Source organism: Polypterus senegalus, chromosome 16, assembly GCF_016835505.1.
Source record: "Polypterus senegalus isolate Bchr_013 chromosome 16, ASM1683550v1, whole genome shotgun sequence".
Classification (NCBI taxonomy): Eukaryota; Metazoa; Chordata; class Cladistia; order Polypteriformes; family Polypteridae; genus Polypterus; species Polypterus senegalus.
Genome location: NC_053169.1, coordinates 67937184 through 68081362, shown reverse-complemented (window position 1 = coordinate 68081362; position 144179 = coordinate 67937184). Strand labels below are relative to the sequence as shown.

General features: G+C 38.7%; 1 long non-coding RNA gene across 1 annotated transcript; it reads left to right on the top strand.

Moving 5' to 3' along the window:
- Positions 1-45124: 45124 nt before the first annotated feature.
- LOC120516987 lies at positions 45125-98039 on the top strand. Its single transcript, XR_005630954.1, has 3 exons — positions 45125-45224; positions 45307-45437; positions 97971-98039. It is a non-coding gene; the product is annotated as an uncharacterized LOC120516987 (long non-coding RNA).
- Positions 98040-144179: the final 46140 nt, after the last annotated feature.

Here is a 144179-nt window from a genome sequence, read left to right as displayed (position 1 = left end):
CTGACTATGTACGCTACCTGATTCATTTTACCTTCAGATCTCCTTGGTTTGGGACGATGAAAAATATTAGGTTAACGCAGAATCATGTTACGCTATTTTTAAAATTTTCCCTTTCTTAGCACAAGCACAGCTGAGAAGCTTCGATGCATGTACTCCATAACGCGCTAAAAATAACGATTTAATCACACTTTCAATTCCAAGCAAACGGAACTTTTGTCAATGCATGATTTCCTGGTACATCCATTACACTGATGCACACATCACAGCTACAAAAATGTTAGAGTCGGAATAAAGCGCTCCTACGACTGATCATTTCGACTACCCGAAATAAGCCTTGATAAAAGCATGGTTTTGTGCACACTGAAAAGCAAGCAAAATTAGATGCATTACAGAAAGCGGACTTTGTGGCTCTTACTGGGGATCATTGGACTTCCGTGACCGTTAGTAATTCTAAATACATCTAATTACAAAATGTTCAATGATCACACTGTTTTAGCCTAATGTACAAAATAATTTTGGCTAATGTTACTCAGAGTTTAAAGAGTAAGCTGGTCAAATTACCTTTTATGTTTCTGACTTATTTTTTAAGAAGAAAACTGCACTTTATGTTGAAATTTTGGTTATTATTATTTAAAGACAATACTATTCTGAAAATGTACTTAAAGTACTTAAACTACCACTTTATTTTTAAGTCTGCCCAATTTTAACCAGGGATGATATTTTTGTTTCTGTTTTGAATTCAAATGCAGTTTAAAAGCTTTTTTTCAGAAATTAAAACAGCTTCAGTTTACAATATTCATGTCCATGTCTATTATTTGATTCTGTCGCCCACTAAAACCGTTTTAAATTAAAAAAAAAAAACATTTGCCATTTGGGGCAAATTTACGTGTGCGATTACATACGATTAATCAAGATTAATTCTTACACAGCCTCTAATTAATTGGATTAATTTTTTTAATCGAGTCCCACCCCTATATATATATATGTAGATTTGTATATATATGTGTATATACAGTATATATGTAGATATGTATATGTTGTATATACAGTATGTATATGTGTGTGTGTATATATACAGTATGTGTATATATGTATATGTATATATATGTATATGTGTATATGTATATATATATATATATATGTATATATATATATATATATATATATATATATATATATAGATAGATATATATATATATGCCAGCAACACTCATGACAATGACAAAACAATTACATTGTCAATCATGTTACATTATTATTAAAATGTTTCCTTTTCTTTACTTCTCCGCTGCCAATCGCAGGTATTTTGCTATATATATATATATATAAAATATAAATAGATAGATATGACAACAACACTCATATCAACGACAAAACAATTACATTAACAATCATCTTACGTTATTTTTAAAATGTTTGCTTTTCTTTTTCATAACTTCTTTAACACACTACTTCTCCGCTGCGAAGCGCGGGTATTCTGCTAGTGTAAGATAAGACTAAAGCAGACTGGCAACAACATTTTCGAGTTATTTAAGAGAGAATTGTAAATTTGATATAGGTCTATAATTATTAAGAAAATGTGGGTCTAGATCCTGCTTTGTAAGTAATGGTTTGATAACTGACACTTTTAGTTTATCAGGAACCGTGGCATTCAGTGATGAGCTATTGAAAATGCTAAGAAGTGGTGCTGCAAGAACATCTGTTGAGCTTTTTATTAGTTTTGTTGGCATTGGTTCTAAAGGTACAAGTAGTAGGTTTCATTTTAGAATTTAAAGTTAAAACTTCTGTTCTGTGACAAGATTAAAATTTATAAAGTGGTTCTCACTTACAGGGTCTGTATAAAACCTCTTTAAAACCTGGCAGGATCTAATCAATAACATTTTAGAATAAGCATTTAAACTTGAGGAAGCAGATTATCGTCCCTTTTTTATTCTATTTACTTTTATTTATTTATGTATTATTTATTTACTTATTTTTCCTACTATTAAAGTTTCATTCTGTTGGTCTAGCTCTCTTCCTCTCTGATTTGTTTCAGATCTAGTTTTGAATAACTTGACTTTCTTGTGTGGAATGTTATTTTAGTTTAATAAATTCAATGAAATTTAAAAAAAAATGGTAACACTTTATAATAACTGCACACTATGAAGCATTAGTTAAGCATGACTAATAAAGTGTTACCAAAAAAATTCTGAAATGGTGTATGCAAGGCGATCAAGGGTTTGCCAAGCTAGGTTAGATTTGCACTATGATGCTGAAATCTGGGATCTTATATTTTCAGTTTTCTCATTAAAGAAGTTCATAAAATCTGCACCAGATTCCTTCAGAGTTAGATTTACAAATATATGAACCCAAAAGACTGTGGTGGGCTGGCGCCCTGCCTGGGATTTGTTCCTGCCTTGCGCCCTGTGCTGGCTGGGATTGGCTCTAGCAGACCCCCGTGACCCTGTGTTAGGATAGATAGATAGATAGATAGATAGATAGATACTTTATTCATCCCAAGGGGAAATTCACTTACTCCAGCAGCAGCATACTGATACAAGAACAATATTTCATTAAAGAGTAATAAAAATGCAGGTAAAAGCAGACAATAACTTTGAATAATGTTAACATTTACCCCCCCAGGTGGAACTGAAGAGTCGCATAGTGTGGGGGAGGAACGATTTCCTCAGTCTGTCAGTGGAGCAGGACAGTGATAGCTGTCTGTCGCTGAAGCTGTTCCTCTGTCTGGAGATAATACTGTTTAGTGGATGCAGTGGATTCTCCATAATTGACAGGAGCCTGCTCAGTGCCCATCGCTCTGCCACGAATGTCAAACTGTCCAGCTCCATGCCTACAATAAAATCTGCCTTCCTCACCAGTTTGTCCAGACGTGAGGCGTCCTTCTTCTTAATGCTGCCTCCCCAGCACACCACCGCGTAGAAGAGGGCACTCGCCACAAATCGTCTGATAGAACATCTGCAGCATCTTATTGCAGATGTTGAAGGACACCAGTCTTCTAAGGAAGTATAGTCAGCTCTGACCTTTCTTACACAGAGCATCAGTATTGTCAGACCAGTCCAATTTATCATCCAGCTGCACTCCCAGGTGTTTATAGGTCTGCACCCTCTGCACATAGTCACCTCTGATGACCACAGGGTCCATGAGGGGCCTGGGTCTCTTAAAATCCACCACCAGTTCCTTGGTTTTCCTGGTGCTCAGGTGTAAGTGGTTTGAATCACACCATTTAACAAAGTCCTTGATTAGGTTCCTATACTCCTCCTCCTGCCCACTCCTGATGCACCCCACGATAGCAGTGTCGTCAGCGAACTTTTGCACGTGGCAGGACTCTGAGTTGTATTGAAAGTCTGATGTATACAGGCTGAACAGGACCGAAGAAAGTACAGTTCCCTGCGGCGCTCCTGTGTTGCTGACCACAATGTCAGATCTGCAGTTCCCGAGACACACATACTGAGGTCTGTCTGTAAGATAGTCCACAATCCATGCCACCAGGTATGAATCTACTCCCATCTCTGTCAGCTTGTCCCTAAGGAGCAGAGGTTGGATGGTGTTGAAGGCACTAGAGAAGTCCAGAAACATAATTCTTACAGCACCACTGCTTCTGTCCAAGTGGGAGAGGGATCGGTGTAGCATATAGATGATGGCATCCTCTTCTCCCACCTTCTCCTGGTATGCGAACTGCAGAGGGTCATGGGCGTGGCGGGCCTGTGGTGGTGGTGAAGCAGCAGTCGCTCCATGGTCTTCATCACATGTGAAGTCAGAGCTACAGGCCGGAAGTCATTGAGCTCACTAGGCTGTGATACCTTTGGGATTGTGGTGATACAAGATGTTTTCCAAAGCCTCAGGACTCTCCCCTGTTCCAGGCTCAGGTTGAAGATGCGCTGTAGAGGACTCCCCAGCTCCAATGCACAGGCCTTCAGAAGTCATGGCGATACTCCATCTGGACCCACTGCTTTGCTGGCACGAAGTCTCCTCAGCTCTCTGCTCACCTGGCCTACTGTAATTGTGGGTGGGGATGTCTCTCCTATGCTGGTATCAGCAGAAGGATGGGTGAAGGGTGCAATACTCCGAGGTGAGAGTGGCTTAGGGTGGTCAAACCTGTTAAAGAAGTTGTTCATTTGGTTTGCTCTTTTCACGTCTCTCTCGATGGTAGCACCCTGCTTCGAGCTGCAGCCTGTGATGATCTTCATCCCATCCCACATTTCCTTCATGCTGTTATTCTACAACTTCTTTTTTTTTTGGACAATTTAGAATCGCCAATGCATCTAACCTGCATGTCTTTGGACTGTGGGAGGAAACCGGAGCACCCGGTGGAAACCCAAGCAGACACTGGGAGAACATGCAAACTCCATGCAGGAAGGACCCAGGAAGCGAATCCGGGTCTCCTAGCTGTGAGGCAGCAGTGCTACCCACTGTGCCACCGTGCCACCCGTTATTCTGCAACTTCTTCTCCAGCTTTCTCCTGTACTGACTGCTCCTTCGCCGCCCTGAGCTGGACTCTGAGTTCCTTCTGCACGTGCTTGAGCTCATGCTGATCACCGTCCTTAAAAGCCCTTTTCTTCTGGTTTAAACGGCCCTTGATGTCACTTGTAATCCATGGCTTGTTGTTAGCATAGCAGCGTACTGTTCTTACTGGAACTACAATGTCCATACAGAAATTGACGTAGTCAGTAGTGCAGTCAACAACCACCTCAATGTTCTCACTATGTGACCCCTGCAGGATATCCCTCTCCATAGTTCCAAAGCAGGCTCTGAGCCTCAGGGGACCACTTCCTGAATGAGCGTGTTGTTGTAGGTAGTTCCCTCACTCCTGTTTTTTAATGAGGCTGAATCAGGACCAAGTTATGATCTGCTTTCCCAAGCGCAGTCAGCGTGGTGGTGCTGTATGTGTCTTTAACGTTTGCATACAGTAGGTCAATAGTCCTATTTCCCCGGGTATTACAATCCACATACTGGGAGAAGGCAGGTAATGTTTTGTCCTGCATCACATGGTTAAAGTCTCCAGCAATTAGCACAAGCGCCTCAGGGTGCTGCATTTGTAACTTAGCAACTGTAGAATGGATATAGTGGGTTGGAAAATGACTGACTGATGTCGTGGCGAAAAATTCATCATCAGAAGGCTTTTTACCTTAAAATAAAGGCTATTAGGACTTAAAACAGACAGACAGAGTTTTAAGGCTTTATTGCAATAAATCAACCACACGGACTCAACCCAATTCGGCCGAATGAGATTGAGCCCTGATCATTACAACAATTGAAGTTTTTATAACAATTTCTTATCATTTTGGCCGCGTTCGATTAGCTCATTCTGCACCTGGTTTTACTGTCCATTGTTCCTCTTGGTGTCTGTTTGGCTTATTTTGATTGGTCTAAGACTGTGTGGATGGTTTCCTCCCAGTAACTCCTCTGACTACCCTCTACTCCTGTCCGGCTGGAACTTGAGTTTCCATGGGAACCCTTATCATCTCCTTACTATTCCTATCACTGGCCCCCTTATGGAATGTGTTATTTTTCTATGCTGTTCCCATTTTCTCTCACTGGCCAAGGCTTCAATTCCATATATGGGTTTCCTCTCTTAAGCCTTCCAAACTTTTTACAATAGTGACCTGAAGCTTAAGCTTTAATTAAAAAGAAGTATAGTATGTGCTTTCATTTGATCATTGCTTGGCATGCTTAATTTGTCTTAATTTCTACACTAAAGTTAATTGCTAATATATTCTTATAATATTTTTGCTAATGTCTGCATTTACTAAGATTTTCTCTTCATGCATTAGGTCAGCGTGACCCTGCTTACAGCAAAAGCCTTTCTGCCGATTCAGCAACCCAGCTGGTTTCAGAGCCATCTTTATCTCTTCCTAGCCTTGAATCACAGGTGTTCTGAAACTCTTATCCTGTCCAAAACTGGTCTCGGTGTATCAATTAGCTGTTCTTTTCTTTACTTTGAAAATTTTAATGTAAGCCTATAAAATAATGCAATATAACTGATTTTTAGTTAAATATTTGCTAGACCTATCGTATTTGCTTTAATATTCTAATGTATGCTTAATCTAATGTTTTAGAAGCTTTTAATTACTTTTTATGGTTCTATATGTTAATTTGCTATTCTCTTATGCTAATAAAAAATTTTCCTTCTATATTCCTCCTTTTTGAGGTTTAATCAAACCTCAACATCTGACCTGATTCCAAAAGAAAGGTAAGGGGATGTTGGTTCAATTCTTCTTTGGAGCCCAATACGGACCCCTCACAGTTCTTCTTAATCTTCAACACCCATACCCCTCCTCTGGTGGCACAGGAGCCAAACATCTCCCCCATCAATCAACTAAGAGGAGTAAAAGACTTCCTGGCCCTACCCTAACAGTCAAAAATATGCATACAGTAATTAATCACAGGTGCAGATAAATTTAAACATCATAGGAATATCATATAATCCATGGAAGTCACAAAATAATGTTATTATAAAGCAGAAAATAATAATAGTAATAAAACAATTGTCCATAATAAGTGCTTTTTCTTCACTTGGAGAAATATATTTCCAGTGAAATTACATTTTTTCTTCAACCCAGGTACTTTGCGCACTGTAGAGGGTCCTCTCCCTGGGGAGCGGTTACTAGCACTTCACCCAAGGAGTTTCTTCTGATTTGGTATTTCATCATCCACATTGTCATCAAGAAAAGAATAAAAATCTGTAACTGAAGATGTCCATGGTTCAAGAAATTGGATGCACACTTGTTTGACAGCAACTCTAGTAATAACTAATTAGAAAACTGGTAATAAGCAACATAATACCATTCAAATATATAACAATACCATTAAGAGAGTAATTTCTGCTTCACTAACATGAATCCCCATGATTCCCAGGTTCAAATAAAGCTAATACTAATTATATTGGTTTTACCTTTCCTTTCTAAGATGGATTTACACTAAACACATAATGTATGTCCCAATTCCTAAATATGGCGAAATAACTATTTAATGTACCTAGTTCTTTGTGTTCATCAACAATCAGAACTATAAATAATATTGTTGGTGGTGATACAGATGGCATAAATATTTATCTTTTTTTAAATAACTCCAAAGTTCTCAGTTTTAGGTTGCCACTGCTGTGCACAATGATAGTCAGAGATAAAGTCCTTACACACCTCACCATGCTCACATCTTAACACACTCATTCATAAAATTGCCCAAATATACACCCAGCTGTGGTCTCAACCTTGAGCCACCTTTACCACATTAATGCAGCCATTTTGTGGACAGTAGGTGTCAATCCTCCCTTCGGAAGACCTCAGCACTACCTTCCAAAATGCAAATCACTGGGTCATTTTTTGAGGTCACATTCATTTCAATTTCAATTTCAAGGGTTATACCCAAGCTTCTTATTAAGGATTTCAAAACAGAGATGTTCAGACTTCATCTGGGCTTTTTAATTCACAGACCACACATTCACCACTGTATGTATAAGACACTCCATCTCCTATGGGCCAAATTATTACTTCCTTTCACTGATTTCCATAACATACATAGCCATATCTCAAGCCATGATGTTAATCATTTGACCTGTATCACCATCAACATGCTAGCCTAAACTGTTTTATCCTGTTCTAAAAGTTATGGATGTTCTGACCTATAGTAGGTGTCCCTTATCCCCAAAATACTAGTTGTGTGTCATCCCATATGCTTACTATTATTCTTTTCAATTAAATAAATGTACCTAAATGTTAAACTCTACATTATTTGCTATAATGCTACAATCAATAACCTAGAATATCTAAACTGGACTGACCCTAACTAGTAATAGTGCATTGAGAATCACTTAACAATCTCTAATAGATCCCTTATGTTATATTAGACTCAATTCTGATTAACTTTACAAATAACAAAATCATTGGTCCTTAAAGGTAACTTATTATCTCATACTAAATATCAGAAGGCATATCAAAGCATTTATCTAAAAATATCTATTCTTAACCACTATGAATTCATAATAATTATGTAGTATTCTCATTATTGCCAACATTCATTAAATACATATTATTTAGGAGTCCCTATATTCTGCTTTGCTTGCAAATAATTATAGCTTTCCCTTTTATACCTTTCATAACTTTACAGTTCAAATATTTTTAATTTAAAAGATGTTGCTATTTGTCAAACAAGTGAACAGTCAAAGCAGGCTCCAGCAAGAACATTGAGCCCTGCAGAGTAAAAGTATGACAAATTTTCTTCTTTGATAAGGATTAAAGCAGGTGTTGGGGTCCAATATCCCAGGTAAAAAGGACCCAAGTAGGCAGATGTCATCTATGATTCAGAATCCACGATGATCTTTTAGACTCAAACATCACCAGCATAGTTGAGCTCTTGACAGCAGGTATCCATGATGCCTGGAACTGGAATCGAAGTGCGTTGTCCAGTAGTCAGCTGATCGATGGCCTGATTCACAACTTGATTCCCTCTCTGGTATGGCTGGGTTCTCCTTGGAGTCAGATGATTAGTTTATCTGCAGACCTTTATCACAGCCCAATCTCTGGTTCAACTTCAAATGTTGTCATCTACAATGCACTAGGAAAAAACAATTTTCATCTGCAGATGTAAAGACTTAAAAACGCTCATTTAAATAGTCAGCATATTAATTCTTCATTGGTAGCTACTTATAGATCCAAAAAATAATATGTCATAAGATGTCAGACCTGTTTCGTTGGGGGTACCCCTATTAATTATTATTGCTAACAGTGAAACAAACGGTCATTTCAATCCAGTCTGTGTTTGTCTAAGTCAATTTGTCCTTAAACAGTCAGAGTAAAAATTTAAATTAATAAGCACAATGTTCAAGTCCTCCTTTATAGTTGTTTCCAGTTTGGTTGCGGTTGCAATTTCCACTCAATTAAAAACATGTCCCAAGTCATTATTAAAATAAAGTCAATCAATGTATTACAAAGGGAAATGTACTCAATAATAAATCATTACAAAAACTGGTCCCAATAATATTGACATAATATTCAAATTATCTACATTTGTTCCATAATAATTAAAAAATAGCTTCAAAATTTAAACTGGTTTAAAAATTTAAAATTTAAACAAAATTAAACATACTTATACCAATACTTATTATACCAACCCTTCCCCCCTTTTTGACACTTGTGTCAATATTGCTGTTTTTATTTTTACAAGTAGAAGAGATGTGGAGCAAGAGGGTAACTAAAACTGATCCCATTAATATAATAATAAAAGCCAAAATTTTATAGCTCCCTTACAGGGAAGACAAATACGTCTATGGATAGAGAACAAACAAAACCAAAGAGAAGGTGGAGTATTTATTAGTTAAAGAGCCATGCTCCGTGGAGGTTGGTATAAAAAATGCAAGAAGACAATTATAATAAATTTGTCATACTGTTCATTGTACCCCTCCCTTATATGATCGTCAAGTATACCAGCAACCTCCAGAGAACATCTCATAATTAGCATAACAAGCAGAGTCAAGAAGGAAATCCACAATCTGGATGGGTAAATTCTTAATTACTTTTCCTTTTTGACATTAAATATAAAAAAAAATTAGGCTCCACATTTCCTCTCTCATGCATCTAATCACAAAACATTGTTCAATTGTGCAAAGTCCTAAAAACATTTTTCTTTTTACACAAGGTGTTCATTTTTGAGTATATTTGGACCATATCTAAGATTAATAAGGTCAGTGAAGTAAAATATTTTATCCCTTCCCACTCAAAGCCCCTTAAATTATTTCAAAGGTTATTTAGCAGAAAAAAATAATCTTGGACTTCATCTCTAGCCCCTTATAAAGAGCTTAAGGTTTCTATACATGTATCCCAAGTAATATTTCTTTCTTTCTTTTTATTACTAATTATTTAATTAAAATACCACATACATGTAAATCTTAGTTTTTTAGACTCTTAATAAAATTATTATTATTATTATTAAAATGTCTCATTCAATTTTTCATTAATGCATCAAAAAATATAAAAGTGAACCTTCCATTAGTTTTGTTGTGATACCAGTATTCCACTATATTTCACACAAACATGTCAATATTACACACAAAGGAAATGAGGAAAGAAATCAATATATCAGAATGCCCTATAATGCAAAATGTTCCTTTATTTATTTACTATAAGGCCCTCTAAGAAATTTGCACATTCCTACCCATATTTAGAATGAAAAACCCACTTCTTTATCAAGTAAATTTTTCCCAGAATCTCAAACTAAGAAAATACTATAAATCAACTTCAGTTACATACACTGATTTTGTTTCCTCATAACCTACTGCCAAAGTCATTTGATCTTGCACATTCTTTCATTATTATCTTTCAGATGTTTATTACATGTTTTTCAGAATGTTAACTCCAAAGAGCACAGTCTGTTTTTCTCTTAGTTAACCCCCCTTATTCCCTCTTTTTTTAGCATATTTTAGCATGGAACACTACCTGGACTGGAAGCCACTGTTTTTCTTCAGCCTCATTTACTATACTAAAGAATGTCTCCTTCAATTGAATTTTTATTCCTTTTAATTCAAATTCTCCCTTTTATCAGAGTCTGGCCAGTACTCAAATGAAAGGGGTTGCTCATATAATATGCCTAATCTGGAGACTTTTTACACCACCTGTTCATATCTTTTTTTAATTTAGAATTAAGAGTTCTTTTAATTTCAACATTTACATTCACATTCTCACACACATTAATATTAATTTTTTCATCCTTGCAAATAATACCACATATTTTTACACATACTTTTAAACACACTGAAACTTATTTAACATGCACACATAGGGATCCCTTTAATACACTATATAACATACATAAAAACACCCAAACCATTGTATCACACTCAACCTTACCCCAGTTTTGTTACTTATTATTACGTATTATTTATTATGAATTCTGAAGAAGAGAAAGTTCCATTCTCACTTAACATTACCAATCAGGACAAACGAATAATAAACAGCCTCTAATGATGTTAGCTGGTGTTAACCCTAGGAAACATAACACGATCCTACTCAGCTGGAAACGGCGCTGGTTTCAAGATCAAGGAGACTCTATTGGCGGAATGACTCCGCGACAACGAGGAATTGCTTCCGTGGCGATCCTATTCCTGTTTCAATTAGGGCAAATCCAACTATCGAGAAATCACGCAGTTCGCCAGCAAGACGGCACTCCCAGCAAAAAGACTAAACTGTCATTGAGAATATTAACTCAAAACAAATAACATGTAAGCTTCAACACAAATCACAAATAAACTCGAATCTTAGCATAAGTGCTAACCACTGCGCCACCACACACTCCACTGTAAAATTCCCTATAGAGCACAATTTCACATACACACATCACAAGAAAAAGAAGAGGACAGAAGGAAATTGAAAGACATTGTTTCCCTTGAATGTTATAGTTATCAAAAGTGCACTTTTCCTTAAGACTTGATCAGGGTCCGAAGGAAAGATGCCTCACATATTTTATAAACATTTGTATAATTAAAAGTGAAAGCATTTTTCATTATATCAAATGTTACACATATTCAAATTTATTTTAACCCATATTTACTCAGAGCTCTGGAAATTTATATGCACACGGCAGTTTCAGCAAATCATAATTGAACTACATTACCCAGAAGTCTCCATGTTTCGTTTTCTTACTCCCAAACACACACACGCACACCTGCAGAACAAACAACACACATGCTCACACATTTTTAGCACAAACATATTTATTTATTTATTTTTATTATTAATTTTATTACAATCCATGCATAGCAATAAAGTTTTTACAAAAAGAAGAATTATGTTAAGAACAAATCGTTTCCCCGAAGCCAAACTGCGTAAAATTACAAAGGCTTGTAAACATACCTAAATTAATAAATTCTTTGTGCTTTATAAACTTATTTTAAAATATTACTGATTAGATCCTGCCATGTTTTGAAAAAGGTCTGTACAGATCCTCTAACTGAGTATTTGATTTTTCCAATTTCAAATAATATAACACATCAGTTTCCCACTGACTTAAAAGAGGAGAGTTTGGGTTCTTCCAGTTTATCAGAATAAGTCTGCGTGCCAACAGTGTAGTGAATGCAATCACAGTTTGTTTGTCTTTCTCCACTTTAAGCCCCTCTGGAAGAACCCCAAACACAGCTGTTAATGGGTTAGGAGGGATTGTGAGTCCAAGGCTGTCTGAGAGGTAATTAAAAATTTTTGTCCAGAATAATGTTAATTTGGTGCAGGCCCAGAACATGTGACCCAGTGAGGCTGGGGCTTGGTTGCAACGTTCGCAGGTTGGATCATGCCCTGGAAACATTTTGAGAGTTTTAGTCGAGACAGATGTGCTCGATATATAATTTTGAGTTGTATAATTGTATGCTTTGTGCATATGGAGCTCGAGTGAATTCTCTGCATTGCTACTTTCCACTCCTTTTCTGATATATTAATTGAGAGATCTTTTTTCCAGTGTCCTCTTGGATCTTTGAAAGGAAGGGATTGTAAAATGATTTTATATATTGTAGAGATGGAGTCTAATTCCTTGAAATTGAGCAATATTTTTCCAGCATGGATGAGGGTGCAAGATGAGGAAAATCTGGAAGGTTCTGTTTAACAAAGTTCCTGATTTGAAGATAGTGAAAGAAATGTGTAGCTGGAATGTTAAATTTGGAATGTAATTGTTCATAGGATGCAAAGACGTTGTCTATATAAAGATCTCTAAGCAAGTTAATTCCAAATTTTTCCAGATATTAAAACTGCATATGTTTGTGAAGGTTGAAAGAGGTGGTTCTTGCAGGGTGCCACAGATAGAAGCTTCTCCGTCTTAAAATGCTTTCTACATTGGTTCCAGATTCTAAGTGAGTGGAGCACAATTGGGTTATTAGTGTATTGCCGATAACGTGTGTTTATTGGAGCAGAGCAAGGAATACAAAGAAGTACTGCAGGATTTTACTTCTATTGCGGTCCATGCCTGTGTATGTTCTTCTATTTGTGTCCAGGTTCTTATCGCCTGTATATTTTGCCCAGTAATAAAACTGGAAGTTAGGTAGAGCCATGCCGCCTTCTGCCTTTTGTCTTTGTAGGGTCGCTCTTTTGATGCGTGGATGTTTTGAATTCCAAATAAATGAGGTTATTGTTGAATCTAATTGCTTAAAGAATGATTTATTAATGTATATTGGGATGTTTTGAAATAAAAAGGAGCTTAGGAAGAATATTCATCTTAACAGTGTTAATTCTTCCAGCTAGTGTGAGATGAAGGGTTGACCATCTATGCAAGTCTTGTTTAATTTTTTCCATGCAGACGCGAAATTTTGTTGATAAAGAGCTTTATGTTTACTTGTGATGTTTACCCTAGGTATTTAAACTGTTCTGCAATGATAAAAGGTAGGGTGTCTAATCTAATATTATATGCTTGAGAATTCACTGGAAAGAGTACACTTTTATTCAGATTAATTCTGAGACCAGAGATCTTTTGAAATTCTGTGAGTGCTGCTAAGACTGCAGGCACAGAATTTTCTGGGTCCGATATATACAGTACCATATCATCTGCATATAATGAGATTTTCTGTTCCAGTCCTTCTCTGCTAATCCCCTTTATCTGATCAGTATTTCGACAATGTATTGCCAGTGGTTCAATGGCAATTGCAAACAGCAGCGGTGACAAGGGCATCCTTGTCTTGTGCCACGTTCTAGTTTAAAGTAGTCTGAGCAAATGTTATTGATGCAAACTGAAGCTTCTGGGTTAGTATACAGTAATTTAATCCATGCACAAATGTTGGGCCAAACCCAAACTTCTCCAATGTAGTAAAAGGTATTTCCATTCAATCATGTCGAATGCTTTTTCTGCATCCAATGATAATAATATTTCTGGGGTGTTTGATTTAGTTGGTGAGTATATTACATTAAACAGGCGTTGAAGATTTGAAGATAAGTGTCGGCCCCTAATAAATCCAGTTTGGTCTTGTGATATTACGAGGGGAGCACTTTCTCCATCCTTCTAGCTATGATTTTAGAGAGTATTTTAACGTCGTGATTCAGAAGTGAAATTGGTCTGTATGATGCACATTGTAATAAGTCCTTATTTTGTTTTGGAAAGACAGTGATTAGTGCTTGGCAAAGGTTTGTGGAAGAAATTGGTTATCTCTGGCTTCTGTAAATGTTGCTAATAGGAGGGGAGCTAGCTGAGCGGAGAATTTCTTGTAAAACTCTGCAGGGTAGCCGTCAGGGCCTGCTGCTTTTCCACCTTGGAGTGACTTTATAGCATCTAGTAATTCTGATAATGCCAGAGGTTCCTCCACACTAAAAGCGTCAATTTGTGGTATCTGTAATGTATCCAGAAATGCATTAGATTGTATATTGTCTTCTTTAAACTCAGTAGTATATAGGGATTTATAGTAGTCTCTGAAAGTGTGCATTATATTTTTGTGTTCGATGATTTTATCTCCGTTCGTGTTAGTGATTACGAGATTGCGTTGCACATCTTGCTTGTGAATTTGTTGAGCTAAAAGCTTATTAGCTTTCTCTCCATGTTCATAATAATGATGTCTGGATTTGTAAATTAGTTGTTCAGTTTCTTTAGTTGTCAAGAGGTTTAATTCTGAATGTAGAGCCTGTCTCCTATGTAGAGTCTTGCTTGGTAGTCTGGCATGTTCTTCATCTATTTTAGTAATTTTGCTTTTTATCTCTGCTACTTTCTTCGCTTCGGATTTATTTCTGTGGGAAAGATATGAGATAATCTGTCCTCTTAAGAAGGCCTTAAGAGTTTCCCAGAGTATTCCTGCAGAGATCTCAGGGGATGTATTTGTCTCTAGAAAGAATTTGATTTGTTTGGATATAAATTCAGTACAATTCTCGTCAGCTAATAGAAGCGGTTGAGCGCCATCTGCGGGTGAGTGTATGGGGCTTAGTAATTTCAGCTCCAAGATCATAGGTGCATGGTCTGAAATAACAATAGCATCGTATTTACAAGATTTAATCTTAGGCAAGAAGTTATTGTCTATAAAGAAGTAATCAATCCTTGAGTAGCAATGATGTACTGGTGAGTAGAAAGAATATGTTCTTGAATTTGGGTTTAAAACCTCCAGGGATCTGATAAGTTGTGATCAGTTATAAACTTTGTAATTATCTTTGCGGTGTTAGTTGCGTTCCCCCTGTGGAGGAAGTCCTATCTAAAAGTGGATTTAAACACAATTAAAGTCCCCAGCCATTATAACTTTATGAGTGTTCAGATTGGGAATGGATGCAAATAAATTTTGTATAAATTCCTTATCATCAACATTAGGTGCATAAACATTTATCAAAATCATTTTACAGTTAGATAAGTCTCCCATGACCATTACATATCTCCCTTCAGGATCCAATACTACATCTGATGCTACAAATGGTACTGTTCTATGTATGAGAATTCCCACCCTCTAGTTTTCTTTGTAAAACTAGAATGGAACATTTGCCAGTCCAGTCTTTTTGCAGCCGGAACTGATCCTTGCTTAGTAAGTGGGTTTCCTGTAAAAATACTATTTTAGCATTTAGACCTGTTAGGTGAGAAAGTACTTTCTTTCTCTTTAATTCGTGATTCAGGCCTTTAACATTCCAGCTTACGAAGTTAACTGTCCCATCATGGAGACACTGATTCTGAGTTTTTGATGTCATTTTATAGTCTTAACTGGAAGTGAGATAGTTTAGGTCTTAATTTCCTATTTCCCCAAGAGTTGTTGCCATGCAGCTTATTATTACGTTGATAGTTATAATTATAAAGATTGAGATGATAGATTAGGTATAGATCAAGCCTGCTCTCTTTCTCTCCCCTTAACCCCCACCCTCCCTTTTGCCTCCCCAAGTGAGGCTAAAACCCACTTCACGCAGTCCCAGTCCTCTGACATACCCAGAGACAGAGCACGTCCAAAGCACAACAAGCCCCATGCAGTGGCGCTTTAGGTTAAAAGATAGAGATATCTGTTACCAATATAGTCTTTAAAAGAGAAAAAAAAGAATTTTGCACTTAAAATATATATATAGTCTTCAGCAATTTTAGTGCATTAAGATGATACCCCCAGATAATAAACCCAGGTGATGGTGTTAAAGATGTGTCCAAAATAAGCATAACAAGTCTTAATGCAGTAATAGCAATAACAGTAAACCAAGGGTATGATATTGAACAGTCTCATTTAGGGTACACATGAAATAATTAGAAAAGAAAAAAAAAAAAAAAAGGAGGAAAAGTAATTAAGCACAATAAAACATAAACAGATAGCCCTAGTAATACTAAGTAATAATAAGAATAATGAGAATATATGCTGATAAAACCCGTATTTTAAAACAAATAGATCAGACAGTAGATTATTAATCCTAGCTTTATCATTTACCGCCATGACTCACTATTATGTATCAGAATAGTCCCGGATCAGCTTTCTTAATTCATTTTCTGCTTCTTCCTTGCTAGCGAAGACATAGAAATGACCCTGCCATTCCACTTTCAGTTTTGCCGGATACAGGAGGCTGTATTTGACACTGGCTTGCCGTACCGCTGTTTAATATTATAGAAGGCTGCGTTTAATAGCTGTTGCTGGAGAGAAGTCAGGAAGATACGAATGTGGTTATTTTCATATATAATATCTTCCTTTTTCTGAGGAGTGCCATCACCTCTAGCTTAAATGATAATCGTTCAAAACGAACTATAAAAGATCTTGGTCGGGTCTGACGGTGTTTGATCGCGACGCTGTAAGCCGCTGCTATCTCAGATTCTGCTTTAAAGTCGCCCCGATTATTTTAGAAAAAGTTCAGCTGCAATTTCACAGGGTTTGAACTTTCTCGATTCTCCGCAGACCTTCAATTCTGACATTATACCTTCTACTCCCATCTTCTAAAGCAGCCAGTCTGTCTCCAAGTTTTTCTCCGAGTTTTTTACATTCGGAACTGACATTTACTGCTCTTTCCTCGGCACTGGCAGCTAAATGTTCGGCCATTTCGATCCGATTCGTGAATGTCTCCTTAAGATGCTCCAATTGATCAGCAAGCGTGCTCAGTTTAACCGAGTTTTCTGAATGCGCTCTTCAATTTTACCCAGCACCTTGTGAAGCTCAAGTTGTACCTCTTGACGCAGCCTTTCATTTGCCTGTAGGAATTCCTGTCGCAGCCTTTCATTTGCCTGTTGGAATTCATGTCGCAGCCATTCATTGGCCTGTTTCATCTCCTGTTTCAATTCCTGTTTCAGTCTCTCAAGTGCCTTTGCCGTTGCTTTCTCATTAGCCTTCTCGCTTTTCTTTATATCTTGCGTGAGCTCAGCGAGCAACACTTTCAGTTCAGATAGTTCAATTGTGCCTTCTTGTACCGTAGATGAAGCAGCAGACTTTGCTGAAGCCGGTGTCCCGCTGCTCCAGGCTCGCGTAATTGCGTAACTGAAGCCGCGGACTTCCCGGCCCTTTCCAGTTTCAGGTAATCTTCTCCAATTGGCGAGCTATCCACATCTGCACTCACGATCGCACCTTCACTCCCCTTTTCGCTCTCAGCCGGCGACGATGTAGCGGACCGTGGTCCCGAGGAGTCTGTGCTTTTGCCCATCTGATCCAGGTCTGTCTCTGATAGGCCGTATCTTGAACTGGGGCTTGCTGATCGCAGCTTGGATGTAGCTTTAGTTTTCGATTCTTTCGAACCCCCCTTCTTGTTGGCCATGTTTATATGTGCTTACATATACTGTAGCAGTCCCTCTCGGGTTGAATAAATACAGGATATCTCAGAATAATGAGCAAATAATATGAAAAATAGCACCACTGCTAGCGGAGCTCCACTTCAGACGTCCATCTCTCATGAGACCAATTCCACAAACATATTTACACACACACACGTAATATATATGCACACACACAGACATTAGCGAGCGCCAGGTACCTTTGAAGTTAAATACAGTGCACTTTTCTTTTTTTGCGCATGATATTCTTTTCAACGCTTGTTATTCTTTCCCCACAAATATAAGTACAGTGGAACCTCGGTTTACGAGTAACTTGGTTTACGAATGTTTTGCAAGACGAGCAAAAATTTTTAATAAATTTTGACTTGATAAACGAGCGATGTCTTGCAATACGAGTAATATGGATACACTTTGTCGGCTGAGCGTAAAGGGATGATAACTGAGCTGATGGTTCTTCTCTCTCTCCTTATCTCACTCGCTCGCCCAGCGCGTCTACGTCTCTCTCTCCTTATCTCGCTCACTCGTTCGCCCAGCGCGTCTCTCTTTCCTTATCTCGCTCGCCCGTCTCTCTCTCTGGCAATCGTCTCCTATTCTCCGTCTGAGTCTGTGTGCCTCACTCATTAAGTCAACATCCGTACGAGCGTATACTGTTTACTACAGCATTGTGACTGTGTGTGTGTGTGCGCTGTGAAGTGCGAGCCCCCATCTTGCTCCCCAAAACACGAAGCTGAGTCTCAGTACTTTAACACCAGCTTTATTCAGCTTGAAACAGCAACAGCGCTGTTATTTATTGTAGCAGGATCTTTATAATGTTCCTTGTATGACCCATTGATGACAGGCGCTTATAGCATGTCTGTGATCTTTTTGGATGTGCTTATTCGGCGAACTGCTACAGAGCTGGGAGACTGCGATTGCTTTGCGATGGTCTTCCGCATGTTGTCCTGTTTGGTGGAATCCCACATGAGTTTAGAAATTCACACCAGCCATGATTCTTTTTAAAGGTAAAGTGCAGGTTAATTTGTATTATGTATTTTACTTTATATTTTGTATTAATCATTTTTATATGAATAGTTGTGGGTTGTGGAACGAATCATCTGAATTTCCATTATTTCTTATGGGGAAATTCACTTTGATATACGAGTGCTTTGGATTGCGAGCACGTTTCCGGAATGAATTATGCTCGCAAACCGAGGTTCCACTGTACAGATATATACATATTTACACACAAATCTATATACTCAAACATTTTTCTATCACTTAATTTTTCTTTTTGGTGCTATCCTCCTACATTTTTCTGAAGGCTGCTTTACTTATCAGAATATAAAAACGTCTCGAATTGTTTTTAACAGGGAGTAACATGAAGCACAAGTATTTGAATCAAGTTAACTTTTTTCAAAACTTCACATTTTAATATCCGAATTCTTATTATAGTACTTTTCTAATTTACCAAATGCTCGCACTTCTTCTAATTGTCTATATTTATGTTAATTATGCTTTCTTGATAATTTTACGAAATCCTACTGCTGCAAGGAAGGAACCCCATGCCAACTAAAAGTAGCCTACTTAAATCATGGTATTAAATTTATTTTTAAGAAATTATGTCATTTGAACTACGTTAATGCTTTTCTGGATATATTTTTGTAATATACTCTTTCTCTGAACTTTAATTTATATTCGTCTTAATTAACTACTTTGCCTTTCATATATTTATTTGCTGTAACTCCTAACAGTGACAGCGTCTTGATAAAAATCTTCTCAATGTATCTTCCATGAAGAAATGCATTGGTTACAAAATCTCACTCACACTCGTTATGTGCTTGATTACTTTATTGTATCTCCCGGTACCCACTATTTGGGTCCGAGTTTCCGCATTCACACTTGTCTCCGCAACTGTGGCTTATTTTTACTACCACTAAGAAATAATGGAGCTTATGCAGTCACTCACACAATCATTCATTCCTTATTCGAGGGTGAGGCAAAAAATATACAGTGCTGTGAAAAACTATTTGCCCCCTTCCTGATTTCTTATTCTTTTGCATGTTTGTCACACAAAATGTTTCTGATCATCAAACACATTTAACCATTAGTCAAATATAACACAAGTAAACACAAAATGCAGTTTTTAAATGATGGTTTTTATTATTTAGGAGAAAAAATCAAACCTACATGGCCCTGTGTGAAAAAGTAATTGCCCCCTTGTTAAAAAATAACCTAACTGTGGTGTATCACATCTGAGTTCAATTTCTGTAACCACCCCCAGGCCTGATTACTGCCACACCTGTTTCAATCAAGAAATCACTTAAATAGGAGCTGCCTGACACAGAGAAGTAGACCAAAAGCACCTCAAAAGCTAGACATCATGCCAAGATCCAAAGAAATTCAGGAACAAATGAGAACAGAAGTAATTGAGATCTATCAGTCTGATAAAGGTTATAAAGCCATTTTGGGACTCCAGTGAACCACAGTGAGAGCCATTATCCACAAATGGCAAAAACATGGAACAGTGGTGAACCTTCCCAGGAGTGGCCGGCCGACCAAAATTACCCCAAGAGCACAGAGACGACTCATCCGAGAGGTCACAAAAGACCCCAGGACAACGTCTAAAGAACTGCAGACCTCACTTGCCTCAATTAAGGTCAGTGTTCACGACTCCACCATAAGAAAGAGACTGGGCAAAAACGGCCTGCATGGCAGATTTCCAAGACGCAAACCACTGTTAAGTAAAAAGAACATTAGGGCTTGTCTCAATTTAACTAAGAAACATCTCAATTATTGCCAAGACTTTTGGGAAAATACCTTGTGGACCGATGAGACAAAAGTTGAACTTTTTGGAAGGCAAATGTCCCGTTACATCTGGCGTAAAAGGAACACAGCATTTCAGAAAAAGAACATCATACCAACAGTAAAATATGGTGGTGGTAGTGTGATGGTCTGGGGTTGTTTTGCTGCTTCAGGACCTGGAAGGCTTGCTGTGATAGATGGAACCATGAATTCTACTGTCTACCAAAAAATCCTGAAGGAGAATGTCCGGCCATCTCTTCATCAACTCAAGCTGAAGCAATCTTGGGTGCTGCAACAGGACAATGACCCAAAACACATCAGCAAATCATCTCCATGGCTGAAGAAAAACAAAATGAAGACTTTGGAGTGGCCTAGTCAAAGTCCTGACCTGAATCCAATTGAGATGCTATGGCATGACCTTAAAAAGGCGGTTCATGCTAGAAAACCCTCAAATAAAGCTGAATTACAACAATTCTGCAAAGATGAGTGGGCCAGAATTCCTCCAGAGTGCTGTAAAAGACTCATTGCAAGTTATCGCAAATGCTTGATTGCAGTTATTGCTGCTAAAGGTGGCCCAACCAGTTATTAGGTTCAGGGGGCAATTACTTTTTCACACAGGGCCATGTAGGTTTGGATTTTTTTTCTCCTTAAATAATAAAAACCATCATTTAAAAACTGCATTTTGTGTTTACTTGTGTTATATTTGACTAGAATAAGAAATAAGAATAAGAAATCAGGAAGGGGGCAAATAGTTTTTTACACCACTGTATATATCTGTGTCTGGCTACACTTCACCTTGCTGCTTTTACTATTTAATGGTGCAACCCTAATTACTGTTTTTCCATCCATCCATCTTCTAACCCGCTGAATCCGAATACAGGGTCACGGGGGTCTGCTGGAGCCAATCCCAGCCAACACAGGGCACAAGGCAGGAACCAATCCTGGGCAGGGTGCCAACCCACCACAGGACACACACAAACACACCAAGCACACACTAGGGCCAATTTAAAATCGCCAATCCACCTAACCTGCATGTCTTTGGATTATGGGAGGAAACCAGAGCGCCCGGAGGAAACCCACGCAGACACGGGAGAGCATGCAAACTCCACGCAGGGAGGACCCGGGAAGCGAACCCGGGTCACCTAACTGCGAGGCAGCAGCGCTACCACTACGCCACCGTGCTGCCCTTACTGTTTTTCATTGCTATGAATAATTTGGTAACTTCTGTTACTGGGAGCTCATGTGATATACCTGACAGTGGTGCTGGTGGGATTTTATTCTCTACCTTTCTGTCAGTAAAGCACCGATTCATTCTTTCTAGTGTTGTGCCTCTTCTTATTGCCTTCCCCATTGACACTTGCATTATGTTCAGTTCCGCTTTTCTCTTGCTCTCTTTATTTTTATGTATTATTTCTTTATTTATTCATTTATTTTTTTACTGACATCTTTTGTTTTAAAATTATTTATGTGATTTATCATTTCTTCGCACAATTCCAGATTAAATTAACCTTTTCGGGGCCAGCAGTTTTTGAAAAACCTTTTCTCGTATGCCATTTTTGAGATGACTTTTCAATAAGTTCTTTGTGGACGGGATGGTTATGCCCCAATACATCCACAGGCAACTCGCTGGCACTCATTTTATCCCCCTGTAGCCGTGGGTTTCCTATTGCCAATCTTAATTTTGAATTTCTATTTAAATTAGGTTTGATTTTACACAGGACCTCTCTTACTATGACTGCTGGCAGCACAAATCTCCCAACAGCGTTTTTCGGACACCAATTTACCCTTCTTGCTATTATACTGAGTTCAACACCAGGATTTCTCAGTATTTTTCCTGTCTTTTCTTGCCCTCTCTTAAAACCACAATTTACTCCCTCCTGTAAGTATGGTTCTAAATGTTCCTCAAAAGGAATTACAATGAAATGAAGTTTGTCAGCCTCCACTAGTTCCTCCAAAGTAGCACTCAACTTTCTTACTGTCCAATTTTTCTCAATCACAGTTCTCCAATTTATATAGGGCCACTCTTCCTGTACTTTGTCTAAATTTGATATTTCTGTAATAGCTCTTAGTAAAAAATCTTTTGCACCCTCCGATAATTCGCACGGGTGTCCTGCCGCGTTTATATTAAAAAGTTTCTTTACAATAGTGTGTATGCACACCATGAGTTATCTGTAAGATCCTATCGGCAATGTGTTCTTGTGCCATAAAATTTGCTTTTTAACCCTCCCACAATTTGTAACCTCGGTAATAAATTCGTGAGTCCCGAGTCTCAAGCTGCCAGTATTCACACAAGACCCTTCCTGTTTTTCGATATGTGATTTCTGCTATTTTCTCCCTTCTATCCTTAATAATTTGTAATATTCTGATCTCTATTCCTCTCTCATATATATATTCATCTACTTTTTGCATGGAAGCAATGCTTGTTTACAAAATCCCACTTACACTCTTTATGAGCTTAGTACTTTACTGTGTTTCTCGTCTATTCACCATTTGCGTTCAGAGTTTTGTTCACACTCACACCTGTCTTCGCTGTTGTGGCTTGTTCTATTACCACTAGGTGAACTTGGAGCTCATGTAATTACTCACAAAATCATTTATTAGAAGCTGGAGCTATTTAAAATATTTGTGTGTCTACACTTCACCCAGCTATGATTTCGATATATATATATATATATATATATATATATATATATATATATATATATATATTATTTTTTTTATCTCTTTTTCCTACTTTCTTACAAATGCAAGATCTAATTCGTTCCACTGAACTTGTATATATGGGTAATTAGACCAAATCCTGACTCCCATTAACCATACTTCCACTACTTTTATTCTTCTTCGAATGCAAGTTGTAAAGACGTTCAATCTTATTTTATCTTATCTACCTCATAACTTATATCCCCCGTAACAATATTGTAATAACTGGTGGTTGAGTTATTAAACTTCCCGGAGCTGAACTTTGCAACTAACTTCCCCTAAGCTATTTGCTAGCGGGGTGCTAGCACCTACACACAGCTGTATCTAGCTAATTAAGTAGGCGAACACTCATGTCCCATACACCGCACGACCCCAAGTGTCTCCGTAAATAACTGCATAGATGGAATATCTAGCAAGACACAGCTCTGTCTTTTTTTACATCTTTAATAGAGCAGAGAGTCAAAAACAAAGCTTAATACATGCAAGGCCATAGCCAAAGTCATTCATCAACACATCTTTCTCCATAATGGTAACTATTACACTTTTATATAACTGGGCTGCAAATGAACCAAACTCACCCAAACTAACTTGAACATAAACACATATAACATCTCTAATGCAAAAGAAATCGACTGCCTTGCTTAAATAACACAAAAAGTAAACTCTAAAGAAATACCCACAATGCACCATGCTGTTAGCACCGACTGCCGTGTCATTACAATATTTTCTCCATACACGTCTCCGAATGGTATATAAGGTCAAAACTATATATCTAAACAAAAGACCTCTTTTTCTATTCCTTACTGAGTGTCTTAGCTCAACTCTTCCTCCTTTCACTCTGTGAAATTTAGCTACTTTTATACACTTAGGTTTCTATATTCTCTTAATCAATATTGTAGCGGCCCGTGATTGAGTATTGAAGTTTTCGGAGCCGAACTCTGCCGTGCACTTCTCCCTAGCTATCGGCTAGCGAAATGCCAGTGTCATGCACGCAGCTGTACCCAGCTCATTAAGTAGGCGAGCACTCGTGTCCCATACACCGCACGACTCCGAGTGTCTCCGTAATAATTGCATAGATGAAATCTAGCAACACACAGCTCTGTCCTTTTGTATCTCTTTATTAGAGCAGATAGTCAGAAACAAAGCTCAACATAGTGCAAGGCCATTGCCAAGGTCATTTCTGAAGACATCTTTCTCATTGATGGTAACTGTTACACTTATTATACTTGGGCTACAAATGTCCCAAACCCCCCAAGCAACAGCAACACAATACACATATACATTCCCAATACAAAAGGAAATCGACTGCCTTGCTTACCCAGCGCAAACAGTGAACGTTACAGAATTACCCACAATGCACCATGCCGCCAGCGCTGACTGCCCGGTCATTACAATATAATTTATTGTACACATAAAAAGTTACACCCTAAAAATCCACATTCATACTCAATCACACTTTTTAGCACCTAGTGTACTAATCCCTAATGCCCTGAAATAGTTTTTGTACCTCTGTACCATTCATTCTTCTCCAAACTGCACCTGTGTGCTTCACTCACCGCGTCGCTTTTTTAAAGCGCTCCAAGCATTCTGCGCACCTTTATGTGCTTCAACAATTACCGCGACGCTTTTTTTTTCTAAAAAAGCGCTCCATTCATACAACACTTAAGTACATAGCACTTGTGTGCTTCCCTAACCTATCAAAAGAGAAATCATACAATAAAATAAAGTTCTAATTCCCTTACCTGTCCCTTGTACTAGCACACTCACTCCACTTGTTACCACACGGATCCCTTTCACCAGCTCTCTATACGAACTCGAAAGCGTTTATCCGAACAGGAATTTCTGCCTATACGTTGCCAATCCCCTTCTCTAATTCAGGGCAACAACGATAGGTCTCCAATCGCACCGGAATTAACTCCTTTACTGTGGCACAATCAGAAGGAACTGCTCTTAGCGTTTCCCAAAGATTGGGAATTTTGCGACATCTCGCTCATCTTACTGGAGAACATACAGCCACAGCAATAGATGCTACCTCAGGAATTCCACACCTATCTATACTCGGAAAGCCGTTGTTACAGCAACTTTAGTATACTCTCAGTTCGCCATTACTAGGACAACCCTCGTATTTGATAGGATTTCAACACCACCCGTTACAATGCAGGCCTCCGTCCCCCGGATCAGAGGGAGCTATATTCTGCACCGTGCAGTCCCCTGTCCCCCGGATCAGGGCGTTTTCTATTAATAACCAAATACCAATAACCACAAACTGAAATTCTCATTATTTTACTGCAAAAAACTCATTCCCATTATTATACTGTACTGCATAAAACTCAAATTCCCATTATTTTACTGTAAAAAACTCATTCCCATTATTATACTGCATAAAACTCAAATTCCCATTATTTTACTGTAAAAAAACTCATTTCCATTATTATACTGCATAAAACTCAAATTTCCATTATTTTACTGCACTCTCAATCATACCATTCATACACACGCATTCATTTAAGCTACACATTCTATTTAAGTCTGTCTGCCCATCCTTTATTCCTACCTGTTCGTTTTAGAAAGGCCAAATGCTGCTTGTCTTCGTTGGAGGGGCAGATGCTCTCTGAAACTTCACACAAATTAGTTTAGCGAAAATATCACTTACCTTATAGGTGGCCACCAACTGTGCCCGTTTCGTAGTGCATTGCCCCTGCCTCTGGATTCGCGCAGCTGCCTTATTAGTCTATCGCGTCGGGAAGTCACCAATATGTTGTGGCGAAAAATTCATCATCAGAAGGCTTTTTACCCTAAAATAAAGGCTATTAGGACTCGAGATAGACAGACAGAGTTTTAAGGCTTTATTGCAATAAATCAACCACACGGACTCAACCCAATTCGGCCGAATGAGATTATGAGGATATCTCTTCCTAGCCTTGAATCACAGGTGTTCTCAAACTCTTATCCTGTCCAAAACTGGTCTCGGTGTATCAATTAGCTGTTCTTTTCTTTACTTTGGAAATTTTAATGTAAGCCTATAAAATAATGCAATATAACTGATTTTTAGTTAAATATTTGCTAGACCTATCGTATTTGCTTTAATATTCTAATTTATGCTTAATCTAATGTTTTAGAAGCTTTTAATTACTTTTTATGGCTCTATATGTTAATTTGCTATTCTCTTATGCTAATAAAAAATTTTCCTTCTACACTGACTGACTGAATGAACCCAAAAGAGTAGCTTATTCACTATTCAGTTGGCAGCATGCACATTGACTGCTGCTTATGTTTCATATCTCATCAGCATTTTTTACACACATATAGGTAAGGTACATGTTTGGCTAAGAAAGAAATTTATAACTGCCAGAGAAGGTGGAGAGAGCGCATTTGCTTTGCACCCTCCATGTGCTCTAAATTTGCTCTTGCAATTCCACAATTCGTACTTATTCAATACAAATTAATTGAAATATTTAGTTGTTTTTAAAAGCTTTTAATTTTGATGCTTTAATCAAGTTTAATACAGACTGTTCAACAAAAGGATAACAAGAAAAACAAAAGAATATTTTATTTAAGGTCAAAATTTAGTTTTTAAATATTGGATTGTTTTTTTGGTCAGTGTACTTTTTGGTATTTTAAATTTCCTTTCAGAAAATAGCATTTTAAAAAAAAAGGAGACACTTATTTGATTTTCAACTTAAAAGGGGAAAAATGAAAAACACAAAACAATTACTTTTTTCCTTTTGTTCTTTCGCACATCAGAAAAGAAAAATGCAAGAAACGAGAATGAGAAAAAGCCCTTTATCTCACAGTAAGTAACAACAATAACGTTCATAAAAGAACTGCTACATCAATGAAGCAAAGTTTGCAAAGCTTGTATTTTTACCTGAAAGATGTGACTCAGTTTTTCTGCAGTCATGTCCTTGTCCCGGAGTGTCACTCTTTTACTGTTCCGAAAAGCAACATAATGGTCCATCCTTTGCTGATGCCAGTGTAATTTGAAGGCCGTCGATCAATGTGTTGTGAGGAAGACTATTCACACTTGTCATCAAAAATCGCGCAGAAGAAGAAGTACTTCCGGTTTCAGACAACGAAAATGCGTCTGTTTTTTTTTGTTTTTGAGCTATTACACTTGCATTATTTGAATCACAAATAAATCCAGAAAAGTATGTGTAATTTTAAGTTTATGACTGCTTTTTGTTACCATAGAATTAAAAAATACATTATTTTCCCTCATTTTATTCTTTAATCAAAATATGAAAATTCCTTTCATTTTCGCTTCTAAAATGAAATTTCAAATACCAAAAAGTACACAGACCTCTTTATCTTAGTCTGATACCATTTTTATAAAATTGAAGACTGTTTATGGTTACCTAATGGTCTTACCTTTTATTTATAAACTAGCAGAATACCCGCGCTTCGCAGCGGAGAAGTAGTGTGTTAAAGAAGCTATGAAAAAGAAAAGGGAACATTTTAAAAATAACGTAACATGATTGTCAATATACAGTAATTGTTTTGAGAGTGTTGCTGTGATCAAGGATTCGATTATCATTATTTGTTTCAATCAGGGTCGTATTTGTACGATGTGTTGTGTTCAAGTTACATTCTGTGTTTGTTAGTCGTTGTAAAGATTAAATTCTGTAATTACAGCCACATTAGCTCCACAAATGAGACACACGGGTTCAGTAAACATATACTCAGCCTCCCATCGGTTTTTAAAGGCTCTATTTTCAGAATCAACTTTTCTCTTCGGCATCGTGTGGGCTAGCTTCGCAATAACTTGCAGCATTATAAGCTAGACTTGATTAACGCGGTAAGTGTTCGGCAAGGCAGCTGAAGCGCTGCATTATGGGATCTGTAGTTTATTGTGTTACCAGCGTTTCATATACCTGGGCCATTAATAACAATAATATATAAAATGATCTCGCGGGCCAGATATAATTACACGCAGGGCCGGATGTGGCCCGTGGCCCTTTAGTTTGACACATATGGACTAAATTGAACTTGAAAAGATATATTTTTTCGTACATCGAGCCCGCGTGCTATTGTGGTTTTGCCTGCATGCCTCAATAAGTCATCCTCCCCTCGCTCTTACTTTTTTACCGTTCATCTAATGAATACACTGAGTATGGCTTTACCAAAACAATCATTGATGGCGAATAAAGTATCCATTATTCGAGTATGTAGATCGGGGTATATATATACTGTATATATATATATATATATATATATATATATATACATATATACACATATATATATACCAGCGTATCGCAGCGGAGAAGTAGTGTGTTAAAAAAGCTATGAAAAAGAAAAGGGAACATTTTCAAAATAACGTAACATGACTGTCAATATACAGTATTTGTTTTGTGAGTGTTACTGAGTGTTGCTGTCATCAAGGATTTGATTATCATTATTTCTTTCAATCAGGTTCGTATTTGTAGGATGTGTTGTGTTCAAGTTACATTCCGAGTTTGTCAATCGTTGTAAAGATGACAGGTTTCATTCATCGATTCGTTTCTTACTGCATCAATAAACAGCTCGTCTTCTTCTTTATCTGAGACCTGACACACTGCATGCACGGGTTTTTTTTACACTGTCTTCCTTTAGCGGGACATTGACTTTTTCCACCGTGTGCTTTGTTTCCGCAGTAGATGCATTTATGAATATGCTTGTATGTATCAGACGCTTCATATTTTTTGCTGCCTTTTCAATTGTGTAATTGTGTTTTTGTTCAGCGCTCTTTGGAACTGTTGCTTTTTGTCTGTGCACTGCGTCAGTTCACGTGAGCCGCTCGGTGTACATGCATCGAAGTTTCCCAGCTGTGCTGGTGCCATCTCGTGCTATGTCCATGGCTGTATTTAATGTTACCTTAGTCCTGGCACTTAAAACTTTCTCTCGCAGTTTCGCTGAGTTTGTGCCAAACACCACCCTGACCATCTCATCTTCCTCTGCATAAGCACAGTCCTTCACCCGTGAATATTTAGTGGCAGTTTGCTATTGGATTGCCGCTGACGGACGGCCTTATATGGGCAGGCACTAAATTACAAACGCCAGCGGCAGCCTGTCTATGAACTTAATTTAAAGTTTAGGTTTACATCGTGCTTTGTTTCCGAAGTAGCAGAACTCATGAATATGGTTGTATATGTCACTCGCTCGCTTCTTATTGTTTCGCTGCCTTCTCAATTATATAATGCATGTTTTCTTCAGCGCTTTTTGGAGGTCTTCCTGGTTTTCTATGTACTGCGTGATTAGGGAGGCGTGATGATGTCACACGAAACTCTGCCCCCACGGCGTTCAAGCTCATCTCCATTACAGTAAATGGAGAAAAACAGCTTCCAGTTATGACCATTACGCGTAGAATTTCAAAATGAAACCTGCCCAACTTTTGTAAGGAAGCTGTAAGGAATGAACCTGCCAAATTTCAGCCTTCCACCCACATGGAAAGTTGGAGAATTAGTGATGAGTCAGTGAGTGAGTGAGTGAGTGAGGGCTTTGCCTTTTATTAGTATAGATGAAGTCCATGCACCTATTTATTCTCCACGAAAATCTCTGTCACTTTCTTGTAAAAGTCCACCTTATTTTCCTTTAGTTTTTAAAGTCTTTGTTTTCCAATTTGGCAGTCAGTTGGAACATAAAATAAAGGCAATTGAACCGCTGGAGTACACTTGACTTTTTGATATCACTAACTTATTGATGCATAGAGCCTCTGCATAGAAGAACAGCAGCAAGAAGTACCTGTTGGGCTCACATGAACCCCCTCGGTGTGGCACGGTACTGTCTGCCTCATCTTGTGTCTTTCAACTACGGTTTTATGTTTGTTCAGCAAGACTAAATATGTGACACACATTCATTAAAAATATTAGGCAGACTATGGAAAGTTGGGGTGCATAATAAACATGTCTGCAAACATTATATTGGTGACAAGCAGAGAAACAGCCACATGCCGCGCCAATTGCATGCATCAACTGAGTGTGTGAAGGATAATGCAGTCTGAGGTGAGGCTTTGCTCGTTGCTGCTGTACCTCGCATTTCTCCCCTGTACTTGAACAGGAAATGCGCAAATTCAGAGATTTTGACTATAAAAATGATCAAAATTGTTGAAATCATACAGAAAACAAATTTGTAGCACAGACCAAGTTTATTTTATGTTATCATTATTAGTTTTTTTTACTTTTCATGATGACAGGTGAGGCCCTCCCCTGACTGCACTGCTAATGACTGTTGGTATTTTGGACTCTAGTTCTGAATTTTCATTTGTTAGATTAGCTACTGTTTTAAGCAGTATACAAGAATTATTATTGTTGTTATTTATTATTTTAGAACAGTAGTCCAAGTGGGCTTTAAAGAGAGCTTTTTTATATTTTTCAATACTCTCTGACCTTGCAATTTGACAGACTTGTTGCTTTGTTGCTCTCCATCTATGTTCCAATTTTCAACACTAATTTAAGAGCTGGAGTGCTCTCAATTAACTAGGGTGAGTTTCTTTGTGCTTTCATCACTTTTGTTTTAAGGGGAACTACTGTATCCAGAGCTACTTTCAAGGCTGCATTATACTGTAATTTGTTGTTAGTTGATCTAAATTGTTTTCCACAATTAATCTTCACTTACTCAAAATATCAACAAATTTTGAAGCAGAGTTAGAATCTAGATGTCACAGCTGTCTTTGTTTTAACCTGTGAATATATTTGTAGGAGCAGAACCAAATCAAACAGAATTTAGTAGCAATCAGAAATCACTTGATTTAATGGAGTAATATTTAAATTTTGAATGTCATCTCTGTAAGTTATACTTATATCTGATGTATGGTTTTGATTAAAAGCTGGACCATTGACAATCTGACATTCTGAAGCAAAGACGCGTTAAATTTCCATTATGGTGCCCAAATAATCAGAGAGGACAAAAACATCTGTAGCGCAGCATAATTATGATCTAAAAGGCAGGCGGGGAGGAGACTAGCATCAGTAACAATTGAATCTAGGGAATGAGAAACAAAAATGCTATAGATGTGGGGCTGAGACATAAATAGTTGAGAAAATTAGTACTCTTTAACAGAAGGATTGATTAAACGGTATAAATCAGCAACAAATGTTAATAAGCTGCGATTTAGAGGAAGGAACCCATGTCTCAGGAGAGGAGGAGATTTATCTAGAACTGAGTCAAGCACAGCATTGGCATCTAAGCCAATGACAAACTCTTACCCATGATGTATAAGAATCTGACTAGTCAAGTCCTTTAACGAAGGTGCCATAGAAAGGGGTGGGGGCATAAGCAGCAATGAGTGAAATCTTCCTACCATCAAGATGAGATAAGAGATAGCAGTTCCTACCACACATCTGTGGAATAACCTCCCCGAGGAAGACAGGAATAGTTCAATCAATTAGTTTTTTATTCAGTCACTGATAAGTACATTGATTCTACGTTGCAAGGCAGAAGAGCAAAGTTCCATTTTTCGATTGGCGTTTTATAATTTCTTCTTCCTCCCACTTCCCCTTACTTAATGACAAAGCATAATATCGTTTACTTAAGCATTTTATTTTATAACGCTAATGGGCCATCTGTTCTTGCTTTTTTTTCTTGTCAGTTAGACCCTAAAGAATGAAAGGTCATCTTTTCTGTGTGAAATAGACATGTTCCTAAAGAAACTGGAAATTGTCCTAGGTCAGCTTACTGCACCCTGTCTTATGACAGACGCCTGTATGAATAACCTGCCGTTAAAGCAAAATGGCGTTGTCAGCTATTAACCCAAAGTAGCTTGCAAGCAGTTAATTTTTCATTTACATTTCCCTTTTTTTATGTCAGTGGAAAGGTTAAAATATTGGATGTCATCTATCTGATCTGTATACTCAGGGACCGAAGATATAAAAAGAAGTTGATGTGCCACAAAATGAGTGATAAGGGAACAGACACAGGGAAATGCACAACATAGGAGTAGACAGATAATAAGAAGGATAGTGCCTACAATGATGGTGAACTAAATAAGGGACACTTTCAAGCTGGAAAATAGCAAATAAAACCACTCAAAAATGCACTTAGGTGCAGTAGTTACATGAACAATAAATTCTTTTTTGAAGCGACTTTATCTTATTAAGGGCTATAATAAAGGACCCATTAGGAGCAGTGTTGTAAAGTACAGCAACTGTTGCTGAACACAACACACACCTCCCCTTTCAGCTAGGAGCATATCTAGCTCAATTCTATTCTACCAGGCCACTTGGCTAGTAGCGTGTACTTCCTGACATTAAGATACACTTGAAAGGGTAACCGGGAGAGTTAGGACTCTGTTCTTAATTGTATAACAGTAAAATTCAACCACTTATGCCACAGATTATTCTCTAGGTAAGAGGGAATAATCCTTTGACAGAGTCCCACCAAAGTAAGTCCTATAAATAGTAACAGCTATTCAGTTATTCAGTCCACTTTTTACAGTGAGAGACATGCGTTCAAGAAGGGAGTCCTTCAACCTTCACAGCATGCAGGTTGCTCAGCAGCACTTGGAATGGCCCTCTCCACCTAGGTTGATGCCAGTGTTTATGTTGTGTGTCTCCGATGAGGACCTAAGTCCCAGTAGGTATAGGAATGGACAGTTCAGGTTATAAGGTAGTCCTCCACGTTTTCCTCACCTATTCATGCACTGGCTGTAAGGAACTATGCAGACCTGAAAGAAAACATACAAGATCATTGTCTACTATGTGGAGAGTAACTTTACTTTGTGAATGGAACATCGGCATGGGGTGGCCAGTAAGAATATCAAAAGGAGAGAGCCCTATCTGGCGATGAGTCCTCGCTCGCAGACCAGCCAGAACCAAAGGCAATGCATCAGGCCAGGATAGGCCTGTTTGTTCACAGATTTTTGCCAGTTTTAATTTTAAGGCGGAGTTTACATGCTCCACCATCCCTCCACTCTGTGGATAGCATTTGCAGTAGTGACGGACATCAATCTGCAGCCACTGAGACAACTCTTGTAACAGAGTACAAAGTGAGTTCCATTATCAATTTATAATTTCTTAGGCATAGCCCAACGAGGGATATTTCTTTTAACTTGTGCTTTGGCCACTGACTTGGCATCTGCATGCCAACACAGGAAGGCTTCCACCCAGCAAGAGAAAACATCAATGATTACAAACAGTATTTATAGCCATGAGACAGGGTTAATTCAATAAAATCCATTTGCAGATGTTCAAAAAAGGGCCATCCAGCATTGGTGTTACAGCAGGACTTATATGCAATTTTTTCCTATATTAAATCTTTGGTGTAGTGCATACCTTTTACAGAACTGATCAACACAATTCAAAAATCCTGGGGCATACCAGGATATTTGCACCTGCACTGCAAAAAATGCATATGCAAAAACTAGACAAAAAACTTTAAATGAGAGATGTTTTGCTTTTATTTAGCAAAATAATCTACCAATGGGGTAAGCAAAATTTACTTGACAAGATTTCTTAAAACATGCTAAATAATTGTAAATACAAGTTTTTTGACAAGTCAATAATTCTTACAATAAGAAAAAAAGATTTAATGTCATGATATAAGTACTTTTCACTTGCTTAGATTTCATTTTTTGCAGTGTGCGCCATCATTTCATCTCTGAAAGCGTGGTCCAGACTGTGTGCAGCCTTTACAATACCTGGGGAAAAAAAGCTTTTTAGTTAATGTTTTGGGTCTTTTTGTGCACAATCTTTCTGCCACGTCTTTATCTCCTTTTCTATTGCTACAGTTTGTAGAGATAAAACTGCATCCTCCTTCTGTTGTATGGATAAAGAGGTTAGTGGTGAGATGGGGTCCTGGGTGGCTTTCTTTGCCGACATGTCTGCTTGTGCATTTCCCTCACTCACTGGATTCGTTTTCCATGTGATCTTCTCACTTTGCTGTCGCAAGCATGGCTGTCAAATGAGATGTTCTTGCCTGTACTAAGATGGAATGTACAGCATGTGGTACCTTAACAATTAATGGGAGAACAACATCTGAGCATGCTAATGCGGCCTCTGTTGTTATAGCAGCTGCTTTCAAACAAGCTAGGATTGTAGGGGCCACAGGATCCAGTTTGTTAGAACAGTATGTGACCAGTTTTTGTCTGTCTCCTTGTTTTTAGGTTAGTACTGCAGCCATACCCCCCTTTCTTGTCCATGAACAAAGTGAAAGGACAAGACTAGTCCGGAAGTCCTAACGCAGGTGCCGACGTCAACATTTATTTTATATCAGTTAAAGCCTTCTCAGCCTGCCGCGTCCATGAAATTTTATTAGGCAAGGCCAAATTAGGAGATAGATCTTGGAGTGGCTGTGCTTTTTCAACAAAATCTTGAACCCATTGCTGGCAATATCCTAACATTCCAAGAATGGAAATAACCTGCCATCTTGTAGTAGGACGAGGTAAATTTTTAAAAGCCTCAAAATCACTATTTCCTGCCAAACTAAAAGTTGCAGTATTGCAGTACAAAGTGTATTTAATGCCTGTAAATACAAGTTTGGTTCACAGGAATGCTCCGATTGATCATCCGCCACATGAAATCGGCTAATTTTCACTAAAAATGAATCAGTGATCAGTAAAAAGGCCAATCACAAAATCTGATCTTTTCAGCACCTGCTTTTCTAAGCTTTACGGTAATCTAGTTGTCCAGCTCCTTTATGTAATGTAGTATGGTAGTTGAGACAGCTGGATTTTTTTCTTTTACTACAAACTTTCCGCAGTGTAAACAAACAACAGCCAGCTTGTTTGTATTAGTCGACAAGAGGTGATATACTGTATAGCCTTTACATTAAAAAAAGCAGAGTAATAAACTGAAAAAAGTAATTGGAGCAGTCGCCCTGTGTAAATAGACAAACGACAAGAAATGCTACTTTAAGCAATTCGGACCTTTATTTTGTCTTTTAAGTTAAAATGGACACTGCTTGAGTTTGGATAGGGTGCTTGTTTAAAATGCAGCAGCTCACACTTAATCTGAAAAGGAAACGATAAAGCCGAATTTGAAATTGCTGCTTAGTAAACAATAGGTTTTTTTAATGATTTGTACTGTGTTTATTATTTGTTGCATTGTGTCATACAACATAAGTTCTGGTAAGAAACTGTATTACGTAATTAAAATGGTAATCCATATTTTATACTTGCACCTTAAGAATTATGAATATCTACTTGATACACTGAAGAAGAAAAATACCTGTACAAATATAGTAAATGGATATTTTAACAGCAAAAAGCTGTACTGCAATTAATGACTTAAAATAATTAAAACTAAAACTGCATGTACATTTACATTTAAGGAGCATTTAATTGTAAATATAAATGAATTCATTGTGCAAGAATATAAATTTGGCTCATCTATTTACTTAAAGCTCTGTAAATCCATTTTCGAAGGTACATTTTCTAATAGTAAAATGCTTCTTTTCTCATTAGAAAAATCAGTGTTTAGAGCAAAAAAAATGAAAAATCACATACAAAGTACAATATAAAGTATAAAGTAAATAAGGCCTGTAAACACTGGATTGGTAACGTTGAATATAACTCAAAGATATAAATTTATTAATACAGAAATAGTTTCTAATGGCACTAACTGGTTTCCTATAAGGAAATCCTGCTTCAGAGAAATTAATTACTGCAAGAACAGTTACATAGGTAAGTTGTGTAGGATGGGGTGTATGATTGGTTAATTAATTATCAGTTTTAACTTCAGCAATGCTGATATTTAATTAAGACAATCAACCAGGCACACCCAAGAGACACCAGGTTAAATATAGGTTGAGTGAATAATCTCTTGTTCAATTCCCAGCTGGGATGCTAGAAATATAAAGAGAGTTGTACAATTTAACAAAGTTCATATATCAGTTAAAGTGAGGCAGACAGCCGGGACCCTTGCCTGGCTGGGATGCCCCTATAATGGAAGAACTGGGGGATAGAGTATATTCAAAGCATTACCTCCCCCCAGAGCACTAGGTGGCAGCAAGCTCCTTGGGAACTGGAGTTTGGAGCAGCCCTGCTGGGTTCCTTTGGTGCTGCCAGGGGGCACTGCAGGAATTCTTGAGCCCTGTTTGGCAGTACTTCTGCCACACCTGGAAGTGCTGCTGGAAGAAGGTTATTGGACACTGGGGCACTTCTGGGTGTCCTATAAAAGGAGCCAGAGTTGAGTGGAAGAGAATGGAGCTTGCTGGAGGAGGAGTGGAGGCGAGAGAGACAAAGGGAGAAGAAGACTATATTTTGTGCTTGGGAACTATGGTACTGTTGGGAAAATAAAGATTATAATAATAAGTATATATCACTTATGAATTATGGTCTTTCAATTCTTGTATTCAACAAGGATAAGTTTTTAAGCTAGTTAATAAATTTCTTGTGTTTGCAAGAATAGTGTTGCATAACTGCTTGGAGTACTTTCTTACTGCAAGAACAGCTTCAAAGCTAAAGATACTGTACCTGTTGTAGTTAATAAGCACTGTAAGCACTGGTTTGGTATGAAAGGACATATCTCAAAAGAGTTATGTCCTTTGCAAGTGCAAGAGTGCAAATGAATTAGCATAAACAATTTCTACAACAATATTTATTGATATGGTATTTTTTCTTACATTAATGTAGGTCAACATGCTTTACAATGTTGATAGTTACAAATAGTTAACAAAAGAAATAAAAACTCTGAAACAGTTATCACTAAGAGACTTCTCAATTTATGAGGAACCATCCATTCAAGAGGTGCATGATCCATAGTTAGAGTGTACTCTTGATCCTGTACTTCAATATGTTGATTGACCATTTAATTGCAAAGGTGTCTTGTTCCACCACAGCATACCTAGTTTCCCATTCAACAAGTTTCTGGCTCAAGTAAAGAATGGGATATGCTCATCACCACTAACATTCTGACTCAAGACAGCAACAAAGCCTGTTTGAAATGCATCCATCTAGGAATTAAAAGGAATAAAAAAAGTTAGGTGCAACTGAAATGGAGGGCCTGCTTAAAGTCAATGAATGCCATTGCTACAGCTGGATTTCAGACAATGAAAATACTGATTTCTACTCGTTTCCTCCAAGGTTTGAGTAGGTTAACATGATTGGCCCCTTTTGAGAGGCATTATTTGGTTGTTTCATCATGTAATCTATGAGCCTTTTGCACTCTTTATCCTCATAGGGACCTTGCCAGGGTGGTAAAAATTTGGATTGGGAGGAGGAAACAAAGGCGATAATGCTGTCCCTTGGCTGGAATTCATGGAGGGTGTTTCCACAATGGAATAGCCTCACTTGGGTCCTTTGAGTGACTTTCAAATGGGACTGGACAAGGGGATGAATGTATTTGAACCTTTCATGCAACTATGCTATATATACCAATATACTGATAGGTTAGAACTCCAACTTCTCCCACATCTCCTTGACCTGATCCAGAATGCCCTTTGGCTATCTCCCATAAAGTAGCTTAAGCGGGGAAAAGCTGGTGGACACTGTGGCACCTCTCTACATACAAAAAGGATGTATGAAATAAGCTGACCTCAATCCCTTCTGTCTTCTCTGCCCATTTTTTTCAATATCCATTTTAATATCTGGTTAAACCTTTCGACCAGACCATCCATTTGTGGATGATGAACTGATGTTTTTAATGTGGTCAATATGTTAAAGGACCTCTAGTTCTTTAAAATTTTAAGACATAAATGGAGCAACCTAATCTGTAAAGATTTCTTTAGGGACTCTGACATGCCCAAACACCCCCAATAACTGCCTACTGATTGTTTTAACATTTGCCAGATACATTGGGATGGCTTCTGGGTATCAAGTGGCATAATCAGACAGTACAAGAATATATTTATTGCCAGGAACAGACGTTTGAGAGGTCCAACAATATCCATTCCTATCCACTCAAATACAATCTCAACAATCAGGAATGGAACCAGCAGCACAGATGCCACAGTATCTGTCTTAACTGACACTCCTGTTCAGTCCCTGTACAACCGGTGTCAGAGCTTGGTCCGCATTGCCGGCAGTAAGTCAAACCCGTTTCCAGTGAGAGTTGGACTCTACCAGGAATGCCCTTTATCACCGATTCTCTTCATAACTTTTATGGACAGAATTTCTAGGCGCAGCCAGGGTGTTGAGGGGGTCCAGTTTAGTGGACTCAAGATTGGGTCACTGCTTTTTGCAAATGATGTTGTCCTGTTTGCTTCATCAAGCCATGATCTTCAGCTCTCTCTGGATTGGTTCGCAGCTGAGTGTGAAGCGGCTGGGATGGGAATCAGCACTTCCAAATCCGAGACCATAGTCCTCAGCTGAAAAAGGGTGGAGTGCCCTCTTAGGGTTGGTGGCGAGATCCTGCCCCAAGTGGAGGAGTTCAAGTATCTTGGGGTCTTGTTCACAAGTGAGGGAAGAATGGAGCGTGAGATTGACAGGCAGATCGGTGCGGCGTCCGCAGTGATGGAGGCTTTGCATCGGTCTGTCATGGTGAAAAAGGAGCTGAACCGTAAGGCAAAGCTCTCAATTTACCAGTCGATCTATGCTCCTACCCTCACCTATGGTCATGAGCTATGGGTAATAGCTGAAAGAACGAGATCGCAAATACAAGTGGCTGAAAAGAGTTTCCTCCGCAGAGTGTCTGGGCTTTCTCTTAAAGTTAAGGTGAGAAGCTCAGTCATCCAGGAGGGACTCAGAGTAGAGACGCTGCTCCTCCACATCAAGAGGAGTCAGATGAGGTGGCTCGGGCATCTGATCAGGATGCCTCCTGGACGCCTACCTGGTGAGGTGTTCCGGGCACGTCCAACCGGGAGAAGGCCCCGGGGAAGACCCAGGACACGCTGGAGGGACTATGTCTCCCGGCTGGCTGGGGAACACCTCAGAATTCTCCCAGAAGAGCTAGAAGAAGTGGCTGAGGAGAGGGAAATTTGGGCATCTCTGCTAAACCTGCTGCACTGCGACCCAATCTCGGATAAGTGGAAGAGGATGGATGGATGGATGGATGGATGGATGACGTCCCTGACAAGATTCATGGAAATGTCACACTTACTTATTGATTCTGGGTCAAATGAAGTTTATTTAATATTTTGAGGGTTTTATGGGCCCCTACATGTCTGACCATAATATATATGTGCAGCAATTCACATACGTATGTCAGTATGGCCAGGGGACTGATAGTAACTGCTGCACTTGGCACTGGTTCTCCGCCTCTCAATAAAAAGGTTATTCACTAAAATAAAATATGTCTCCTGTTGCCTGGAATCGGAGATGGATGTAGCATTTACAGAAACCACTGCATTCCTGATGTGTTTTAAACAAACATCATTCCATTCTTCCCATTTAGAGATAGAGTGAGAGTGTAGGCCTTGTATAGAATCAGAAGGAGCATCCTCTAGTGTGCCAGTTGGTGGTAGGTCATCTGACATGGTCAAAGTCACTGGACCTCTATGTCTTGATGGTCCTTACTTTCCATACAACACACCATACACAGAGTTTGCATGTCTTGCCTGGTATCGGCTCCCTGGACTTCTGGGTAAGAACATACTGATTGTAAACACAAGATGCTGGTTTGTTCATGTTTATTTCCAGACCTGTTTTTCCTGATAATCATTGCATATGGGGGAGCCAGGTGTAACCACCACTTGTAGACATTTCACTCAGCCTTGGAATTGGATAAGACAGTCTATTAGGGGATACTGTAAATTTGTGTGTCCCAGTGAATACAGGTAAGACTGGTGTCATTATTATTGTATTGTTACTAACAAGCAAAATGGCAAGCAATAATAGAAATGTTGCTGGCAGAATCTAACAAAGCAGTCACTGTGAACACATTATTTACAATAAAAACCCTTATGTGAGGAAGAACTCAGTGATACTAAAGCACGCTCTTTAGGTTTGTCTAGGTAGAGGCAGTTGGTGATCAACTGATGATTAGCCTACTCTTGATCCATCTCAAGTACGTAATTACAGACCAATCTCTCTGTTCTTCATTCTTTTTAAAATACTGGAATTTGATGTCTCTAACCAAGTCTCATCCTTTCTTCTGCAGAACAGACTACTTAATTCTAATCAGTCAGGATTCAGGAAGCACCATTACATGGTGACAGCTCTATTCCCCTTTTTCGATACGTTATTTTAGACAAGAGGTGCCACCATATACAGTGGTGTGAAAAACTATTTGCCCCCTTCCTGATTTCTTATTCTTTTGCATGTTTGTCACACAAAATGTTTCTGATCATCAAACACATTTAACCATTAGTCAAATATAACACAAGTAAACACAAAATGCAGTATTTAAATGATGTTTTTTATTATTTAGGGAGAAAAAAAATCTAAACCTACATGGCCCTGTATGAAAAAGTAATTGCCCCCTGAACCTAATAACTGGTTGGGCCACCCTTAGCAGCAATAACTGCAATCAAGCGTTTGCGATAACTTGCAATGAGTCTTTTACAGCGCTCTGGAGGAATTTTGGCCCACTCATCTTTGCAGAATTGTTATAATTCAGCTTTATTTGAGGGTTTTCTAGCATGAACCGCCTTTTTAAGGTCATGCCATAGCATCTCAATTGGATTCAGGTCAGGACTTTGACTAGGCCACTCCAAAGTCTTCATTTTGTTTTTCTTCAGCCATTCAGAGGTGGATTTGCTGATGTGTTTTGGGTCATTGTCCTGTTGCAGCACCCAAGATCGCTTCAGCTTGAGTTGACGAACAGATGGCCGGACATTCTCCTTCAGGATTTTTGGTAGACAGTAGAATTCATGGTTCCATCTATCACAGCAAGCCTTCCAGGTCCTGAAGCAGCAAAACAACCCCAGACCATCACACTACCACCACCATATTTTACTGTTGGTATGATGTTCTTTTTCTGAAATGCTGTGTTCCTTTTACGCCAGATGTAACAGGACATTTGCCTTCCAAAAAGTTCAACTTTTGTCTCATCAGTCCACAAGGTATTTTCTCAAAAGTCTTGGCAATCATTGAGATGTTTCTTAGCAAAATTGAGATGAGCCCTAATGTTCTTTTTGCTTAACAGTGGTTTGCGTCTTGGAAATCTGCCATGCAGGCCGTTTTGCCCAGTCTCTTTCTTATGGTGGAGTCGTGAACACTGACCTTAATTGAGGCAAGTGAGGCCTGCAGTTCTTTAGACGTTGTCCTGGGGTCTTTTGTGACCTCTCGGATGAGTCATCTCTGCGCTCTTGGGGTAATTTTGGTCGGCCGGCCACTCCTGGGAAGGTTCACCACTGTTCCATGTTTTTGCCATTTGTGGATAATGGCTCTCACTGTGGTTCACTGGAGTCCCAAAACTTTAGAAATGGCTTTATAACCTTTACCAGACTGATAGATCTCAATTACTTCTGTTCTCATTTGTTCCTGAATTTCTTTGGATCTTGGCATGATGTCTAGCTTTTGAGGTGCTTTTGATCTACTTCTCTGTGTCAGGCAGCTCCTATTTAAGTGATTTTTTGATTGAAACAGGTGTGGCAGTAATCAGGCCTGGGGGTGGCTATGGAAATTGAACTCGGGTGTGATACACCACAGTTAGGTTATTTTTAACAAGGGGGCAATTACTTTTCACACAGGGCCATGTAGGTTTGGATTTTTTTTTCTCCCTAAATAATAAAAACCATAATTTAAAAACTGCATTTTGTGTTTACTTGTGTTATATTTGACTAATGGTTAAATGTGTTTGATGATCAGAAACATTTTGTGTGACAAACATGCAAAAGAATAAGAAATCAGGAAGGGGGCAAATAGTTTTTCACACCACTGTATCCTGTGCTCATCCCGGTAAATCTCACCTCTGTCTTGGATACAGTCAACCACCAGATCCTCCTTGCCATCCTATCTGACCTTACTAGGACTCCTCACTGGTGATTTATATCCATTTCTTGTGAAGATTCTATCATGTTTCCTGGCACTGAGAGATGACAAGGGTGCAGCAGATGGGTACAGGGGTGCTCCAAGGATCAGTGCTGGCCCTGTCCTCTTCTCCTTATACATTATCCAGTCCTATAGTTTCTCTTATCAATGCTGTGCTGATAATGCAAACCTTTACCTGTTGTCCCCTCCAGAAGACCACATGTTTTCAGCTAGAATTACTGCATGTCTCACTTATATTGCAACATGGATAAAGGAACACTATCTCCAGCTCAACTTGGAAAAGATGGTCTTTTTTCTTATCCCAGCTTGTCCATCTATTTAGCCCCCCATCTCTGTTCAGCTTATCACTAACAGCTGCCAAGTCAGTACATAACCTTGGGGTGGTGATTGATGTCCGGCTGTCCTTCAAGGACCATGTTGCTTGGTCTCTTGGTCTTTCATTTTGAACAATATCTTCAAAATCAAACCATAACTGCAGCATATCTAGTGTTTAACAAGCCAAGCTGGGTAAATATCACTCCTCTGTTAAGATAGGTGCTACATTTGAATCTTAATATGTGCTGCTACAGGTTTAAGTTCAAATCTTTGACATTTGCCTAAAGAGTAAACAGTGGGTCTGCACTTATACATATAGAGACATGTGTCAGGTTCTAGGCTCCTCCTCAACCACTCAGGTCTGCCACTGAACAGCATCCAGTGATGTGACCTGTTATGTTTTTTGGGTGTTCATTTAATTCTTAATGTTGCATTACACATCTCAGGCTAGAAGGTCTTAACAAGCCCCTTATTTAATTTAATGTAATTAATATCGGGCTTATTGGCACACCAGAACCTATTATTAATTTAGTGCTCTTAGAATAGAGGAGAGGTCCATTAATCATTAAAATTGCAGATGCTTTACCTGAGAGGTTTTCCAAAATATTTTACATTTTGGTAAGGTTTTAATGTGAATACCCTTTGTAGAGCATGTATCTACAGTAGATGAATTATTTAAAGTCTTAATGAGATGTGAATTTTTGTGTCTTTAGTTTCCAGTTTGTCTGGTCCTGATGAAGGGGACGTGTCGACCTGATGGACAACAGTGTGAATATTCATTTATGGAAGTTTAAATCCTGGATATTATGGCTTTATTGACCCTCTGGACTTTGCTGTTAATATGTAATTAAGGGATGTTTGCCTGATCTACCTATTTTGAAAAATATTTAGTATTTTAGAATCCTCTGTGCTCCAGTAAGCTTTTGTACTTAAATTAAGAAATCATTTTTTTGAAATGGAGATTTTGTATATGTGAACCTATAGTAAATAACGTTAAAAAAAGAAATCGGGAGTGGTCTCTACTGTACTCAGATATGGGGTTAGATATATAAGGAGTAAACCGCAAGACAATGATTATATTTTATACTATGTACATTAAAGAACCATAAACAACAAATCAAATGAATACATTGAACAATTATTATAAAAGTAAAGTTGAACAAATCGGACTCTGTAGCGGCATGAATAAATAAACGGTTAACGGAAATAGCCCAAAAGTTGATAGAAATCTACATTTTGTACCTAACACTTGTATGCAAAATTTGGTTAAACTAAGTGAAAACGTATTCCAAGTTATCGTGTTTACACACACACACGCATACGTACAACACACATACGCGCAAACACACACATATACATACACACAAACAGACATAATTAAAAAAATTGTATTTTCGGATTCAAGGAGATGAAAAATATCTCGACATCGAATCTTTGGACGAGTACAATACTTTCCCTAAGCTTATACGGGAAAGTAAAAACGATAAATGACCTGGCTGTTCCTTAGTTTGTATCTGGTTTGTATCATATCGTTCCAGGACTCAAATACTGTCCCACTCTGCCCAGGGTAGTCATGTAATTAGAAGTATTAAATTTGTGTTCCACAATAGAGAAAGCAAAACGCTGAGGCTAATTGATATTAGAGTCCACTGTGAGTGTACGAGCTCTGAGCCCTTTATGATACGATTTCAAAAAGAGTGCAGCTGCTGTAATATAGCAATGGACTTTTATTCTGGTGACTAAACACTCAGAAGAAAGTGGGTGTGGTCACAGATTTTACCCGCATAGGACGACTGCGAGTATAAACAATTAAGCACGCACACCTTAGAAACGAAATGTTTTTGTTGTCTAGGTGAAACGGTCCGTGTCGAAATTAGTTGTTTCTTTCACACAAGCATACCTAACTTTACTGCTCGAATTTCGTCTGTTTACAGCTTACTTACTTATACAACCAATTGTATTTGAAATAGATTCTTCGGAAGTCATTTCAACAACGACTGTTTATCGACATATCTAAATATGAACAACTGTGACTTGGAAACCCTGAGTGTTTCCCCTGGAGTGATAGCGCCTTCTTTTCACCCGTCTGTCTGTGAATATAAAGCTACAGTGCAAAGTGATGTTAGTGAAGTGAAACTAAAAGCCGTTGTAAGTGACAGTGGAGCTTCCTTTAGAATTGTAAGTCAAATATTGTGTTGCAAGTTTATTTCCGGTAATGTATTCCTGATAAATATTTTAGTTCGTTTTAATAAAATTGGATTTGTAAAACAAATAATCAAGGTTCAAATAAAATACATATGTTTTTACTTACGTTAAATAGTTCTTAATCTGTTGCAAGCTTACCTTGAAAATTCTTTAGGAAAAGGTAAACTGAATTGGGGTTTGTATATTGTAAAGATATATACCATATCTGTGTTTGGTGTGTGTTTTTTAAAAGTTAAGTTACGTAAACAGCTTATGAACTGATATGTACTATGTTTTTTTTTTTAACAGTGTGGCAAAGACGGATCAAAGAGTGTAACTCTCAAGGATGGCTCAAATATTATAAACATAGAGGTCACAGCTGAAGATGGAACGACAAAAATGTATTCAATCGAAGTTACGAAGTTGTCTGCTAAAAACGCCGTTTTAGACGGGCTGAACTTAGCTGGGGATTTTCAGCTTATTCCTTTATTTGAATCAAACATACACGAGTATTCATGTAGGTCGAATGCAAAATAATTTTAAAATCGTGCATTGACTGCATTTATTAAAGAATTATAATGCAGTTAACTATTGTTTTTACTCAGCTATGTAAATTAAACTGTCTTTTTTATCTTTACATTTAGGTATAGTTCCATGCATCATTAATAGTTTAACTGTAAAGACTTCAGTTCCAGATAAAAATATGAAAGTATATGTTAACGACTCTGTTTCCAGTGCTTCAGTGGCACTGACAGTTGGAGATACAGTTATTGAAGTAAAGGTTTATTCACCAGATGAAACAAATTTCCAGGTAAATATTAAACATGCTCATATATTTATATGTTTTGATCCACCAATTTGTACCTTTATAAAGTATTACTGTATTTTTTCAGACATATGACATTATTGTCACACGTATGGAGTTTCCTCTTATGGTGAACTTTTTCAACGCTGAAGAACAGTCATTGTATGAATGTCCCATTTCTTTGAAAGCATTTTACCGACCAGTGTCAATCAAAGGGAGGTGAGAAAATCATATATATATATATATATATATATATTTTTAAAATTAAGGGTATGTACTGTTAAAAAAATACAAGTTTTATTTTGAACCTCTTTAACTTAGAGATGAGTTCAAATAAACATTGATCAACAATATCCAACATAAAGCATATTTATGCAACCATTGATTGTAGTAATGTTAACAGTAGATTAGTCGATCTTTATGAGAAATGAAGAATGTGTCATTATTAGAAATTGTATTAATTTGTAACATGTTTCTGATTCATAATGCTCAACATAAAGATACTGTAAATATTCTTTTATATGTTTTAATATGAGGATTGTGGGACCATGAGCTTAATTTCAAGCTCACACTGATATATGCATTAGTGTTACTTTTGAGCTTTAAGATATTTTTAAAGGCTCAAACATGTTTCTCACCCTTATGTGTAAGACAACAAATATCATATTGGTTTATTGAGGATGGAAAATGTTTCCTTGCAGGTGAGTTGTTGTTAAACAGCACTTCATTATAGCTGTAATAGAGTAGCCTTGCTAGTAGCTAAGAGAAAGCAAACCGATTTATGTAGATTTTATTATTAGTTAAAAAAAATCTCTAGTCAAAAACTAATAGATCATCTCCCTATCAAATTCTAAAGAATTTAAGAAAGTGAAGTTCTTCACCTTCATTCCATTGTTTCAAAGTCAATCTATGTTACCTAGAATACAGGTCATCCTATGTTTAAGACCGTTTTCATTTTTAAAAACTGTGGCTAGCTTCAGTTTTAATTTAGTCTTCTCAATCCAAACCTACACAAGTTTTATTTTTTCAGTCTTATTTTGTTATATTGTTAACAATAAGGGGTGTATAAAATTGTAAAACACATTCCAAATTTTTTATTCCTTAGAATTTACTATCATTCTCAGTGATTTACTTATTTGTAAGTAATGAGTATAAAACAACTTCTATTTGACTAGATGTATCTTTTGAATTTTGTGAGTCCTCTTCTGTACTTGTAGCATACATTACACTGCAAAAAGTAATGCGTTAAAATTACTTAAAAAAAATTAGGCAAGAAATTACAAGCAATATTTTTTAGTAGATTTATATACTGCACTATTGAGTAAACTTAATTTATTAATTAAGTCGAATTTACCTAAAATAAATGAGTTTGATTAAATATAAGTAGTGGCAAAAATGGTTTAATTTTACTCTGATTTTCATTTGAATTACAGTACTCAAAAAAAGTGAGTATGCAATGCTGGACAGTAATGACTTTATAACAAATACATGCTAAAAATCCATATATCTTTATTTATTTGAACATACACAGATAGTCACAACAACTAAGTTATATTTTCAAAGGAAAATTAAATCAAATGTCTGAGGATAATTTTTACTGAATTACTGACATTCAAATGTCAATAAATATTTTCTTTTCTTTTTTTAAACTTTCTTCAAAAAGTATATCTCAATCAAAAAATGTCCCAGAAATGAGTGGTAAATGGGAAGGAAACAGAGAGTGAAAGAGTGAAATCCTGCTACAGGTGCCGCTCTTCAAACACTTCCTGCATTTACGCCAACATATCCTCTTAAATGAATTGCCGCCTTTTCCACTACTTTTCAGTACGCAATAGCGAAAATACTGAAATAAAATAGGACATAGGAAATCAAACATCGCTAAATAAATCATAGAGTTAAGAATTAACCAGAAAATACATGGTCTATGTAGAACACTAATTAAATAAGAGGTCAAATAATAACTTGACAGTTAGGCAAATGTCTTTTTATGTTGTTTACTGGTCGTAGTTTAGGACAAACACCATATCGTTCTCAAACTTATGTCAAAGTGTCATTTTCTTTTTCTGTGTAAAATAAAAGGTTTAAATGATAAAAAAAGCATATGAACATACGTAACTATCCGAGAAATGTGCTTGCTTTTTAAAGCAAACCAACGAGGTAAGTTGTTAGAAAGACTCTACCTTGCCCGCCATGTTTCCCACATGAAGGGACAGGTTTCGTGAAAACAAGAAATGCTTACGTCTGTAACTATATGAAATGAAATACTAGTTATTCTTACACATTCGTAGTTAAATAGCTCTTATTATGGATAAGCGTTACAGCTGAATGCGTTGTAGTAAAGACCAAGAAATCGATGTAAGAGGACGTGCTATGTCATTACATTTCGATGTGAGAGGAAGTGCCCTGTCATTAAATTTAACTTAACTTAAATGTGTTCACAGTTTAGAATAAGTTATAAAAAACGTTTACATTTTAAGAAAAATAGTAAGTTAACATTATACTTAATTTTTTTTATTGAATTAGAATTAAATAATCAATAAAAAGGGTAAAATCCATTTTCATTAATTAAGGTAATGATTATTTTGTGTATAGTTAGCTATTTTTTATTATTGTTTTTCACACATGCAAGATTTATTTTTTACAGTGTATGGCAAATGCTCATGTATCTGAACATTGCAAAAGTATGAATATCATAAAAACTCTAAATATTAGAAATCTTGGCCCTTCTGATGATATAAGGAATTCTTTTCCATAGTCTTACATAATATTTTAAGTGAGAAAACTCTACTGTTCTAATGATACAAAATATATATCTGTATAGGAGAAACTGTAAGTGACTGAATGCCTGTATTGCTAAGAACCAATTTTGAGTTGGCTTGTAGAATTTCTTGTCTTCAGCTTTTTCATCATTTTCAAATCATGAGAGATAGGTTCAAAAAGAGGACTGATGGCACATGTCTCTTTCTTTCTGTGTGACTAATAACTTACTTTGTTACCAGTCATTGTGATGAAAGGACACCTAGAGACGCTGTCCTTTTAGGCAGCTACATTCCTGACAAAGGATTTGGGTTAACTATTTAATTGTATCATTGTTAAGTTACCTTGGAGGTAATGTGAGAACTTTCCCAACTGTACCAAAAAAGTTAGGATTTACAGGTCCTCAATGTATCATATTCCATGTATATTATTTTGTGATTAAACACTTCCTAACATTTTTAATCTCGGATAAAGCTGAGTTGACATCTTGTGGCATATATTTGTTCAGGCATCACACAAAAAGAGCTGTACAGGTTTTCAAGAACTTGAAGGATAACTAACTTGGAATATAGGCTATATGAGATCTTGATACACCCGCCTAAGTAGGCATGGAATGATTGTGATGTAATATAGCACTTTAATCTGCTGACAAAGATACAGCAACTAATGTGATAAATTGTGGCATAATGTTTAGTGTACTTGCTTTGAACATAGGTTGATCCATCCACTTTAGATTTCAGCTTTGCATGATATTTTATCAGGGTTGGGTCCTAGAATAAAATAATCTCATTTTCAGAATCTTTAATATGTAGACCAGAACAAAGTGCCCCAAAGCCCAGCTATAGCCGTTTTATGTTTACTTCCACCATGCAAGTTTTTATTTTTATTTTTCTTCACCTGTGGGTAACACCTTTCCTGTTTCCCACAGGCAAAACACAGTCCCTACAAACACTAAGTAAACGTAATACTTTTTCTTCTCTCTATCTCCTCCACTCATCTCCGGCAAGCTTGGTCCCCCTCCTTCCGACTCTGGCACCCGTAGTAGTGTCTGTTGCTCCCTTATATAGGTCACCTGGAAGTGCTCCAGGTGCTTGTTGACCGACTTCCGGCAGCACTTCTGGGTGTGGTGGGAGAACCACCCACACAGGCTCAGATATAGTTGCAGCACATCCTGGCGGCACCCCCCGGATCCCAACAGGGTTGTAACAAACTCCAATTCCCATGAAGCCCTGTGGGAGTCCGGGGTATCGCTGCCATCCAGGGGGGCAACCATCTAGCGTTCCGGGGTAAGTGTCCACACTAGCTCCCCCGGTCCTTTCAAGGCAGAGGCATCCCAGCAAGGCAGGGGCCATGGCCACCCATGACAATCCACAAAATCCTCAGGATTGATGGTGTGATGTGTGAGTCGGTGTCTTGCACCCCAAAGACAAGGCTGAGTGTCAGTTCTTTAGCAAAACCAGCTTTATTTAACTCGAAACAGGAACAGCAAGGTTATTTATTGTAGTGGGATCTACCATTCTGCTATACACAGACACAGCAAACAGGCAGGGTCGGGGCCAAGTTATAATATTCCCTGCATCACCCATCGGGCGACCAGTGCTTTGCGCGTGTCAGCAGTCAGCTTGTAGTTGTTTCTGTGGGGCTGCGAATGTGCAGTTGTTTTTGCAACAGACAAGCAACCTTCAACAGATGTGGAAGTCATGCTTGTGCGCATAGTCCTGTTGGGGAGGGTCTCAAAAGAGTTCAGAAGTCCCACACCCCCCCGCCCCCAGCTTTGTCCACATCGGCCAGGTGTGAGAGAATGTCAGCCTTGATGTGTGCAGCCCTGGGACATTGGCAAACATCAAAAGCAAATACCTGTAAACTAATAAACCACCGAGTGAGCCGGGCATTCGTATCCTTTTGTCTGTAGAGCCACTGGAGCAGGTCATGGTTAATTACTAGAATAAACTGACATTCCCACAAGTAGTACCGGAAGGCTATTGGGAAGCAGTTTTCTACTGAGAAACATGATTGAGTGTTCTTCCCCCTCAAACCATTGTGAAAGCACTGCTTATAAACCGAAAAACACTTGCATCTGTAAATTCCCTCAAAAAGTCCTGATTTCACAGAACCAGGAATGACGATAAAGCGGCATTTAGGTCTGAGAAGGCTCTGTCACAGGCATTGGTCTAGACAACATTACAGTTCTTCCTGCCCTTTGTCAAGTCAGTCAGGGGGACAGCCCAATGCACAAAATTGGGAATGAACCACATGTAGTATTTCAAGAGCCCGAGGAAGGCATGGACCTGCCTCTGTGATTCGGGAAGTGGATGTGCCAGCACTTCCCCCTTGTCTATTCGAGGCTCGAGCAAACCCTTCCCTATGGAATATCCCAAATAATTGGTTTACAACATACCCAGTCTGCATTTCTTAGGGTTAGACATCAACTCTGCCAGCCTCAAAGTGTCAAGCACCTCCTGCAGGCGGACTAGATGAGATGTCCAGTCATTACTGAAAATGACTGCATTGTCTAAATATATGCTCCAGCGTATGCGGAATGGGGACACAGGATCTACCCATCATCCACTGAAAGTTCAATGGTGCTTCCATGAGACAAAAAGGGAGAAAAGCGTAAATTCGAATAGCCTGTTTGGAGTGGCAAACACAGTCTTCTCACAACTGGACTCCTCCAGGGGCACTTGCCAATAACCCTTCACAAGATCTAGGGTGGAAATAATACAAGGCCCGCCTGAGTCATCCACGTGCAGCATCGGGTATGTATCAAACTTAGAAATATTATTCAACCTCCTAAAATCAATACAAAACTGAACTGAACCGTTGTGTTTTGAGACAAGCACAATAAAGCTTTGCCATTTGCTTTTGCTTTCACGAATTACACCCAACTTGAGCATTTGATGGACCACTGGACTTCAGTCTGAGGGACCGCTGTAGTCATGACCAGGACCTGCTGGGAGTCTTGCCACTGCTTTAAAAGATTAATATGTAAAATCTGTATAGGTTTCCATCAACCGTGAATTCTGACTTTATAATTCATTGGAGACATACACTCTTCAATCATTCAATCACTGCCAGACCTAGCCATTCAAAATTTATCCGGATCCGACAGGATCAACACCAGTGTATCCACGAAGCAGGTCCGAATTGCGCTCATCCAGGATCTGGTCCTGCAAAACAGCAAAACAGAAACGGGGGCAGAGACGTTGCCCTGACGCCACTGCCTGGCTTCCTCCATTTAGCCAAAGGACCAATGCTTCCCCCTTCGGCTGGCACCCTGGCAGCTGAAATCTCGGCACTCGCTCCGCGGCCTTCATGCCATTTTCATTGGGTTGTCCAACGGGAACACTCACACTCCTGTCTTCCCCGCTGACCTCGGGGCTTCCCTCTGCAAATGCAGAGGATAGCCCGTCTTCGTACATGAGCGCACTGGCTCACGTCTCTCTCTGTGGGAAGATCCGGACTTACAGCTCCGGTTCTTCCCTTTCCTCTGGGGCGCCCTGATGGTTTCAGTCTCCCTACAGGAAAGGAAGAGACTCCTGGCCGCCTGCAGCTCTGTGGAACAAAGGGAGACTGATGCTGGTTTTGGGAAGTAGGGCTTTAGGACCTGCGGCACTCAGCAGCCGGCGTCTCAGATCCACTCCCACCACGCGATCAGCCCTCCGCGTCGCATCGACTATCGGAGATGCGGCTACTCGGTCACCGGAACCACACGATACCGGGACGCATTCACTCGCTATTCCATTTGTTTTACGGTACAGGCCTCACTTACCCAGTCTGCCACGATCCTCCGGCCAGAGACTCCAGCACCACGCTGCTACTCCCACTGTTTCAGCGTCTTCCATGGCGCGATCGCCTTTCCCTCCACCTTGACTATCCAGTCTTGAAAGTCGTGTATCACCTGCGAGAGTGACTCTGTGAACTGAAGGGAAACCTCCAGATCACGCCGAGCCGCAAGTCAAAATGGAGCATCAGCCGGTGGAGGACCTACCTACAAGCTGGCTGTGCACCATGGAGCTTCCTTTGCTCCGTTGGGCCCTCCCCCTGCTCGGGATGGGCGTTCACCGGTCCCACCTCTGACCAATCATCGACGGGAACATGACACACACCATCCAATCCCTCACCTACCACGGGGAGGGACTTCTGGTTCTCTGCCGTCATCCCCTTCATGCTCCCGATGGGGTGGCGAGTCTTGTGGCAGCTCCTCTGCTGTGGCTTCTTAAGATGCGGCGGATCCTTCCTTTCTTTTATCATCGCTTCCCTGGCTTCGCAGTAAGGATTGGCACACCTCGGCCGGTGATGTGGATCCAGGCACTCCCCTCCTGCAAAATAAATACAGTGCCCTCTATAGCCAACCCCCACAGGCTAACTGCCCTACGTGGGGCCTGGGACTCACCTTCTGGATCCCGTCTCTCGGAGCTCCTTGCCTCCTACCGGCCGCTTCCATTGATGTGCCGACCACGGTCTTCATGGTGATGACAAACACTGGGGAGTCCTTGGCTCTCCTGCCTCACCTGGTGTTCCTCTCCCCCATCGGGTCAGAGATGGTGCTTCGCTGAATCGCTGGCGGGGTAAATCACAGTCCATCTGCGGTGCATATGTGGGCCGCTTCCACACGGCATGTGTGTGCGGTGGTTTGAGGTGTCGGACGACTCACAAAATCATTTTTATGGGTCCCTGCCTTGTAACAGGCGGAGGATCCCACCCTTGTCGCCATTGTGAAAGGCCACCCAAGCACCATCAGACAGACACCAACACTTTATAAAACACACATATTTATTTAGTGTAAAGTCCTCACAGCAAACACCCCTATCCATGGGCTTCTGTCTCAGTGTCCATGGGCTGCCTTTCTTACTCCTGACCCTGGACCTTCGTCCTGCTCTAGCTCCCAACTCTAGTTCCACGACTGTAGGAAGGAGTCCCCTTTTATAGTTACCTGGATGTGCTCCAGGTGCTCGCTGACGTACCTCTGGCGGCACTTCCTGGTGTGGCGGAAGTGCTGCATGAGCACCTGGAAGCACTCCGGGTGTCCCTGGAAGGTCCTTCCTCCACTTTCCCAGGTGTGGCAGAAGTGTCGATCTCCCGGGGTCAACGATGCTCAGGGTGACCCCTGCCGGTGGCGACGGGCCCCAGTGTGCTTGATCCTCCTTGTTATGTACTCTGTCTCTTCTTTAGCTATAGTTAGTGTTGTAAGTAGCCACCATTTAAACAAAATTGCTCTCCTCACTAAAGAAACAGTTTTAGCAGTAGCTCTCACAACACTGTCAAATGAGTACTAAGGGGAACATGCAAGGTCAAAAGAAATGTGCGCTCTGGACACGTAATCAGTAATACTGGGGCCAATGCCCCAAAAGTTCTGCCTCATGTCAATTTATCAGACTCTAAGGAGTAAAGACTGTTGCAGCCAATGGATTGGCAGTATTTTTTATGTGGCATTAGCAGCATATCCTTTGACTCTTGTAAGCTGTGAAGTGGAGCCAAACAGATCAGACTTATTATTGTAATACATCCCACAGATGTTTTGGGTGGATAAAAATCTGGGGATTTTTCAGGCTTGAAGTCTTCATCATGTTCCAGTAATCCATGCAGTGTGGCAAAGTGCATCATCCTGCTGAAGATACCGCTTCCATTGGGGAATACCGTTGCCATGAAGGGGCTATCCTGGTTGATGCCTAGGTGGATGATACATGTCAAATTAACACATAAATGAATGTCTGAACCTAGGGTTTCTCAGTGAAACATTTGAAAAACATCACACTTCCTCCACCAGCTTGTCTTCTTCCCACAGTTCATCCCTTCTCTTCCCAAGGTAAACTATGCACATGTACCCCATTGTTCATATAATTCAACAGTAAACAAAATTCATTGCACCAGGAACCTTCTTCCACAGATCCAAAGTTCAATTTTGATGCTCAGATGTGCATTGGAGGTGTTTTCAAAGGTGGGCAGGGTTTAGCATGGTCGCCCTAATTTGCTTGCAGCTACAAAAATTCCATTGGCACCCTTTCATTTAATACTTTCTACTCCCTTTGTCAATAAAACAGCTCTGAGTCTTATCCTATAATATCTTATAAGGCTGGAGAATATAGAACAGGGAATCTGAAACCATTCCTTGTTACATAAACTCTGCAGATCATCACATATCCTAGGTCCTTTCTTGTGCAGTCTACTCTTCAGCTAACCCAACTGGTTTTCATTGGTGTTTAAGTCCAAGGACTGAGACGGCCATGGAAGAAGCTTGATTTTTTGTTTATTTAACCATTTTTGCGTCAGTTTGAACTTGCATTGATTTGGACATTGTCGGAGGCACACAAGACGGATGAGCAGCCCACCCAGGTGTCCAGAAGATCCCTTACCCAGATGGGAGGCCCCAACTAAATGGACAGGCATCCCGGCCAGACATGGGCTTTATTCCTTCCCTGACAACAACAGAAGAGGACAGGGAAGGACTGTCCCTGGGGAATATTTATTCCCCCAAGTGCTAGATGGCAGCAGCCTGTATCTGCAATCATTCAGGAACCACCAGGGAATTCCGGGAGTTGTAGTCTGGCAGCACAGCTCTGCTGGGGTCCGTGGGTGCTGCAAGGGGGTGCTGCAGGGAGAGGTGCTCCCCAAAACTTCCATATGACACAGAAGTACTTCCATTGGGCAGTGGCCCTGGCACCAGAAGCACTCCTGGGTCCTTAATGAAAGGGACTGCACTCCCTTATCTGGAGAGCTGCAAATGGAATGACTTGGAGCAACACTCACCTGGAGGGGGACAGTGTAGTGGTGAGAAAAGAGAAAGAATATTGTGGGAAGAGAGAACTTGTTATTTGTGCTTCAGCTACCTTCGGAAGTAATTTTGGTTAATAAACCTTCCATTATGTGTTCCCGGGACTGTTGTTTTATTCATGTTTGGTGTATTGGTCTTGCTGACGGCCCGGTTTCAATCACAACATATATTTTTGGATCATTATCCTGCTGGATGATGCAACCACAACCCAATTTTGGTTTCTTGGCAGAGACAGATTTAATTTAAAATCTCCTGGTATTTCAAGGTATCTATGATTCCATTTACCCTAACAAGCTGCCTAGGGTGTGACAGTAGGGTTCTGGTTCTTTTCTATATAGTCATCCTTGTTTTTACACTAAACTCACCTTAATTGTTTGTTTCCAAAAAACTTAATTTTTGTTTTGTCTATTGTGGTCTATGGCCGGCCAGTCATCCTGGCCAATACCCCCAGGCCACCAAATGGAACCCTCCCTGCGGCATGGAGGTGCCCGGATACCAGCAGGGAATTATGGACAATGGAGTTTTCATCCACATCCCTGCTGGATACCACAGGGGCCACTAGATGGAGCTGCAGGGAGGAGCAAAGATTATTTTTCCCCACACCCTGGAAGTGCGTCCGAGTCACATGGACAAGAGAAATGACTTGCTTTCGGGGTGAAGAAAAAGGATTTTTATATGACCTGGAAGTATTCCTAGTCATTTGGACAGAGAGGGCGAAACACTTCCGGGTCAAGGACTATAAGAGGAGTTTGGGAATTCCCAGACGACGAGCTGAGCTGGGTGGAAGGGTGGCAACGCATCTGGGAGTGGAGGATTATTGATTAGTGATTTATGAGTATTGTGGAGTGTAGGGTGCTTTGTGCACTGTGCAGTTCAAATAAAGTTAACTTTTGGACTTTTACCTTGTGTCTGACGTCTTGGTCAAGGGTTCAAGGGAGCAATAGTGCCCCCTACCTGTCACACTGTCTATAGAAAACAGTTCCAAAGAAAATTCTAGTAGCATTTAGCAAACTCCTGGTACTTACATTTGTAATAAAATAACAAAATATTGCCTCTGTCAAACATTCCAATTCCTGTCCTTCAGTTTTCTTTCTCCATGTAACCAACCACCATATAGTAAGCGTCTGTAATAAATGTAAAACCAATTGTAAGCTTAGAACAGCAATTCTTCAAAACTATTAATGAATAATGAAAAATATTCATTATAAGTGTTTAATTAGTCCATTCATCCAGGGTCATGCCAGTCTCAGCAAGCCTAGAGCGCAAGGCAGGAACAATCCCTGGACGGGCGTTAGCTCATTGCTACTGCTGAGCCACTGTGCCCCCACATGTTTAATTATTAACAGTATACATTATTTAAATGAAGTTAATTTATCTTTAAAATGTTATATACATACTTTAATGCATTGCATTATAAAAATGATATCAAGTATACATCCTAGTATTCTAACAGCACTTGGAAATCTAAATCAACTTAGAAGCCAATCATGATCAGCTGTAAATATGCACTGTCTTCTATTGAATTGAATTGAACTCCTTTGTTGTCATTGTATGGTACAATACGATTCAATATGTAGCTCCTCCATAAACTTATTTTCCTATAAAGTGATAAAAAAATGCAAAAAAAAATATACAGTATGCAAGCATAAGTACAATATACATGCACATACAGTGAAGATAGTGCAAATGGCTCATAAAGTGGCTTAGGTTGTGCAGTATTACAGTTGTAGTGCAAGTTTTCAGTGAAGTAATTGTAATTATAAGTACAACAGTTCTTCTGTGAGCATTTGATGGACTAATTGAGTGTGTTTATAGCTCTTGGGATGAAACTGTTTCTAAGCCATGATGTCTGTGCAGGAAAGGCTCTGAAGTATTGGCTAGATGGGAAAAGGTGACGTAGACTCTGACATGGGTGTTTGAGTGAGTGGAATCCATAGAAATGCTGGAGACTTTCCTTAAGGCAGCATGTGTTATAAAATGTCCTCCAAGGCTGGGAACTATGTCTGCATAATCTTCTTCGCTTGCTACACAACCTGCTGTAGAAACAGGTACTATGCATTAAAATGATCTAAGATGTGCAGTAAGAGTAACAACGCTATAGCAGCTATGGCATTTGGAGTAGGTTGGCCATTCCATTATATTTTTACAGAATGATTACAATGAAGTGCTTTACATTTGTAAACGATATGCAATTAATTTCAGTGTATTTGATAAAGCCCGCATCACAGATGTGAATCTAAAAAAGAGAGGGAGACCACAGAAACAGTGGCAGTGCTTTGACACTGGGTGCCCCCCGTTTGCAGAAGTGAACAGAAATACGCATGTGCATGGTGTGAGGCAGCCATGAAAATGTGCGCCAAGTTTAGTTTTTACACATCTGGAAGTGAGCATGTACCGCTTATACATGAGGCCCCTGGTGACCCTAAGATACAACTTTTTTCAATATTTCTTCAACAGTGATCCTAGGAGATAGTTTACCTCGCTTACCACCCAGCTGATTGTACGTGAGGACAAAATAAACTTTTCTTTCTGGCAAAATGGTAATATTTCCTGTTGATTCAAACATAATTATTGCTCTAACTGTAGATCGGGCATTTTCATGTAAGTAGTATTTTTTTATAGTCATTCTTTACAAAGTTAAGATGGTCATCATTGTTTTTTTTTAATTTTGTGTTCTCTTGTTTTCCCCATGTTGATGAATGAACAAAAATTTGGCTCAGTTAGATTTTTAATGTGGCAATGTTTAACTTGTTAATGTTTAAGAAAAAAAAACTTGAGTAAAAAGAAAACATATGCTGTTTTTTAATCTAAGGAACAGTTGTAGAAACAGAGAATTGCACAGTATTTAAGTCTTAGAATGCACTAGGCATCTTAGTCTTTGGAGATCTTTATAATGTTAATATGTTTGAACCTTTAAATCAGCCTTTGTAAATATGCAATTCTTTACAAGTCAGGATCCTTGTAAAATAGAAGTTATCTAATTTATCATGTTTAGGCTTTTATTTTTTGTTTTTTTTAATGAATTCCCTTAGATCTTGTTTTAAGGGTTTTAGGGGTCAAGGTATTTTGTGGTCACTTTTGCATTTGTGCTTTTTAATGATGTTAAAATAAGTAACTATCCCCTGTGACACTATTTTATTTTTTCCTATGGTCGCTGTTACACAGAGGGTTTTTTGATATCTATCGTATGCATTTTACCAACATTGCAGATGGGCATACAGCAGTGTTTGGAGCAATTTAAAGCAACTTTAGAAAATCTGATAGTAAACTGAACATTACTGGCTACATAGCATTGTTAGCACATCCAATAAATTCTGCTCAATTGAAAGAACCCTAAAGCTCTGTTCATAATTCAATTGGAATTCTTATAAAATAAATATATAAAATACTTATGTCTGTCTGTCTGCCACATGACTACTCGCAAAATAATGGTGTACAACCTTGGTCTTGATTGTAATGATCCGATTTGTCCTGGAAATTCAAAAAATTTAGGTAGCAGCAACCTTAGCAAATGGATGTTTGTGGTTGTGTGTATATGGCAAAGTGATCACAAAAACCAAGTGATAATCACTATAGTGTCAGAAAGAAAATGAAGAGCAGCGACATTTGCTGATTGTCAAGAAAGTTACAAAAGACAAATAAGTGATGAAGAGTGAGAAAGAATAAGAAGATGCTGAAGCACTTAGACATGCAAGAAGTAATCCTAAACAGAGAGTAAATGAGCAGTACGCAAAAATAATGGCTTGCAAGACAAAGTTCAGGATACAGAATGCAAGAATTCCCATGAGACAGCAACATTCAAAGATCATCAAATAGTCAAAACTTAGAACCATATAAAAGCATTGCTTTGACATCCTGAAATCAATGTTTCTTTGAAGGCCACCATTTAGCAAAGATACATCAGCAATTTGGTTAGTGTCCAGCTATATGTTTTTAATGCTGAGAACAAAATCATTTGTTGCCAAATTAAAAATGTTTATCTTTCTCTATATGAGCCACCAGAAGAATTAAAATGCATTATAACTTATGGAGGAACTGAAAGAAGTATTTGGAAAACTGAATTGTTTCTCATATTATAATACTTTTTGTATGTCTATTTTTGTAATAAAAAAAATTTACCCCCCCCCCCATAAGAAGAGAGAGAAACAGAAGAAAAAGACTATAAAAATGAAGAATGGATACAAAACAAGTGTGGACTGTGTAACCCAGTGTCGACTGCTGACTTAGTTATCACAAAGTGGAAACCTCATCAAAGCACCCAGGGACTGCCTAGAGAAAAGCTTCCTCAAAAACTGCACAAGCAAAAACAATGAAAGTTACACAGAAGCCATTACACAGAAACAATCATGAAGCACATGCAAAATATGCTAGAAAAACATTAGGATGACCAGTTGTGATGTAGAAAAAGGTCAGATGAGACCAAGACTGTGTTGTTGGCTTAAGGTCAGTTAGATATCAGTGGTAGAGGTTTGCACGGTACTAATTTTTTTCAGTCCCACTCCAGGCCACTCCTGCTCTCAGCCACTCCAAAAAGAGTTGTATTCTATTCCCCCAAAAGTATCATCTTGCTGCTAATAGCACTGCTGTTTTCCTCTCTCAAAGTCAAATTAATTAGATAGATAGATAGATAGATAGATAGATAGATAGATAGATAGATAGATAGATAGATAGATAGATAGATAGATACTTTATTAATCCCAAGGGGAAATTCACATACTCCAGCAGCAGCATACTAATAAAGAACAATATTAAATTAAAGAGTGATAACAAGGAAGGTATAACAGACAGACAATGACTTTGTATAATGTTAACATTTACCCCCCTCCCCGGTGAAATTGAAGAGTCACATAGTGTGGGGGAGGAATGATCTCCTCAGTCTGACAGTGGAGCAGGACAGTCTGTCACGGATGTCAAACTGTCCAGCTTCGTGTCTACAGTAGAGCCTGTCTTCCTCACCAGTTTGTCCAGGTGTGAGGCATCCCTCTTCTTTATGCTTCCTTCCCAGCACACCACCACGTAGAAGAGGGCGCTTGCCACAACCGTCTAATAGAACATCTGCAGCATCTTATTGCAGATGTTGAAGGACGCCAGCCTTCTACTGAAGTATAGTAGGCTCTGTCCTTTCTTACACAGACCATCAGTATTGGCAGTCCAGTCCAATTTATCATCCAGATGCACTCCCAGGTATTTATAGGTTTGCACCCTCTGCACACAGTCACCTCTGATGATCACGGGGTCCATGAGGGGCCTGGTCCTCCTAAAGTCCACCATCAGCTCCTTGGTTTTGCTGGTGTTCAGTTGTAGGTGGTCTGAGTCGCACCAATTAACAAAGTCCTTGATTAGGTTCCTATACTCCTCCTCCTGCCCAGTCCGATGTATATAGGCTGAACAGGACCAAAGAAAGTACAGTCCCCTGCGACGCTCCTGTGTTGCTGACCACAATGTCAGACCTGCAGTTCCTGAGACACACATACTGAGGTCTGTCTTTAAGATAGTCTACGATCCTTGCAACCAGGTATGAATCTACTCCCATCTCTGTCAGCTTGTCCCTAAGGAGCAGAGGTTGGATGGTGTTGAAGGCACTAGAGAAGTCCAGAAACATAATTCTTACAGCACCACTGCTTCTGTCCAAGTGGGAGAGGGATCGGTGTAGCATATAGATGATGGCATCCTCTTCTCCCACCTTCTCCTGGTATGCAAACTGCAGAGGGTCGAGGGTGTGGTGGACCTGTGGCCTCAGGTGGTGAAGCAGCAGTCGCTCCATGGTCTCCGTCACATGTGATGTCAGAGCGACAGGCTGGAAGTCGTTCAGTTCACTAGGACGTGATACCTTTGGGACTATGGTGATGCAAGATGTTTTGCAAAGCCTCGGGACTCTCCCCTGTTCCAGGCTCAGGTTGAAAATGCGCTGTAGAGGACTCCCTAGCTCCAACGCACAGGCCTTCAGCAGTCGTGGCGATACTCCATCTGGACCCGCTGCTTTGGCACAAAGTCTCCTCAGCTCACTGCTTACCTGGGCTACTGTAATTGTGGGTTGGGGGAAACTCTCTTCTATGCTGGTATCAGCAGAAGGGTGGGTGAAGGGTGCATTACTCCGAGGTGAGAGTGGGTTAGGGTGGTCAAACCTGTTGAAGAAGTTGTTCACCTGGTTTGCTCTCTCTATGTCTCTCTTGATGGTGGCACCCTGCTTCGAGCTGCAGCCAGTGATGATCTTCATCCCATCCCACACTTCCTTCATGCTGTTATTCTGCAACTTCTGCTCCAGCTTTCTCCTGTACTTCTCCTTCACCGCCCTGAGCTGGACTTGGAGTTCCTTCTGCATGAGCTTGAGCTCATGCTGATCACCGCCTTTAAAAGCCCTTTTCTTCTGGTTCAAAAGGCCCTTGATGTCATTTGTAATCCATGGCTTGTTGTTAGCATAGCAGCATACTGTTCTTACTGGAACTACAATGTCCATACAGAAGTTGATGTAGTCAGTAATGTAGTCAACAACCACCTCAATGTTCTCACTATATGATCCCTAATTAGGCACATAGGGTTAGTGGATTTTTAAAGCAGCAGAAACTACAAGGAGGAAAAAAAACAGTAATCACTATTGCGTGTCTACCTGTAAAAGTTGCTATGCCTATATGCTCCAATGCCTGTAAAAATTAATTTGAAAACAGTTTAAAAAATGATGCCAATAATGAAACAGGATTGATTAGATTATTGATGATATATTCTAATAGTAAAATATAAAATATATCTATACTAATAAAAGGCAAAGCCCTCACTGACTGACTGACTCACTCATCACTAATTCTCCAACTTCCCATGTAGGTAGAAGGCTGAAATTTGGCAGGCTCGTTCCTTACAGCTTACTTACAAAAGTTGGGCAGGTTTCATTTCGAAATTCTATGCGTAATGGTCTTAATTGGAACCTATTTTTATCCATATACTATAATAGACTGCAGCTTGATGGCCGTGGGAGGCGGAGTTGCGTCTCGCAACATCACGCCTTCCGCGTAATCACGTGAACTGACTGTGAACGCAGTACGTAGAAAACAAGGAAGAGCTCCAAAGAGCACTGAAGAAAGAACGCATTACACAATTGAGATGGCAACGAAAGAATATGAAGCGAGTGACGCATACAAGCATATTCATAAGTGCAGCTACTGCGGAAACAAAGCACGGTGCAAACTGTAAGTTTAAATTAAGTTTATAGACACACTTCCGCTGCTATTTGTCATGCCTACGACGAATACCTTATTCGCGAGATACAAGTTTAATGAGAAGACACGAGGTATAAACGAGACTTTGGATCACTTTGTAACGGAGTTAAAATTGCTGTAGTGAGAAACTTTTAAGTGCCGGGTCTTAGCTAACATTAATAAAGCCATGGACATCGCAAGATCACACAAGAGAGCGGCTCACGTGAACTGACTGAACGCAGTACGAGTGATCACTTCGATGAATGAAACCTGTTCAAAAAACGCATTACACAATTGAGGTAGGAAAAGAATATGAAGCGAGTGACGCATACAAGCATATTCATGAGTGCAGCTACTTCGGAAACAAAGCACGGTGTAAACCCAAAGTTTAAATTAAGTTCATAGACAGGCTGCCGCAAGCGTTTGTCATGCCCACGACTAATACGATATTCGTGAGATACAAGTTTAATGAGAGGACCAGGGTATAAACGAGAGTTTTGATCACTTTGTAACTAAGTTAAAATTGCTGGTGAAGGACTGTGCTTATGCAAATTCCGAGAGAATGTGTTTGTGGAGGGACTGACAGTTAAGGTGGGTGGGGGAGTCACATCATCATCTTCCCTCCCATTCACCTCATTTCATTCACTTCATTTCGCTCCTAGCTCAGCTCTGCACCTGATGCGTTCTTACTGTTCTTTTTCCTTAGTGTTTAGTCCTCTCTCCTTTACTGATTTATATAAAGGAGAGTTGAGATTGTCAGGGATATAATAATGTTTGGCTCAAACTCAATAAAAATGCGAGAGAAACTTTTAAGTGCCGGGTCTGAGCTAACATTAAATAAAGCCGTGGACATCACAATCCGAGAGACTGTGTTTGTGGAGGGACTGACAGTTAAGGGGGGGTGGGGGAGTCACGACATCATCTCCCCTCCCATTCACCTCATTTCATTCACTTCATTTCGCTCCGAGCTGAGCTCCACAGCTAACGCGGTCTTCGTCACGCTGCCACCAAATACTCACAGAAAAATCCACAAATTAATACACACGCTGTCTCTAGAGTTTCTCCACACTCTGAATGTATTCCTCACATCCCTGTTATACCCTCTGATCTCCCATTTCAATTCAAATGCCTCCAATTTCCAGTAAGGCTCTGCTTCGTTATGACAATTAGTAAGTCTCAGGGACAGACCCTACAAAAGGTTGCCATTGATTTGAGGCAAGATTGCTTTTCTCCTGGACAACTATACGTTGCATTCTCAAGAGTAAGCTCGCACAGCTTGGTCATATTACAACCGGAGTGCTGAACTGACAACGTGGTATACAAAGAGATCCTTAAGAAATAGTTATTGGTATATTTTCCCTCAGTTTAAAAAGGTGTTTTTTTCTTCTTAATAAAAATTTAAAAGCAGTACTTCGCTGCTGCGAAGCGTGGAGACTTTGCTATATACAGTACTAGCAGAATACCCACGCTTCGCAGCGGAGAAGTAGTGTGTTAAAGAAGGTATGAAAAAGAAAAGGAAAAATTTTAAAAATAACGTAACATGATTGCTAATGTAATTGTTTTGTCATTGATATGAGTGTTGTCCTCATATCTATCTATCTATATATATATATATATATATATATATATATATATATATATATATATATATATACTGCTCAAAAGAAATAAAGGAATACTTTTTAATCAGAGTATAGCATAAAGTCAATGAAACTTATGGGATATTAATCTGGTCAGTTAAGTAGCAGAGGGGGTTGTTAATCAGTTTCAGCTGCTGTGGTGTTAATGAAATTAACAACAGATGCACTAGAGGGGCAACAATGAGATGACCCCAAAACAGGAATGGTTTAACAGGTGGAGGCCACTGACATTTTTCCCTCCTCATCTTTTCTGTTTCTTCACTAGTTTTGCATTTGGCTACAGTCAGTGTCACTACTGGTAGTATGAGGCGATACCTGGACCCTACAGAAGTTGCACAGGTAGTCCAACTTCTCCAGGATGGCACATCAATACGTGTCATTGCCAGAAGGTTTGCTGTGTCTCCCTGCACAGTCTCAAGGGCTTGGAAGAGATTCTAGGAGACAAGCAGTTACTCTAGGAGAGCTGGAGAGGGCCATAGAAGGTCCATAACCCATCAGCAGGACCAGTATCTGCTCCTTTGGGCAAGGAGGAACAGGATGAGCACTGCCAGAGCCCTACAAAATGACCTCCAGCAGGCCACTGGTGTGAATGTCTCTGACCAAACAACCAGAAAGACTTCATGAGGGTGACCCAAGGGCCCCATGTCCTCTAATGGGCCCTGAGCTCACTGCCCAGCAGCATGCAGCTCGATTGGCATTCGCCATAGAATACCAGAATTGGCAGATGCACCACTGGTGCCCTGTGTTTTTTACAGATGAGTGCAGGTTCACCCTGAGCACGTGACAGATGTGAAAGGGTCTGGAGAAGCCATGGAGAACATTATGCTGCCTGTAACATCATTCAGCATGAGCAGTTTGGTGATGGGTTAATGATTGTCTGGGGAGGCATATCCATGGAGGGTCACACAGACCGCTACAGGCTTGACAAAGGCACCTTGGCTGCCATTAGGTATCAGGATGAAATCCTTGGACCCATTGTCAGACCCTATGCTGGTACAGTGGCTCCTGGTGCACAACAATTCCTGGCCTCATGTGGTGAGAGTATGCAGGCAGTTCCTGGAGGATGAAGGAATTGATACCATTGACTGGCCACCACACTTTCCTGACCTAAATCCAATGGAACACCTCTGGGACATTATGTTTTGGTCCATCCAATGCCACCAGGTTGCACCTCAGACTGTCCAGGAGCTCAGTGATGCCCTATTCCAGATCTGAGAGGAGATCTCCCACAACACCATCTGTCGTCTCATTAGGAGCATGCACTGATGTTGTCAGGCATGTATACAAGAACACAGGGGCCATACAAAGTGCTGCGTACAATTTTGAGTTGCTGCAATTAAATTTTGGCAAAATGGACTAGCCTGCCACATAATTTTTCACTCTGATTTTTGGGGCGTCTTTGAATTCAGGGCTCTGTAGGTTGATCATTTTCATTTCCATCAAACGATGTGGCATCCTTTCGTTCCTAACACATTAACCAGTCTATATCAGTATAGATATCCAGGAGGATTTCTTTTTCCCATTGAGATCTGATGTGTTTTCAAAGTGTTCCTTTAATTTTTTTGAGCAGTTTATATATATATACTGTATATATATATCTATATCTATATATCTATATCTATATCTATATCTATATATATATATATATATCTATACTAATAAAAGGCAAAGCCCTCACTCACTCACTGACTCACTCACTGACTCACTCACACTGACTCATCACTAATTCTCCAACTTCCCGTGTAGGTAGAAGGCTGAAATTTGGCAGGCTTATTCCTTACAGCTTACTTACAAAAGTTGGGCAGGTTTCATTTCGAAATTCTACGCATAAGGGTCATAACTGGAAGCTATTTTTCCCCATATAATGTAATGGAGTCTTGAGTTGGAGATGGCTGCGGAGTTTCGTGTGACATCATCACGCCTCCTACGTAAGTACGTAGAGCACAAGGAAGAACTCCAAACAGCGATCAGCACAAAACGCCATTTCACAATTGAGAAGGCAGAAAAACATTATGAAGCAAATGATGCATACAAGCATATTCATAAGTACAGCTACTGCGAAACAAAGCACGGCGTGAACCGTAAGTTTATATTAAATTAAGTTCATAGACAGGCTGCCACTAGCGTTTGTAATTTAGTGCCTGCCCATATAAGGCCGTCCATCAGCGGCAATCCAATACAAACACTGCCGGTAAATATTCACGGTGAAGGACTGTGCTTATGCAGAGGAAGATGAGATGGTCAGGGTGGTGTTTGGCACAAACTCATTGAAACTGCGAGAGAAAGTTTTAAGTGCGGGTCTTAGCTGACATTACGAGATGGCACCAGTACAGCTGGGAACCTTCGATGCAAGAACACCAAGCGGCTCACGTGAACTGGCGCAGTGCACAGACAAAAGCAACAGTTCCAAAGAGTGCTGAACAAAACCGAATTACACAATTGAGAAGGCAGCAAAAAATATGAAGCGTCTTATACATAGAATCATATTCATAAGTGCAGCTACTGCGGAAACAAAGCACGGTGGAAAAAGTGAATGTCCTGCTAAAGGAAGACAGTGTAAAAAAACGTGCATGCAGTTTGTCACATCACAGATAAAAGGAAGACGAGCTGTTTATTGATGCAGTAAGGAACTAATCGATGAATGAAACCTCTTATCTTTACAACGATTGACAAACACGGAATGTAACTTGAACACATCCTACAAATACGAGCCTGATTGAAAGAAATAATGATAATCAAATCCTTGATGACAGCAACATTCAATAACACTCACAAAACAATTACTGTATATTGACAATCATGTTACGTTATTTTTAAAATGTTCCCTTTTCTTTTTCATAACTTCTACTTCTCCACTGCGATACACGGGTATATATATAAATGTATATATATACCCGATCTACAATACATACTTTAGCATAGACAAGCCACACGCTGTGGCTAATTTATAGTCTTAAGCCTCTAACGCCGACATTCGAGGTTGATTCCCAGAGGGATGTACTGACTATGTACGCGCTACCGATTCATTTTACCTTCGATCTCCTTGGTTTGGGACGTATGAAAAATATTAGGTTAACGCAGAATCATGTTACGTTATTTTTAAAATTTTCCCTTTCTTAGCACAAGCACAGCTGAGAAGCTTCGATGCATGTACTCCATAACGCGTTAAAAAATAACGCATTTAATCACACTTTCAATTCCAAGCAAACGGGAACTTTTGTCAATGCATGATTTCCTGGTACATCCATTACACTGATGCACACATCACAGCTACAAAAATGTTAGAGTCGGAATAAAGCGCGTTCCTACGACTGATCATTTCGACTTCCAGAAGCCTTGATAAAAGCATGGTTTTGTGCACACTGAAAAGCAAGCAAAATTAGATGCATTACAGAAAGCGGACTTTGTGGCTCTTACTGGGGATCATTGGACTTCCGTGACCGTTAGTAATTCTAAATACATCTAATTACAAAATGTTCAATGATCACACTGTTTTAGCCTAATGTACAAAATAATTTTGGCTAATGTTACTCAGAGTTTAAAGAGTAAGCTGGTCAAATTACCTTGTATGTTTCTGACTTATTTTTTAAGAAGAAAACTGCACTTTATGGTGAAATTTTGGTTATTATTATTTAAAGACAATACTATTCTGAAAATGTACTTAAAGTACTTAAACTACCACTTTATTTTTAAGTCTGCCCAATTTTAACCAGGGATGATATTTTTGTTTCTGTTTTGAATTCAAATGCAGTTTAAAGGCTTTTTTTCAGAAATTAAAACAGCTTCAGTTTACAATATTCATGTCCATGTCTATTATTTGATTCTGTAAGCCCACTAAAACCGTTTTAAATAAAAAAAAAACATTTGCGATTTGGGGCAAATTTACGTTTGATTACATACGATTAATCAAGATTAATTCTTACACAGCCTCTAATTAATTGGATTAATTTTTTAATCGAGTCCCACCTAATATATATATATGTAGATATATATATGTAGATTTGTATATATATGTGTATATACAGTATATATGTAGATATGTATATGTTGTATATACAGTATGTATATATATGTGTGTGTATATATACAGTATGTGTATATATATGTATATGTATATATATGTATGTGTGTATATGTGTATATATATATATATGTTTATATATGTGTCTGTGTGTGTATATATATATATATGCCAGCAACACTCAAATCAATGACAAAACAATTACATTAACAATCATCTTACGTTATTTTTAAAATGTTTGCTTTTCTTTTTCATAACTTCTTTAACACACTACTTCTCCGCTGCGAAGCGCGGGTATTCTGCTAGTATACTAATAAAAGGCAAAGCCCTCACTCACTCACTCACTCACTGACTCACTCACTCACTGACTCATCACTAATTCTCCAACTTCCCGTGTGGGTGGAAGGCTGAAATTTGGCAGGTTCATTCCTTACAGCTTCCTTACAAAAGTTGGGCAGGTTTTATATCGAAATTCTACGCGTAATGGTCATAACTGGAAGCAGTTTTCTCCATTTACTGTAATGGAGATGAGCTTCAACGCCGTGGGGGCGGAGTTTCGTGTGACATCATCACGCCTCCCACGTAATCAAGCAGTACATAGAAAACCAGGAAGACCTCAAAAAAGCGCTGAAGAAAACATGCATTATATAATTGAGAAGGCAGCGAAACAATAAGAAGCGGCGATGACATATACAACCATATTCATGAGTTCTGCTACTTGAAACAAAGCACGATGTAAACCTACACTTTAAATTAAGTTCATAGACAGGCTGCGCTGGCGTTTGTAATTTAGTGCCTGCCCATATAAGGCCGTCCGTCAGCGGCAATCCAATAGCAAACTGCCACGGGTAAATATTCACGGGTGAAGGACTGTGCTTATGGAGAGGAAGATGAGATGGTCAGGGTGGTGTTTGACACAAACTCAGCGAAACTGCGAGAGAAAGTTTTAAGTGCCAGGACTAAGGTAACATTAAATACAGCCATGGACATAGCACGAGATGGCACCAGCACAGCTGGGAACCTTCGATGCATGTACACCGAGTGGCTCACGTGAACTGGCGAGTGCACAGATAAAAGCAACAGTTCCAAAAGCGCTGAACAAAACCAAATTACACAATTGAAAAGGCAGCAAAAATATGAAGCGTCTGATACATACAAGCATATTCATAAATCCAACTACTGCGGAAACAAAGCACACGTTGGAAAAAGTCAATGTCCCGCTAAAGGAAGACAGTGTAAAAAAAACCCGTGCATGCAGTGTGTCAGGTCTCAGATAAAGAAGAAGACGAGCTGTTTATTGATGCAGTAAGAAACGAATCGATGAATGAAACCTGTCATCTTTACAACGATTGACAAACACGGAATGTAACTTGAACACAACACATCCTACAAATACGAACCTGATTGAAAGAAATAATGATAATCAAATCCTTGATGACAGCAACACTCAGTAACACTCACAAAACAAATACTGTATATTGACAGTCATGTTACGTTATTTTTAAAATGTTCCCTTTTCTTTTCTAGCTTTTTAACACACCACTTCTACGCTGCGATACGCGGGTATATATATATATATATATATATATCCCGATCTACATACTCGAATAATGGATACTTTATTCGCCATCAATGATTGTTTTGGTAAAGCCATACTCAGTGTATTCATTAGATGAACGGTAAAAAGTAAGAGCGAGGGAGGATGACTTATTGAGGCATGCAGGCTGTAGTGCTTGCGTCAACTCTATCTGAATTGCGCGATCACATTTGAAAAATATATCTTTTCAAGTTCTATTTAGTCCATATGTGTCAAACTCAAGGGCGCGGGCCACATCCGCCCGGCGTGTAATTATATCCGGCCCGAGATCATTTTATATACTGTATTATTGTTATTAATGGACCGGGAATATGAAGCGCTGGTAAAACAATAAACTACAGATCCCATAATGCAGCGCTTCAGCTGCCTTGCCAACACTTACGCGTTAATCAAGTCTAGCTTATGATGCTGCAAGTTATTGTGAAGCTAGCTCACACGATGCTGAAGAGAAAAGTTGATTCTGAAAATAGAGCCTTTAAAACCGATGGGAGGCTGAGTATATGTTTACTGAACCCGTGTGTCTCATTTGTGGAGCTAATGTGGCTGTAATTACAGAATTTAATCTAAGACGGCACTATGAGACAAAACATCAGGGTAACCTGAATGCAATGCAGAAGATACAGAAAGCAGAAGAATTAAATAAGAATCTGACACTTCAGCGGACGTTTTAAAACCGTGCACAATCACAAAGTGATTTCAAGTGAAGCTGCTTTTATGGGAGACACAAATGCACCAGTGCAATTTGCCCCACTTTCCCTGTTGCCAAGTAATGTTAAACCAAGTCGTCACTACGGTGTTCCCAAACACGCACTTTGCTGATAAACTGAGCGCACTGAGTTTGCACGGCGCTTTGGTGACTTTGAAGAACAAAAAAAGTCCGTCTACATGTGGCTCGAACCTTGTGCATGTTTGGTAGCACATATCTGTGTGAGAAGCTCTTCTCAGTGATAAAGACTAACAAAACAGCACACAGGAGTTGCCTCACTGATGAGCACCTGCAATCCATCCTGAGAATCTCCACAACACAGAACCTCACACCAAACAGAAACGAACTTGTTGCCAAAAAAAGATGCCAGGCGTCCAGCTCTAAAATGACATATGAGCAAAGACAACTGAATGATTTGATTTGTTATTGCTGAAAGGAACACATTTTATTTATATTTCCAGGTTTTGTTATGCAGCATGTTCATATTTGAATTTGTATAATTTTGACAGGATATATTTTTATGGAGAGCAAAATCTTTTGGGATATTTAAAATCTAAGTTTATTTTTTATATAAAATTACATAAGAGTAAAGAAATTTGAATGTTTGTTCTTTTAACGTTTACTTTATTTCTAACTTGTATAATTTAGACAGGATATATTTTTATGGAGAGCAAAATATTATAAGTTGTTTAAGGTTTGAGTTGATTTATTCACGAATAATATTCCTGTCTGTTTTACCATTCCTACCAAAGATATTTCTGTCGACTAAATAAAAATTCCTTCTATTTAAAATTTAAATAGAACTTGAACAAATACGATAGTTCATAATATCCACGCAGACTTGCACGTAAGAGCGGGAGTTATGCGTATTGCACTGATACGAAATAGCTGTGTGTGTATATATGTAGATATGTATGTATATGTATATATGCTTATATATGTGTGTGTGTATGTATATATATATATATATATATGTATCTGTGTGTATATATGTCGATATATATATATGTATGTATATATGTGTGTGTGTATATTTATGTGTATAGGTATGTATATATATATGTTTATGTGTGTGTGTGTGTGTAAATATATATATATGACAGCAACACTCATCACTCACAACAGTGACAAAACAATTACATTGACAATCATGTTACGTTATTTTCAAAATGTTTCCTTTTCTTTTTCATTGCTTCTTTAACACACTACTTCTCCGCTGCGAAGCGCGGGTATTTTGCTAGTATATATATATATAGCAAAATACCCACGCTTGGCAGCGGAGAAGTAGTGTGTTAAAGAAGTAATGAAAAAGAAAAGGAAACATTTTAATAATAACGTAACATGATTGACATTGTCATGAGTGTTGCTGTCATATATATGCCTGCCTAAATAAGTCACCCTCGCTTCGCTCTTACTTTTTTACTGTTCATTTAATCATGGCTAGTGGTGGAAAAATTATAAAATGGAAGGAGGATTGCACTGAGTATGGCTTTACCAAAACAATTATTGATGGCGAATCGATTATTCATAAAGCTTGAATTGGTGATCTGTTTTTCTGTGTTAACCTCATATTTTTTCATACTTCTTCTCAAACCAAGGTGGTGCGATGGTAAAATGAATCGGGATGTGCTGATTAATGTAATTGGTGTACCAGGAAATCATGCATTGACAAAAGTTCCCCTTTGCTTGTAATGCAAAGTGTGATTAAATGCATTATTTTTAACGCGTTATGGAGCACATGCATCGAAGCTTCTCAGCTGTGCTTGTGCTAAGAAAAGGAAAGATTTTAAAAGTAACTTTACACGATTGTCAATGTAACCTTTTGTAAGTAGTGCCTGGAGGATTCAGTGTGGAGAAACTCTAGAGACAGCGTGTATTAAGTTGTGGATTTTTCTGTGACTATTTGGTGTCAGTGTGACGATGTTGCTTCGAAAGACGGCGTTAGCCGCGGAGCTCAGCTCAGAGCGAAATGAGGTAAATGGGAGGGGAGATGATGATGTGACTCCTCCACCCGCCTTAACTGTCAATCCCCCACAAACACAGTCTCTCAGAATTTGCATAAGCACACCCCTTCACCTGCAATTTTAACTTAGTTACAAAGTGATCAAAACTCTCGATAATATCCTGCGTCCTCTCATTAAACTTGTATCCCGCATTACCCGTGGGCATGAGAAACGCCAGCGGCAGCCTGTCTATGAACTTAATTTAAAGTTTAGGTTTACACCTTGCTTTCTTTCCGAAGTAGCAGCACTCATGAATATTGTAGTATATGTCACTCGCTCGCTTCTTATTGTTTCGCTGCCTTCTCAATTATATAATGCATGTTTTCTTCAGTGCTTTTTGGACGTCTTCCTGGTTTTCTACGCACTGCGTTGACAGTCAGTTCACGTCATTACATGGGAGGCATGATAATGTCACACGAAACTCTGCCACCCCACGGCTTTCGAGCTCAACTCCTTTACAGTAAATGGAGAAAAATACCTTCCAGTTATGACCATTACACATAGAATTTCGAAATGAAACCTGTCCAACTTTTGTAAGTAAGCTGTAAGGAATGAGCCTGCCAAATTTCAGCCTTCTACCCACACGGGAACTTGGAGAATTAGTGATGAGTCAGTGAGTGAGTCAGTCAGTCAGTGAGTCAGTCAGTCAGTCAGTGATGGCTTTTATCTTTTATTAGTATAGATATATACAGTATATGTAGATATGTATATATATATATATATATGTGAATGTATGTATGTATGTATGTGTATATATATATGTAGATATGTATATATATATGTAGATTTGTATCTATATGTAGATCTGTACAGTATATATATGTAGATATGTATATATATGTATATATGTATATGTATGTATGTGTATATGTATATATCTATATGTGTGTGTGTGTATGTATGTGTGTATATGTATGTGTGTATATGTATGTGTATATAACCAATCCAATCCAATTTTATTTATAAAGCACTTTAAAACAACCAGCACAGGACCAAAGATATGTGTATATATATCTATATTTATATATGTAGATATGTATATATATGTACTGTATATATGTGTATATGTAGATATGTATATATGTATATATATATATGTTTATATGTGTGTGTATATATATATATATATATACACTGTGTGCACAATTATTAGGCAAGTGAGTATTTTGACCATATCATCATTTTTAATGCGTATATTCCAACTCCAAGTTATATTAAGTTGAATGCTTATTGGATTTAAGCACGTCAGGTGATGTGTATTTGTGTAATGAGGGAGGGTGTGGCCTAAGGAGATCAACACCCTATATCAAGGTGTGCAGAATTATTAGGCAGCTAGTTTTCCTCGGGCAAAATGGGCCAAAAAAGAGATTTAACTGACTCTGAAAAGTCAAAAATTGTAAAAAGTCTTTCAGAGGGATGCAGCACTTTTGGAATTGCTAAGATATTGGTGTGTGATTACAGAACCATCAAACATTTTGTTGCAAATAGTCAACAGGGTCGCAAGAAACGTGTTAGGAACAAAAGACGCAAATTAGCTGCCAAAGATTTGAGAAGAATCAAACGTGAAGCTACCAGGAACGCATTATCCTCCAGTACTTTCATATTCCAGAGCTGCAACCTACCTGGAGTGCCCAGAAGTACAAGGTGTTCAGTGCTCAAAGACATGGCCAAGGTAAGGAGGGCTGAAACCCAACCACCACTGAACAAGAAACATAAGTTGAAACGTCAAAACTGGGACAAGAAATATCTAAAGACAGATTTTTTTCAAAGGTTTTATGGACCGATGAGATGAGAGTGACTCTTGATGGACCAGATGGATGGACCTGTGGATCAGTAATGGGCACAGAGCTCCACTCCAACGTGGAGGTGGGGTACTGGTATGAGCTGGTATTTTTAAAGATGAGTTAGTTGGACCTTTTTGCATTGAAGATGAACTCAAAATCAACTCCCAAACCTACTGCCAGTTTTTCGAAGACACTTTCTTCAAACAGTGATACAGGAAGAAGACCATGATTTTTATGCAGGCCAATGCTCCATCACTTGCATCGAAGTTCTCCACTGCGCCAGCCAGTAATGGCCTTAAAGATGAAGGAATAATGACATGGCCCCCCTTCCTCCTCTGACCTAAACCCTATCGAGAACTTGTGGGCACTTCTTAAACGCTAGATTTACGAGGAAGAAAAACAATACACCTCTCTGAAGAGTGTCTGGGAGGCTGTAGTCACTGCTCCACAAAAAGCTGATCGTCAACAGATCAAGAAACTGACAGACTCCATGAATGGAAAGGCTTATGACTGTTATTGGAAAGAAGGGTGGCTATATTGGTCATTGATTGATTGATTTATTTTTTTTGAAATGTCAGAGATGTTTATTTGTAAATTTTGAGGTGTTTGTTTATTATTCTCACTATAACAGATGCAAATAAACAAGTGAGATGGGAAAATTTTCATTTTTCCTTTAGTTGCATAATAAATCTGCACACTAATAGTTGCCTAATAATGGTGCGCACATATGTATTCCCCTGATGATGTTCACACTAACATTTCCGTTGTGAAACATTCAGGTGTTAGGTTTATTAACATTTTGGATTGACTAATAGCACTGTGTTTGTTCCATATTAAAATTAATCCTCAAAAATACAACTTGCCTAATAATTGTGCACACAGTGTATATATATATATATATATATATATATGGCAGCAGCACTCATAATAGTGACAAAACAATTACATTGACAATCATATTACATTATTTTTAAAATGTTTCCTAATTTCATAACTTCTTTAACACACTACTTCTCCGCTGCGAAGCATGGATATTTTGCTAGTAAAGTATAAAGTAGTATCTGCGTAGTATGTATTAAAACTCTTAATATCAGTGCTGCATCACAGAATCTTGAATATGGCACCACAGGATTTCAGGGAGAATGCATACTTATTATGTTTGTTGCAAGTGTAACACTGCCCACACTTGTATTATCAGTATCTTATATCAGCACTTTTGATTAAACTTTATTTAACCCTGGGGGTTTATTTAATTTCAGCCTTTTTAATTGACGCAGTAATTCTCCATTTGTAATCCCAAAATCATTCAGTACTTATTTAGTTTCCCTGTAACTACTGGGAGATTTACAGCTTTTCGCAGATTAAAATTTTAGATTAAAAAATAAGCATTGAAAGCATTTATGTACTTTTTTGTGTATTTAATTTTAATTAATCACTGTAATTACATTTTTTGTCTCAGCAACATAATTTTCATAGCTTCTCATCAATTTCACAAAATCATCATCACTGCCATTAATTCCAAATGTTTCATCAGCAGAATCTAACACAAACAGGGACAAAGAGGTCTTGTTTAAAATTGCACTCTAGATGAAAAATACATTTGTTTCATTTAGGTTTTATTTTCTGCTTATTGTTCTTACAGTTTTTCTCAAATGCTTACATGTATTTTTCCCCAATATCACAAAACCATTAACACAATATTTCATATGCAAAATCTAACACACAGGCTTAAATGAACGTTCATGGCTGTCAAAGCGAGGCTGTCAAGTCTGAATAACACACACTTGTATCACATGTATAACTCTCACAAAGGAACAAATAAAAATAGTGTCAACAATTAAATGTTGTAATCAAGAGATTAAATGAATGCCAAAAAAGCAATACATTTCAATGAAAAAATATGACTTTAAATTAATGTTAAGATTGTTCAATTCTACATAAATTTACTTACTGTAAATAAAGAAAAACATAGTAAACTGCCAAACACAACCTACTGCAAAACAGAAAACACAGAGTTAGATGGTGAGTCTATAATTGCCTCCTCAAAAACACAATACAATAGTAGAAACTACTTTATTCTTGCACAGCGTTCTTCACAAAGTGCAGGCACAGAGCACCATAACAACTCCTAAGGCAGAATGCAAGAATGGATTGTACAACTCATTTTATAGAGGACTATTACATATAAGGATATGCATTTATTCAAATACATCAAAAACAAAGCAGAAACTGATTAAGATAAATAAAAATAATATCTGTTAATCACTTATTTGTAGAACAATGGCCAAATTGTAGAAAAGAAGTCAGGTAGCTGCCTTCCTCTATTGGCCATTCTACAGCCAGTGCCGCTAGCCAGTGCGATGAAAGGACCCTTCTACTTGATGATTCCTGTGCTTCTTTATCTGAGGTGACTTTTTCATAAGCAGACACCTTGGCAGTAGAGCAGTGACACCAAGTAGGACAAAATCCTACTGAGTTTAACAAATAAGTAAAACATTTTCTGAAAGTGTCATTTTCCTTATAAGCTAAGTCAGGTGAAAGGCAGCCAAATTCAGTCATGAACAATGAATATGACTCTGGTGGTCTGTAAACTAGCACTATGGTTTTGCTGGAATCTGTTTTAATATTTAAAATGAATGCCCCAAAGGATAAAGGATGTAAATTTGCCCACATTTTTAGAAGTGGTTTGCATTTTAATTATAATAGTAATAATAGAGGTGGCACAGTGGTGCAGTGGGTAGTGCTGCTACCTTGCAGTTAGGAGACCCAGATTTCCTTCCCAGGTGCTCCACGTGTGGAGTCTGCATGTTCTCCACGTGTCTGCATGTGTTTCCTCCCACAGTCCAAAGACATGCAGGTCAGGTGAATTGGTGGTCCTAAATTGTCCCGTGTGTGTGTGTGCGCGCGTGCCCTGCCTGGGATTTGTTTCCTGCTTTGCGCCCAGTGTTGGCTGGGATTGGCTCCAGCAGACCCCTGTGACCCTGTAGTTGGGATATAGTGGGTTGGATAATCGATGGAAAGTAATAATACTTTTTATTTATATTGTCACAATGAATTTTTTCAAGGTCACCTCCTTGACCAATGTCTCTAGATTTATGAAGGAATGTGTAGCCGTTTGGTGATGCCTCAGCTAAGGGAGTACTGTAGTGTCAGATTTAACTAAGCTAGCTTTCAAGGACGCACATCAGATTTTCTACTTAATATAATTTCATTTACTAAAGCAGTTTTATTTTTAAGCAAGTGACTATTTAATAAGCATCATTTAAGACTACAAAGATGTTTATGAACTGGTGAAATTTTTTTGTTTTAATTTGAATTAAGTTATTACAGGTACACTTGGTGGTCAAAATGATTTTATCTCTTGGTCTAATTATGCACATTCTTTTTTGGTTATCAAGAGATTTAAAGTTTACATCAGACTAAATAAGATTTTGCATGATAGGGATTCTGTGTAACAGCTATAGAATAGTAACAGGTGGGATTGAGTCAAGATCACAAGATTGTGGCCTGCATGGTACTCTGATCAGGGAAACATTCTGTTTTGCTGCCATAGTTTGGGATAGTACAAAAGATCTCCTCCAGTTAGGATGAAAAGCATCTCTCTTGAAAAATTCAGGGCTTTCCCAAAAATCATCCCAGTTGTTCACAAAGGCAATGCTTTTACTTGCATACCAGGGGCCTCATTTATAACGCTGTGCGTAGAATTCACACTAAAACATGGTGTACGGAGAAAAGTGAAAATGTGCTTACGCACAAAAAAATCCAAATGCATATATCGTGTATACGCCATCTTCCACGTTCTTCCACTACATAAATCCCAGTCTGTGTGAAATGTAACGCTTGTGCGCGCGCCTGTCACCACTCCCAGACTCCTCCATGAATTATGCCTCTTTGAATATGCAAATCAATATAAATAGCCCCTTATGTTTTGCGTTCTGTGAAAAGACAAATGGCAAAAGCACAGGGCAAAAAAGAATTTGAATACCAAGTGGAGGCAACGAAAAACATACTATTGGTTTAAGCAGTGATATAATCAAAAGAAGAAAGTTTATCTAGTAACAAAGTGGCAGAGAAATACAAAAGTTCAAGTTCAGAAAGTCACAAAGTGCCGAAAATGAATAAGAAGTGGTCAGATATCAAAGTCGCCATGAAAAGGTGAGTCGTAGCCCACTGTCTGAGTGTCATATGGAAGCGTATTAGGGTACAGAGAAAAGAAAAAAAAATAGGGACACAGTTGTAAAAAATGACCAAATGTCAACTTTAATCTCAAAATTTCCACTTTAATCACGTAGTTTATTTTGTCACTAAAGTAGAACTTCATAAACCATCTTAAAATCGTTTAATGTACTTGTTGCTCAGATCCCATCATAACAAAAGTAGCACATTAAATGCTTCTATGTGTTCTTTTATGTGCTCTATGTGTGTTAATCACTACGTGCTTCTTAAATGGGTTTTCTCTTCTGCTGACAGGACAGAGAATATATTACATTCATAATATTACAGCTGTCTGAACAATTTAAATATTAAGATGTATACTTGATATCATTTTCATAATGATAGGAAGTAAAGCATGTTTTAAACATGGGACATGGTGGAGCAGTATTAGTGATGAGCTGGCACCCTGTCCAAAGATTGTTCCCTTGTCCTGCAAAATGCTTGCTGTGCGACCTTCGATGAAATAATTTAACTTCAGCAGTACTCTCCCTCTCAAACGTACTAACATCCAATTCCTGTCCTTACTTTTCTTTCTCCAAGTAACCAATCGCCACATTATCACCTCTGTAATAGATGCCAAGCCATCTGTAAGCTTAGAACGCAGATTCTTCAAAACATTTATGGAATATTGAAATATCTTCGTAGGACCCCACTGGACTATAGGTCCTAGCATGCCCTGAGGGTTGCTGTGTGGGACTGCCCAGGGAAGGTGCCATCTAGTGCAGAGGAAACCCATGCAGGCAAGGGGAGAACATGCAACTTCATGCAAGGAAAACCTAGGATTGACCTAGACCCAGGGAGGACTCTGGTCTTGTTAGTGCGAGGCAGCAACACTACCACTTTGCCTACGTACCATCCAAGGTTATATGTGAGAAGCCTTTTTTCACTTAAGGTTATGGTTTATACCTTTACCAATCAAGCTTCTAGGAAGTATTTTCTGGAATTAGATAACAAAAGTAGCATTGCAACCAATAAAACAACTTATAAATTACAGACTTAAAAGTGTGGATAAAAAGACAAAAAAAGACTTGTTCAATTTGTCTTGTCACCCTGCTTCTGAAATGAGGCTACCCCAGACTTCAGAGACTTGGCCTGTCCAAACATGCAGAACTCAAATTTAAACAGATAAAAGCAATCACAGATCTTTCTAATACAGTAATGCAGTCCTAGTAGAACAGACTTCTAATAGGGTTAATAGTTACACCACAAATAAAACCCAGAAAAAATCAGCCAAACAAAGTCATATTATATCAGCTAGTTTAAAGTACAAATACAAAGTAATTATTAACTTAACCAAGGTGATAACACCAAGTTGCCAGAGAGAGTGAATGAAAAATACATAGATGCTTTAAATTGTATTACAAATTCTTAAAATATTACAGAGTATATATTAATAATGCATGTTTACCTCTCTTTTCGATGGACTGAAGTAATTTAATTGGGGAATATATTGTGATTTTTTAATGGTCACTGCTGATGTGGGTGTGATGATTCTACTTTATCTACTGACTGGGCTGTCTGAAGATTTAAAAGGTGAATTTCCCACCTACAACACGAGAAACTCATTAAGTGAACTTACTAGTCTGGCTGTCATGTTAGACACACAGTTTGAATAAAGGGAAAGTGAAGGAATGGCTATTTAAGCTGCAATTCCTGGAACATCATTTCAGAGTAGAAAGCCATCACTTCTTTTTGAGATGGGTAAAAATTGGTTTTAAAGAACATCAAAGGCATTTTCTTATAGCATTATGTTTATATTGAAGTGAATTATTACATAGCACATCTTGTTCAAGATTAAAAGAAAACTAAAGTAGTCAACCTTGTTGCAGTGGCTGGGTGGTTGATGTAATAAGATTCTCTTATAAAAGTTCTGTTTGCGGTGCTTGTGAAAGTTATTTCCTTTAACTGTTTTGCAATGATTGATTCAACCTTCATGGGACTGCTGATAATTGTTTTAGCACAGAACTCTAAACTAATGTAAGCAGTCCTGATTTGCCAGTAAAATATAGGTTAAAGATACATTCGTTGAATGAGGGTCTATTTGGCATTGTTGCAAACTGTTTGAAAACAAAAGAAGCAAATTACCTTTTCAGTGACGATCCTTGCCATAAATAATGTTGGATTTCTCTGACTGGTTTATCACAACCTAATTATTAATTAAGTTTAGATCCTAGTTGCTCATTTTCTTCTGTAACAGGTTGGCTGTAACGGTTCATGGGAACAGTTAACATAGGCTAAAATACTAAGTCCCACACCACCCCTTGTGCAAACCTGGGTAAATGTTTTGTGTACAGACAATATACGTACAATTGAAGAGCAGCTGGGGTCTTGCCCAGTGCAAAAATCGTTCTTTTTGAAGTTTGCGCAGTTTTGGGAGAGCTTGAAAAGGTAATAGTGGTTTTTCCATGCAGTTAAATTAACATAGGATTTCAAAGAAGTCCCACTAACTTTAACTTAAAGTTGACTTAGTTTTTCTGCTCCAACCTTGTCTATTTCTAATTGTATAAATCATGTGTGTGACAGTGATATTTACATTTTTTCCCAATAAAAACCTCAGAATTGTGTCCCATGATTTAAGTTTTAAATATGACACTTAGACATTGTCAACAACTACTTGATCAATGTAATATTATTAGTAATTTGATTTTCAACATATCCAATAACTTAACCATATTGGGTCTGTGGAAGTAACCCCCAAGGAAGACAGGAGTAGTTCAATCAAGAGTACATCTAAGTATTTAATCAATTCTGCCAACCATTTCATTTTTGTGCATGTGTCAAGAGGGGCCCCAAAGAAGAAAAACTCATCTTTCCTGTGTCTAACGGACATGTTCCTACAGGAAGTTACCCAAGTTCAGCTCACTTCACCTTATCTTATGACATACGCCTGTATGAATAACCTGCAGTTATAATAAAACAGCTTTTAATCCTTAGTAGCTTGCAAGCAGTTAAATTTTCTTCCACATTTCCCCTATATTTGTTTTTTAAATGTCCGTGGAATAGTTGAAACATTGGGTGTTGTCTATCTGATCTGTATACTCAGGAGATATAAGAAGGAATCGATCTGCCGCAAAATGGGTGATGAGGGAATGAACACAGGGAAGTGCACAACAAAGGAGTAGACAGATAATAAGAAGGATAGTACCTACCGTGATAGCAAACTGAGTCAGTGACACTTTCCAGTCAGCAAATAGCGAATGGAACCAGTCAAAAATTGAGGTGCAGAAGTTACATAATCAGTAAATGCCTTTTGGAGCGACTTTAGCTTGTTTAAGGGCTGCAGTAAAGAATCAATTAGGAGCAGTGTTGTTAGGAATTAAAGTTCAGCAACTGTTGCTGAACACAACACACACAATCCTCACTTTTCAGTTAGTGTCGTGGCGAAAAATTCATCATCAGGAGGCTTTTTACCTAAAAATAAAGGCTATTAGTACTCGGGATAGACAGACAGAGTTTTAAGGCTTTATTGCAATAAATCAACAACACAGACTCAACCCAATTCGGCCGAATGAGATTGAGCCCTGAACATTACAGCAATTGATGTTTTTATAACAATTTCTTATCATTTTGACCTCGTTCGATTAGCTCATTCTGCACCTGGCTTTACTGTCCATTATTCCTCTTGGTGTCTGTTTGGCTTATTTTGATTGGTCTAAGACTGGGTGGATGGCTTCCTCTTACCATCTTTGGGCTTTTCTTATGTCATTTCCTATCTTTTCTGACCTTGCTCGAATGAGCTCTTTTGCCCATTTTCTCTGACTCCCTTCTACTCCTGTCCGGGCCAAACCTTGAGTTCCCATGGGAACCCTTATTATCTCCTTACTTTCCTATCACTAGCCCCCTCGTGGTATTTTTATTATTCTATACTGTTCCCATTTTCTCTAACTGGCCAAGGCTTGAATTCCATATATGGGTTTCCTCTCATCATTTCCTTTCTTAAACCTTCCAAACTTTTTTATAATAGTGACCTGAAGCTTATGCTTTAATTAAAAAGAAATATAGTATGTGCTTTCATTTAATCATTGCTTGGCATGCTTGATTTGTCTTAATTTCTACACTAAAGTTAATTTCTAATATATTCTTCTAATATTTTTGCTAATGCCTGAATTTACTAAGATTTTTTCTTCATGCATTATGTCAGTGTGACCTTGCTTACAGCAAAAGCCTTTTTTTCCCTTTCTGCTGATTCACCAATCCAGCAGGTTTTGCTATGTGCCTTTCAGAGTCATCTTCTCTGTTATCACTTCCTTGGCTTCCTAAGCCTTGAATCACAGGTGTTCTCAAACTCTTTATCTTGTCCAAAGTTGTTTTCGATGTGTCAATTTCTGTTCTTTCCCAGACTAGATATTTTGCTGTAAGCTTAAAAAATGATGCAATATAACTGATTTTTTAGTTAACTATTTGCTTGACCATTCATATTTGTGTAACATTCTAATTTATGCTTAATCTTAATATTTTAGAAGCTTTTAATTACTTTTTATGGCTCTTTATGTTAATTTGCTATTCTCTATGCTAATATAAAAATTTTCCTTCTACATTAGGAGCATTTCTTGTGTGTACTTCCTGACATTAAGATATGCTTGAATGGGCAACCGGGAGAGTTATGTGCATCCTTAAAAATATCAAATGAAAAGTTTTATAAGAAAGGGGTACAACTAGGAGATAGGGTTTAGCAGTGGCACATGCATAACAAGACTCTGTTCTTAATTGTGTAACAGTAACCTTCAACCACTTATACTATAGATTATCCTCTAGGAAAGAGGGAATAATCCATTGGGAGAAAGTCCAAAAAATAGTAACAGCTTGATAATTCAGTCCACTTTTTACAGTGGGAGATGTGCATTCAAGAAGGGAGTCCTTCATCCTTCACGGCATATGGCGTGCTAAGCAAAATGTGGAATGGTCCTCTCCACCTAGAGTGGTGCCAGTGTTTTCACCGTGTGTCTCTATTGAGAACACAAGACTCAATTGGTATAGAAATTTACGTTTCAGGTAATGAGGTAGTTCACCACTTTTCCCTTACTTGCTCATGCACTGTCTGTAAGGCACTACGCAGACCTGAAAGAAAAGATACAAGATCATTGTCAACCATGTGGAGAGTAATTCAACATTGCAGAAAGCACATTAGCATGGGGCAGCCAGTAAGAATCTCAAATGGTGAGAGTCCTATCTGGTGATGAGTCCTTCCCTGCAGACCAGTCAGAGCCAAAGGTAATGCATCAGGCCAAGATAGGCCTATTTGTTCAAAGATTTTTGCCAATTTTAATTTTAAGGTGGAATTTACATGCTCCACCATCCATCCACCCTATAAATAGTACTTGCAGTAGTGGCGGACATCAATCTACGGCCATTGAGACAGCTCTTGTAACAGAGTATTTACTTGCAATTTATGTGGCAAACCCCAACTTGGGTTGAATTCTTTAAATAGTACTTTGGCAACTGACTTGGCATCTGCGTGCCAGCATGGGAAAGCCTCCACTGAGCGAGAGAAAACATTGTTGATTACCAAGCAATATTTATACCCATGAGACGGGGTTAGTAAAAAAATCCATCTGCAGATGTTGAAAGGGCCCTCCGGCATTGGTGTTACAGCCGGACTTACCTGCAATCTTTTTCCTACATTAAATCTTTGGCATAGTACACACTTTTTACAGAACTGATCAGTAAAGTTGGAAAACCCCAGGTCGTGACAAGATTGCTGCACGTGTACCATTATTGTGTCTCTGGAAGCATGGTCCAGACCATGCGCAGCCTTTGCAATACCTGGAAAGGAAGCTTTTGGGAGAAAAGGATTTTTAGTTAATGGATGGATCCAAATTATTTTCAGGTATTTTTCTGCACCCTCTTTCTGCCATATCTTTTCTTTTCTTTCTGTTGTCTACAGTTTGTAGAGATAAAACTGATTCCTCAGGTGACTCTTGTTCCTCCTCCTGTTGCAGGAATAAAGAGGTTAGTGGTGAAGCAGGATCCTGGGAGGCTTTCTTTGCCTACATTTGAGCTTGACATTTCACTACTGCATTCGCTGCTGGTAGCTGTATGACATTTACGGCATTCAACCAGCGCATGATGCTGAATCGGTTTTCCAGTACTAGTTTTATAACCCCTTAGTTGCCACAATGAGCCATGGTAGTGGCAGACCCCGAAAGCATACAGAGAATTGATGTAAACTTGTTTGTCTTCGAATAGCTGGTAGGCATGTATGAGGGCATGCAATTCAGCAGCCTGTGACGATAGATTTGACTTTAGTCTGCCTGCTTCCAGCAGGTGCATATCCTGGTAAATTGCATAGCTAGTGGACTGGCTCCATCGTCCAATCTTAAGAAACACCCATCTTCAAACACTGTTGCTCATTCTTCTAGTGGGGTCTCTTTTAAATCATCCCTAGGTTTGGTGACTGCTAGTATTTTTTGTTCACAATTATGTGGCTCTCTGTCTATTTCCATTGGCAGGAGAGTTGCAGAGTTCAATGCATATTACATCTTTCAAGCATAACGTTAGCAAGAGAAAGCAACACATTTTGATAATGAGTTTTCTGAGCAGCTGTCAAATGAGATGTTCTTGCCTGTACTAAGATGGAATGTACAGCATGTGGTACCTTAACAGTTAATGGACTCATGAAAACAACATCTGAGCATGCTAATACGGCTTCTGTTGTTGCAGCAGCTGCTTTCAAAGAGGTTGGAAGTGCAACAGCCACTGGATTCAGTTTCTTAGAATAGTATGTGACCAAGTTAGTACTGCAGTCATATAACCCAATTTCTCGTCCACGATCAGAGTGAAAGGATGACAGTAGTCCGAAAGTCCTATTGCAGCTGCAGACATCAGATTTTTTTAATATCAGTTAAAACCTTCTTGGCCTTCTCCGTTTATGCAATTTTATCAGTTAAAACCAGATTAAGAGAATTTGCGAAATCTTGGAATGGCTGTGCTTTTTCAGCAAAATTTTGGACCCATTGCCGGCAATATCCTAACATTCCAAGGACAGACAACTAGCCACCTTGTATTAGGATGAGGTAAAATTTTAATTGCCTCGATCCTACCATTAGACAGTGCACATTCCCCTGCAGTCAAATCATGACTCAGGCATTTCATTTTTCTTGTAACCAGTTGCAACTTTTTCTGGGACACCTTGTGCCTGTTTTCCACTAGGAAGACCAACAAAGCCTTTGTGTTGTCACGCACGAGTGTTTGGAGAACAGCGGATCAACCCGGTTTGCTTCGAAACACGTCCCGCGAGGGGTCGACGGTGGTGTACTAACCTGTCTTTCCTTCCTTCCTTAGAAAGACCGAAACGCCGCAGCCATAAACAACGCCCGGACGGCAATAGGAAGCACACACTTCTGGGTCTATTCTATCGCTCTGTTGACCCTTGATGACGTCACACTCCCAGAATCCATCACGACTATCCCAGCATTCCTCACATCAATGTCCAGTCCGCCTCCATAAAATGTCCATCTTTTCTCCCTTCAGTGTTTTTGAGTTTTTGTATAAAACGCTTGACGAACCTTTTTGTTGCAGTATACGGGGCTAAAAAGCCCAAACCTTGATCGATATTTGTGTCTTTATTACAGTGTCGATATTTGTGTCTTTATTACAGTGTCTTCTTTGCATTATAGAAGACTGCATACTGCACCAGGACACTACCCCCCTTTGGTCAATAACCTTCAAAATTTTTTTTGGTAATGCTTGTCCATATATATATATATATATATATATATATATACACACACACACACACACACACATACACACGCAGGAATGCAAGAATGAGATTAATAACAGAAAACCACATAGCAGTGGATGGGCCTGTAGACAGAGTAGTGGAAGGATTCGAGACTATAGGAGCCCTAGGGTCTATAGCAGCATTGACTCTGCGGAGGTCCTGAACTAATTGCCACAAGCCATCTGCTTTTCTAACTGGAAGAATAGAACATTTCACAGAATAGCACCCCTCTTAACTAAGTCAGCATGAACAATGATAATACTGGCTTCGGCCTCAGGCGAAAAAGGATACTGTGCACAATGTAAACGGAAGGATAAATTTGGGAAAATGACCAATGGTTCATCATGAGCTGTTTGGCCAAAATTATTTTTCCCTTGTGCCCAGACAGATGAGGGGAGCGAGTCTAACCAAAAGATTTGAAGGGTAAACAGCATGGGCGTAGATGGAGAGGTGGAAGGTGAATGACAGAGCGATTGGGTTACAGGTGCAACTAGTCCTACTGCAATTTTCTAAACAGATCTATCTGGGTTGGGCCAAATATTAGGTCCCACATACTCCCAATCCTCCCCTTCCTGACATGCTAATACCCATTGTCTCACATCATGCCACTGAAAGTGAGCAGATTTAGCAATAGAAATATATGGGATGGAACCACTCCAGAAGAAAGGCAGTTGTTGTGACAAAAGGGAGACTGCTGCTCCAGCCAGTCCTGCTGAGATATAACAGTTCATTAGGCAAATAGTCTCTTTTTCTGACAGCAGCAGCTAAAAAGTCAGAGAGACAGACTTCACCATAATGCAGTCCAAAAAATCATGCAATACAGTGAAAAGATTTTGAATACTTTAATCCAAGAGCAACCTGGGACAGCAGGGATTCTTTCTGTTTTGAGGAAAACATGAACAACCAAGGCAGCATAGGAGCATGCAATGGTGGTGGTCAGTGCAAGGGTGGTGTGTTGTTCTGATGTGACCTTCACTCCCTTTTTCGTAACTGAGATACAAAGGTGCAGGCAGGCCAGCAAGTCTCATCCTGAAAAGTGCACTGGCCATAGAGGGCTGAGTAAAATTCGATGGTTTAACGAAACGCCTGAAAACGTGGCTTGAATGGGAACAGGTGAAGAGAGAGCACAAAGATGGTGTTCTGATTCTGACACTGACTCCCCACCTTTCTGTTTAGCGTGTGTTTTTTGGGACTAGTCAGTACTCTTCTTATATTTTGTTTTTATTTGTGCTTCTAACTGAGTTCACCGAACATTGAACTGGCCACTGTCAGCCCCCTGTCGTCTCAGAGTCTCATTCCATTGCCATCTCATGTCATTTCAGCTAGGAATTAGCTTCCGTCTAAGGATCCGAGTCCATTCTGTGGCATTTGGCTTATACATGTCATCTAGGTGTTTCACTGCAGTCACGAACTTCTGTTCCTGCACCACCTTTTTTAATTCTTGCAAGTCCCAGTTTCTATGCACCATCAAGGTTTTAATCTGAGTCAGGCTGTTGTGCATTATATCACGATTTGGGTACTTGTATCAATGGAGCTTGAAATTCTGTCCTTTCATATTCATGTTTGACTGTGGGGGTTAGAATCGGGGCTTGTGAAGTGTCCCTTTCCCCAGGCCATGTCTTTTTGCCACAGTACTTGCTTGCACCGATCGTAACTAGGGTCAGTGGTGATCTGTACCCTCTCCCTTGTCTTCGTTCCTCTCTGGCTGAAACTCTTCATCACAGAAATCATCGGGATCATCTTCCTGTCCCTCATTAATTCTTCCAGCTGCCCAAAGGGGTGGTGATAGACTATTGTCCTCAAAGGGAGGGGGAGCATGTGCGTTCAGTAAATCAGGGTACAATCTATTCCTCTTTTTTATTTATTATTTTTATCTACATGTTCTTCCTACTTTTGTCCTGATGTTTGGGATAGTTCACAGCTTTTCTTTTTCTGCCATGAGTTTCATTTGGCTTTGTAGTCCTTCATAGCGTTTCTGCATCACTTTCAGGGCTCTATCTTTAATCATCAATTCTTTTCTATCAAACAATTCCATTCTATATGGCCCTCGACTACAGCACCCTTATGTATTTCTACATAAAATCTTCGTAACATTCTATATTTCACTCATATTACCAAAGCCTTCTACTGGCCACCTGCTGTTCGCTCTGTTTATTCCACCATTTACATTCTTTTTTAAAATCTAACCCTGTTTTCTATTCTATGTAGCATCTTGGGGAGCCACCTTTCTTTCACTTTGGTACATTTTATGAAAAAAATCCTCTATACAGAGGTTCCTCATTTACACCCTATTTTTTCGATTTCTTTCTTAATACATTCCCCATCATGACCTCCCCAATGTTGCTTCACTCCCAATCCCTTCTTCTCCCCGGATCGCTGTCTGTTGTTTCCTTCTTTAGCGGACTCGGTCAAGCTGGTTACCGCTTATGGTTTCCACAACAGACTTAACCCGTTGAGTCAGGAATATAACCAGACTATCAGAGTCAAGAATCTTGCCCTCCCATGTAACAGTGCTTTCCCCGACCATGAGGTGCTTACCACCTATATGTTCTTCCCACTCCCCCCTTTTTTACTTTATTCCGAGCCTCTAAAAAGACTCTGTCTCATTCCAGGGAGCATACTAACTCAGCATTCCCAGCACCTCACTAATCATTTCACACTTCACACTGCTTAGTATCCTTATACTTTAGCGATTCCCCAACCAGGAGGTACTTTCCCTTTTTACTAAACTTCCACCTCTCCCTTCTAATTACTAGTCTACTTAAGACTCCGTCTCATTCCAAGAGGCGCTCTTATCGTTATGTCGCCAGTACCTCTACCGAACGGTAAAGCAGTTGTACTCACTAGTCACCAATCTTGTTCCTGTCTCCAATTGAGAACTGAGGCCCATGGTTCCCAGCCCGGGGAAGAATCAGTCCTAACTTTTTCCGGAGCTAGCCTCACCAGTTCTAACTATCTCGCTGGTCCTCTGTGGATCCATCAGTCGGACTTGAGCCCGGAGCCTGCAGCCGCCAACTGTCCCTGTTCGGGCACCAAATAAACTGTGGAAGTAACCCCTGAGGAAGACAGGAATAGTTCAATCAATCAGTCTTTATTTAGTCACAGTTGAGTATGTGGATTCATACTTTACAAAGCAGAAGAGCCAAGTTTTCTGGTTTCATTCGGCTTTAATATTCATTTTCCTCCCTCTCCCTTACTTATGAAACAGCATTTAAGTATTTAATCAATTCGGCCAACCATTTCTTTTTTGTGTATGTATCAAGACAGACCCCAAAGAAGGAAAGGTCATCTTTCCTTTGTCTAACGGACGTGTTCCTACAGGAAGTTTCCCAAGTTCAACTTACTTCACCTTATCTTATGACAGACGCCTGTATGAATAAACTGCCGTTATAATTAAACAGCTTTTAATTCTTAGTAGCTTGCAAGCAGTTAATTTTTTTTTCACAGCTCACAAAAATACACCTAGTCCTGTATTTTGTCTGTGATCAGACAATTTAATAGTATCACTGGTATTGACAGCACAATTATTTACTTCAAAAAAACTTCAAACATTACTTGTTTATGTTGCTAATAATGTGTATAACAATGACTAGAGATAGTCGTTATACAACGACCATGTTTGCATCCACAAAGTTGCCCTCATTTCTATACAGCTGTTGTCTATACTAGGTTCCCACCTTTGCATTCTATGACAGGTAATAGACATGCTGGCTATAGATGTCAATCCATACTTCAGAAGACATCATCACTGATGTCATTAATGTAAGTCACTAGCCCTTTTAAGGGCTACTTTTGAATTGTGAGGGTTGTACCCAAACTTCGTTACTGATATTAAAATTTTAAATTCTGATATTGAAATTCTACTTTGTACTTCTCAAATTTTTATTTTTCTACAGTATTGAGGATTTGTTCTGTTCTGTGTGTTGTACTGTATTGTATTGACGCCCTACTTTTTGACACCCACTGCACGCCGAAACCTACCTGGAAAGGGCTCTCTCTTTGAACTGCCTTTCCCAAGGTTTCTTCCATTTTTTCCCTACAATGGGTTTTTTTTTTGGGAGTTTTTTCTGGTCTTCTTAGAGGGTCAAGGCTGGGGAGCTGTCAGGAGGCAGGGTTTGTTAAAGCCCATTGCGGCACTTCTTGTGTGATTTTGGGCTATACAAAAAATAAATTGTATTGTATATCCAGTAAACCAAACATGGGGTGGGCGAGCAAAGCGAGCAGGGGGCAAAGCCCCCTAGTTTTTAAATGTTCTGCAGGGTCTAAAATTGGTTCCTGAATATCTTCAACAGTGAGTGCTATGCTGGGGACATCACACTGTCATATTTGTACAGCCAATCATTTCAATACTAGTTTTGGTAGCCTTCTATGAACAGTGATATAACGGAATATGTTTGGTATATGAAGTTTTTAATAGCTAAATTTTTATCTAGAAACCTAAATTATCTATTGCAACTGTCTTTCCTCCAGCATTTACCATGAGAGAAAATCTCCTTGGATTTTATTATAATACTAGCAAAATACCCGCGCTTCGCAGCGGAGAAGTAGTGTGTTAAAGAAGCAATGAAAAAGAAAAGGAAACATTTTGAAAATAACGTAACATGATTGTCAATGTAATTGTTTTGTCACTGTTGTGAGTGATGAGTGTTGTTGTCATATATATATATATATATATATATATATATATATATATATATATATTTACACACACACACATAAACATATATATATATACATATCTATACATATACACATATATGGTGAATGGTAAAATGGTAAAAACAGACAGGAATATTATTCGTGAATAAATCAACTCAAACCTTAAACAACTTATAATATTTTGCTCTCCATAAAAATATATCCTGTCTAAATTATACAAGTTAGAAATAAAGTAAACGTTAAAAGAACAAACATTCAAATTTCTTTACTCTTATGTAATTTTATATAAAAATAAACTTAGATTTTAAATATCCCAAAAGATTTTGCTCTCCATAAAAATATATCCTGTCAAAATTATACAAATTCAAATATGAACATGCTGCATAACAAAACCTGGAAATATAAATAAAATGTGTTCCTTTCAGCAATAACAAATCAAATCATTCAGTTGTCTTTGCTCATATGTCATTTTAGAGCTGGACGCCTGGCATCTTTTTTGGCCACAGGTTCGTTTCTGTTTGTGTGAGGTTCTGTGTTGTAGAGATTCTCAGGATGGATTGCAGGTGCTCATCAGTGAGGCGACTCCTGTGTGCTGTTTTGTTAGTCTTTATCACTGAGAAGAGCTTCTCACACAGATATGTGCTACCAAACATGCACAAGGTTCGAGCCGCATGTAGACGGACTTTTTTTGTTCTTCAAAGTCACCAAAGCGCCGTGCAAACTCAGTGCGCAGTGCGCTCAGTTTATCAGCAAAGTGCGTATTTGGGAACACCGTAGTGACGACTTGGTTTAACATTACTTGGCAACAGGGAAAGTGGGGCAAGGTGCAAGGTGCATTTGTGTCTCCCATAAAAGCAGCTTCACTTGAAATCACTTTGTGATTGTGCACGGGTTAAAACGTCCGCTGAAGTGTCAGATTCTTATTTAATTATGCTGCTTTCTGTATCTTCTGCATTGCATTCAGGTTACCCTGATGTTTTGTCTCATAGTGCCGTCTTAGATTAAATTCTGTAATTACAGCCACATTAGCTCCACAAATGAGACACACGGGTTCAGTAAACATATACTCAGCCTCCCATCGGTTTTTAAAGGCTCTATTTTCAGAATCAACTTTTCTCTTCAGCATCGTGTGAGCTAGCTTCGCAATAACTTGCAGCATCATAAGACTTGATTAGACTTGATTAACGCGGTAAGTGTTCAGCAAGGCAGCTGAAGCGCTGCATTATGGGATCTGTAGTTTATTGTGTTACCAGCACTTCATATACCCGGGCTTTAATAACAATAATACAGTATATAAAATGATCTGCGGGCCGGATATAATTACACGCCGGGCCGGATGTGGCCTGCTGCCCTTGAGTTTGACACATATGGACTAAATAGAACTTGAAAAGATATATTTTTCAAATGTGATCGCAATTCAGATAGAGTTGACGCAAGCACTACAGCCTGCATGCCTCAATAAGTCATCCTCCCTCGCTCTTACTTTTTACCGCTCATCTAATGAATACACTGAGTATGGCTTTACCAAAACAATCATTGATGGCGAATAAAGTATCCATTATTTGAGTATGTAGATCGGGATATATATATATACATATATATATACCCGCGTATCGCAGCGAGAAGTAGTGTGTTAAAAAAGCTAGAAAAAGAAAAGGGAACATTTTAAAAATAACGTAACATGACTGTCAATATACAGTATTTGTTTTGTGAGTGTTACTGAGTGTTGCTGTCATCAAGGATTTGATTATCATTATTTCTTTCAATCAGGTTCGTATTTGTAGGATGTGTTGTGTTCAAGTTACATTCCGTGTTTGTCAATCGTTGTAAAGATGACAGGTTTCATTCATCTTACTGCATCAATAAACAGCTCGTCTTCTTCTTTATCTGAGACCTGACACACTGCATGCACGGGTTTTTTACACTGTCTTCCTTTAGCGGGACATTGACTTTTCCAACGTGTGCTTTGTTTCCGCAGTAGTTGGATTTATGAATATGCTTATATGTATCAGACGCTTCATATTTTTGCTGCCTTTTCAATTGTGTAATTCGGTTTTGTTCAGCTCTTTGGAACTGTTGCTTTTATCTGTGCACTGCGCAGTTCACGTGAGCCACTCGGTGTACATGCATCGAAGGTTCCCAGCTGTGCTGGTGCCATCTCGTGCTATGTCCATGGCTGTATTTAATGTTACCTTAGTCCTGGCACTTAAAACTTTCTCTCGCAGTTTCGCTGAGTTTGTGTCAAACACCACCCTGACCATCTCATCTTCCTCTCCATAAGCACAGTCCTTCACCCGTGAATATTTACCTGTGGCAGTTTGCTATTGGATTGCCGCTGACGGACTGCCTTATATGGGCAGGCACTAAATTACAAACGCCAGCGGCAGCCTGTCTATGAACTTAATTTAAAGTGTAGGTTTACATCGTGCTTTGTTTCCGAAGTAGCAGAACTCATGAATATAGTTGTATATGTCACTCGCTCGCTTCTTATTGTTTTGCTGCCTTCTCAATTATATAATGCATGTTTTCTTGAGCGCTTTTTTGAGGTCTTCCTGGTTTTCTATGTACTGCGTGATTACGTGGGAGGCGTGATGATGTCACACGAAACTCCGCCCCCACGGCGTTGAAGCTCATCTCCATTACAGTAAATGGAGAAAAACTGCTTCCAGTTATGACCATTACGCGTAGAATTTCGATATAAAACCTGCCCAACTTTTGTAAGGAAGCTGTAAGGAATGAACCTGCCAAATTTCAGCCTTCCACCCACACGGGAAGTTGGAGAATTAGTGATGAGTCAGTGAGTGAGTGAGTGAGTCAGTCAGTGAGTGAGTGAGTGAGTGAGGGCTTTGCCTTTTATTAGTATAGATAAGTTCACCCTCCTCTCATGGATGTACAAGTACAGTATTTTTAATAATGGGTGTACAGGTTTTCTAAAGCACCAAATTTTATTCTTTTACAGGCAAGAATTTGACAATTGTTTTTATTGAAGTGTACTTTTGTCCACACGGGTTTCAGCTGTAGGTTCTAACATGTTTCCCTTTTTGGAAATATTTTCTGCCAATATGGGCATTAAATTGAATCTTACTTCAGGTTATCACAGTAACAGCCAGACTAAGAATATTAAATAAGATGTATTATTAATGACTTTGATTCCATCTGATTGGATATTTTACTCTTTACTGAAATTTCAAGAAATATATTAAAAACCTTCTACTATCAATTCCTCTTTGGAATGCCACTATTGGTGTAAACCTCCATTGCTGAAGTTTGTGTTTAAAACATTCTCATTTCCAATTCTATTGGACTACCTCTTGCATTTATATAATACTTGTACACAAGCATCTGAGAATCTACTGACAACCTAAATCTCTACAAAAGCTTTCACTGACTAAAAGAAATTGTACAGAAAGCATGTTTCTTCATGCAAGACATCCATTTGTTGTATCCAACCAACTATACCTTAGTAAAACACATTGGTCTGGTTACTTACAAGCTAGCTTCTCCCAACACATTTTAAATTCATTACATTTTCATTTAAAACAACTGCATACTAGTAACTTTTCAGCTTCCTGTTTGTTTTTCTCTATTTTTTGAGTAATATACAGTATATTTCTTAAGGTGGTTTTTAAATAACAGTTCTTTGCATCACAATTTTGTCTTAACCATAATAACCTAGGTGCTATGTTTTTATTTTTGTTAATGGCAGCCATATTGTTGTCGGATACCAATGTTGTTATATCTTAGGTAACTGTGTTCCTTCATTATGAATACAATCCATCCATCCATCCATCTTCCTCCGCTTATCCGAGGTTGGGTCGCGGGGGCAGCAGCTTGAGCAGAGAGGCCTAGACTTCCCTCTCCCCGGCCACTTCTTCTAGCTCTTCTGGGAGAATCCCGAGGCGTTCCCAGGCCAGCCGGGAGACATAGTCCCTCCAGCGTGTCCTGGATCTTCCCCGGGGCCTCCTCCTGGTTGGATGTGCCCAGAATACCTCACCAGGGAGGCGTCCAGAAGGCATCCTGATCAGATGCCTGAGCCACCTCATCTGACTCCTCTCATCTGAGACCCTCCCGGATGACTGAGCTTCTCACCCTATCTTTAAGGGAAAGCCCAGACACCCTGCAGAGGAAACTCATTTCAGCCACTTGTATTCGCAATCTCGTTCTTTCGGTCACTACCCATAGCTCATGACCATAGGTGAGGGTAGGAACGTAAATCAACTGGTAAATTGAGAGCTTTGCCTTATGGCTCAGCTCGTTTTTCACCACAACAGACCGATGCATTGCCCGCATCACTGCAGACACCGCACCGATCCGCCTGTCGATCTCACGCTCCATTCTACCGTCACTTGTGAACAAAACCCTGAGATATTTGAACTCCTCCACTTGGGGCAGGATCTCGCCTCCAACCCTGAGAGGGCACTCCACCCTTTTCCGGCTGAGGGCCATGGTCTCGGATTTGGAGGTGCTGATTCCAATCCCAGCCGCTTCACACTCAGCTGCGAACCAATTCAGAGAGAGCTGAAGATCACGGCCTGTTGAAGGAAAAAAGCAGTGACCCAATCCTGAGTCCACCAAACCGGACCTCCTCAACACCCTGGCTTGCGCCTAGAAATTCTGTCCATAAAAGTTATGAACAGAATCAGTGACAAAGGGCAGCCCTGGCGGAGTCCACGTCTCACTGGAAATGGGTTCGACTTACTGCCGACAATGCGGACCAAGCTCTGACACCGGTTGCACAGGGACCGAACAGCCAGGAGGTCCGGTACCCCATACTCCCGAAGCACCCCCTACAGGATTCCCCGAGGCACACGGTCGAACGCCTTTTCTAAGTCCACAAAACACATGTAGACTGGTTTGGCAAACTCCCATGCACCCTCCAGGGCTCTGCTAAGGGTGTAGAGCTGGTGCACTGTTCCGCGACCAGGACAAAAACCACACTGTTCCTCCTGAATCCGAGGTTCGACTATCCGATGGACCCTACTCTCCAGAACCCCCAAATAGACTTTTCCAGGGAAGCTGAGGAGTGTGATCCCTCTGTAGTTGGAACACACCCTCTAGTCCCCCTTCTTAAAGAGGGGACCACCACCCCGGTCTGCCAATCCAGAGGAACTGTCCCCAATGTCCATGTGATGTTGCAGAGATGTGTCAACCAAGACAGTCCTACAACATCCAAAGCCTTGAGGAACTCTGGGCGTATCTCATCCACCCCCGGGGCCCTGCCACCAAGGAATGTTTTGACCACCTCAGTGACCTCAGTCCCAGAGATGGGAGAGCCCACCTCCGAGTCCCCAGGCTCTGCTTCCTCATTGGAAGACATGTAAGTGGGATTGAGGAGGTCTTCGAAGTACTCCCCCCACCGACCCACAACGTCCCGAATCGAGGTCAGCAGTGCACCATCCCCACCATATACGGTGTTGACACTTGACACTGCACTGTTTCCCCCTCCTGAGACACCGGACAGTGGACCAGAATCTCCTTGAAGCCGTCTGAAAGTCGTTCACCATGGACACCCCAAACTCCTTCCATGCCCGAGTTTTTGCCTCAGCAACCACTGATGCCGCATTCTGCTTGGCCTGTCAGTACCTATTAGCTGCCTCCAGAGTCCCACAGGACAAAAAGGTCCGGTAGGACTCCTTCTTCAGCTTGACGGCATCCCTTACCGCCAGTGTCCACCAACGGCTTTAGGGATTGCCACCACGACAGGCACCGACCACCTTGCGGCCACAGCTCTGGTCAGCCGCCTCAACAATAGAGGCACGGAACAAGGAAGGATTATCAACAGAAGAAATGAGTACACAGGCAATCCTAGCACCGAGAAACAATGAAGTAAAATACATTAACCCAAAAATTGTTGATTGGTAACATGGCAAATTGGTTAAATGCATATCAATAGACTATGGTGAAACAGTTGGTGCTGATGGTGCGGAAGCTGAAAACATCAATATACAATATCCCGTAGAATATCTACAACCGTTAACACTGTCCGGTCTTCCACCAGCTGAATTACTGTTGAAAGAAGGATGTATCGTAATGTTATTGTGCAACTTATGTATGAGTGATGGGCTATGCAATAGGACAAGATTAGTTGTATTCAAAATTGGTTGAACAATTCTGACATGTAAAATTTTAACAGGCGACAAGAAAGGTAATGTAGTACATCTTCCGCATATAACATTAGAAACCAAAGGAGATCTTGATATGCCATTCGTATTAAAACATTTACAGTTTCCCGTTAGAATAGCTTTTGCTATCACAATTAACAAATCACAGGGACAAACATTTGAAAAAGTCAGTTTATTTAGTAGAGAGAAAGAAACTATGTTCACTCACGGGTAGTTATACGTTGCGTTGTCACGATGTAACACCAAACACGGAATCAAAATTCAATGCAATATTTACAAAAAGTTAATTCCATATATTGCTTTTACTGAAGTTTTACAGTAAAAGTTTAAGTTTAAAAAGTATTTACGTGTTAATTTCAAAGCCAAACAGAACAAAAACGTACAACGCAACAAATACCTCTAATGCAACATGAAACATAATTTTCTTTCAATTTATTACGTTTTACTATTTTTTACTATGGTTAATTACTCGCTGTAATGTAAAATAGTTAGGTCTATCATGCATATGTAACAATTCCAAAGTAAATAAGTAAATCTGTTTAAATTGTGCATCCGCTTCCCTATATGTGAGCGGCACAGCCACGAAGTGGCTAGCGCATAGCGCCCTAGTGGGGGTTGGTGAGTGAAGCGAGCAGGGGGCAGAGCCTCCTCTTATTTTAAAAATGTTCTCTGTCTTATATATTTTTAACATGCTGTCTACAGCAACAATAGTTAGTAAAAAGTGGTAAAAATAAAAACTGCACTTCATGTTTAAAGTTTCCTGCAGACTGGTTAAATATTTGTGGACATTATCTGTAGACAGATCCAAAGATTGATTAGTCAATATCTTAATGATCACACTCATCCACTACATTATAAGTTGTTCAGCAATTTAACATGTGATAGAATTCTACAATACAGAATAAAGAAAAAAACAAAAAATACAAAAAATGGAATGTTATTTGCACCTACAGCAAAAGGCTCTTTAGTAGCGAGCAGTGACAGAAGAAGAAGTGTAACTCATTGTTTTTAAGTGAGTATTTGCCCTTTTCAGCTTACTGTGACTTTTTTTTCTGCCATGTTTTTTGTTTTTCAGATTGTCATTTTATGATTGAGTGAATTTCGGGTTGAATAATGGATGGTTGGAATTTCCTATTCATAAAAAATACATTTCACCTTGACATGTTTTTCTGGACAGAATGTAGTTCATTAAGATATACAGTTGTGTTTGGAAATTTAAAAAAATGCCTGTAACAATTTGTTTTGAAGCATATAAAAGCAATCATGAAAAGCAAAGTAACAGGGTTTGAAATCTTAAGTTCAGCCTACTGTTAAATCTAAAACTGAAAAAGAGATCATTTGAAGTCCATCCATCCATCCATTTTCTAACCCGCTGAATCCGAATACAGGGTCACGGGGGTCTGCTGGAGCCAATCCCAGCCAACACAGGGCACAAGGCAGGAACCAATCCTGGGCAGGGTGCCAACCCACCGCAGTCATTTGAAGTGGTATTGGATAAGTCATTAATGTATTCATTATTTAAAAGGCTGATTGTAATATTTAATATTTATGATTGTTTTATAGTGATCCAAAGCATACATTTTCAACTCCTTGTATTGACATGTTAACACGACGATCTAAAATTGACCCACTTAATGAGATGCCACTGGAGATACATTGGAAGAACCCGGAATTTGAACTGGAAAGACAAATGTCTGCTGCATCTGTTTTCTGCTCCTACAGTTATAGAGGTACAATTGTTTATATTACTAGATACTTTTTTGGGCATTTCAGTCATTAAGAACAGACAGTAATGCTCACATTGATTGATGTTCATAATGTGAAATGGTTTCTGCATGAACTTTATGTTAATGCTTACACTTAACTTACCATGAATACAGTAGAGTATTTCATTGCTGAATTCTGCAAGGATGTGTAGGTTACTACCTGATTTGCACCGTGCATGCAGACTTTTTATAGCCTTCCAATAATATGTTAAAACAGAAACTGTTTTTAAGAAGAAATCTTACATTTTGTCTTCTGCTATTGAGATGACTGTGTTCTATTCCAGTGTTGCAATTAATGCATTCCTCAAGCAATTTGTTAAGGTTATTTATTGACAACAGATGTACAATACAAAGAAATATATATGTACAGAGAACTGTGAAATTCTTACTTACATGTCTAATCATGATGCAGCATTCTTTTATTTGCATTTCCTTTTGTCTCTCAGTGCAAAGATAATATAATTTGATTGGTCTATTCACCCATACTGATAAAGTTCCTTAAACATAAGTTTGATATTTAAGCTTTAAGGGGGAAAAGATGCACATAAAAAAAGATTGCATTTTGTTTGTCATGTCAAATAAAGTAAATTGTTTGTAATATGACTTTACAATATGCACGAAGTCTTATATTAACATATTTAAAACTTGTAAATTATGAAAAAATGCTCAAAAACTATTAACAATATTTAAATTACTGAAAATGTTGTTTTAAGGTTGTATTTGCATTTTAATATGTGCCAGAATTAGTATTTTCTAATTTTAACAAGTTAGAAAATGTTTGCATAACCTAACATTGGTTCAGGTGAGATTTAGCTAACTGATTTGAAATTTGAAGCATTTTGTGTCTATATATATAAAATGTCTGGCATCTTTCCTGGGGATAATGTCATCTGGCATCCACAAGAGGGCTGGAATTTCCAATAAACAAAGGAAACAAGATACACAAAGAAAGAGGGCAGTAAAGGCTAGCATATAAGATGAACAGATGGTCCTAAATGCACAATATGATCAAGACAGATAGATTTACCATTGTACTATTGTTTCTGATTTACTAAACAAGTATTTGACTGTGCTAGTTATTTACAGTATAAGCACCAGGCATGCGTGTACTGCCATTTCAGTTGCTGATGCTAAGTCAATTTGTTTTGCCAACAAAAGCAGCTATTGGATGTGTAAAAGAGGAAAAGTCTGTAGCCAAAATGTACAAGTTGTTGTTACCTCTCCCCAGCTAAACATGAAACTAATGTGTCATTGAAATTGTGCAGAATATTTCTCTATCTGTTTTAAGGATATTCAACAGTCAAGAGAGACAGACTACAGTATTAATTGATCGACTGATCCTTTAATCCCACTTGTCCAGGGCAGGAGCAGATGAAACCTATCCCAGCAAGAAAAATGCTCAGGCAAGATTAAACACTGAACAGCACACCAGTCCATCACAAGGTGAACACACTCACAAATATACACACACAAACCTACATCAGGGAACAATTTAGCATCGCCAGTTCATCTAACCTGCATGTCTTTGGACTGTGGGAGAAAATTGAAGCAAACCCATGCAGACCCATTTGCAGACTCCACACAGTGAGCACCCACACTCCTTTCTGTGAGGCAGTAGCACTAACACTGCATCCCTTACTTTAATTTCTTACCACATTCTGAATATTACAAATCTAAATTTGCCCTTTGTGGGTGAATGTAGGAGTGAGTGTGCCTTGTGGTGGATCTGTACCTCATACAGGGTTGCTTTTTTGTCCAGTGGGCAGAGATTCGTTCAGGGCTACCAACATTGTGTGTTTAAAAATACTGTATAAACAGTAGAAAAGAAATAAATTAGCTGAAACAAAATGTGTTTTACAAGCAGACTCTAAACATAGTGAGGTGTAGTGCCTATGCTATTTGAATGGAAGTCTCTTAAAATACCTGTGCTGTAATGGTAAAAAATACATTTTTCTGCTCCACTTTGAATTGCACTACACTGTTACTACAAAAAAGTATAATATAGAAGAAAATGTCATTGCAGTTAAAAATACCAAAGGAGTTTTTAGAAATGAAAAATGAACCAAGTGGTGTTACTTTTGATTTTTTCTTTTAGACTTACCACCCAATCAAAGGTATTTACAGTAAATGTATATATTTTGTTTTCTCATGCACAGCTATAACCAATCTTCATTTTAAAATGTGATTTTACATTGCAATTTATGAACAATACATACTTGTATACCAGTTGTAAAATACTACAGGATTGTTCTAATCGATTAGCACAGACTTTTCTAACATTGTTCCAATGGTCTTCTGATAAGACAGTCATTTCAGACATCTGGAAATGATCAGTGATTGTCATGGTGCCTAATAGCAGTAAGCCAAAAGAAATTAATAATCTTGTGCCCAGTTGTATTAATGTTTATTCTGGCAACCCTTTTTTTGAATGACTTCCTTTAAGGTGCCTATTCATGGAGGTTAACCTCCATCTTGATCTGTACCAGTTTATCTTTCATACAGGAACAGTAGGTGGAAGATGTGCTGTTGGTTTTGCTAATCAATGTCCTTGAACTTCTAGAACAAAGAAGCAGTTTTGTTAAGATTATGTTTATAGATTTTAGTACCATCCAACCATATCTATTAGTAGACATACTGGTAGTACTTGGGGTAAACTCAAAACTTACTATCTGGCTTATCAATTTCTTGTAAATTGCACCCAGCAAGTGAGATTTAACATCACCATTTAATCCATAAAAACCATTATTGTTGAAATGCCCCTGGGCTGCAAGTTGTCTCCCATACTGTACTCTTTATATGTAAATAAATGTCGGCACCTTTTATAAATATGTAGATGGCATGGCAATGGTGCAATTCTTAAAGGCTGATGGTTTGCCCAGTCAATATTTTGTCAAGAGATGTAGAATTCTTAAAGTGTGAGTTTACCAAATAGTTCTTTAAAAATTTCCCTGTAATAAATGCAAAGAAAACTAAAGAGGTGGTCAGTGATTTTAGGAAAATAAGGACAGAGGTCCGTCATACAGAAATAAATGGTGAACTAGTAGAAAAATCTCATCCTACAAATACTTAAAAGGCGAAGATGCACAGCCTCTGTGCTCTTAATAATGTCTGGGACAGAGACACATTTTTCCTTGATGTACCCCTCTCTTCTATAGTTTAAAATTAGAAATAGAACAATCCAGATGTAATTAAATGCATATTGCAGACTTTAAATTTAATTGTATTTGCAATTGCATACATTTCAGTCACACCATATACAAATCGCAACACTTTTTATATATAATCCACCCATTTCAAGGTAGCATAATTTTTGGTAACACAGATATTTATAATTACTCAGGTGTGTTTCATTGCTTCATTAGTAAAGGCATAAGATACCTTATCTTACTTCTACCTATAAACTATTATTGGAGTCTGTAGTTGCCATTGTTCAATATGAGAATAAGAGCTGTGCCAATAAAAGTGAAAGAAGCCATTGTCAGGTGAAAATCAAAAATAAAACCAGTAGAGACATTGGTATCACCTTAGGATTACCAAAGTCAACTTTTTGGAATATAACTAAAAAGAAAGAAAACACTGGTGAGTTCAGTATTCACAAAGGGACAGGCAGGCTAAGGAAGACCTTCACTGCTGATGACAGAAGAATCCTCACTATGGTAGAAAATAATTCCAAAACACCTGTCTGACAGATCAGAAACAGTTATGGCAGGCCGGGACCCCCCTCCACACTATATGCAGTTGTAACAGCCCTGTACAGTGCAATACCTCCCCCTGGACGCTAGATGGCCGCCCCCCTGGGGTGGAGCAGTGCCTCGGTTTCCCACAGGGCTCCCTGGGAATTGGAGTTGGCTGCAGCCCTATTGGGTCCCGCAGGCACCGCCAGTGGGTGCTGTGTTTGGGACTTCTGAGCCCGTGTCGGCAGCATATTCATCACACCCGGAAGTGCAGCCAGAACTCAGTGATCAAGCACCTCGAGCACTTCTGGGTGAACTATAAAAGGAGCCAGCAACCACCACTCAGGGGCCAGAGTCAGGTGGAGGAGGACAAGGTTGCCTGGGAGGAGTGGTGGAGCTGAGAGGAAGAGAAAAGTGCTTTTGTGCTTTGTTACTTGTGTGCTTGGGACTATGTTCTGTCTGTGGGTATGGGGAAGGCGTAGCCCACAGACGAAGAAAAATAAAAGTATTTATTTTACATTAGCCTCCCGTGTCCAGTCTGTGTTGGGTCAATGAGGTCGCGTCCATCTTACACAGTATTAAGGAGGCAGGTGTGTACGTGTCAGAGGCCAGTATTGGCAGAAGATTTAATTAACAGAAAAACAAGAGGCAAAAGCAAGATTCAAACCATTAGTTAGCTAAAAAAACAAGATGGCCAGATTAAATTTTGTGAAAAAGTTCTTCTAAGAGCCCACAGAATTCTGGAAAAAGGTGTTGTGGACAGACAACACAAAAATGAACATATATTAGTGTGATGGCAGTAGCAAAGTGTGAAGATGAAATGAAAATACCCACTATCCAAAGCATACCATCTCATCTGTTAAACTTGGTGGTGGGGTGTTATGGCTGGGGCATGTATGGCTGACACAGGCACACTTATCTTAATTGATAATGTAATTGCTGACTGTAGTTGCACAATGAATTCTGAGGTATATAGAAACATCATACTGTTCAAGTTCCAGTAAATGTCTCTAACTCTTTTTACAGCGCTTTATCTTACAACAAGATAATGATCCCAAATATACTGCTAAGGAAACACCGGAGTTTTTCAAAGCTAAAAAATGGAAAAATCTTGAATGGCCAACTCAGTCACCCAATTTTAAAATTAACTCAGCATGCCTTCCATATTCTTAAGGGGACAAGTCCCCAAAACAAGCAAGAACTGAAGATGGCCGCATCAGAAGCTTGGCTGAGCATCACCAGAGAAGATACCCATTACCTGGTGATGTCTATGAATTGCAAACTCCAAGCAGTTACTGCATGCAAAGTATTTGCAACAAAAGTACTAATGTGACTGGTTTAATATACCTATCATTGTTATTTCACATTAGAACAATCTAGATGAGAACAGGCCATTTAGCTCAGCAAAGCTCCACAGTGGTATCCACTTTATTCTTCTTAAACAACATCAAGTCTAGTTTTGAAAGTCCCTAATGTCTTATTCTGCCTTGAAATGGAGTGGACCATGTGTAAAAGGTGTTGTCATTTCTACCTGTTTTGACCAAAGTATATGCAAATACCCGTATATTAAAGTCTGCCATGTGCAATTTAATCAAGTCTGAATTGTTTGATTTGTAATTTTATACTATGGAACAAAAGGGTAAATCAAGGAAAATGTATCTTTGTCCCAAACATTATGGAAGGCATTGTATGTTTCTATGAATATCCTTTAGATTTGGGTTCTCAATGTCGGTCCTGGGGACCCCCTGTCGCTGCAGGTTTTTGTTCCAACCAGCTTCTGTTTTTAATTGAACTCCTGGGCTAATTAAGTGAACTGATATTTCCCAAGGTATGTGTTTAAGGAACAATATATTAAATTGAAAACTAAGTTTGCTAAAAAAAAAATATTAAAATGTACCAAGCAGTTATATAGGAATAATGTATTTTTTTTTCTTTTTAACAGTATTTTCATCTTGATTTTCATTCCACTTTTCTAGGTGTTCTAATTGTTTAATTAATCCATTATTTACTAATTAGTGGGTCTGACTCTAAAGTAGCTGCAGCCTTTGATTATTCAGTGTTGTGTGCCTGGGTGTCTGCTCTACTCGTTTTAAGTTGTCATTATTAAAATACAGTGAAGGGGGAAAAACTGCACAGAGAAAGGGCAAAGTATAATGAAATCAACAAAAGAGAGTTAAGCATTTAAATCTATAGCAAAAGCAGAAATATTTATAAATGTCTTATAAATGTAAAAATCATGCTGCTATGCTTTTCTGAATGTCGAATAAAAGAAAAAAAAAATACCAGCTAATTAAATGAGATCAGTGCTATAAGGTGTTGTCATTAAGTTAGGAATCTGGTTGGAACAAAAACCTGCAGCCACAGGGGGTCCCCAGGACCGACGTTGAGAACCCCTGCTTTAGATGGTCATAAAAAGTTGAGAAAAGGCTTGTTTTCATGTGTAAATCAAATTACTTTAGTGTGAACTGTCACAATGTACATATGTTCAATGAAGCATTCTCTCTTGTGGCTTAATCTACGTCTTTGGCAATAAGCGTGCACAAGACAAAGTCAAAATCCAGCACCTGTTTAAAACAGTGATTGTGGAACAAAAATCAGTGCAACAGCTATTTGAGGACCTGGTTGTTAAAAACTTCATCAAATCCTCAATGATCTTAGACACCCACTACATTATAAATTACATTTTAGCTGTGTGGCATTAAACACATTCTTACAATCTTGAATAAAAACATTCAGAAGTAAGAGATTATTCATTCACTTAACAGTTAGGCTGTTTAATTAGAACAGGTAACTGGAATACACAACAATCATATTCACTGTAAGATTTGTATAAGCCACTGTAGAGAATTATATTTTTAGTACATGTATTTGCATATGTATGAATATATGTATGCACGTTGGTGTTCAGATATCCTTTTAATGTATTTCTCCTTTTTATATGTAAATCCTCTGTTTATGTAAGTTTGTTGTTGATGCACAAAACAAATAAATTTTGCCTATATGTGATAATAAAGTTAAAGCTGAGTTGAGCTGTTACTATATACTTGAATATTTTTAATTCAAATGTAGCTAGATTAAAAAAATATGACATGACGATAGTCACAAAAGATTAATTCTGATAATGAAATGTTGGTATTAATATATTTATATTATTCCTCTTTTATAGGGTGCAATAGCATTGTGAAGTTTTCAGAACTTGGACAACATATACTTGAATGTCCTTGTAAACCACTGGGTCAGCTGGATGTAAAAGTCAGTAAAAAATAGTATTCTTTTCTAATATTAATAATTCTTTCCTATTCCTTTCCACTACAAAACTGATGTACACGATGATAGACGAATAAAAAAGATTTTTGGTTCTCAGCCCAACCTAGCTTATCCATTTCTATTCACCTTATGTTTTTAAAAACATGACATGAGATTTGTACATGCCCAGAATGCTATTATGTAGTACATTCCTTGAAAACTCCTTATGTTGTTCATTGTTTAAAAATATACTTTGTAATATACGTGTAAAATATCAACAACAACAACAACATTTATTTATATAGCACATTTTCATACAAACAGTAGCTCAAAGTGCTTATATCGGCAACTAGCTTCCACCTGTACCCTCATGTTCTTATTGAGGAATTGATTGTACCTGGAGCACCAGGCTGATCCAATTCTTTTGTTTCATTCTCTAAGCACATTTGTGAAACATAACCTTCCATATGCAAATCCATGTTTTTTCCTTTTCTTTTTTGCTTTTTATTGATTTTACTAGCAAAATACCCGCGCTTCGCAGCGGAGAAGTAGTGTGTTAAAGAAGCAATGAAAAGAAAAGGAAACATTTTGAAAATAACGTAACCTGATTGTCAATGTAATTGTTTTGTCACTGTTGTGAGTGATGAGTGTTGTTGTCATATATATATATATTTACACACACACACATAAACATATATATATATATACATATCTATACATATACACATATATACATACATATATATCTACATATATACACACATATACATACATACACACACATATATACACACAAATACATATATATATATATATACATATATACACACACACATATATAAACATATATATACATATACATACATATCTACATATATACTGTGAACGCTGGCCCCGGCACAGACAGACGGACAACATTTTCTCACCCATCACACTGTTTATTTACACTATGTACAATAATCATGAAAGTCACGTGCACTCACAACCCCAGTGCCTCCAGCACTGATTCCCCCAAGTCCAGGGCCCACAGTTCTGTGCCTTGCTTCCTGGCCGCCTCCTGTCCTCGTTCTCCAGCTCAGTCCGCTACCTCCCGACTTCCACCCATGACTGGAGGGAGGCGGCCCCTTAAATAAGGCTCCCGGATGAGCCCCAGGTGTTCCGTCCTTAGCCACGCCCCAGCGTGGCGGAAGTGTCGGCTGTCTTCCTGGCAGCTCTCCGGGTGCCACACAAAGTCTTCCGGGATAATTAGGCACCGGGGCGCCGCCTGGCGGTGGCCACGGGTCCCTACAGGGCTGGGCTTCGAAGCCCTGTACCCGAGGCCCCCTGCCTAACCAGGACGGACGCCCCACTCTGTCTGGAGGAGGCACTCGCCCTCCTCCGTCCTCAAGGCTCCAACCGCAACCACGGGATAAACCGGCATCGGCGCCGCCTGGCGGTGACCACGGGCCCCTACAGGGAAGGGTTTCCATGCCCTCAACCCGTGGCCCCCAACAGAACCAGGACGGACGCCCCCTCGCGGTCTGGAGGAGGCACAAGCCCTCCTCACGTCCTCCTGGGCGTCGGCCACAATACACACACAGCTATTTCGTATCAGTGCAATACGCTGTTTGTTAAAACGGTTGACTCCCGCTCTTACGTGCAATAACAAATCAAATCATTCAGTTGTCTTTGCTCATATGTCATTTTAGAGCTGGACGCCTGGCATCTTTTTTTGGCCACAGGTTCGTTTCTGTTTGCTGTGAGGTTCTGTGTTGTGGAGATTCTCAGGATGGATTGCAGGTGCTCATCAGTGAGGCGACTCCTGTGTGCTGTTTTGTTAGTCTTTATCACTGAGAAGAGCTTCTCACACAGATATGTGCTACCAAACATGCACAAGGTCCGAGCCGCATGTAGACGGACTTTTTTTGTTCATCAAAGTCACCAAAGCGCCGTGCAAACTCAGTGCGCTCAGTTTATCAGCAAAGTGCGTATTTGGGAACACCGTAGTGACGACTTGGTTTAACAGTACTTGGCAACAGGGAAAGTGGGGCAAGGTGAACTGGTGCATTTGTGTCTCCCATAAAACAGCTTCACTTGAAATCACTTTGTGATTGTGCACGGGTTAAAACGTCCGCTGAAGTGTCAGATTCTTATTTAATTATGCTGTTTTCTGTATCTTCTGAATTGCATTCAGGTTACCCTGATGCAAGGCAGCTGAAGCACTGCATTATGGGATCTGTAGTTTATTGTGTTACCAGCGCTTCATATACCCGGGCTTTAATAACAATAATACAGTATATAAAATGATCTCGCGCGGATATAATTACACGCCGGGCGGATGTATGCCCTTGAGTTTGACACATATGGACTAAATAGAACTTGAAAAGATATGTTTTTCAAATGTGATCGCGCAATTCAGATAGAGTTGACGCAAGACTACAGCCTGCATGCCTCAATGAGTCATCCTCCCCTCGCTCTTACTTTTTTACCGTTCATCTAATGAATACACTGAGTATGGCTTTACCAAAACAATCATTGATGGCGAATAAAGTGTAGAGCGGGATATATATATATACATATATATATATACCCGCGTATCGCAGCGGAGAAGTAGTGTGTTAAAAAAGCTAGAAAAAGAAAAGGGAACATTTTAAAAATAACGTAACATGACTGTCAATATACAGTATTTGTTTTGTGAGTGTTACTGAGTGTTGCTGTCATCAAGGATTTGATTATCATTATTTCTTTCAATCAGGTTCGTATTTGTAGGATGTGTTGTGTTCAAGTTACATTCCGTGTTTGTCAATCGTTGTAAAGATGACAGGTTTCATTCATCGATTCGTTTCTTACTGCATCAATAAACAGCTCGTCTTCTTCTTTATCTGAGACCTGACACACTGCATGCACTGGTTTTTTTACACTGTCTTCCTTTAGCGGGACATTGACTTTTTCCACCGTGTGCTTTGTTTCCGCAGTAGCTGGATTTATGAATATGCTTATCAGACGCTTCATATTTTTTGCTGCCTTTTCAATTGTGTAATTCGGTTTTGTTCAGCTCTTTGGAACTGTTGCCTTTTATCTGTGCACTGCGTCAGTTCACGTGAGCCGCTCGGTGTACATGCATCGAAGGTTCCCAGCTGTGCTGGTGCCATCTCGTGCTATGTCCGTGGCTGTATTTAATGTTACCTTAGTCCTGGCACTTAAAACTTTCTCTCGCAGTTTCGCTGAGTTTGTGTCAAACACCACCCTGACCATCTCATCTTCCTCTCCATAAGCACAGTCCTTCACCCGTGAATATTTACCCGTGGCAGTTTGCTATTGGATTGCCACTGACGGACGGCCTTATATGGGCAGGCACTAAATTACAAACGCCAGCGGCAGCCTGTCTATGAACTTAATTTAAAGTGTAGATTTACATCGTGCTTTGTTTCTTAAGTAGCAGAACTCATGAATATGGTTGTATATGTCACTCGCTCGCTTCTTATTGTTTCGCTGCCTTCTCAATTATATAATGCATGTTTTCTTAAGCGCTTTTTTGAGCTCTTCCTGGTTTTCTATGTACTGCGTGATTACGTGGGAGGCGTGATGATGTCACACGAAACTCCCCACGGCGTTGAAGCTCATCTCCATTACAGTAAATGGAGAAAAACTGCTTCCAGTTATGACCATTACGCGTAGAATTTCGATATAAAACCTGCCCAACTTTTGTAAGGAAGCTGTAAGGAATGAACCTGCCAAATTTCAGCCTTCCACCCACACGGGAAGTTGGAGAATTAGTGATGAGTCAGTGAGTGAGTCAGTGAGTCAGTGAGTGAGTGAGTGAGTGAGGGCTTTGCCTTTTATTAGTATAGATTAAAATCAAATAACCTTCCATACAAACAATTAATGTTTAACAGTAACACATCAACCCCCACCCATGAGAAAGGGAGCAAGGCCAGCAAAGTAAAAAACTAGTAAAAATAAGTAAATAGATAAATTAATAAATTAATAAAAATAAATAGAATAAGAAAGAGGGGGGAGAATCTGTTTCTTCATTTTAAATGCTTGTTCTAAAATATTATTGATTAGATCCTACCAGGTTTTGAAAATGTTTTGTACAGATCCTCTAAGTGAAAATTTGATTTTTTTCCAATTTCAAATAGTATATAACATCAGTTACAAACTTGACTTAAAAAAGGTGAGTTAGGATTCTTCCAGTTGAGTAAGATAAGTCTACATGCTAATAGTGTTGTAAAGGCAATTAGTTTGTTTTTCTTTCTCCACTTTAAGTCCATCTGGAAGTACACCAAGCACAGCTGTTAGTGGATCAGGAGGGATTGTGACACCTAGACTTTCTGAAAGGCATTTAAAGATTTTGGTCCAGAATGATGTTAATTTGGTGCATGCCCAAAACATATTGTCCAATGAGTCTGTAACTTGATTGCAATGTTCGCAGGTTGGATCTTGCCGTGGAATCATTTTGGACAATTTTAAATGGGACAGATGTGCTTGATATATAATTTTAAGGTGAATAATTGTATGCTTGCTCATATTGACCTTGAGTGAGTTCTGTGCAGTGCTACCTTCCACTCCTTTTCTGAGATGTTGAGTGAGAGATCCTTTTCCCACTGTACTCTTGGATCTTTGAAAGGGAGGCACTCTAAAATGTCAAGACTGATCAATATTTTTTCTGGCATAGAGGTAGGTGGGAGGTGAGGGAAATTGGTAAGGTTTTGTATAAAAAAGTTTCTAATTTGAAGATAATGATGGAAATGTGTTGCTGGAAAGTTAAATTTGGAGTGTAATTGTTCATAGGATGCAAAGACGTCTGTACACAGCTCTCTAAGTGATCTAATCCCGAATGTTTTCCAGACATTAAAAACTATGTTCATTTGAGAGGGTGGAAAATGGTGGTTCTCGTGCAGAGGTGCCACAGGTAAAAGCTTCTTTATCTTAAAATACTTCCTATATTGGTTCCATATTCTGAGTGAGTGAAGCACAATTGGGTTGTTAGTATATTGATGATGACTTGCACTTATTGAGGTACAAAGCAAGGATACATGAATGTTTTGAATTCCAAAAAAATGTTTGAATCTAATTTCTTAAAAAATGATTTATTGATTTATATTAGAATGTTTTGAAATAGAAAAAGAAGCTTAGAAAGGATATTCATCTTGACAATGTAATTCTTTCAGCTAGAGTGAGATGACGCGTAGATCATCTGTGCAAGTATTGCTTAATTTTCTTTCCATACAGATGGCAAAATTTTGTTGATAAAGAGTTTACTTGTGATATTTACCCCTTGAGAGTTCACTGGAAAGAGCACACTTTTATTCAAATTAATTCTGAGACCAGAGATTTTGTGAAATTCTGTAGGTGCTGTTAAGACTGCAGGCACAGTATTTTGTTGGTCTGATGTATACAGTACCATATCATCTGCATGTAGAGAAATTTTCTGTTTAAGTCCTTCTCTGATAATCCTCTTTATCTGATAAGCATTTCGACAGTGAACAGCCAGTGGTTCAATGGTGATTGCAAATAACAGTGGTGACAAGGGGCATCCTTGTCTGGTACCACGTTCTAGCTTAAAGTAGTTTGAACAGATGTTGTTTATACAAACCAAAGCTTCTGGATTGGTATATAGTAGTTTGATCTATGCACAAATGTTCGGGCCAAACCCAAATTTCTCTAATATAGTGAAAAGTCAGTTCCATTCAATCATGTCAAATGCTTTTTCTGCATCCAATGATAATAATATCTCTGGGGTGTTTGACTTTGCTGGTGAATATATTACATTAAAAAGGCGTCAAAGATTGGAGGCTAAGTGTCGGCCTTTAATAAATTCAGTTTGATCTTGTGATATTACCGAAGGTAGCACTTTCTCCATCCTTCTTGCTAGGATTTTTTAGAGTATCTTAACATCATTTTTCAGAAGTGAAATTGGTCTGTATGATGCACATTGTAATAAGTCCTTATTTTGTTTGGGAAAGATGGTGATTAATGCTTGGCGAAAAGTTTGAGGTAGAATTTTATTGTCTCTAGCTTCTGTAAATGTTGCTAATAAGAGGGGAGCTAGCTGAGTGGAGAATTTCTTATAAGATTCTACAGGGTATCCATCAGGGCCTGCTGCTTTCCTGCTATGAAGTGACTTTATAGTATCTAGTAATTCTGATAGTGGCAGATGTTTATCCAGTTCTTCTGCACTAAAAGTATCTGTTTGTGGTATCTGTAATGTATCTAGAAATTCATTAGATTGTGTGTTGTCTTCTTTAAACTCAGTAGAATATAAGGATTTATATTAGTCTCTAAATGTGTGCATTATATTTTTTTATGGTCAATGATTTTATCTCCGTTCGTGTTAGTGATTGCTGGGATTGCATTGCGACCTGCATGCTTGTGGATTTGTTGAGCTAAGAGCTCATTAGCTTTCTCTCCATGTTCATAGTAATGTCTTGATTTAAAAATGAGTTGTTCAGTTTCTTTGGTTGTTAAGAGGTTGAGCTCTGAGTGCAGAGTCTGCCTTTTCCTATGAAGAGCCTCACTTGGACACCTGGCATGTTCTTCATCTATTCTAGTAATTTCGCCGGTTAGCTCTGATACCTTTTTGGTTTCTAATTTATTTCTGTGGGAAAGATATGAAATAATCTGTCCTCTTAAGAAGGCCTTTAGAATTTCCTAGAGTATTCCTGCAGAGACCTCTGAGGATATATTTATCTATAGGAAGAAACTGATTTATTTGGATATAAATTCTGTGCAGTTCTCATCTGCTAATAGAAGTGGGTTAAGACACCATCTGTGAGATGAGTGTGTGGGGCATAATGATTTTAGCTCCAAGATCAGAGGGGCATGGTCTGAAATAACAATAGCGTTGTACTTGCACGATTTAATCTTAGGCAAGAAATTATTATCTATAAAGAAATAATCAATTCTTGAGTAGCACTGCTGCACTAGTGAGTAGAAGGAATATGTTCTTGAGTTTGGGTTTAGAAACCTCCAGGGGTCTGATAGGTTGTGGTCAGTTAAAAACTGTGTGCTTGTCTTTGCACTGTTAGATATCATCCCCCCTGTGACAGGAGACCTATCTAAGAGTGGATTTAAAACACAAAATCCCCAGCCACTAATATTTTATGAGTATTCAAATTGGAATGGATGAAAATACATTTTGCATGAATTCCCTATCATCGACATTGGGTGCATAAACATTTATTAAAATCACTTTACAGTTAAATAAATTGCCCATGACAATCACATATCTCCCTTCAGGAGCCGATACTACATCTGATACCACAAATGAGACTGTTCTATGTATGAGAATTCCCACATCTCTAGTTTTCTTTGTAAAGTTGGAATGCAACATTTGGCCAGTCCAGTCTTTTTGCAGCCGGAACTGATCCTTGCTTATTAAGTGGGTCTCCTGTAAAAATACTATTTTAGTGTTTAAACCTTTTAGTTGAGAGAATACTTTCTTTCTCCTTAATTCGTGATTCAGGCCTTTAACATTCCAACTTACAAAGTTAACTGCCCCATCATCGAGACATTATGGGCAATATTTGGCCAGTCCAGTCTCTTTGCATCCGGAACTGATCCTAGCTTAGTAAGTGGGTCTCCTGTAAAAATACTATGTTAGCGTTTAAACCTTTTAGTTGAGAGAATACTTTCTTTCTCCTTAATTTATGTTTTAGACCTTTAACATTCCAGCTCACAAAGTTAACTCTTTGGTTATGGAGACATTGCTTCTGAAGTTTTGTTTTCACTTTGTAGTCTTAACTTAAGATAAGACAGCTTTGACCTTAATTTCCAACTTTCCCAGTAGTCATTGCCATGAAGCCTATTGTTATGTTTGCACTTATTATGAGGATTAAAAGGATAGATTAGAGATAGGTTGATCTCTTTCTCTCCCCCACTACCCCCTTGCACACGTGAGGCTGCACCACAATTCAGAAATTTCCACTCTTCTGACATACCTAGAGACAGAGCACGCCCAAAACAAAATAAGAGCACCATCAGCGGTGTATGAGGTTTAAAATAGAGATATCTGTTGACAGTCAGTCAAATCTTAACACAGTGTCACAGGAGTCAATCCTAGCCAGCACAGGGCAGGAACAAATCCCAGGCAGGGCATCAACCCACCGCAGGACAGACACAGACACCAAGCAACAATTTAGAATCGGCAATGCACCTAACCAGCATGTCTTTGGACTGTGAGAGGAAACTGGAGCACCTGGAGGAAACCCATGCAGACACAGGGAGAACATGCAAACTCCACGCAGGGAGAGCCCAGGTCTCCATACTGCGAGGCAGCAGCGCTACCACTGCGCCACTGTGCCGCCCTATCTTTTGACAATACAGTCCAATTACTATACGCATAAAATATAATCTTAAACAGTCTTGAGAGAGTAAACCAAGGGTATGATGTTAAACATAATTAAATAAATGTACATATACATATACGCATATAATTGTAATTAAAGCAGAAACAAAATTGTACCAGTATCATTGCAAGTGTATCAAAAACCGGTAAGATCTTCTTTGCCATGTCAGGACAGGATGTGACTAACGCTTGCACTTCAAAAAGTGTCGGGATCAGTTTTCTTATGTCTTTATCTGATTCCTCCGTAGAAGTAAAACAGTACAGCTTGCCTTGAATGTCCACTTTCAGTTTGGCAGGATACAAGAGGTTGTATCTGATCTCGGCTTTCTGTAAGTGCTTTTTAATGTTGTAAAAAGTGGCACGTTTAGCAGTTGCTGAGGTTGAGAAATCATAGAAAATATGAATGTGGTTATTTTCAAATATAATCTTTTGATTCTGTGTGAGAAGTAACATTATATGTAATTTAGGTTGTCCATCCATCCATTTTCTAACCCGCTGAATCCAAAGACAGGGTCACGGGGGTCTGCTGGAGCCAATCCCAGCCAACACAGGGCACAAGGCAGGAACCAATCCTTGGCAGGGTACCAACCCACCGCAGGACACACACTAGGGCCAATTTAGAATCACCAATCCACCTAACCCACATGTCTTTGGATTGTGGGAGGAAACTGGAGCAAACCCACACAGAACATGCAAACTCCACGCAGGGAGGACCCGGGAAGCGAACCCGGGTCTCCTAATTGCGAGGCAGCAGCGCTACCACTGCGCCATCGTGCCGCCCTAATTTAGGTTGTAACTTTTCAAAACACACAATAAGAGTCCTGTGTTTAGAGGTATTTGATCCCTGTAGTCCTCTCCAATTATTTTAGAGAATAGTTTAGCTATGAATTTCCCTGGGCTTGGACTTTCATGACTCTCAGGGAGACTTTCAATTCTAATATTATTCCTTCTATTACTCCTTCATCTTCCAGTGAAGCAAGCCTGTCTCTGAGTACTTTGGATTCGGAATTTGCAGCCGTTGCTTTTCCGTCAGTGGTAGATGCCAGTTCTTCAGCTATTTCAATTCGGTCCTGAACGTTTGCTTAACGTCTTCCAACTGAGCGCCAAATGCTCTCAGTTTATTCTCAAACTTAGACACATTTTCCTGAATTTGTTCCTCAATTTGTTTCTAGTGTACTTTTAAAGGCTGCCACAAAGTGATTATTTAAACGTTTTCCCTGGTCTTTAGTATCCTGCAACAGCTTCTTGTTTGTCTTGTGTATATCCTTTATATCTTTCCTTATATCGTTTATATCACTTTTCCTTATATAATTTATTTCCTTCCTTATATCATTTCTTTCTTTCTTTCTTTATATCTGTCTTGAGCTCCTTTATGCCTTGAGCAGTGATGGTGGCCATTGCGGCGATCATTACCTTCAGTAATAGATTTGGTGTTTTACCTTCAGTAATTGTTTCGGTGTTCATGCTCCGCGGGTGAAGTGGCAAGTCCAGTTAAAGTCGATGTTCCTGGCTTGCGAGGAGTAGATGACAACGTGAAAGGCAAGGCCATTTTCAGTTTCCATGAATCTTCTGGAATTGACAAACTATCATGACCTGAATTACTTGGACATGCACTCCCACTTTTGCAGCAGTGCCATGTCTTGGGAAATCTGTACTTTCACCTGTCTGTTCCAGGTCAGTCTCTGAAAAGCCGTACCTTGAGCTTGGACTTGATGCCTGTCTAGGCTTGGATGAAGCTTCAGCTTTCTTTTCTGTTTTTTTCTGAGCCCCGTTCCTGCCGGTCACTTTTATATATTCTTGCATATAGTGTAAATGAACCGTCTCAGGTTCAGTAAATACAGGATACCGTGAGATGATAAAAAAATCAGAGAAAAAATAGCACTGCTTTAGACATCCATCTCCAATAACGGACGAGACCAGCTCCCCAAATCCATGTTGCTGTTTTGCTAATCTGCCTATTGCTGATGTGTATCTCAATTATGCCTGTAATAATTACTTGCATTAATTTATCTGTGGTGTGGATTAAGCTAACTGGCTTTTAACTGCTCGGATTGACCACTTTTGCATAGGATGGGAAGATGTCTCTTAGGTTTCCAGTGAAGTTGGCCAAAATACAATACAATATGTTATGGCCTAACAAAAGCCTAGGGGTATATAAACAGGCAGCACACGACAGAGAAAGAGACAGAGAGAATAGACTCCATTTTTTGTCAAAAAGAAAACCTCACAAAATATGGAGACAGTTGCACACAGTGTCCATATTTGACACCTGAATGGCTAGCTTACAATAATTACATTTCTTTTAATAACCAACAAGAGAAAACACACACACAAACACCATAAAACAAAAGCCAGATCTTCCCACCCTAGCTCTTTATGCTCTGTTAAACCGAAATCCATCTCACACTCTCTCTCCCTTAAAACCCCAAACAAGCTTCTTTTTATAACTTACATCAATCCCACCACCCCAACGGCCTCGTGTGTAAACAGTGCGTACACACAAAAATGTTAAATATGCCCGTTTCCATGCTCACATCGTGATGTATAAAAACTAAACCTGGCGTAAAGCCATGCACATTATCATGCCAGGTCAATCTTTTGTATATGCAAGTTCTCCACTCAGTTTTGCAAGCTGGCGGCACCCAGCGTCAAAGCAGTGCTATTGTTCCTGTGTGGTTTCCCTTTATTTTTTAGATTCACATCCATGACGTGGCTTTACCAAATACACTGAAATTAACTGCATATTGTTTGTTAGTTTAAGGCATCTACTGTAATTGTAATCAACCCATAACCATATAATGGTGCACAGAATGGCCAAACTATTCCAAATACTATAGCTGCTTTAGTGTTGTCACTGTCAGTGCACCACTCAGAATATTTATCCCACTGTATCTCAGTGTGGAATCACAGCTCTGTGTCAGCTGATGAAAAAAGCTCTACCACAGATTGTGACAAGAGCGAGGAAAAATATCAGGATAGAGCTTCTGGCACACATTGCCTCAGCCATGCACAAAGTTTATTTGAACTTCACCCATTCTGCAAACATTTCAGAGTCTTTTCTGTATGGACCTCGCAGTTAACAAACAGTTTCGTCCCAAGAGCTATAAGTGCACTCAATCAGTCCATCATGTGCTCCCGGTAGAACTGTTTGTACTTATAAGTACAATTGACTCACTATAAACTTGCATTACAATTGTAATATTGCACAACCTGAGCCACTTATGCTTTCATATTGTATATTTTTTACTGTTTTTTTTATTATATTGTTATTATTATTGTTGTTGTTATTTTACCATTTTATAGGAAAGCAAGTTAATGGAGGATATGCATATTGAATCTCATTGTACCATACAGTAACAATAAAGGAATTAAATTCAATTGAGAGTGCTTATTTACAGATGATGACGACTAGCTTTTAAGTCGATTTAGATTTCCAAGGCGCTATCTTCGTGGAGCTCTTGATATCATTTTAAAGTTGAATTGCATTAAAGTATATATATATATATATATATATATATATATATATATATATTACATCATACAGATACATTTTAAATTTCATTTAAATAATATATATTGTTAATGATTAAATATGCAAGGACTCGGTGGCGCAGTGCCAGTGATGAGCTGGTGCCCCTTACAGGGATTGTTCCTGCCTTGCGGTGTATGTTTGCTGGGGCTGGCGTGACCATGAATGGATAAATGGATGGAAAAATTAAACATGTACTACGAAGATATTTCAATGTTCCTTAAAAGTTTAGGAGAATTGGCGTTCTAAGCTTGCAGATGGCTTGACATTTATTAAAGAGCTGATTGTTTGGAGATTAGTTATTTGGAGAAAGAAAAGGAAGGACATGAATTGGGGGTTAGTATGTTTCAAAGAGACAGTACTGCTGGAATAAATTATTTTATTGAGGTTCGTGCACAGGGCAGCAAGCATCTTGTGTGAGGCAGGAACAATCTCTGGAAAGGGTGCCAGCTCGTTGCTACCACTGCGCAACATGCCTCAATGTTTTATACATGTTTTAATTTCTGTCATCATGAAACTTATATCAAGTGTACATCTTAGTATTTAAATTGTTCAGAGAGCTGTAACATCATGAATGTAATGTACAGTAAACCCCTGTGAAGTCTAATAATTGTTAGGGGAAACCGCAAATATCCTCCGCAATTTTTATGGCTTTTATCGTGGCAATACTGCACTGTAGAGAGAACAGGAAGCAACTGTAGTGGAAAACACGGCTTGGGATGGTGAAAGTAGCCAATAGAATTTGAAACTGCAACTCCCAGCAGTCCCTGCAGTGGCTCTGATTGGTCTTCTGCTGAGGGTACTGGGGTTGGTGGGGTCAAAGGATGTTAGCGTGGCTTTTAAAAAGGGGGCCGGTGACCAAAAGCAAAAAATAAGTTTTTGTAATTTGTGTTTCAAGTTCCTGTCTGTCTGCCTTCTGTTGGGTTACCTGTACTTATTCATTTTGTCCTGGATCGTTTCATGCATCTGGATTGTCTGCCATCTGCCTGTGTACATGAGGACTGTAAGTGGATTCATGGCCATCCTGCAAAGAAAAGAGTGCTTTTTCATGAACTTTTTCATGATTTACTGTATGTGTTTTGTTTGTGCTTTATTGTATTTAATGTGTAATTGCCGTAAGGGAAACAGGGGTGGTATCGTTGTTTTCTTATTTCATTTGTTTTCATTACATTCTTTATTTGCTTTTTGATTTACCGGTTTGCTTTGTTTTTGTCTCTGTTTGTGAGTGTGCGTGGGTCGAGTCAAGGCTGGGTGCGTCCCTGGAATCTCCACCATAAAAATAAATAAATCACCATCTTGTCGACGGTGTGAATCTTAGCGGCACCGAACTGCTACAGCGTCATTCATTTCTTCTCTCTGCTGATTGACTGATACATCTCCAGCTGAGTGTTCTTGTGTTTTCCATTTAATTAAAACCATGAACAACACCTATCCTTTTTGGCTGGTTTCTTTGTTTCTCTCTTCTCCCCAAGACATTCTCTCCTCCTGTTGGGGGTTGTGCTCCCCTATGATGTTTACCAATTCTGCATACTTAAGCTCGTTTTACTTCTGAAAGAGACATGTTTGTTTGAAGTGTTTGAATAAAGTTCCTGTCTCTACAAATTCCTGTGTTTCTGTGACCCAAGCGTGACACCCTGTAGTACTGCAGTCTCACTGTCCCTGGGATTCAGCCTCTGCACTAGACTAGCCTGCAAGCATCAGTACTTAACTCTGTGTGCTTGCGTGCAGCCAGTTCATGCGCAGTTGGCATGAAGAAACAGCATACAGTAACATGCAGGGACTGGCAGGAACACTCAATAAAACTGAATAAAAAGAAAATCAAGTGAAGGTGAGATACGAAGAAGGCAGCTTCGCCAGCGTTTGTGTGTCAGAACCCTTTGGGGGGTGCGTTAGTATGCATCGTGGTACAACGCAGAGCTATAGCGCGTCTGTATTCTGTTTCTTTTGTACTCCAGGGCATGCAGAGGAGAGAATGGTAAAGAGCAGTAACTTCGGCACTATATGCAATCATTAGGCACTCCCCACCTGCCCGTTGTTTTGTTATACTTTTACACCAACTCATGTTCCTGTGTTTGAGCATGCTCAAACGGGCATGCTCAAAAAATACAGGTGTAATGCCACGAAAGGTGCACGCAGACACCTCATTTCGCAAACAAAACAAGTGCACTTTTATTCAAGACTACCTGTATAACCGAAGAAAAAAGAAAGCAAGTTACAGTAGGCGATTGATACGACAGCTTGCATGGTGCAATGCTAAGAAGTGCAGATTTTCATTTCGTGCTATATAAAATCATCACATTCAAATATTAACAGTTCCCACACACCCAAGGACCGTCCTTCCTACATTTACAACACGTGTACTTGTTGCAGTGCACACAACTCTCTGTGCTATGGTTCCTATTACACTGAATGAGCACCTGACACTGTACTTTCTTCCCTGGGGGAAGGTCCCGCATTAGAGAATTTCCAGTTCCTGCATAAATTCACACCCGATCTGACGCTGTTCGTTTTCAAATAATATTGCATTAGTGCGATGATATTTTCACATATATTGTCTCTTTCTTTCAGGTGTGTAATAGAAACCACAGCATAGAGAGAAGTGTGTACATTGCTTCTTACAGGAAAAGGCGATGGAAAAAGTGCACTTGAATAAAAGTGCACTTTTGTTACACTTTACACCAACATATGTTCCTGTGTTTGAGCGACACGGGCAGATGGGAAGTGTCTGATTATTGCATATAGCGCCGAAGTTACTGCACTTTACCATTCTTTCCTCTGCATGTCCTGGAGTAGAAAAGAAACAGCATACAACAACATGCGGGGACTGGCAGGAACACTCAATAAAACTGAATAAAAAGAAAATCAAGTGACGGTGAGATACGAAGAAGGCAGCTTCGCCAGCGTCTGTGTGTCAGAACCCTTTTTGGGGGGGCGTTAGTATGCATCGTGGTACACTGCAGAGCTATAGCGCGTCTTTAGTGAAAACAGCCGTGTCAGCTGGGGTTGTATGGATTGATTCTGAACGCGACTGAGAGAATGAAAAGTGATTTAAAAAAAAAAGCTAACCTTTACAAGGATCATAAATTGCACCGGCTGTTACAGATTGAAATCAAATGTATGCTTTTATTCTAAAATAGTAAGACTAAGAGCAGTTTACTTCTCAAAACGGAGTGGTGCCGGATCGAACTCGCAACCTTTTGATTCCAAGGCGAGAACTGATTCTATTGCACCATGGAGGCAGTTATAATAAACTGCTGTCAATGTCGCATGTTAAGGTGGCTTTTTGTTTCTGCAGTTATATTTTTGAATAAAAGTGTAATTGTGCTATATTTATACCTTTTGTGAAAATGTTTCTTTGTTATTTGGACTTCAGGCTTCATACATTATATAGTTTATGCCTACATTTTGTCATCTACTACTAGAATATAAAAAACGTTTCTGTTTTAACAATGTGTTGACACAGATTACTGTAAAAAACGGAACAGACATGAAATGCGTGTGTTCCAAATAACGATCTATTATTTCCACTCTAAAACTCCACTTCACTCCCAGATACTCAATCAAGGCATGAGCTGAGAGAAGTTCATGCACGTTCTAAATTGGTAGGGGGATGGAATAGCCGGCTGCTCCTAGCTTCTCTTTATCAGGGAAGGGATTTAAGAAGCAATTTAAGTTGGGACGGAATTACTAGTTTTTTCGTAGGCTCTGGTAATTCTAATGTTAAGGGTTAAAGCACCAAGATGCCACCGAAACGAGCTGCATCGTCTAAGGCTTCTGGCAATGAAAACGTGCTTGCATGAATTATAGTACATATAGTGGTAACTTTGGTATTTTACATTCTTCCACTGCGGGAGACATAGCAGTACAGTATACAGGTTTACCTTTACATTCTTTATTTTTAGATAATGCAAAGATGAAGTTTATGATGTTCTACTTTAATGACAAAATAAACTATGTGATTAAAGTGGAAATTTGAACCTTTTTTTCACACTGTGTCCCAGTTTTTTTGTTTTCTCTTTACCCTAATACTATTTCATGTGACACTCAGAGGTTGGGCTATGACTCGTCTTTTCACGGTGACTTTGATTTCTCTTTGATACCACTTCTTATTTATTTCAGTGTCTGTGTGACTTTTTGAAGTAGAACTTTCAAGTTTCTTCGCCACTCTGTCACTCCATCAACTTGCTTTTGTTGCTTATATCACTGCTTAAACCAACAAATAGCATGTTTTTCCTTGCCTCTACTTGGTATTCGCTGAAATTCTTCTTTTTCCCTTGCTTTTGTCGTTGTCTTTTCAAAGAGGCGTAATTCTAGGAGGAGTCAGGGTGGAGCGACAGAGGTTTGCATGACAGTTACTTTTCATGCTGACCGGGATTTATGGAGTGGATGAACTTAGAAGTTGGCATATGCACAGATTTATGCATCTGGATTTTTTTGTGCGTACACACATTTCCGCATTTGTCTGTATGCCATGTTTTAGTGTGAATTGTATGCATGGCATTATGCATGAGGCTCCAGGTAATTTAACACTAGAATCCCTGTAGACTGCAAAAAAAATCATAATGCTGGGCCACCTTAAATTCCTTTACACCTTTTTATTAGTGTCTTTGCTTTGCAAATGTGTCAATCAGCAGTAGAAGCAAGCAGCCTGCTATCCCATCATCCCCCAATCTGGATAAATGTAAGATGATAGGAAATACAAGGCAAGAAATGTTGAACACATAACTTAACACTAGAATTACCAGAGCATACGAAAAAACTCGTAGATCCGTTCCACCTTAAATCCACCAGCGTCTTTTGTTAATCTAAATGTGGCAATAAAGAAAGTTTCAAGTAGCCGGCTATTCCATCCCCCACCGACTTAGAACGTGCACAAACTTTTCCCAGTTCATGCCTTGATTGATTATCTGGGAGTGAAGTGGAGTTTTAGAGTGGAAATAATAGGTCATTATTTGGAATACACGCATTTCATGTGTGTTCAATTTCTACAATAATCCGTGTAAACACATTTTTAAAACAGGAACGTTTTTCATATTGTAGTAGTAAATGACAAAATGTAGGCATAAACTATATAATGTATGAAGCCTGAAGTCCAAATATCAAAGAAACACTTTTACAAAAGGTACAAATATAACAGAACAAGTATATTTTTATTCAAATATATAACTGCAGAAAAAAAGCCGCCTTAGCATGCCACATTGACACACACTGCAACTGCCATGGTAGTGTAATGGTATCAACCACTGACTAGTAATGAAAAGTTCATGAGTTTGATCCCGCACCACTCAATTTTGAGTAGTAAACAGCTCTTATTCTTACTATTTTAGTATAAAAACATACATTTGATTTCAGTGTGTAACAGCCAGTGTATTTGATTTCAGTGTGTAACAGCCAGTGTAATTTATGATACTTGTAAAGGTTAGTTTTTTTTTTTTTTATTCACTTTTCATTCTCTCATTTGTGTTCAGGATCCTTCCCTACCCCACCCCCACCCCCCATCTGACACTGCTGTTTTCACATAAAGATGCGCTCTGGCTCTGCATCGTACTTGTGACTGCATTCTTGTACCAGTGCTTGCGAAATGAAGTGACTGCGTGCACTTTTCGTGTCATTACCCGTCAATTTTTGGAGCATGCCCGTGTCACTCAAACACAGGAACATATGTTGGTGTACAAGTATAACAAAACAAGTGCACTTTTATTCTGGACTATAAGTGAAGAAAAAATAAAGCAAGTTACAGTAGGCGGTTGATACGACAGCTTGCGTGATGCAATGCTAAGAACTGCTGATTTCCGATCCGTGCTATATAAAATCATCACATTCAAATATTAACAATTCCCACACACCCTTCCTACATTTACGACATGTGTACTTGTTGCAGTGTACACATCTCTCTGTGCTATGGTTCCTATTACACTGAATGAGCACCTGACACTGTACTTTCTTCCCTATATAAATAACAATTGAGCTATAGCGCGTCTCCAAATAAATAACATTCAAGCTATAGCCGCGTCTTTATGTGAAAACAGCAGTGTCAGATGGGGAGGAGGGGATCGTGAACACGACTGAGAGAATGGAACTGAATTAAAAAAAAAAAAGCCAACCTTTACAATTATGCATTTACACTGGCTCTTACAGACTGAAATCAAATGTATGTTTTTATTCTAAAATAGTGCAGAACATGCAGTATTATTTGAAAACGAACAGCGTCAGATCGGGTTTGAATACACGCTGACGCTGTTACTGAAGGCGTCAGCTTATTCATTGCAGCAGTTTCAACGCACAGTACATGCAATATTATTTGAAAACAAACAGCGTCATATCGGGCGCATATTCAAACCCGATCTGACGCTGTTCGTTTTCAAATAATATTGCATTGATGCGATGATGTTTTTACATATATTGTCTCTTTCATTCATCTTGCGATTTATAATCAGTGACCGCATGTTTTTTTCCCCCGATCTTGCCAGTTCGCACATGTTGCTGTATGGTGGTGTTTCTTTTGTACTCCGGGACATGCAGAGGACAGAATAGTACAGAGCAGTAAGTTCAGCGCCATATGCAGTCAGACAAACAGATAGGCAGAGAAGGCACTAGATATATAAATAAACAGGGAAGGCACTGTATAATCTATACTAATAAAAGGCAAAGCCCTCACTCACTCACTCACTCACTCACTGACTCATCACTAATTCTCCAACTTCCCGTGTGGGTGGAAGGCTGAAATTTGGCAGGTTCATTCCTTACAAAAGTTGGGCAGGTTTCATTTCGAAATTCTACGCGTAATGGTCATAACTGGAAGCTGTTTTTCTCCATTTACTGTAATGGAGATGAGCTTGAACGCCGTGGGGCGGAGTTTCGTATGACATCATCACGCCTCTCACGTAATCACGCAGTACATAGAAAACCAGGAAGACCTCCAAAAAGCGCTGAAGAAAACATGCATTATATAATTGAGAAGGCAGCGAAGCAATAAGAAGCGAGCGAGTGACATATACAACCATATTCATGAGTTCTGCTACTTCGGAAACAAAGCACGATGTAAACCTACACTTTAAATTAAGTTCATAGACAGGCTGCGCTGGCGTTTGTAATTTAGTGCCTGCCCATATAAGGCCGTCCGTCAGCGGCAATCCAATAGCAAACTCCCACTAAATATTCACGGGTTAAGGACTGTGCTTATGCAGAGGAAGATGAGATGGTCAGGGTGGTGTTTGGTACAAACTCAGCGAAACTGCGAGAGAAAGTTTTAAGTGCCAGGACTAAGGTAACATTAAATACAGCCATGGACATAGCACGAGATGGCACCAGCACAGCTGGAAAACTTCGATGCATGTACGCCGAACGGCTCACGTGAACTGACGCAGTGCACAGATAAAAAGCAACAGTTCCAAAGAGCGCTGAACAAAAACCGAATTACACAATTGAAAAGGCAGCAAAAAATTTGAAGCGTCTGATACATACAAGCATATTCATAAATCCATCTACTGCGGAAACAAAGCGCACGGTGGAAAAAGTTAATGTCCCGCTAAAGGAAGACAGTGTAAAAAAACCCGTGCATGCAGTGTGTCAGGTCTCAGATAAAGAAGAAGACGAGCTGTTTATTGATGCAGTAAGAAACGAATCGATGAATGAAACCTGTCATCTTTACAACGATTGACAAACACGGAATGTAAGTTGAACACAACACATCCTACAAATACGAACCTGATTGAAAGAAATAATGATAATCAAATCCTTGATGACAGCAACACTCAGTAACACTCACAAAACAAATACTGTATATTGACAGTCATGTTACGTTATTTTTAAAATGTTCCCTTTTCTTTTTAGCTTTTTAACACACTACTTCTCCGCTGCGATACGCGGGTATATATATATATGTATATATATATATCCCGATCTACATACTCGAATAATGGATACTTTATTCGCCATCAATGATTGTTTTGGTAAAGCCATACTCAGTGTATTCATTAGATGAACGGTAAAAAAGTAAGAGCGAGGGGAGGATGAATTAGATAGATAGATAGATAGATAGATACTTTATTAATCCCAAGGGGAAATTCACATAATCCAGCAGCATTATTGAGGCATGCAGGCTGTAGTGCGCGTCAACTCTATCTGAATTGCGCGATCACATTTAAAAAAAATATATCTTTTCAAGTTCTATTTAGTCCATATGTGTCAAACTCAAGGGCGCGGGCCACATCCGCCCGGCGTGTAATTATATCCGCCCCGCGAGATCATTTTATATACTGTATTATTGTTATTAATGGCCCGGGTATATGAAGCGCTGGTAACACAATAAACTACAGATCCCATAATGCAGCGCTTCAGCTGCCTTGCTGAACACTTACAGCGTTAATCAAGTGTAGCTTATGATGCTGCAAGTTATTGCAAAGCTAGCTCACACGATGCTGAAGAGAAAAGTTGATTCTGAAAATAGAGCCTTTAAAAACCGATGGGAGGCTGAGTATATGTTTACTGAACCCGTGTGTCTCATTTGTGGAGCTAATGTGGCTGTAATTACAGAATTTAATCTAAGACGGCACTATGAGACAAAACATCAGGGTAACCTGAATGCAATGCAGAAGATACAGAAAGCAGAATAATTAAATAAGAATCTGACACTTCAGCGGACGTTTTTACCCGTGCACAATCACAAAGTGATTTCAAGTGAAGCTGCTTTTATGGGAGACACAAATGCACCAGTGCAATTTGCCCCACTTTCCCTATTGCCAAGTAATGTTGAACCAAGTCGTCACTACGGTGTTCCCAAATACGCACTTTGCTGATAAACTGAGCGCACTGAGTTTGCACGGCGCTTTGGTGACTTTGAAGAACAAAAAAAGTCCGTCTACATGCGGCTCGAACCTTGTGCATGTTTGGTAGCACATATCTGTGTGAGAAGCTCTTCTCAGTGATAAAGACTAACAAAACAGCACACAGGAGTCACCTCACTGATGAGCACCTGCAGTCCATCCTGAGAATCTCCACAACACAGAACCTCACACCAAACATAAACGAACCTGTTGCCAAAAAAAGATGCCAGGCGTCCAGCTCTAAAATGACATATGAGCAAAGACAACTGAATGATTTGATTTGTTATTGCTGAAAGGAACACATTTTATTTATATTTCCAGGTTTTGTTATGCAGCATGTTCATATTTGAATTTGTATAATTTTGACAGGATATATTTTTATGGAGAGCAAAATCTTTTGGGATATTTAAAATCTAAGTTTATTTTTATATAAAATTACATAAGAGTAAAGAAATTTGAATGTTTGTTCTTTTAACGTTTACTTTATTTCTAACTTGTATAATTTAGACAGGATATATTTTTATGGAGAGCAAAATATTATAAGTTGTTTAAGGTTTGAGTTGATTTATTCACAAATAATATTCCTGTCTGTTTTTACCATTCCTACCAAAGATATTTCTGTCGACTAAATAAAAATTCCTTCTATTTAAAATTTAAATAGAACTTGAACAAATACGATAGTTCATAATATCCACGCAGACTTGCATGTAAGAGCGGGAGTTATCCGTTTTAACAAGCAGCGTATTGCACTGATACGAAATAGCTGTGTGTGTATATATGTAGATATGTATGTATATGTATATATATGTTTATATGTGTGTGTGTATGTATATATATATATATATATATGTATTTGTGTGTATATATGTAGATATATATATGTATGTATATATGTGTGTGTGTATATATATGTGTATATGTATAGATATGTATATATATATGTTTATGTGTGTGTGTGTGTGTAAATATATATATATATATATATGACAGCAACACTCATCACTCACAACAGTGACAAAACAATTACATTGACAATCATGTTACGTTATTTTCAAAATGTTTCCTTTTCTTTTTCATTGCTTCTTTAACACACTACTTCTCCGCTTGTGCTTGGTATTTTGCTAGTAGATATATAAAAACAGCTAAGGGGATAGATATATAGATAGATTGGAAGGAAAGGCACTATATGATAGGCAGACGGGGACGCTCCTATATAATAATAAAATTACTGTTATTACTATATACAGTAGATACATGACAAAGGAGGCTGGCGGAGAGGTGAGAACGGTTTTAAGAAACGATTTAAGGTGGGACAGATCTACGAGTTTTTTCGTAGACTCTGGTAATTCTAGTGTTAAACTAATGACAACTCATGTTCAAATGATATAGCCTTTTCAAAAAGTGACTTTTTATGCATGGATGTGTGTGTGCATGCATGAGTGGCAGAGACAGATTTGATGTCATTCAAGTGGTTACTGGAATATAAAATAAACACTTTCACAAAGGTATAATGAAACAAGTGTGCTTTTATTCAAGAATAAAACTGTATTAAAAAATTCAAGTAACAAGATACCAAGAAGACATGTGTCACCAGTGTTTGTGTGTCTGCTTATATCCCTTCAGTGATATTATTTACAGTTAGCAAAAATTTACACCGGGTGTTACAGACTCAAATAAATTGTATGTTTTTATTATATAATAGTAATAATAGCAGCTCATTACTCAAAACAGGAAGAACACTAGTTTGAACTGCTAACCTTTTGTTTATGAGGCTGCATTCTTACCTCTGTACCAGCCAAGCTCCCTCTCAATTGATAATTGGGCTTCAGTTTTTACACATATTCTTGAATAACAGCGCACTTGTTTTGTTATGCCTTTTGTGAAAGGGTTTTATATTTGGACTTTAGTCTTCACACATTATACACTTTAGGTCATCATTTTGTCATTATTATAACATGAAAGTTTTATACATGTGTTCAAAATTTCTTGCCTCGCATTTCCTATCTTCCTACATTTATCCAGATTGTTGTAGACATGGACCATGCATGAAATGTATGTATTACAAATAACGATATATTATTTACCCTATACAACTCTAGGCATCTCACACTCAGATAAACAGACACATTTGCAAAAGAGATGCTGATGGAAAGGTACGAAAGAATTTAAGGTAGCCCTGCCTTATGACCTTTTTCGTAGGCATCAGGGATTTTAGTAATAATAGCAGTGAGGAACTTAATAGGTGGATAATTAGGGCAGGACTCAATTAAATCACCTGCACCAAAGAAAACAAGCTTAGATTACTAAGTAATACATCTAGAGTAGATCATAACATACTCCCACTCTTTAAAAAAAATCTATAAAATATACAATTTTACTGATGATATCTATACATTAAGACAATAAAACATCAATTATAGTTTACTTTTTTATGCTTAATTAGATTATAACTTTGAGCAATCAAAGACCATTGCTTTGACCTCTGAGTGGAATTAAACATGCTTTTCAGAAAGGTAATAGGATTGTGGTCTGTAAAAACCATTACAGGGAGTACAGATGAACTAACATAGACTTCAAAATGTTGTAAGGCCAACAATGCTAGGGTCTCTTTCTGTATAGATGAATACTATAGTTGGTGTTTGAATTTTCTGGAGAAATAGCATATAGGATGTTCCACTCCATTCTCCTCTTCCTGTAGAAGAACAGCCCTGGCTCGACAAGCACTTGGTTCTACGTTCAGCTTAAATGGCAACAAATTTAGGAGTAGCCAGAACAGGAGCAGTCATTAATAAATATTCTCCATTTTCAAAAACATTTTGACAATCATTACTCCGTTTAAAAGATTTTGTACTCAAAAATCAGTTAATGGGGTCACCACAGTAGAGACGTATACAAAAAATACAATAGTACCCAACCATACATGGAAAAAGTCGTTTCTTTTTTGGTTTTAGACACTGGGAACTCTTTGATAGCAGTACTGTTTGTATCAGGTGGTCATACCTTTCCATGGCCCTCCTGTTTTCCAAGATAGGTAGCTGTCACTGTCCAAATTCACACTTCGCCAAGTTCAAAGTGAGGTTCAAGACAATCAAAAGCTGCTTCAATAGTCTGTAGATGTTCTGACCAGCTTTTGGAATGAACCACTTAATCTATACTAATAAAAGGCAAAGCCCTCACTCACTCACTCACTCACTCATTCACTCACTCACTCACTCACTCACTCACTCACTCATCACTAATTCTCCAACTTCCCGTGTAGGTAGAAGGCTGAAATTTGGCAGGCTCATTCCTTACAGCTTACTTACAAAAGTTGGACAGGTTTCATTTCGAAATTCTACGCCTAATGGTCATAACTGGAAGGTATTTTTCTCCATTAACTGTAATGGATTAGAGCTGCAAAGACGTAGGGGGCGGAGTTTCGTGTGACATCATCACGCCTCCCACGTAATCACGTGAACTGACTGTCAACGCAGTACGTAGAAAACCAGGAAGACCTACAAAAAGCGCTTAAGAAAACATGCATTATATAATTGAGAAGGCAGCGAAACAATAAGAAGCGAGCGAGTGGCATATACTACCATATTCATGAGTGCTGCTACCTCGGAAAGAAAGCAAGGTGTAAACCTAAACTTTAAATTAAGTTCATAGACAGGCTACCGCTGGCGTTTCACATGCCCACAGGTAATGCGGGATACAAGTTTAATGAGAGGACGCAGGATATAAACGAGAGTTTTGATCACTTTGTAACTAAGTTAAAATTGTAGGTGAAGGGGTGTGCTTATGCAAATTCGAGAGACTGTGTTTGTGGGGGATTGACAGTTAAGGCGGGTGGGGGAGTCACATCATCATCTCCCCTCCCATTTACCTCAAGTTAATACACACGGTGTCTCTAGAGTTTCAACACACTGAATCCTCCAGGCACTACTTACAAAAGGTCACATTGACAAGCGTGTTACGCTATTTTTAAAATCTTTCCTTTTCTTAGCACAAGCACAGCTGAGAAGCTTCGATGCATGTGCTCCATAACGCGTTGAAAAATAATGCATTTAATCACACTTTGCATTACAAGCAAAGGGAGCTTTTGTCAATGCATGATTTCCTGGTACACCGATTACATTGATCAGCGGATCCCGATTCATTTTACCCTCGCACCACCTTAGTTTGAGAAGAAGTATGAAAAAATATGAGGTTAACACAGAAAAACAGATCACCAATTCAAGCTTTATGAATAATCGATTCGCCATCAATAATTGTTTTGGTAAAGCCATCCTCCTTCCATTTTATAATTTTTCCGCCACTAGCCATGATTAAATGAACGGTAAAAAAGTAAGAGCGAAGCGAGGGTGACTTATTTAGGCAGGAATATATATGATAGCAACACTCATGACAATGTCAATCATGTTACGTTATTATTAAAATGTTTCCTTTTCTTTTTCATTACTTCTTTAACACACTACTTCTCCGCTGCGTAGGCGGGTATTTTGCTATATATATAATATATGAATTACCTCCAAAGAGCGCTGAGACTTTTGATATCATGAACGTGTGTACAAAAGGGGTCTCCTGCCCAGCAAAAGTCGAGCAGCCAGCGCGCGCATAGCTGTGCCGGCCTTTGAGACGCTGACTGCGCTTCTGCCTTAAGTCAAAGTGAGCACTTTTAATTTTTTTCATCCTCCCCCTGAGCTATAGCCCAGACAAGTGCAAACACGGGACCCCTTTTCTACACCACGGCAAAATAATATTAAGGCGATTCACACTTTCTTTTGCACGTATACGATTATCAGGTCCTCAGCTCGGATTATGAACACACGCATACGAGTGGAGGACTCACAGTGCCATCACAGCCGATTAATGGCGGGGACGTCTCACCAGTCTACACAAGACCCACCGCGACTGTCGCCAAAAGGCGATCATAAGCGTCAGCGAACACATCTCTCTATACTATATAAAAGAAAAAGGCAACTTTCCTTTCTTTACACCTTTTTTCCTTTTATCCCAAACCAAAGCCTTTCTCTCTTAACACGACAGAGGACACAAAAATAATTTTCTTTAATTGCGGTAAGGCACATTACCAGAGGCACAAATTTGAACGTTCACATAGAAAATGTAATTTCTATACCACAGCCGTCGTGTAGCGCCTTTCAAAAGGGATCTACTACCGAGAGATGATCCATATACATTTTAGCTGCTGTTAGTTACTTACCTGTTTTGTTACACAGTCTTTAAAATGTAGTTTACCCGCAACCACTCCAGTAGTGCTCAATGTACGTGTACTTCTTAAAACGTTAATGTTTTACTGTTTAATAACTTATAGACTATATTTCATTATTTTTCCCTTGCACTCAGTGACCAAAGCTATACACACACATATAGACACATACAAACATACACACAAGTATATGTATGTGTATATATATATGTATGTATGTGTATATATATATATATATATACACACACACACACACACACATACATACATACATACATACATACATACACACATATATATAATTTGTGTGTGTAGATATGTATATAGATATGTAGATATGAAGATATGTATGTGTATATATATATGTATATTATATATGTATGTATGTGTGTGTGTATATATATATGACAGCAGCAATCCAAGCTGTGAGAAAACAGTAAAAAGGAGGCGTGTCAGACGTCGTGGTACATTTTCTGATGCAGCTACCGAAAACAACTTTGTGACGCTGCCACCAAATACACAAAACAATTACTTTGACAATCATGTTACATTATTTTTAAAATGTTTCCTTTTCTTTTTCATAACTTCTTTAACACATGACATCGCTGCGAAGCGCGGGTATTTTTCTATATATATATATATCACAGCGACACTCATAACAGTGACAAAACAATTACATTGACAATCATGTTACGTTATTTTCAAAATGTTTCCTTTTCTTTCTCTTTCCTTCTTTAACACACTACTTCTCCGCTGCCAAGCGCGGGGATTTTGCTATATATATATATATATATATATATATATATATATATATATATATATATAGATAGATAGATATATATATATATATATAGATATGAGAACAACATAGATAGATAGATAGATAGATAGATAGATAGATAGATAGATAGATAGATAGATAGATAGATAGATAGATATGAGAACAACACTCATATCAATGACAAAACAATTACATTAACAATCATGTTACGTTATTTTTAAAATTTTTCCTTTTCTTTTTCGTACCTTCTTTAAAACACTACTTCTCCGCTGCGAAGCGCGGGTATTCTGCTAGTCATCCAAATAATCCTCACAATGTTGTAATCCTGCTAGTACAATTGTCTTTAATTGTTGGATTATGGCAGGAGCATTCCTCATACCAAACTCCATCACTGTATATAGAAGAAAAGTCAGGTGTAACAAATGCAGAAATCTCAGAAGCATGTGGGATCAGAGACATTTGCCAGTATCTTTTAACAGGTCAAGTTAATGATAATATCAATACAATCGATTGCACATGTACTTTGTCAGCATGCCTATGTTGATCAAACACAGGAAGCTCTGCAGTCTACTTTGACTTTACGCTGTATGAAGATTAGTCAATAAATATAGGTTAACAACATTTGATGTGTCTTTTATATAAGTAACATATGTTTTTTATATAAAGACCATCACAAACTGAACTTTGCATGATACCTTGGCGAGCTCTGTAAGCCCTGCTGTTTTGTTGAAGGACATGCGTGTGGCAGATTGACTGGCAGGATGACGCCCAACCATCATGACGGTGCCATATTTCACCTTTTCACCTGGTGCAGCTGCATTGTTCTTATGTGTGACTTGATGTTTCTTATGGAGAGGGCTTCTGTTCTGTTTCTCTGATGTAGCACCCTCATCCTCATCTAAGTTCACCTCTGTTATAGCATCACCCAAGCAGTCGTGTCAGTATTATACCCTGGCCCTATTTCTTTTTCTTCGGTTGTATCCTTGAAAAGCGCACTTGTTTTGTTATATGTGTACCATTTGTGAAAGTGCTTATTTGATATTTGGACTCTTTGACACATTATACACTTCATGTCATAATTTTGCCATTATTGCAACATGAAAGTTAAGTTATCCCTGAAGCCTATGAAAAAACTCATACTTCTGGCCCACCTTAAATTACTTTGCACCTCTCCCACCTTAAATTACTTTGCACAAGCAGCACCGCTGCAGCTCAGGTTGTAAAGAAGATTCTCAGTGCTCAAGTGGTTTATCTGGGAGTGAGGTGCCTAGAATTGTATAGAGTAAATAATATATCGTCATTTGGGATATATACATTTCGTGTGTGTTCCGTGTCTATAATGATCTATGTAAACACATCGTTAAAACAGAAATGATTTTCACGTTTTAGTAATAATTACAAAATGTAGACATGAAGTGTATAGTGTGTGAAGGCTGAAGTCCAAACAGTTTAACAAAAGGTTCAAGTATAACACAACAAGTGTGGTTTTATTGAAGAATATAACCGAAAAAAAAGATGTTGGCTTAGGGTAAGATACTGACATGACTGCTTGGGCTGTGCAGCGCTAATAGTTGCTGACTCATAATCGAGATGTCGCCAGCTCAATTCCCAGGTCCACCAGTTACCATTTTGTTTTTTTCACTTTTAGTCTCTCAGTCACGTTCACGCTACAACCTACCCATCCCCCCACCACCCCAAATCTGACACTGTTAGTTTTTATTTGAAACTGGGAATAACTGTGGATGTTAGTGGTATTTTGAGACAATGGAACTGGAAATTCTCTAATTTGAAGGGATAAAAACTGACACACAAATACTGGTGTATCGTGCCTTCTTGGTATCTCATTGTCACTTGAATTTTTTTTGTTCAGTTTTATTGAGTGTTCCTGCTCATGCTCAATTAGTATGCACCTTATGGTCCATGATGTCAAAGCTGCACTGACAAATAAACAGAGACATAGGTATGTATGATATTTGAAATAATTCATTGTATGATCTGTATATTACATTTCTGAAAACATGTGGCACTGATGCAACATTATTTATATTATTCATATTCATTCACATACCTTCTTGCAGTTGTAATCAGCGACTGCGTTTTTTTTTTTTTCTTCCCGATCTTGCCCAATCTCTACATGTTGGTGTTTCTTTTGTACTACAGGACATGCAGAGGAAAGAATAGTACAGGGAGATCAGTTCAACGCTATGTACAATTATTAAATTGAAATGTTAAAAGTTCCCACACACCCAAGGACCAAGCTTCCTACATTTATGACAGGTGAATTTCCCCTTGGGATTAATAAAGTATCTATCTATCTATCTATCTATCTATCTATCTATCTATCTATCTATCTATCTATCTATCTATCTATCTATCTATCTATCTATCTATCTATCTATCTATCTATCTATCTATCTATCTATCTATCTATCTATCTATCTATCTATCTATCTAGGTGTACCTGTTGCAATGTACACATTTCTCTATACAGTGGTTCCTATTACATTGAAGGGGCACCTGACACTGACTGACTGAGTTTGCTTTCCTGGGGGACACGGAGGTCTTGAAACAAATGTTTGTCAATGTTGCATCCTCTTTTTCTTTTTCCATCGCCTTTTCTTGTTAGAATTGACAATGAAGTTCCTCTGCAAGGTGAGCCAAGAACACTCTTTTCTCTCTTTTCTCAGCGAACCCGTGCATGCCTTGTACAGTACATGTGCGTTCATCGCCGCCAGGTCAAGCATGTTGTAGCACACAGCAACTGGCCACCTGCATGTTCTTGCTCACACTGAATAAACTCACACCTTCTGGTGCATGATGCCAACGCAACACAGGGGAAAAAAAGAAAGAGACAAATAAATGTGACATTTTGAAGAAATCATTTTATGACCTGAATAGTACCAATCAGAAAACATCATCGCATTAATGCAATATTATTTGAGAACGAACAGCATTAGATCGGGAGTAAATTTATGTTGATGCTGTTAGTTAGGATCAGAGTGGGGGTGGGGGGGTGGGGAGAGAGTGTGAATGTGACTGACACAATAAAACTGACAAAAAGCTAACTTTTACAAATACCATAAATCTACAATATAAAAGACGCTGATGGAGAGTTGGGGTCGGAATTACTGGGGTCGTTGGCTTTGGTAATTTTTTACTCCAGCTATACAAAGAAAGCTAGGGGTGTTGTAATCTTAATACACAGAACTATCCCAATTGTAGCATCAGACATAATATGTGACAGTGAAGGGTGATATGTCATGGTGATGGGCAATTTATTCAATAATAAAGTGATTCTCATAAATATTTACAGTGTGGATAATAAAGATTTCATCCAAAATGTAACTGCATTTATTCCTAACTCATAAAATTATATTGGACAGAGACTTTAATTGTGTTTTAAATCCAGACCAAGTTAGGTCTTCAGCTACAGCGGCGATAACATCTGATACTGCTAAAGTAATTACACAGTTTCTAATGGATCAGAATTTATGAGACCCTAACTTTGAGCATATTTCTTCTTGTACTCCGCGTTATTGGTGCACGATACTGAAAATGCAGTACAGGCAAAATCGAAAAAAAAAAACCATGTTCAAATGACAACTCATGTTTAATGGCATAGTGTTTTCAAATAGTGACGTTTTCATGTATGAATGTGTGTATGCGTGCACGAGAGATATTATTCAGGTGGTTACTGGAATATAAAATAAACACTTTCACAAAAGTATAATGAAAATTTTTTTGCAAGAATAAAACTGAATTAACAAAAAATTTAATTGACAACAAGACACCAAGAAGACGATTCACCTGCATTTGTGCGTCTGCTTATACACCTTTAGTGATATATTTTATAGGTAGCAAAACTTTACACTGGGTGTTACACAATGAAATCATAAGCTTCCACTATCAGAGTGGACAAAGGCAGTACCGTAGCAACAGGCAGCTTCTTCACAACACCCAAAATGAAGAAGCTTTTGATTTCAGTCTGTAACAGTAAAGTTTGGGTGCATACACTGTCTGCCCACCGCTGTCAGATCTAACCACTAGTGTGGCGAATTGCTCTTGTACTGAAGTGACTTTAGCTGCAGGCGGAAGTCCCATTTTACTTATGGTGCCAAGCAGAGTTGTGTTGCGGTGCAGCAGTATATTAGCAGGTGAAATACTGTGAAGTAGCTGTTGTTACTGTTCTGCCTTTGTCCAGAAATGGCTCTATAAGCTTTATGGCCACAGACTCGGAAAATCTTGTCCCTGGGCTGTAACTCAAAACATAATAGATAAAAAAGGAGATGAGATTTTTCAAAGGTAAAGGTAAAGTGTGAAAGAGAAATGACTCCATTTCTAACCATATTAGTAAAGGATATTAGTAAAAGCAGTAGAGAGTAGAAATTCAGAAAAGATATTCTAAAGAGATTGTTTTAGTATTTTAGTAAAACAATGGTTAGGGTGGAGATGAAGAACATTTGAAGTAGTGAGGGTAAACTAAGACATACAGAGAGTGATATAGCAAATGATCTGAAGTTGCCTCCTTTTTAAGTTTACACGTGTGAAGATGTGGATAAACTCCTAGTGGTAATAGGAACTGTCAAGGAGTTACTTAGAGATTTGGAAATTTAACGGGGAGAAGTATTGTTTAAATTAAATGTCTGAAATCCACCAAATCACTGAGTCCATATAACCTTTATCCTAGAGTGCTTAAGGAGGTTAGAGAAGTACATTATGTATGTGAGTACATAAGCATGGGAACCCACCAAATATTATTCTATTATATTTAAAAGGTAATCCAGGTAACCGTATCAAGAAGGGTTTAAAATAGGGATATTCAAATCCAAGAAATTGGTAAATGTGTAGCATAAAGAACCAGAAGCGTTTAAAAACTCAGTTCAAAATTGGCAAGATATATTTTTAGCATACTTTTGTTTATCTGTTATGATCTGAGCTCTTTTTAAAATTTTCTCAGGCTTTCTTGAAGCCAGAAAAATCATTGTAGTGTCCTTTTGGTGGGGGTTTTAACATCCAAGGAAACTAATTATGCAAGCAGAGCTTTAATTAGAGCATCCATTTAAAGAACTGCTTTTTTTTTTTTACTGTTCTTTCTGATGCCATTTGGTTTTGACTATGGGTGCCACCATTTTGTGTTTTTTGTGTTGTTGTCTATTTTCTTGGATATTTTCACGTGATGCATCCTGAGCTGCATTGTTTGTGATGTCTTTGGTGAGCAAGTAGAAAGGTCACACCAAAACAAACTCCAGTGTCTGAGATTGGACTGAAACTAGTGACTTATTTCTTTATACTCATGATTATGTGTTATTTGAAACAAAACTCTATTTTTGACTCCAGATTTTTGGTTTACGATTTGGCTCAGATTTTTATATATTGACCTTTGCTGTGCTCTTGATTCTGTTCTTTGTTCTGTTCCTCATTCTTTAATTTTTAACTGACTGCCCTCTTCACAGTAAGTACAGTATCCTGAACACTACGACATCATGTGGACTGCAGTGTACATTTGGAATGAATGTCAGCTAGCAAAACAGGAATGCTACACCACTTATTTCATGCTTTATGTTTACAAATACAGTATGTATTCAGTTCAGCTCACTTTATTTTTGTATAGTGCTTTTCAATAAGTGCAGATATAGATTGCTGTGACAAGTTCTCAAATAAAATACAAGTATATTTATCAATCAAGTGATATTCCAAAAGGAGAAGGAATATTTAGCTCCCAAATGTTAGATTTGTCCCTGCAATATGGAAACTAAAATGAAACAATCTAATAAAACATAAATGCATAAAAGCTGGGGAACCATAGGTAAAGGAATACATTTGCCAAAATGTGAGATGTTAAACTAAGTTCATGAAACAAAAAAGGCTCAATTAATATGCTTTTGCTACATTGTTGTTTCCCTTGACTGTTATTTTTCTAAAATGTCATTCAAAGAGGATGTTAACATAGATTCCTATTTTGACCTAGACTCATGAGGTCAGACATGATTTTCAAATGAGAATTCATATCTGGGGACAACCTGTTAAAATATGTGTAGTGAATAGCGTTGAAATCCTGTGCTGCAAAGGCTTCAATCCACAGGGCTTCTTTCTAAAACCTCCTTCTCAAGGTCCTCCAGTGCGTGTGTTTTAAGCCACTGCCGGGGTTTCAGGGAAAGAGCAAAAGATACTGAACAAAAGACTTGATGGTGAGAGAAAATAAGAAGCTAAAATTGTTGTTTTCTATTAGGGAGCTCAGGCACATTGCAAAGAGTGCTGCAATAGTAGAGGCAGACAGACAGAAACACACATAGACCACCACAGCTACTGAGCTACAGAGTGCATCTGTCTGCTATGATATCTTTCTGTCATTTTAACTATTGCATCACTGTATGACATAACAATAGCAAATAGACATTAGATAAGCATTGTGGTCTGTGGATATACATGTTAAAATGCTGCAGCTATTTTGTCATGGCATGTTTGCTTTTCGGTAATGTTAAATTACTTTAGTTATTTGTTTAGATGTGCAGTCAGAAGGAGGGTACTGTTCAGGCTTGTCCATGCTTTACTGGTGTTGATAGGCAAATTTGTTGATTCATTTGTTTTGAGTTCTGAAATCTGCATCTCCCTGGGCTTTCATTATCATCTCTCTTAATGGCAGTCCTTTTGATGAAGTGTTATACAGCAAAAAACTTAGCCTAGAAATAAGATATAACACTGAATTTCAGGAGAAATGCGAGTTTCTTAATATTAGTGAAATTATCTGTCCATGCAGCAAGATAATTTTACTTGCCAAGAAATCTTAAAATAAGTTAGTACCAGTCTAGAAATAAGAAAGCTCTGATAGGTGTTCAAAAGTTTGAAATAAGTAGAAAATGCTATTTAGAACAAATTACTTAAGATTAGACTTTCTACAGTGGAAATACACTGAATATTAGAAAATAATTTTTAATTCAGTTGTTTTGCATTCTTAATTTTAGCACACTGAAAAATGAAGGCCAAGGAACAAGAAAATGAATCACTAATATAAGTGGAAAATTCTTAATACCAGTGGAGAAAGAAAGTCATGTTACTTGAAATAAGTTAGCTCATCTTGAAATAGGTCGTCCAATATTTAATCTCGGAGCATATACTGTATCTTAAAGCAGGAAAATTTTACAAAAATCACAGAATAAGAAAAAAATATGCGATTATTAAGAAATAAATGCTTGAAATAAGCAACATTATATGCCAATGGGGTGAGATATATTGACTTGGATTTTTAAAAAATCTGGAAAGTAGTTAATTTCAACACATACTAAACTATATTTGCATGATATATACAACAAATTTCAGTCTACCTACAAAAGAATAAGGTAAAAGTAGCACAGTGCTCTCATTTTAGGATGGTCCTCATTTCAAATTTAAACCAAATATTTTAGCAGAGGTTTGAATTAGGAATTCATTCCTACATTCAAGACACATAATTAATATGTAATTTCCTAATATATGTTGGATTCCTGAATAGATAAAATAACTTACAATAAAGACATAATCATTAGCATTGCTCTTTATTTATTACATCACTATCCAACAGCATTACTGCTGTGTTTACAATACAGAAACAGAGAAAAACATAAGCATGTGAAAATTAGTTGACACAGGAAGATTACCTTGTATATAACACAAACGTCATCTATATCATTATTGTACATTGTAGTTCAGGACTGTCTCATCTTGTCACAGTCAGAAATGCATAACATACTTAATTACATTAAAAAAAATTGTAACAGTGGTAACTTTGCCAAGAAACAGGACAAAGAAAATACAACCTAACATGTTAAAATTAACAAAATATCAAATTATTTAAAATTTATCTAATTGATTTTCAAATATTATGGTAATTATATATAGTACATCATAGACATGCATTTCCTGTTCCACATTTGGCTCACACAATTTTTCTTCTAGCATATTTGTATTTTCTCTTCAAATTGTGTCCAGTAATATTTCAGTTTGAATTGCAGAGATGACAGTGGCAAAGCACTTAGGACATGTCAGATGTAGTGCATAGTAGTATGCCATAAGGTACACGATAACTTCCTGCAACATTTCTTGAGGGAAAGTTTTCAAATGGTCACTTTCAATAGCTAGCATGCAGTTATCTTGGTCCACAATAAGGGCAGCGCTAGTCAGTGGTCAGTCTTTGCTGTAAAAAGGCATCAGGATTCTCGGAGGTCTTCAAGACAAACAAAAACCAACAAAGAAAATAGGCTGAATTTATTTTATCCTCTGTAGTCCTATACATGTTTATTATACATTTCCTTATTTATAATACTGAATTAATGTGCTCTTAACTTCTGTGATGTAGTTAAGATTATTCCAACTAAGAATACAACGCATTTGATCCATTACCTATAAAATAAGCACACTCTAAGTTAGCACATATTTTGTTTTAAGAAACCATTTTCAAAAATATTTCAGTCAAATGTCTGTGTTTTATGTACTTACATGATCCAGTTCTTTAAGGCATGGGTAAGCCTCCCATATAATCTATAAATGACCTCTGTGCATTAAATTCATGCTCAAGGAGCTGTGTAACTGCAAATTTATTTGGCTTTGGTTTCTTGTAAAGGTCCTGTAGTGTTTTGTAGTGCCTGGCCCGTATTTAGTGGCTGTCAACTATTGTGTCAACAGCTGCAAAAACATATAAATGAATAATCCAATCAGTTGTGTTTTCTAAACAGTCTGAACTAAGATGGGATATGACCATCTCTATTATGCCCTTACCAGATGGTTCACATTCTTTCTCTGCTGTAAGTTCTTGGGTATGACTAGAAGGTGACACGTTAACAAGCATCGCTGAAGCAATAGAATTCCCCAAAGATGCAGTGGAATCGGCCTTGCCTGAATTCTCGACTTCAGCAGCATCAATGCTTCTCAGTGGTGATGCCAAGACATCTCTTTATTTATTTGAGGCATACAGTCCTGTCGCTTCTGAGTTGTGCAGATATTCTCTAGCCTTTTCAGGAATTGTTTAAACACAGGTTCCTGTAATGAGATTACACTTTTTTTAAAAAGTGTGCAAGTGAATACAAGGTGTGACTGCTCAGTCTAAATCCACTATAAAAACTAGTTACTTACACTCACCCATGAATTTTGATCTTCAGCTGCACATAGCTTTGGATAATACTTGACTATACGTTTTGCCATTGAAGAAACCCCATGTTTGGAGGTATATTTGTCTTCCTTTGTTGTTGTCCTCAGTATGGGCACTACAGTGAATCTGGAAAGTATTCACAGCGCATCACTTTTTCCACATTTTGTTATGTTACAGCCTTATTCCAAAATGGATTAAATTAATTTTTTTCCTCAGAATTCTACACACAACACCCCATAATGATAACGTGAAAAAAGTTTACTTGAGGCTTTTGCAAATTTATCAAAAATAAAAAACCTGAGAAATCACATGTACATAAGTATTCACAGCCTTTGCTCAATACTTTATCAATGCACCTTTGGCAGCAATTACAGCCTCAGTTCTTTTTATATATAGCCACAAGCTTGGCACACCAATCCTTGGTCAGTTTCGCCCATTCCTCTTTGCAGCACCTCTCAAGCTCCATCAGGTTGGATGGGAAGCATTGGTGCACAGCCATTTTAAGATCTCTCCAGAGATATTCAATCGGGTTCAAGTCTGGGCTCTGGCTGGGCCACTCAAGGACATTCACAGAGTTGTCCTTAAGCCACTCCTTTGATATCTTGGCTGTGTGCTAAGGGTTGTTGTCCTGCTGAAAGATGAACAGTCACCCCAGTCTGAGGTCAAGAGCGTTCTGGAGCATTTTTTCATCCAGGATGTCTCTGTCCATTGCTGCAGTCATCTTTCCCATTATCCTGACTAGTCTCCCAGTTCCTGCCGCTGAAAAACATCCCCACAGCATGATGCTGCCACCACCATGCTTCACTGTAGGGATGGTATTGGCCTGGTGATGAGCGGTGCCTGGTTTCCTAAAAACGTGACGCCTGGCATTCACACCAAAGAGTTAAATCTTTGTCTCATCAGACCAGAGAATTTGTTTCTCATGGTCTGTGAGTCCTTCAGGTGCCTTTTGGCAAACTCCAGGCGGGCTGCCATGTGCCTTTTACTAAGGAGTGGCTTCTGTCTGTCCACTGTACCATACAGGCTTGATTGGTGGATTGCTGCAGAGATGGTCATCCTTCTGGAAGGTTCTCCTCTCTCCAAAGGGGACCTCTGGAGCTCTGACAAAGTGACCATCGGGTTCTTGGTCACCTCCCTGACTAAGGCCCTCTTCCCCCGATCGCTCAGTTTAGATGGCCGACCAGCTCTAGGAAGAGTCCTGGTGGTTTCAAACTTCTTCCACTTAACGGATGATGGAGGCCACTGTGCTCATTGGGACCTTCAAAGCAGCAGAAATTTTTCTGTAACCTTCCCCAGATTTGTGCCTCGGAGGTCTACAGACAATTCTTTTGACTTTATGCTTGGTTTGTGCTCTGACATGAACTGTCAACTGTGGGACATTATATAGACAGGTGTGTGCCTTTCCAAATCATGTCCAATGAACTGAATTTACCACAGGTGGACTCCAATTAAGCTGCAGAAACATCTCAAGGATGATCAGGAGAAACAGGGTGCACCTGAGCTCAATTTTGAGCTTCATGGCAAAGGCTGTGAATACTTATGTACATGTGCTTTCTCAATTTTTTTATTTTTAATTAATTTGCAAATACCTCAAGTAAACTTTTTTCAAGTTGTCATTATGGGGTGTTGCGTGTAGAATTCTGAGGAAAAAAATGAATTTAATCCATTTTGAAATAAGGCTGTAACATAACAAAATTTGGAAAAAGTGATGCGCTGTGAATACTTTTCGGATGCACTGTATGTTGGTCACTGTATTTCTAATTAATCTACAGCGCAGATCCTTTGAAAGAATACAATGCTCCTCTTTCCCTATGCGCTGCAGTTTTTTCTGACCTGCTCCAACTCACTGTCACTATGAAGTATGTATTCAGGGGTTGGTAGTTGAATGATTTTATAGGGGCTGGCTTCTCTTAAAAGTTTTCTGGAACATCTTTGCTCACTGGATTGAGGGGTAGGTGAAAGACTAGCATTTTTAGAGTATTGCATTCAGAAGAGGAGGGAGATGTGCAGCTGTCTTTTAAGTTATTTTGCTGCACAGAAAACTGTTTTACAGCTCCTTTTAAATAAAAATAGAGGAAAAGAACATTGAAAATAGTCACCAGTTATCAATAAACTGTTTATGAATTATGAAATTTGATGAAGCCTGACATAAATGGAAATATTTACTTTTATTTAACGTAAATGAAATTAGTAATCAAAGACAGCATTGCTCAAATATCTGACTGCTTATATTTTCATTGTTAAACTTTTTAGGTAACTAAAAACAAGATAGTAGTCATCATTTTTACCTCCTTATAAAACACTGAAACGATATGTGCTCAGTTATCTATTGATATGGAGTATTTTCACAATATGTTGTATTGAACTAAATAAGTGCTACATGAGTACTATGAAATTTTTACTTGTGTGTGCTAATTAACATGTAACACGCTATCATTCTCTGGCGCCATGATAAAGTTTATCAAAACATTTGTAAATTAATATAGACTTTGTATAAATGACAAACATACATAACTATGTGTTTACACAAAGATTCATATGGTGAGGTGAACATGTTGAGGCAACATCCTTGATGGATGCATGAGCTGTCCTGTGCTCAGGTGTGACATTTCACACTGCTTTTTTTGAATTATGGAAAATTTTAATTGAAAAGGACCAAACCCAAGTTTCTACTCTTCAAATTTCCACATACAGTATATTAATATATATTTATGCTGTTATCACTTTCATATCATAAGCGTCCTCCTTTTCCCTATTATCATTTATATTTTTCCCCTGCTTGACCTCAAATATCATCAGGACATGGACACTTCTAACATAAAAGTTGCTACAGAAGCCTTTAATCTCAACAAAAAGAACATAGCAAAAGTGATAATAACTACATTGTTTGCTCAACAATATTTCTTAAAATGAATAAATAAATAATGCTGACCTCTTGATGTACTGCTGGCCATGAGGTTTTCTTCGAAGGAAATATTCAGATCTTCACATGAAAGAGCCCCTAGAAGATCTTCTGTAATATTTACAACTTGAAAGCAACAGAGAAATCCAGTAATTCAGTTGTCTGCACAATTACCGGCAGTCATTTCCAACTCAGGTTTTAGGCTTGAAGTGCTAAATTTACAAATTTTTATAAGTTTGAGTTTCTTGAAAGAAGGTACAAGTGCAAATCATGATACCTTTTTATAAATGTTTTACATTTTGTATCCTTTCTGAACAAGTATATCATACTGAGTTTTTAGGCAAGTAGAGATATCCTACAGAGGTGTTTACGGTGTTGCCCGATCAAGGA